The 144179-nt window shown below is 36.5% G+C and overlaps 2 protein-coding genes across 4 annotated transcripts in view; both read right to left on the reverse strand.

Annotated features, from left to right (window-relative positions):
• Window positions 1–1744: 1744 nt before the first annotated feature.
• SECISBP2L (SECIS binding protein 2 like) lies at window positions 1745–67913 on the reverse strand. Its single transcript, XM_077127820.1, has 18 exons — window positions 67683–67913; window positions 60395–60573; window positions 58165–58489; window positions 55747–55882; window positions 50771–51000; window positions 50475–50499; window positions 50008–50123; window positions 45052–45186; window positions 43316–43396; window positions 42035–42202; window positions 41758–41899; window positions 24296–24465; window positions 23308–23440; window positions 21612–21774; window positions 19593–19813; window positions 18447–18601; window positions 12053–12272; window positions 1745–5992 (listed from the first exon to the last, which is right to left on the reverse strand). Exons 1-18 carry the CDS (start codon window positions 67704–67706, stop codon window positions 5310–5312), a joined length of 3306 nt encoding a protein of 1101 aa, XP_076983935.1. The 5' UTR covers window positions 67707–67913; the 3' UTR covers window positions 1745–5309.
• Window positions 67914–143004: 75091 nt separating this feature from the next.
• Window positions 143005–144179, reverse strand: part of COPS2 (COP9 signalosome subunit 2) — a 32864-nt gene continuing 31689 nt past the window's right edge. Inside the window, exon 13 of one of the 3 annotated variants that reach the window (XM_077127840.1) lies at window positions 143005–144179. This exon is cut by the window's right edge and continues 3939 nt beyond it. The gene's annotated coding sequence lies outside the window, so the exon portion shown is untranslated. The other 2 variants (XM_077127839.1, XM_077127838.1) reach the window with 2 other exon arrangements.

The following is a 144179-nucleotide window of genomic DNA, read 5'->3' on the forward strand; positions in this document are numbered from 1 at the left end:
TCCTATATTCTGGATCAGCTAGAAGGAAAAATCTGAGAGGATGGTATGGTAGCCCATGACAAACTGGGATCAGTCCTGTAACAACTTGAAGAGTGCTTTGAAAACTATTGCTTTGTATACATGTTATATTATACAATAAAAAAAAGTTTTAAAAAATGGAGAGATGACATTCCAAGATAAACAAAAACTGAGGGAGTCTGCCGCCACTAGATTGGCCTTACAAGAATTATTAAAGGGAGTTTTGGAGGTTGAAAGGAAGACTAGACAAAAGATCAAACCCACACGAAGAAATAAAGATCTCTGGTAAAGGTAATGACATGGACAGATGTAAGTACTATTGTATTTTGGTTTGTAACTCCACTTTTTACTTCTGACATGATCTAGAAGGCCAATGCATAAAATGTAGTGATAAATCAGTGGTTTTTGGACTCATAATGCATAAATATGTAGTTTGTGACAAAGAACTACATAAAGGTGGGGCAACAGAGAAGTATGGGAACACAGTTTTTATATATACTATTGAAATTAAGTTGTTAGTAAACCAAATGAGATTCGTAAAGATTTAGAATGTTATACTTAAGCCCTGTGGTAGACTATGCAACTATACAGAAACAAAAAGTACAGGGTACGGGGGTGGGGTTGGGGGTGGGGGGTGGGGGCAGAGACAGGGGATGGGGAGTTAATGCAAAATGGATGTAGGGCTTCTGTTTGGGGTGATGGAGAAGTTCTAGTAAGAAGGTGATGAGGGCACCACAATATTATGAATGTGATTAATTCCACTGAACAGTATGCTTGGGAGTGGCAGAGATGGGAAAGTTTATAAATGATCCCACAATTGAAAAAGTGAGCAACTTAAGAGCTAAAGACAATTAAATACATGATCCTTGATGGAGAAAAGGCTCAAAAGGATATTATCAGAACATATGAAAAAATTGGAATCTATATTCCAATTGTAACCTTTATATCAATGTTAAATTTCTTCAACTTGGTAACTGCACTTAAAATGTTACTTACATTAAGTGAATATCCTTGTTCTTAGGAAATACGGATGGAAGCAGTCAGTGGTAAAGGAGCATGATATATATACTACCTAGTCTCAAAACTTTCAGAAGATAGAGGAACAGATGGATATATGCATAAATAGATGGATAGTTAGAATGATACATACAGCAAATGTGGCAAAACGTTAAAACTGATGGTTCTGGGGTATATGGCATTCTGACTGAGTTCTCCATATGGGACCTGCATTATTTTCACAACTGTCTTGTAAGTTTGAAATTCTTCCAAAATTAAAAATTTAAAGAAAAATGACTGCATGGACTTCGTAGTTGGAGTGTCTCAGTTTGAATCCTAGATCTGCTATTTTCCAAATACGTAACCCTGGGTAAGTTATTTATTATCTGAAAAGTGAGAAATAGTCTCTACTCAATGTGTTGTTCTGAGGATTCAATGTTTTGATATTGGGAAATGACTTCCAAAAATGCCTGGCACAGAGCAACTAAAAGGAGAAGGAATCTGACCTTTTCCTAATACCAGAATGGTCTCTGGCTAGACGCCTAGCCCCACAGATTACAATGACCACCCCAGTTGAAGATTTTTACTAGTAACTCCTTCCTACACACTTTTTACAACTCTTTGGCAAGCCAGGTGAGCAATGAGCAGTATCACAAACTGACCCTTTTTTCCCTCTTATACAAGATGGGCAATTCATGAATCATTTAAATACATATTCCAAAATGATAGATTACATTCAATGATAATTTTATTAGTTACAGAAGAATCCCCACTAGTATTTACATAGTGCAAAAAAAGCTGTTATTATCCCCAACATGTGATATAACAATTACCCTTCATACAGCAAAAGAACAAGATGAAAATCCCTTCATGTTATAATTCATATTAATTTTTGCTAGCTTTTTATTAGACCATTAAAATTAAGACATTAAATTATAACTTTATGTGGTATATTCAGAAATTAAATTACAAAATAATGCAAATACTATAAGGTGTGATATGCCAACAATGTTTAAATTTTTATCATTGATTTGGATTTATGTTTCAAAAAGGGAAACATTTTAGTTGATTCTGTCATGTACTAAGGGTTGGGAGGGGTAAGGGTGGAGGAAGATATTTGTAAATAAATCATTTCATAGAAAAAAAATCAAATCAGTACAAGATAATTAACTTTTAAAATGCATTAAATTAATATTCTAACCTGTTGGCACAATGTACAGAAATACTTAAATGACAGGGTTGGATTTCTTTTTGTTTTAAGCAAATAGCAGCTTAACAAACAGTAATACTTCTTAATACATATATTTAAAGTAACAATGTGTTAAAATTTAAAAGCTTTATGTTAAAAAGCTGAAAAATGAATATAGATTTCACTACTCATTTGCACATTACAATTCCCACCCCACCCACCGCCCCCAGAGCTTATTAAGAAATCAGACAAGTGCATTATTTGAGTATTAATTTCTTCAATATTTAATTAAACTATGTGAATTTCTTTTGACTACTTCTTTTCCAAATACTGGAAGCATATAAAATACCTTCTCTGCAAAAATGACCTCCAGCCTTTAAAAACCTTCCATTATTTTCCATGCTTAGTCAAAAGAAATATATCATTTACAACATATTTAAACCAAAAATTAAGCTAATATGAACATTTGTCTTTTGAGAAGTAATCTTACAGCAAACCTACTGAAGCATAAATCTAATTTTGGGAGTGCAATTCATACTGAAATTCATACACTTATATACTGAAATAGAAATCTAATATTAATTATTGCCAATAAAACAATCTCTACAAACTAAGAAAAGACTCACTATGGTTTTTATTTCTTGTAATGATGAAACTTTACTCTTACCAGTAGGTCTTTTTCTAGCTTTCCAAAGAGCCACCTCCTCTTTCAAGAAAAAAATCAAAGCATCACTTTCCTAACTTTCACACATCCTACAATGAGGTGGCTTCTAATATAATAAAATTCCAAAATTTATCTAAAGGAAACAAATCTTAAGCACATTATTAATAGTTAAAGCATACTCTCAACGTAGTAGTATTTCCTTTATCAAATTTTGGTTTGTCCTCTAGAGGTGATCTGTCTCTTACACTAAAAAAAGGCTGTGGTCCCTTGGGTTTGCTGACAGAAGAGGTACTGCATATGCAAGAGCATTTACTGAACATGTAATTGAACACTTCTGAAGTCTATATTGCAAAATTTAAAATTTTTGGTGGTCATACGATCTCATGAACTTCTCTTTTGATACAAATGTGAAAAAATCTAAAATGACAATTCATGTTCAGAAGAGATATAAAATATAAGAAACCTTTGAAAAGCCATTATCTCAAGATCAAGAGTTATTTGAATCACTGACACTGAGCAAAGGAAATGTACACCATAAAAAGTATGAAAAGTTTTAAATTCACTTTTAAGATTGTCAGTAGTTCAAAACCTCTATCATTTCTTTAAACCACGAATGCTTCCAAATGTAGAGACAGTAAGATCTGCCACATATAAATCCATGATGACTATTTCAGAGGCTTCATTCCTTACATACGTGTTGGAAACTTAGTGTCTAAGAAGTCAATACCGGAGAACAATTAGACAGACTCGCACAATTAACATCCCATTTTAGCACACTAGTTAGGTCGACAGACTCACATTCCTACAAAGCAATGCTCCCTAACTTTCACAATTCACAAATATAAATCACCAACCACGAATCTTCTCTCCCTGGTAATTAAATGCCAGCATTATAAAACACCAAAACTAACACAGAAGTCCCAACATGTTCAGCAAATCATCTGCCCAATTCTCCTCTCCTTCTGTGAGGCAAAGCCCTGCTGCATATAACCAGAACAGGAAAAATGCCCTTTCCTCCCTGGTTTTCTGTGTGCTTATTTATGGGAACTTATAAATGGGGAGCTGGTGTGTGCACGTGTCAGGGTTTTTTCTTGGGGGGGTAGGGTGACTGGAGGGGAGACAGAAAAATAGGTATTTGTAATTCTCCCACTATTACATAAACTTGTAGAGTCACTACAGTCCAGCTGGTGACTGACTAGCAAATAAAACATTTAGCTCAGCAGGTTTAATTTCTCCCAAGCAGGTACCCACGTTCCTAAAGAAGGGCAGAGATAAATAATAGTGATCAAGAATTAACACCTGAACATACCTGTACATTATTAATCACCTAATAGATTCAGCACAATTAAAACAACTTTCTCTTTTCTTCTAAAATTTCCTCTTCCAAGCTGTGAATTCCCAAGATATATGTTGTTAAATTGTGTAAAGCTTGTTTCCCTGACCTCCCGTCAGTACCTATGGTCACTGTTATATGGAAGGTGCTCAAGGCTAAGCACAAAATACATATTTTTAAAAGGTGAAATGGTTTCACTCAGGATGAATTTGGATACCCAATCAGACCCATATCTCAAATTGAGGATACTGGGTCAGAAGCATGCAGAGTATAAGTGCTTTGTTTCTGGATAATTTACACGTAAATGCTGCAGTCATATAATCGATTACAATTATTCACCTGTTAAAGTCTGCCTAAATCTATGTACAAGAGCATTCCTGAGGTAAGAAATAAATGTTTGATGTTCCTGGAAGGTGCTGTCATGGGGGACTTATCATTTTCACAGACAGCGTCTACCACTTTCTACAAATAAGGCCAGCGATAACCTATCATGATGGCTCATTTCCTTTGCTAGCCTGTTTTAAAGGCGCTGTTTCAATCCATTCCAACTTGAATCTTTCACAATGATCAGTGACTTAGGAAATTAGCATTTGTGAACCAAACAAAGGTTGCATCAATTTCTAACACAAAACACTTGATGGACTTAGTTACCCTCAGACGTTTATCTCGTCTTCTGATTCCACCTTGAGATCATTTTAAAAGAAGCCCAAACAATTTTCTGGTTACATAAATTAAAGCAAATGAAGTACAGTCTTTAAAGCAAACTCTGGTAAATGCTCCTATCCATAGAACCTTGATCTTTAACTTTCAAAATGAGTCTAAATAGGTAATTTAAATTTATTTTCTTTAAAACTTGGTCTTTTTTTTTACCATTATTTTTCATTACATAATAAGCTGAAATGGTTCTGAATTTTCTACACAATTCTTAGAAAGACTCAGATGCCATTTAAAAGCTGAGCTATAGAAAAAAACAAGATAGCTACAAAAATACTTCAGCTGGAAATTAAATACATGTATTAAATACTGAACAGTGCAAAATGTTGAGATGAAGCATAAAAGGTAATGGCTGCAACCCTTAACACAGTTGGAGATAGGTGACATTTCCTGAGTTATATATTTTGGGGTACATAATTAGAATCAGAGTGTTCTTTGTTCAGTGAGCCACAGTTGCTGGGCTTCTGGTGCTCAGGATTTGCTTGTTGGTCAGTAGTCCATGCCTCACTGTCCATTCCTGGTTCCAGAGGCTCAGACACCTCTGCTTCCTCATCTCCACTTTGCTCTGCATTGTCTTCCTCGGAACCATTAAGGGTTTTTCCAAGCTGCAGGGTTTCCATAGTTCTCTGGGTCTCTGAGACCCAAGACTCAATTCTACTATTGAGCTGGACTTCTACAGATATAGGTTCATGAGCATAATCTTCCTCCTCCTCTTCATCTTCATCATCCTCTTCTTCAAGCATGCCAGGAACAAGAGTGCTGGTAGTGCTGGTGATGGAGGAATTCAAAAGATCTCGGCAACTGCCATCCAAAGAACCAGTCTCTGTACTCTGCTGTGAAGCCCATTCTAGGTCATCTGGCTTCACTTCTTCTTTATCGCTTGCTATAGATTTCCCAGGATTTGTAGCTGAGGTAGTACTGCCCGTAGCCACTATCGATGGCTGCTTACCAACAGGAGTTGTATCGAATGGAAGTTTACTGGGTTTTTCAGGTGTAGTGTGCTTACAGGAAACCTCTCTCTCATTTTCTGAGGCTTCCAATCCATCTGAAGTTTCCACCATGTTTCTCCAATTTGTTTCTGTAAATATCAAACAGATTTTTTAAAAACCAGAACAGTTTCAGAATCATGCAATTCTTAAAAACCCAAAACTGAGAGAACAAAATATAGAAATTTGTGCTCAGCAACTAACATATTTATTAATGCTTCAGAAAATAAAAGACGCCAACAAGAACTTGCTGACAGTCATATATAAAATCCATATACTCTCAAAAATCACAACAAAGACTAATTTTTATTGTGGTCTCAAAGTGTAGTAGACTTAAGGACTCACGTGGCAGAGCTGAGACATACAGCACATAGTTCTGATTTGACAGATATGTACTGTGTTCTCTCTGCAAGTTATCTAACACTTGTCTTTTGGTCTATACTGGAACTTGTATTTCCATTTATAAATAAACAAGCCATCAATACATTTCTGGCATTTGTGAAATCTTGTTTTAAAACATATCTAGCTTGGCTTACTGCGTAGTAAGGAATTAGCCTGCCCAAAGAAAGGTCTCATCTTTCAACCCCACTCCTAAGAGGTAACCACCAATGCCTTGGGATTTGTGAAGTGACAGGATTGTCTCTGTTTATCATGATATGCCCCTCAGACCAGATCTGATAGTCCATGCTAACCAGGTGGCCCAGGGTGAGCTCCTTGGGCCACGTGTTATCAGCCTAACCTCTAAGGAGGAAGAGCCCATCAGAGATTGAGTTCAAGCAGGTGGACAATTAACTGATCAATCATGCCTACTAACGAAGCCCCAGTAAAAACTCTGCACGTTGAGATTCAAGACTTTGGACTTCCCAGGTTGGCAGTACCCCATGAAAATTTTTGTATCGATGCTGGGAGGATAATGTGTCCTGAAGACAACAAAAGCTTCACATCTGGAACCTCTACCCCACCCTCCAACTATGCCCTATGCATTTTTTATAGCATCTCTTCCTTTGGCTGAATTTCCTGTATCCTCTCCCTTTAGTAAACCACATCCATGAGTTTTGTGAGCCTTTCTAACAAATTATCGAATCTGAGGGTGGTTCTGGGAAACTCAAGAATTTGTGGTTAGTGCCAGAAGTGAGTATAAGCTTCGAGGACTCTCCCCTCTAACTTTGCAGTTGAACCCCTAATTCCTTGCCAGTGAGAATCAGAAGTCTAGGGCAGACTTGGCAGTCTGGAATGATATGCCTTTACCCTTGCAATGTGGCTAACTTTGGGTATTAATCAAGTGGCTTTGGGGGCAAAAAAGAAAAAAAGTGATATTATATAACATAGCAGTGACAGTATAAAATTATTTTTTTAATGATAGGAAGTCAGTTTACAGAGTTTCAGGAATCAGAGTATCAGGAATCAGGAGGTAAAGTACAGCTCTCCCACCCCTCCTTTTTATTTTTAAATAAAAATTCCCTTCAATTTGCAATACAGGCACTATTTACATTTCACACGTATAATTATTTTTGTGTGTGGGTGCATGGTCTGGGAATCGAACCCAGGTCTCCTGCATGGAAGGCGAGCATTCTACCACTGAATCACCTGTGCACCCTATACGTATAATTCTTACTAGATTGTAATGATATAAACAAGCCCACAATTACCTACTTATGTTAACATATTCAACTTGATTATCAACCATTAACTATATTTCAGACCATATTTTGGGCACTTGAAATCGGGACACATGGTTTGTAAAAACCTTTCTTTTCTGCAGCCACTTCAAGTATAGTACAGGTCCTCCCACTCTGACCCCTACACCCCATGAATCAAAATTTACACATCTTCCTTCATTCTCATTCTCAGTTAGTGTGACATATCATTTATGCATCCACAAAACAGAGAAAAACCTGCAGTAATCCTTGATGTTATCATTCTCCCTTACTATATCCTTTCAACCCACTGAACTCATCATTATGTCATGTTACTTCTAGCTCAATTACTATGGAATGTGGTTCCATCTCCCCATTCCCATCAGTACTGCCTTAGATCAGGCCTTCATTATCTTGCTGTACATCTGCAATATTTTCCTAACTGGCCTTGTGAGTTGGCCTAACTCACTTTCCATTACCTTAGGGTATGATCCAAACTCCTTAGCTTGGTACAACCAAGCCTTCTGTGATCTGTCCTTTGTCCCTCTTTTTAGTCTCATCTCATTCCAAGCCCTAAACATGTGTTCCATGCCCAGTGTCACACTGAATTATCACTGCTCCCAGAAGTCATACCCTTTCTGCTTATAACTCCTTGTCTTTGCATATGCTGTTTATCTATATGGAGTATGTTTTCCTTCTTTACCCTTTAGATTCCCACTCATACTTGATAACTGCCATTTTACATGTGAATTCCTTTCCTGACATTCCTAAGAGAGACATTCACCAACTTGAAGCCCCATAGCTGTCTGAAGTCCCATAGCTATTTGCACATATAGTTCAAAAGTACTTGTTCTTGAGTTTGTTTTTCCACCCCCTCATTCCTCCTCACTCTCGCTCTAGCTCATCTCTTTATCCCTATGTTGGGCAGACAGTAAGTGCTGGGAGAAAAAACAAGTCTGTTAGATGAAAAATTCCACATACATATTTATGTAAAAAATAACTTTTAAAAAGTGTAGAAATAAAAAGGAGTTTTAGATGTGCATGTGCATTTCCTTCCAGTGGTTACCCCTCTTCCAAACTACTATAAAAATTCACCTATGGGGGCTTGGAAAAAAGTCTCACCCCTCTGTTGACAAAGAGCACAGCAATTAATCAAAGGAACAGGAAAAGAGGAGGTCAATAAAATGAACCAGGATGGCCTCATATAAAATGAACCAGGATGGCCTCTTATTATTGAAAGGCTCAGTTAGTCCTGGGTAGTCATCTATTCTGTAAGTGAGCTGAAAGCCAGACAGATCCTTTAAAAGGAAAAAGGAATGTGGCCTTATGATTAGAAACAAGGAACTCTCTGCAATCAGTCACCCAGAGATCTGTCACAATGATCAAAGTGTCCACTGAGGTCACATATGCACAGAGGGACCAGGGGTCAAGGGTCCCATATTAAAGTAACTGGTGAAGCTTGGTCAATAACTGATGAGCACAAACAAAAATATGACAAGGAGAAACAGAGCAGGTATGAAAGTGCCATCTTTCTCTAAGGGACAGGAGAAAATAAGCAGGGAGGTAGGGATGAAATACACGCAGTCTGAAGCCAGAAGAGAACATCTATAAGTCCACTTTTGTTGAACTATTTGTTTTAGTAGAGCTATTCAATAAAGCTCTTTACTTATTAACCCCTTCAAAGCTTTCCTTGTTTAGTTTATTAGCTCTGTATTGAAAATGCCTTTCAAACTTTCAAATCACTAGGGGGTTTTCAGAGAAAGAAGTATGTGTTTTTCCCTTCAGATGGTACCCACAGGGAAGCTGTACATCTTTAGATGATGGTGTACAGTTAAGGAATAATGAGTTTGAAAACCAACAGAGGCAGGTAGAAGAGAATGAGAAACACAGGGTGGAATACATACTTCACACAGTTTATAAGAGCAAGTTCTGGAGTCAGACCTTGGGCAAGTTATTTACCTCTCTTAACATTAGTCCCCTCACGCATAAAATGGAATACAATATTTCTTCTTCCTAACTCATAGGATTGCCAAGAGGATTAATGAATGAATAAATATGAAGTGCTTAGAAAGTTACCTAAGAGATAGTAAGACCTCAGTAGATTTTTTTTTAAGAGTTGTTACTATTTATCAAGTACCCATTATGTGTCAGATCCCAATCCTCAAAAAACTTACCATTTAGTTGGGATTTATGTTTAGAACTATTTGTTTCATAAGTGTGACAGACCTGAGACTCAGTTCAGGTACAAGAGAAAACATAAGCAAAGAAACAATTAACGTATGCACAAGGATATTGAGACTGGACTACTGATAGAAATTTTTCTATTCTATCAGCCTTTTCTCAGCTTTTTTTCTTTAAACAGTGTAATCAAAAGAACACATTTTAGAAAATCTGCATAAGTATGGCATGGTGGAGGTGTGTGTTGACTACTACAGTCATTCTCCATTTTTTTCCTTGCTAATAGAACCCTCAAACTTGGAACAGCCTTGAATTCAGTCCCATGAGATAAATTAAAATAGTTCCTAGCCAATCATGGCTATTCTATTTCCCTTTAACAAATGTTCTTCCCCTAGTCTCTTTTGTAGCTAAGGATGGTCATGTGATTAGTCCTGGGAAAACAAAAAAAAGGAATTCTTCTGAAAAATCTGTTCTTCACTGACAAAAGCAGTACATCACTTAAACTTCCTGCTTTTGATTTTAGATGTGAAGCCAGAGCTGTAGCAGCCATTTATGAGCATGAAAGCAAAGTACAGTCTGAGAATGAAAAAGCAAAATGAAGTGCCAGTGTCCTTGACGGCCCTGTTGAGTGACTCTATCAGCCCTCAGCTGCTTTTAACTCTAAATTGACTTCATATTTATTTAATATTAATAATTAAATATCTTAATTTCTTATGCCCCAATTAGATGTTATCTTTGCAGCTGAATACACCTGATATAGACAGAATAACCATGCTTTCTCTCAATGTTATTTGTGTTTATTTCTACCCATTTCGTTGGCATTCTGATAAATCAACTTAGGCTAGAATCTTAATGGTTCAGTCTAGATACCTCCCTATGATTTAACCATTGGCTAATCAAATTTTCTTTAAATGAAACCTTATAGATTACTTAGTCCAATGCTCCCCATTTCACTAAAGGGAAACCTAAGGCTCAAAGAGTAATCAAGTATACCTAAACCTGTTAGAGTGTAAAAAAGCCAAGACTTCAATATCTCAACACTTTAATTTATCTAGTACTTTCTGAAAACATCACCTAAATCTTTCAAAATTTTCTTCTCAGGCAAGCTTTCTCTAAATTTGTGCATACAAAAATCATTTGTCCATCCACAGCTTTATGAATTTATCATTCAATCTGTCTTTGGGATTTGGCATTTCACTTTATAGGGAGAATTTCATTGACAAAGTTGTCACTTTATCTTTTTATTTTCAACTAAATACCACTTCAGGAAATAAACATGTCTACCTTCAAGCCAATATACCTACCCTTGACCAGCGGTTTCCTAAAAGACTATGATAAATTTTTAATTACCTCTGGTCTACAGCTTTATCAAAAGCGTTACAGAGATTTAAACACAATCACAGTCCGAGATACTAGGAAAGAAGCACAGAAATAAGAGAAGGAAATGATGGACTCAGTTTTCTACATGTTCAGTTTTAGGTAGCAATTGTCTGTTTGGTAAATTCCCAGCTAGATTAAAAAGAGAAAAGAGAAGAAAGAATAATGGCCCAATTGAAGGAGGTGGCAATACTATAATACTATTAAAAAAAAAATTAAAAAAAAGGAAGTGGGAAAAGAAATCAGAGACCAGATTAGTTAAAAGGAGAACTTAAGGGTTCAAAGTACTATAGAAACAAGGTAAAGAAACTACTAAGATACATTCAATGCAGTAAAACATGTTATTCTTTACATTAAAAATAAATACTATTTTTAGGCTATTTATATTTATTTTTTACTGCAAATTTAACTCAAAACAAGGATTACAAGTATAGGTTTCATAAACAAATTGACTAGCATTCTGGTCTTTATAAATACAAAATCTTAATAAAGTATTCCTAGTATTCGTATGGTTATAGGTCATACGTATGGTGCATTGTGTTTCTTAAATTCCACAACTCATCTTACCACAACTCATATCATTAGTCAGTCTGTCCAAGCATTCTTTATGAAGGAAATTCACACACAGGCTTCGAAGAATGCCCCAAAACAATTAACTTACATATGATGTTTACCTTAAATTATTTATCTGATAATTTTTGACCTTTAGTTTCATGCAACTACCCTATTTGATCATCTAGAAATATTAATTAGATTTTGTAACTGAGACAAAATTCTAGGCCATCACAGAAAGTCTCAATCCCAAATATTCTCCCAATTTTTAACAGACATGCTTAATACAATTTTTAAGCCAAAATTTCAAGCAAAATTTGAATAATCAAGAATATAAATAAAAATGAAAGGTTGCATGGAAATCGTTTCCAAAATTTAAATCATTTAAAATGGCACGTAACAACTTACCATATTCCTTTTCATTTACTTCAGAGATGGGTTCAGAAATAACACTGCAGAAAGAAATTGCACTTGCTGCAGAGGGATTTCGAGAATGTCCCATGTGGTGTGGTACCTTTTTCACATTCTTTAAGGCTTCCTCAGCCTGCTCTTGTTCCATTGCTGCAACCATATCTTTATATGCTTTCCTGGCTTCCTCAGTGAGTTCTACTAACTTATTAAACAGGCTCTAAAAACACAGAGATATTTTGATTAGTCCATTTTTTGTTATAATTTTGATTCCTATTAATTAGCAATATCACTGCTGTCTTAGGGTCAGGCATACTTTCAATCAGGACTAGGTATACTTTTAATCAGCACAAAATGTAAATGGTATGCAAACCACAGACTTTTATAAAATACTTTGTTATTTACATATATTATTTATTCAATTCTCTTTAAGTCTGAGGAAATTTCTTGGTTCTAATACTAGTCACTAAATGCGATACATAGTACAAGTTCTGGCAGAGTCTATTAATTCAACTCTCTGTATCTGGTACTACAGAGGGTACACAGAGGACTGGAACACCAACTCTGCTCTCAAGGAAGCTTCCACGTGGCTGGAAAGAGAAGACAGGAGACAGCTATAATCCAAGACATAGTCCCTTAAATGCCTCAGAGGAACAAACTGCTGTGGCTTTTGGAATAAATATCAAATTTAACTGCGGGAAATGTGTGGAGAATTTATGATGGAAGATGACATGAGATAAAAGCCTTGAAGAATAAGTACAATTTTGAATGGTAAAGACAGGGCATTCTTCACTAAGCATGCAAAATCATGAGAAGGGTTGCACAGAAGAAAACACAAAGGTTGTTCAGCGAGCAGTAAAGTGTCTTTATTTATATTAGAATATAGGGAATGAGTGTGTGCTAAGTGAGGCTTCAGGAGACCATGGTATTCTCTACAGTAATTAAAGTTCCCTGTCATTTTGGCTTATCGGAAGAACCTGAAGAAGACCAAAAACAAGTCAGTGGTGGTACAGTTTACTGGGGCCTTGAAGAAAATATGACACAAGACAGACAAGCATGAATATACTGGACCAATTATATTATAAAATTATATATAATTATATATTATATATAAATTATATATTATATAATTTCAAATTATGGAAATAGAATATACAGCTTGAAAGTAGAATATGGAGCTAAATATCCACAAGCTCCTCTATCAGTGAAATTTATAACAAAAATTTAAATGGATGGAATAATTATTTCCATCATATGGTGGGTATATGGAATATACTATGTGTGCTGGCCTGAATCTGTTATATATCCCAGAAAAGCCCATATACTTTTTATTTATTTATTTATTTTCATTTGTTTATTTTTTTAAGCCTATGTTCTTTTAATATAATCTTATGGGGGCAGACCTATTGTTGGATGGGACTTTCTGATTAGTTTGTTTCCACGGAGATATAACCCTGACTATATAAGGTGGGACTTAATCCACTTGGTAGAGTCCTTTAAAGGAGAGACATTTTGGAAAGAGCTCAGGGTCAAGAGAAGCTAACAGAGAAAACAACACAGGAGAAGCCAGAAGAACCCACAACAGCAGAGAGAGCCATTCTGAAACCAACCCAAGCAACAAAGACCAGTAAATGTTACTATGTGCCTTCCATGTGACAGAGGAACCCTGGATACCACTGGCCTTTCTTCAGAATCAAGGTATCTTTCTCTGGATGCCTTAATTTGGATATTTTCATGTCCTTAGAACTATAAATTTATAAACAAATAAATCCCCTTTGTAAAAGCCAATCCATTTCTGGTAGTGGGAGCAAACCAAAACACAAAATGTTACTAAAATAGCGAAATTCACACAACATTAAAGTTGTACTTCAATAATAATGATGTCTAATGATGGCCAAAGAAAACATGGAGTTTCCACAATAACCAAAAGGACAATCAAAAAACAATTACTTTAAGTAGTTCTTACGTCAAAATTCAATAACACTTACTCATATGTTAATGCCTTGTTTTAGTATCACAACACAAAATACCCACAATTAAGTACAGAATTTCAACTGGTGAACATGACTGGGATATTTAATTGCTTAATTTCATATATAAAATTTTGTTTTCAGACAACAGTAGAAAAAGTATAGGACAATTAGCTTTCTTCTTACCAAGGCATTGTCATTTTAAGTCTAAACCCAGAAAATATCAAAACATAATTCAGTTTATAAGATGACAACTTGTCAAAAAGTGGCAGACTGATATGGAGTAATGTTTCTGAAAACAAATTTCAAGAAGAAAAAAACATAAACAGCATGCTTTGCCCACTTTGCATAGTGAGAAGAAGTGAAGAACTTGTTTAAAAGCAATAAATACAATAAATGCTGTTGCTAACTTTATTGATTTTTGAAGAGGACTGGGTGCTAACTACCAGTAGTATTGAGATTTAGTTATTTTTAAAGGGAGAGAGGGAATGGATTCTGCTGAAGTAGCTCCTAATGTGCTACATATAATAGAATTTGACAAATACCTGTTTGTAGTCTTTAAGGAATCAAGCATTTAAGTGAAACCAATAAAAAGAAAACAGGAGGGCGGGCCGCGGTGGCTCAGCGGGCAAAGTGCTTGCCTGCTATGCCGGAGGACCTCGGTTCGATTCCCGGCCCCAGCCCATGTAACAAAAACGGAGAAACAAAATACAATAAAACAAGAAAATGTTTAAAAAGATGTTTCCCTTTCTTCCTCCTTTCCTTCCTTCTATCCTTCCTTCCTTCTCTCTGTCTTTCCTTAAAAAAAAAAAAAAAAAAAAAAAAAAAAAAAAAAAAAAAAAAAAGAAAACAGGAATATGGATATGTGATTTTGAGATGAACATTAGTTCTACAATATAAATAAAACACAGAAACTGTTGGGAATAAAAGAATATAGAGGAAGTGAAGAAAGTAAATTAAAAAAGCTAGCATCACAGATCAAAGTAAGAACTGGAAACTTAATTCAAAGGTTAGTCTTATCATATCAAAAACAAGTTAGGTGCATACCCACATTATTGCAGGTGGCTATAACTGAAGAATATATCAATATTTTCTATTGATGAATTTTAGTTTAAACAATTTAACACTTTAAAATAGCAGAGGGCAAGTAAAATTATGTGTAAACAAAACTGGCAAGCATTTTATAATATAAAACCATACAAAAAAACCATAATACATAAATCAGTATTCCAATACCATTTAAAACAAACATATCCACTTTTCTGACCTTGATTCCATTCCTATTCCTTAAATTCTGATAGTGAACAAAAAGGAGTACATTTTATTTGGATATATTAGATCTCACATATAGTTTAACATAAGCAGGCAGATATACATCTGTGCTGGTTTGAAATGATGGCTGTACCCTAGAAAAGCCACGTTTTAATCCTAATCTCATTTTGTAAAGGCAGCGTTTCTTCTAATCCCTATTCAGTATTGTATGCTTGAAACTGTAATTAGATCATCTCTCTGGAGATGCGATTTAATCAAGAATAGAGGTTAAACTGGATTAAGGGGGAGGCAAGGGTGGTCTTGATTAGTGTACTGGAATTCTATAAAAGGAAAAATTTGGGGGAAAGGGAGATTCTGAGAAGGCAGAACGACATAGGCCCGAGAAACAGAGAGTCTATCAGCAAGGGACTTTGGAAATGAAGAAGGAAAACGCCTCCCAGGGAGCTTCATGAAAGGAAGCCAGGAGAGAAAGTCAGCAGATGACGCCGTGTTCACCACATGCCTTTCTAGATGAGAGAGAAACCCTGAATTTCATCGGTCTTCTTGAACCAAGGTATCTTTCCCTGGATGTCTTTGATCGGACATTACTATAGACTTGTATTAATTGGGACATTTTCTTGGCCTTAGAACTGTAAACTAGCAACTTATTAAATATTCTCTTTTAAAAGCCATTCTGTTCTGGTATACTGCATTCTGGCAGCTAGCAAACTAGAACAACATCTACCACATGATTCACTCAACAAGCATTTATCACCCACTCATACTCAAGTAATATGTTAGGTGTCAAGAATACAAAGACAAAGTGTCTGCCTTCAATGAGTTTACATTTAAAGGGGAAGAAACACATGTGAACAAACTACAGGTAGGCAATGTGATGTGCCATGATAGAGAAAAGCATGGCCTACTATAGGAGCATGTATTAATTATAAACTCACAAAAGGTAGGTGGGTAGATATTTTCACACGTGGTGGCAGGGAAACTGAATGGACAAGGAAATGGGGGATACATGAATGTAGTGACTGGAGAGGAAAGAATACATACTTAAACACTTAAGGATAGCACAGTTGGAAAGAGAGGGAAATGGTCCATCAGTAATATCACAAAGCACTTTTGAATAAACTTCATCAAAAGTCTTAAAACATTATCAATTTTAAAAGTGGGCAAAGGAGTTGAATAGACATTTCTCCAAAGAAGATATACAAAAGGCCAATAAAAACATGAAAAGATGCTCAACATCATTAGCCATTAGGGAAACATAAATTAAAACCATGAGGTAGTACTACATTCCCACAAGAACTGTTTTTATTAAAAACAACAGAAAATAAGTACTGGTGAGGATGTGAACAAAGAATTCTCATACATTGCTGGTAGAATGTAAACTGGTGTGGCCACTGTGGAAAAGTCTGGCAGTTTCTCAGCAAGTTAAATACAGAATTACCATGAGTCAGCAATTCCATTCTGAAAGCAGGGACTCAAGCAGATACTTGTACACCAACATTCATAGCAGCATTGTTCATAACAGCCAAAAGGTGGAGACAACCTAAATGTCTATCAATGGATGAATGAACAAAAAAAAAAATGCGGTATAGCCATAAATGGAATGCTATTTAGCCATGAACAGGCATGAAGTTTTGATACATACCGCATGGATATACCTTGAAAATATTATGCTAAGTATAATAAGCCACATACACAAGGACAAATATTGTATGATTCCACTCATATGAAATATCAAAAATAAACAAATTCATAGAAACAAAAAGTATGTTAGAAGTTACCAGGGGCTGGAGGAAGAGAGAATGGAAGGTTATTGCTTAATGAGTAAAGAGTTCATGTTTTGGGTGATGAAAAAGTTTTAGTAATGGAAAGTGGTGATCATAGTATAAGACTATGTGCCAGTTTAGGGGTATTATGTACCCCAAAAAGCTATGCCTTAATCCTAATCTGATTTTGCAGGAGCAGTCATTTCTTTTAATCCTAATTCAGTACTGTAAGGCAGAAACTTTTATTAGATTATCTCCACAAAGATGTGATACATCCAGTTGTGGGTATGGCCTTTCGGTTAGATGGAGATGTGACTTCATCCATTCAAGGTGGGTCTTGATTAGTTTGCTGGAATCCTTTAAAAGAGGAAACATTTTGGAGAGAGGAAAGGACAGAGCCATCAGACCAAGAGAGCCCACACAACCCCGAGACCTTTGGAGATGCATAAAGAACATGCCCCCCAGGGAAGCTGTTAAAGAAGCCTGGAGAAAAAGCTAGCTGACATTACATGCCTTTCCAGCTGAGAGAGAACCCCAAACATCACTGGCCTTCTTGAACCACAGTATCTTTCCCTGGATGCCCCAGTTTAGACATTTTTATAGCCTTGTCTTAATTTGGACATTTTCATGGTCTTAGAAATGTAAACTTGTAACTTGATAAATTCCCTTTTTAAAAGCCATTCCATTTCTGGTATATTGTATTTCAGCAGTTTTTACACACTAAAACAGATTATAAAAACTAATCAGTATCACTGAATTATACAATTAGAAATTGTTAAAATGACAAGTTTTATGTTAAACACACATGTTACCACAATAGGAAAAAAACAGTATGGGTGGTGAGTATTACTCTAAATTAATAAGCTCTACATTATCAGCTTCTAGGTGCAAAGTTCTGTATTAGCAGACTATGAGAAGGAGATCACAGTATCATGTGTGCAGAACTATTCTACTAGTTTAGGAAATTCATCTTCTAAAGGTAAAATCTCTAATTAAAGGTTCCTTTTCTCTCATCTGCTAGTGGCATAAAATTTACCTATCATCTAGACTACAGAAAATTATCTTTTATTGTATACTAATAGATATCATTACCTAGAAGTTAAGTAAATTATCAAGATTTACACAGTCAAGCCCAAAAGGAAACAATACTTTGGCAGAAAGAGAAAATAAACTAGTTTCGATATGCTATAGAATTAGCCTATGTAGATGTTTCCAGAACTACTGGGAAACGGAAAAAAAAGATCTAACATCACTCAAGAATTTTCCATTCATTTTTTGAGAGTCACCATCTCATTTCTTCAAATGTTGAAACTTAACACTCCCTGTCTCAATAGAAAATGTGCTACTTGGGGGATGAAGTGTCAGGGAGTGTGTCTTCTGAATTCTTACCTCAGCACCAAAGTAATTGAAGATTCCCACTACACTAACAGGAACTAGCTTGTTGACACAGCGTCCTAGAGCTTTTCTTCCAAGTGCAAACACAAAAGGAATTTCTTGTTCCCGTGCCATGGCTATAACATTATAGAGAGCCTCATCTAGGCCACCTGAGAAAGTCATCACATGCAGAGTTATTAATAGAATCATTTCCTAAATGGAGCTAATTTAGCATCCAAAAGCTAAACAAAGTGCAGCATCAAAGGATTCTAAGAAGGTTTGCAGCACTCAAGATGTTTTACACATTCTCCTATTTGAGTTTGTACCATGTGTGGATATATTTACTTATACTGTTCCTTCTCCCCACTTAAACCCCAACTTTCTTCAAAACAGGTATTTTTGTCTCTCTAACAGGGATTAGTATAGCAAGAGCCAAATTTCTAATCAATGAGGATTTATTAAAAATAAATGAATTACAATTGTTAAAAGTGGCTGACTCCCTTTTCTAATTTCTCCACTCAAGCAGTAAACTATTAAAATGCGATGAAATAGGAAATCCATTACTGTTTTTCCTGTAAAGTAATGAGATATGCCTACTATTATATCACCTGAATCATCTGTCTACTCCATTACTTAAATTGGCTCTTCCATCAAAATAAATAAATAAATATGCATCAAACAGTACAAAGTACTCATGTGCCAGCTTGCCCAACAGCCTCTGAATATAACTGCTGGCAACTGAGACATACCCCCACTGTAAGTGGGAGCAGAGACCTTTAAATTTTTTTCTAATTATTTTTAAGAGGAGAGGAATAAAGGAAGGTCATATAAAAATTTTAAAAGAACAAATTTTCAGAGTGCATTTAAAAATGCACCCTTAGTTGTTCTTACTCTGATCACAACATAGGTGATACTTGGTGGACCCAAAAGAAATCCTTCACTAGAGTTCATAGACGAAAATTTTCTTTAAAATTCAATCTCAATTATACTACTTAAACTTCAAATATTGAAAGATTTGTATTTTCTTTCCTCATATTCAGTATTTTGTTTTATACCTAAACTTAGCAGAAAAAGACATTTGGCTTCCACTTTAAAATCTATTATATGTCCTATAATTATACTAAATGTCTACAAAATATCTCAAAAGTAAAATGTTCACACCTTTTGACTGGATTTTTTCACAGTTTGGAGAAATTATCACACACTTAATCTTGTTTAACTTCATATGTTTGGTAACCTCCCTTAAACCCATAACCAGTCGTCTCCTTGCTTTTGCTCTTATGGGATCCTTTTGGTAAATGCGTTCCTGGAAACTGACAAGCTCTTGGAGAAGAAGAGTTACACATTCATCAATCTCTTTACAAAGAACCTGGTTACAATACCTGCAAAGGCAAACAAAAATAGGTAACTTTGTTTTGATATATTCTCCTGTAATTATAAAATTATTTTAGGAAAATAGCTTTAGGAAAAAAATGTATCCAGAAAGGTTTTCATGAAAAATCAAGTTTTTAAAACTTCTAAAATCCTTCAGTCAATTTAGAAAACCAAAAAAATAATGGAATGCTTCTGAACTTACCAGACTGGCTTTTATGTATAGGACAGATTAACCACATGAAAAACTATTCAAACTCCCAATTATTAAATCCCTTAGTATACTAAAGATATTTCTAGTTAAAAATATACATAATTTCAAAGGAGCTAACTGAAAGCCTTAAAACCAACAACTCATCCTCCATGCTTAGATGAGTCACAATCTCTGCATTAATTTACTCATCAATAAAACTAAGGAGTTAGACAAGATGGCCGGCCTCAATGACCCCTCTAGCTCTGAAATTCTATGCTATGGAAGATCAATTCAATAATTAAAATGAAGCCAAAACCAAAGAGAGCTTAAGGTAAAGGATACAGGTCTTTAAATCAGAAAAGGCAATAGAATCATATATGGCTATAATGTGAAAAACAGAAAAGAAATAAGTGTAATGCCACTGTCATACTTTATTTCAGGGAAAAGAAACTCATCCAAGTTTACTTAGACCTTATATACTCCTTCCACCTTTTCTAGTTTTCATCCCTTATCTCTACCACCACCTTGATCTTATCAAGGAAAAATGGTACAATTCCTAATCTAAGTAGAGCCAGGCAAGCTAAATGTCCACTTCTAAACCATATTACATAGTGGAAGACTCTAAGCCTGCCCTTCCTTAGAGCAAAAAAAATTCTTCTTGAGGAACCTTTTTCATGTTTATGTGAAAAATGTTTAAATAAGTACAGTATGACATTACTTCGTAAGAGGAGGTTTAACTGGATAGACTGAGGAAATAAAGATTAACTATTAAAATAAGCAAAATTAAAGAATGCAATTAAAGAAAAGAACATCAAAAATGCAATTTCCCTCGTTCTTTTTTCTTTCTTTCAAGTTGTTTATTTAAAAAATGCACATTTTATTCCTAAGTGTTTCCTTTGCTCTACTGCACATATGTTATTTGATATTTAATTGACTTCACACAAGTCAAGGCAAGAAGCATTTGCTCAAAAATAAGTTTAAGGAAAAGGAACAGAACAAACCAAGGTAGTTCAGATTCACATAGATTATACCCTCATCCTGGGATTCTTTCAGATGTCTTTCTTTTTTTCAGACGTCATTTTTAAAGGTAAAATTAATTCATCTAAACTAATGTTAAAATCCTAAAATCATTCACAGCAAAACTGAATTTAAGGTTATCTATAGATGGAGTATATTCTGTAACTCCCTAGTTATCTCAACTTTAAAACTGTAGAAATAGTTGCTTAAATAGCATATGTAACAGGTTCACTTCATGTAACAGGGTCCAAGAAACTTATTAATCAATATGAAAAAAAAAACCAATAGCCTCTGGGGAGGAAAAACTCATGTACCATTATGTATATACTAAGAGCTTAGATTTCCCAAGGTATAGACACTATCTGATTTATAGAGAATATATTTCCTATTAAATTACTTTCCTATGAACAGAGACAGCTGACAGAAGGTAAATGCTTTAAATATAATAAAACCAGATGCTTAACAAAATCTGAAAGACAAATGAAAGATCCTTGTTATTTTGTTTGCTCAACCCACAGAGTAACAACGACAGTAATAAATTCAGAACTACAATCAAAATACTTCAACTATTCAACCTCAATAAGGAGAATAAAACTTACTCTCTAAATCTTTTGCTGTGGATTTTGGTTATTGTTGAAGATGCCATTGGACTGCCTATCCCAGAACTAGCAGGAGAGCCTTGAGACACAGGTGTCATACAATATGGAGAGTTCTGACTTGCTGGAGAGAGTGAAGTATCACTGGGCATGCTCAGTCCAGTATCTGGGGAGATGCCAAGGGAGGGAAAATAATTTAGAAACTTTTAATGTTGAAAAGCTATATATTGAGAAAAACAATTTTAAATGGCAGCTGTTTTTTTTTTTTTGGTGACCACAAATTCTCCAGAAGTTAACAAGCTGAACATTTTTCATAACACAAATAAATAATTTTCACACTACAAAAATGAAATCTTCCTATTATCTATTAAAATGTACTCCACAGAGAAAATAAAAGCAAAATTATCCAAAACATGTAATCTTAGGTGATCTGAATTAAAGAACAAAAGTATTAACTTCTAACCCTGTTTCCAGATCATTATTACCTATCTCTTTCACCCCTAGTTTTCCACCCATTTCTTAGAAATCATATATTTTCTTTAGTCTAAAGGTTCCCATTGCTACTGGAAATAACAAAGTAAACCTCACTCATTTTTTTCTATACCACTCCAGACACCACCCTGATTTCTTTCTCATTTGGTCTTCACTTTTATGCTTAGGGAGTTATATTTTTAGGTACTATCTCTTGACTCTGCTGCCTCTTCCCTAAACAGCTAAACCCCGGAAATGAGTTGATAATTTTATCTCCCAGTCATTAATCAGCAAAGTTGCACACAGATCTTATCTCTTTTCCAAACTGTAAACTCTTTGATAGGAGGATTAGTCCACTATATATCTGTATTACATCCCCTGGCCTGCCTCCAACCTCAATTATTACATCATACATTGTAGGTGCTCAATAAATAAACATTTGCTGAATGAATGGATGGATATACCTTAATATGCAGGGAATCATACTAAACTGCAGTAAAAGATAATTCTAACCAAATGTACCCTAGTTGAACAATCCTTAGAAGTGAACTAATTTTCTAAAAACAATGGAACACTGCTACCCAATCTATGTATAAACCAGATACAAATGTGTTGCAAAAAGTTGAAGAACAAACATATGCCTAGTTAGGTTTCTCTTAGAATCTACCTTCCATAGCAGTATAAATTTTAGAAGTAATCTACAATTTTGCTGAGGTACCAACTGGAATCTTATATGCTGGCTACCATATGGGACGGAATCTTATTGACCAGCTGCACTATGCATTGTAACAGGCTATGAGATTCTCTACCTCAATGTGAAATATGTGTTAATTCCCTGAACGGAAGAAAGAAAATCAATAAAAATGACAATGGAAAATAACCACATAAAGAAAAGAAATAAAACGACCAATAGTGTTCTGGATATAAAGGAAGCCAACATGAAAAGAACTGTCACAGAGGAAATCTCATACATTAGTGGGCTTCATAAATTTTTGAGTTTACAACAAATTCAGGAAATAAGCCTCAAAAATGTCACAGACCTACTGTGACATTTCTTGACCCCTCTCTTTTTTATCTTCCTATAAGAAGCATCTTCAAAAGAAATCACTCTCAAAAAAAGGAAATGTATATACTATATGAAGCACACCCTCCAATTAGGAGCATAGGTTTACCAATTAAAACACCCTGGACCATTCCACGAGAGGAGGGGAAAAGAGAAAGTTCTTACCTTCCTGGGAAACAATCTCCTGTGCCAAATCATCAGTAAAATCTAAGTGCATTTCTGTTGGTTCCTCAGATCCCAAAAGATTGTGGTCCACAGTTAAGCGACCCTTTTTTTCCTCTCTTTCTTTCAAAATAACCTAAAAGTCATTACCGTCTTTAATTAATGTACTGAATGATTACAATGTATACTATTCACACTGAGAGCAGTTCACTTGAAAATGGACATGAGGATTTTAGTTACTACATACAGTAGAAATGTGCTGGGGAAAAGGTGAATGTAACTTTAGGTACTATATGTTGAATTACTATATCCAAAATAAATGGAGGAAATCATGCTCTAGAATACTATTATCAAATGACATCTGTCTCATTCTTTAAATCCTGGGTGACAAACTATTCCCCCAAAAGGAAGGAAATCAAAAGTGTAAAAACTAGTCATATGGTTACATTTGATTTACATTTTGCAGTTTTCAATTATTCAGATGTAGATTATTTCATTGTGATCCTCCTAATAACAATACTGAACTAAGCGTGGCAAATATTAACCCCAATACATAAATGAAGACAAGGGTAAACTGTACCTAAAGGTACATGATAAGCACCAAAGGTAACGCTAGAATCCAGACTTCTGATTCCTAGCATCCAGGAATGGATGCAAAATGTTTAACTTTTCTTTTTTTTAACTTTTCAGAAAGAATTCATTCTCCAGGGTCTTGATACTCACAGCAAGATAGCCATGATATTGAACCTGTCCCAAACCTCAAATTAACTTGTTACTTTAAAGATGACTATGAAGACTTCACAATCATTTGTCTGCTAAAATGCCACATTTTTTCTTTTAGGTGCATGGTCTGGGAATCAAACCCAGGTCTCCCATATGGAAAGCAAGCATTCTACCAGTGAACCACCTAATGCATCCGCCACGACTACTTTTGCAAACACTTTAACCATTATTTTTCCTGTAAAATAAATAACCCTAGATTTAGGTTTACCTTTTTAAGTGCTGTAGGTCGTTTTAGTTTTGCAATGTCCTTCTCCTTTCCTTTTTTTGATTTGGAGGAAGGGACGTCCAAAGAATTAAAAGATGTCAAACAAGGCTGACTTTTGGTTAAAGGCTTTCTGTTAGTAGAGTCTTTAGTGTGATAAGAAGTTGCAGTGACCACTAAAAACAAATAAGAACATTAGTTTTGCTATTATAGCCAATCCCACAAACTTCAGAATCCCCGGTGATAAAGCTACAAAAACAAGAACATCCTCTTCCCCTGGGAAAAATAGACGTCATAGTAGAAGGAGCAGTGCATACCCATGCAGTGTCCCTCAGATACATTTTTTTTTAATTTAATTTAAAAAAAATTTAACAAACGAAATACATTAACATAGATAATAAGTAATTCACAATATCATCACTTAGTTGCATATTCATCATTTCTTAGAACATTTGCATCAATTCAGAAAAAGAAATAAAAAGACAATAGAAAAAGGAAACAAAAACAGAAAAAAAAAAGATTATACCTACGATATTCCTTACCCCTCGTTTTCACTGATCACTAGCATTTCAAACTAAATTTACTTTAATATTTGTTCCCCCTATTATTTATTTTTATGCCATATGTTCTACTCGTTTTTGACAAGGTAGATAAAAGGAGCATCAGACACAAGGTTTTCACAATCACACAGTCACATTGTGAAACCTATGTCATTATTCTACCGTCCTCAAGAAACATGACTACTGGAACACAGCTCTACATTTTCAGGAAGTTCCCTCTAGCCTCTCCATTACATCTTGAATAACAAGGTAACTTATATTTAATGCGTAAGAATAACCTCCAGGATAACCTCTCGACTCTGCTTGGAATCTCTCAGCCATTGACATTTCGTCTCATTTCACTCTTCCCCCTTTTGGTTGAGAAGGTTTTCTCAATCCCTTCATGCTGAGTTTCAGCTCATTCTAGCGTTCTTTTTTCAATCGCTTGATGCTGAGTCTCAGCTCATTCTAGGATTTCTGTCCCACGTTGCCAGGAAGGTCCACACCCCTGGAAGTCATGTCCCACGTAGACAGGGGGAGAGTGGTGAGGTTGCTTGGTGTGTTGGCTGGAGAGAGAGGCCACATCTGAGCAACAAAAGAGGCTCTCTTGGGGATGACTCTAAGGCCTAAATTTTAAGTAGACTTGACCTATCCTTTGTGGGGTTAAGTTTCATGTGAACAAACCCCAAGACTGGGGACTCAGCCTATAGCTTTGGTTGTCCACACTGCTTGTGAGAATATCAAGAATTCAACTTGGGGAAGCTGAATTTCTCCCTGTTCTCACCATTCCCCGAAGGGGGCTTTGCAAATACTTTTCCACTCACTGATCATATTACTCTGGGATTCATCGGGGCACGTATACATTTTTATCTATCATAAGATTAAAAAAACAAAAAAAGAATGTGATAAATCAATTCAGCAGTTCAAAGTGAAGATAAATACTGATTCCACTCTACTGCAGCAACTCTCAAGCATGGCAATTCCTTACAACTCTTCAGTCGAAACCATTCTGTCACTAGAATTTCCAAACTATTCATCTCTCCTTATTTCTACTGAATCTACTAATTCACTCACTCATATATAATACATGTAGTCCATTACTTCTTCACTCATTTCAGTCTGTCAAAAAAGAAATAGTTGTAGTGATCTGAAATTATAGGTACCCAGAAAAAGCATGTTCTTAAATCTAATCCATTCCTGTAGTTGTGGAACCACTGTTAAGTAGGATATTTTGATGAGGCTATTTCAGTTAAGGTATGACCCATTTCATTCAGGATGGGACTTAATCTTATTACTGGAGTCCTTTATAAAAAGAATGAGTACAGAGAGAGAAAGAGAAAGCCATGGAAGCAAGAAGCTGAAAGCAATGAAACCTGGTAGAAAAGGGAGAGAGAATAGCAGACAGTACCATATACCTTGGCAGAAAAGCAAAGCAACGATCACTGGTAGCTGGTCTTTAAGAAGAAAGCATTACCTTGACGATGCCTTGATTTGGACAAGTTCTCAGCCTCAAATCGAAAGTTAATAAATTCCCATTGTTTAAACCAACCCATTTCATGTAATCTGCTTTAAGTAGCCTAGGAAATTAAAACAACTGTTTTACTCACTTGCACTCAGTACTACTTGACAATTCTATTATGACTGGCTGATACCCTCATTCTCCACTGGCTACCCCTAATCCTCTAATGCCCCTAAACCTCCAATCACAATTCGCAATCACTCTAGCAGAGAAGCTTTCATTCTACTTCCTCAAGGTGTTATCCATTATAAAGATAAAAACCACCTCAGTGAGGTAGTAAGCATCCTTACTCCTGTCCAAGGCTCAACAACCACCGCTGTTCTTAATCCTATCTCAACCCCTCTAGGATATCGCTCTATTTCTTCCCCCTTGCATATTTCAAGTTCCTCCTTAATCCAATTATTTTCCCTGACACTCTACAACAAATTAAATCTCCTCTATCTAAAAGGCTCAGAAGAAAAAAAGGCAAACCAACAAAATTTCTCCCTTAACTGGCTTCCCCTCAAGCTAAGAAACCATTATTTTCCTTCAATTCTCTGTTAAACTACTGAACAGTCTTTCTCACCACTGATTCCCAAATCGTTATAATCTGACCTCTGCCCTACCCACTCTCTTGAAACTGCTGTTGCCAAGATCACCAATAACATTACAATTGCCAAATATAATTTTCTGAGTCTTGATCCTATTGTAACTTTTCTCAGCATTTGGTACCAAAGAACATCCTCTTCCTCAAAATTCTATCCTTGCCTTCTGTGACATTACACTCTCCAACTTTTGTTCCTTTCTCTCAAATCTATTTCTTGATTCTTCTTCCTTCTGAACTTCACTGAGCATTCTCAAAGACTTTTTATCCCTGTACCTTTTCTTACTGAATTTTCATTCCCTGGTAATCTGTACATATTTCCACACCTTCAAGAATCATCTCTATTGGTCATTTAAACAACCCATACACATGGAGCCTAGAATGGGAACGTGGGCTTGTAATTCTGTATAGCTTAATGTAATGCCAGGATACATCCCAGAGTATGCTGAGAAAATAAATAAGTATTGGCAAAGTCCCTCAAGGGAAGAAAAAATATGGAACTATTAAGATTTACCACCAGGGAAACTCCTGATACTGTCTCAAACAAGAGGGTCTCCCAAAATAACACACCAGGCCCTTGATCTTAAGGCTTGCTCCTGTGAAGCTTATTTTATGTAGTGGAGATGCTAAACCTACCTATAATTATGCCTAAGAGTTACTTTCAGAGAACCTCTTGTTGCTCAGATGTGGTCTCTCTCTCTCTGTCTCTGTCTCTCTCTCTCAGTACAACTCTGCAAGTGAAATCATTACCCTATGCCCTACGTGGCACATGACATCCCTGGCAATGTTGAATATGAATCCCAGGGGTGAGTCTGGCCCTGGCACTGTGGGATCAACAATGCCTTCCTGACCAAAAGCAAGAAAAGAAATTAACAAAATAAGGTATCAATGGCTGAGAGAGTACAAATAGAGTCGAGAGGCTATTCTCGAGGCTACTCTTACACAAGCATCAGCTAGATATTGCTATTTACCACAGTTTGCCGAACTCCAACCAACACCATTCCTGTCAACCTTAAAGAACATCTAGGGCTCTATCTGAGATCCTACAAAAGTTTCATACACTATGATTACTTCCCAGAAACCTACAACCTCTAGATGGGTTTCTAGCCCAGAGAAGTTCTGAAACCCAGAGGCGTCAACCCCTCCAAGAATATCAACTAGCCATATTAATCCTGTGCTGGTTTGGAAGGATTTATGAACCCTAAGAAAGCTATATTTTAATCCTAATCAATCCTGTAGGAGCAACCATTTCTTCTAATCCCTATTCAGTAGTATAGGCTGGAAATATGATTAGGTTATCTCCACGGAGATGTGGTTCAACCAATTGTGGGCATCAACTTTTGAATAGAGGGAGATGTGACTCCACCCATTCCAGAAAGTAATTTCTTGATTACTTTACTGGAATCCTTTAAAAGAGGAAGCATTCTGGAGAAAGCTTGAGATTCTGAGAGAGCAGAGCCACGACAGGGTGATGAGAACCACGAGAGCCCATGTAGCCAGAGAACTTTGGAGATGAAGAAGGAAAATGTCCTGGGGAGCTTCATGAAACAAGAAGCCAGGAGAGAAAGCTAGTAGATGCCGCCATGATCGCCATGAGTTGTTCCAGTTGAGAGAGAAACCCTGAACATCATTGGCCTTCTTGAACCAAGGTAGCTTTCCTGAATGCCTTAGGTTAGACATTTCTATACCTTGCTTTAGTTGGGACATTGTCACAGCCTTAGAACTGTGGGCTTGCAACTTAATTAATTTCCCCTTTTCCGTTTCTGGTACGCTAAATTCTGGCAGCTAGCAAACTAGAACGGATAATCCTCCTATCCCTTATTATCCACAGTCCTTTCCAACATGAAAAAGTTAGAATGGGCAGCCCAAAATCCCCTAAAGATTGTGAGAAGGATCAAAGGAGAAGGAGGAGTTATACCAAAAAAGATAGGATTTAATAAATGAGTATGACCGCTGAATCATTATATTAATATTTCTTTTAGTCTCTAGTGTTTTGGAGCAGCTAAAAGGAAAAACCTAAAATTGTGGAACTGTAACCTATACCAAACTCTGAAATCTGTTCTCTGTTAAAGTACTTGGAAATTTATTGCTTTATATATATATTTCACAATAAAAAAGCTGAAAAAAGTAATCTCTATTAGAAAATGACTTCTAACCTAAACCACACACTCGTAACTACATGTTAAATAGCAACCACAAGAATCTCCCTCACTGAAATTTCAAACATAATAGCCCCAGAATTTGTTTTTTCCTTCAAAGCTCTTCTTTCATCATCCTTATATTGCATGGTGTCCACATAATTCTTAACACCACCAAGTATCCAAGCCAGAGAGCTTGGAATTACCTTCAACCTGTTTCCTAATTCCATCAGTAAACCTTATAAATCCCTAACTATCCTTTTTCATTCTACCACAGTCTTATCCTTTTCTTGAATTTCCCAATAGCTTTCTCTGTAATCTACTCCCTCCAATTTAAAACTGGTGACAGCTTGGAAATTAATTTCATTCTACCTGTCAAGAATCCTGCGCCCTCCCTTTGAACACCCAGTACTTTCTGAAGTCTTTAAAACACCCACCCATACCTCCCTATTGACATGAAACACTGTTTTTTGCAAGTTCATAGAACTCTGCTTGTATCATTCCTAAAATACTGCTTATTAGTTATTTGTGTACATATTTCTCCCTTACTAGACTATAAACTTCTGGACCACAAGTACAACTTAATCATATCTGTATTATCAACAGTTCTTCACACCATGCTTTGAACGTCGGTATTCATGTTTGTATATATTAATATTTAGATAAATGAACTGAACCTATAATATGCCATTTGAAGTATCATAGAATAAAACACCTTGAGTGAGAAACATGGCAGATGAGTGAGGTGTAGAATTTAACTCATCCTCCAGAGCAGCTAGTAAATTGCCAGGAAGAATACAGAACAAATGCTTGGACTACATCAGTGACCAGACACACACTGTACACCAGTCTGGACAAGCTGGACTGCCTGAGATCCCACACTGAACTGTAAGACCCCAAATCATGGAGGCTGGCACCCCTTCCCCATGGGCACAGAAGCCTGGTTCCCCGAGGAGAAAGGAAACAGACTTTATTAGCAGCAAGAGTTTAGCTCAACCAATCTGTACTTGCAGAATTAACAAATTTTGACTATTGAAAATAGGTCCCTAGCACAGATAAACCTGGAATAAGCACTAAAGGTACTAGGCGTTTTTGCCCCAGTAGAGACGGGGCTGAGCTGACAGAAAAACAAAACAAAACAAAAACTGAGGCTTTCTGAGTCAGACAGCACAAAATACTGGAAAAGGATTGGACCCTAAAAAGGGGGGGGGGGGGGGGTAGGACACATACAGCCTGGTGATACACAGAGACATGTACCAACTTAAGCTCTTGATTGAAAAATCCGAGGAGCAGGGGCCCTGCCCTGAAAAGGAAAACCACCCCCCTACCTCCACATCCCAACCCCCTGTACTTTGTTTCTACTACTTAACAGCTCATTAGATAAAAGTGCAAGGCTTCTCAGGCACCAGCTCTGCCCCAGACAAAGGGAACTCCTCTGAAAAATCAAAGTAACTAGTCAGGGGAAAGGAGTTAACTTCTTAAAGGCTGTACCTTCCCCCAAGAAAAAAGATGGAGCCCAGAGCAAGTGGTATCCCTCCACTAAGGAATACAGGCCCCAGGAACCAGAAAACTGAAGCAATTAATACCAACCTACAACCTCTCCTCTGACTCAACCACGCCCTGGCAAGGAGAGGCTGCTGAAACTAAAGGCACCACACCACTTTACACTGGTGGGAAGGCACAGGCAGACAAGCATCACATGCTGGGCAAGATAGGAAAAAACAGTTTAGAGGCTTCTTAGAAAAGTCTGGCAACCTGCTGGGTCTCACTCTCAGGGAAAACTGATGCTGGTGACTCTTTTCTCCTGAGGAATGGGCTAATTTGGTCAGGAACATATAACTGGTCTATAATATCTGAGGAAACCCTTCTCAAAAAAAAGGTTCCATATATGTAGGGGAAGAAGCAGAAAAACAAGAACTGAAAAATTCTGATCAGTTAAACATAACCTATGCTATAGGCCTAGAAAAAGTTTAATGTCAAAGAACAGATGGAGAAGAAAGCCATCCAGCAAGAAAATCCTAGGTAAAACAGTGAAAACAACCTCTAAAATAAACTAATTAAGGAAATCAAATGCCTAGACACCAGTAAAAAATAACAAGTCATACTAGGAAAATCGAAGATATAACCCAGTCAAAGGAACAAATCAACAATTCAAAGGAGATAGGAGGTGAAAAGACTAACTCAGGATGTTTGAACAGACATGGAAAAATCTCATCAAAAATCAAATCAACAAGTTGAAGAAGGATATAAAGAAGGCACTGAGCAGTGATTAGGGGAAGATGGTAGACCAAACTGGAGTAAATTCACTCCTGCTCTGTGAAACAAGAGAGAAGATGGGGAGAAAATGTTCAGGACTGCAGGTCCCAGGGTGTGAGTAGTCTAGTAGTCTTTAGGCAGTTTGGGGGAGGAGGATCAGGGAAGAGCAAGTAGGTTGGGTGACCAGGATCCCCACTAGGTATGATGCAGTATACTGGGGAGTTGCGATAGGAGGGAACTGATCCTCCTTAGCTCCAGCCTGCACAGCTGTCAGCTGAGGAAAACCTCCCCATGTGGTTGCAGCAGGCAGCGCCTGCAGGGAGCCTAGAGGCCAGTGATCGTCCACAGTAGGGCAAGCCTTGGAGTGGGGGGAGTGGTCATCCCATCAAGTACAGGATAAAACGGCCCCCAGTCACGGTATCTGGCTGGACCACCAGTGCTGTGGATCAACTGATCAGCTGATCCCCCAGGCGCTGCTCAGCTCCTGGGTCCGCCAACAGAGAAGGCAGTCCCGCAGCCCCTGGTGGAACAGCCTCCCTGCTGAGCACGCTAACCTCGAGCTGCCAGTTCAGGCTGAGGGTAAGGCTGAGGGAGGAGGCACATACTGGAAAAACTGAAGGAAGCTCTAGACATATCATCAGTAATAGTGGGAGACTTCAACACACCACTCACCACTATAGACAGAACAACCAGACAGAGGATCAACAAGGAAACAGAGAACCTAAACAATAAGGTAAATGAATTAGATCTAATAGACATATATAGATCATTACATCCCAAAACACAAGGATACACATTCTTCTCTAGTGCATATGGAACGTTCTCCAGGATAGAACATATACTGGGACATAAAATGAGTCTCTATAAATGTAACAAGATCGAAATTATTCAAAGCACCTTCTCTGCTTACAACAGAATAAAGTTGGAAATTAATAGTCACCAAAGAACCAGAGCTTTCACAAATATATAGAGATTAAACAACATACTCTTAAATAATCAGAGGGTCAAGGAAAAAAATACGAGAAATCAGTAAATAATTGCAATCAAATGATAATGAGAATACAACATATCAAAACTTACGGAATGCAGCAGTGCTGAGAGGGAAACTTATTGCCCTAAATGCCTATATTAAAAAATAAGAACAAGCAAAATTTCAGGATTTAACTGCTCACCTGGAGAATTTAGAGAAAGGCAGGAAACTAATCCCAAAGCAAATAAAAGAAGGGAAATGACACAGACAAAAGGAGAAATAAACAAACTGGAGAACAACAAAACATTATAAAGAATCAACAAAACTAAAAGTTGGTTCTTTGAGAAAATTATTAAAATTAATGGTCCCCTAGTTAAACAAAGAAGAAAAGAGAGAGGGCACAAATAAATAAAATCAGAAATGAGAGGGGGGATTCAACATCCTTTCCTGTTGAAAACACTTCAAAAGATAGGAATACAAGGGAACTTCCTTAAAATGATAGAGGGAATATATGAAAAACCCACAGCTAATATCATCCTCAATGGGGAAAAATTGAAAACTTTCCCCCTAAGATCAGGAACAAGACGAGGATGTCCACTATCACCACTATTATTCAACATTGTGTTGGAGGTTCTAGCCAGAGCAATTAGACAAGAAAAAGAAATACAAGGCATCAAAATTGGAAAGGAAGAAGTAAAACTATCACTGTTTGCAGACGATATGATACTATACGTCAAAAACCCGGAAAAATCCACAACAAAACTACTAGAGCTAATAAATGAGTACAGCAAAGTAGCAGGTTACAAGATCAACATTCAAAAATCTGTAGCATTTCTATACACTAGTAATGAACAAGCTGAGGGGGAAATCAAGAAACGAATCCCATTTACAATTGCAACTAAAAGAATAAAATACCTAGGAATAAATTTAACCAAAGAGACAAAAAACCTATATAAAGAAAACTACAAAAAACTGCTAAAAGAAATCACAGAAGACCTAAATAGATGGAAGAGCACACCGTGTTCATGGATTGGAAGACTAAATATAATTAAGATGTCAATCCTACCTAAACTGATCTACAGATTCAATGCAATACCAATCAAAATCCCAACAACTTATTCTTCAGAAATAGAAAAACCAATAAGCAAATTTATCTGGAAGGGCAGGGTGCCCCGAATTGCTAAAAACATCTTGAGGAAAAAAACGAAGCTGGAGGTCTCGTGCTGCCGGACTTTAAGGCATATTATGAAGCCACAGTGGTCAAAACAGCATGGTATTGGCATAAAGATAGATATATCGACCAATGGAATCGAATAGAGTGCTCAGATATAGACCCTCTCATCTATGGACATTTGATCTTTGATAGGGCAGTCAAGCCAACTCACCTGGGACAGAACAGTCTCTTCAATAAATGGTGCCTAGAGAACTGGATATCCATATGCAAAAGAATGAAAGAAGACCCATATCTCACACCTTATACAAAAGTTAACTCAAAATGGATGAAAGATCTAAACATTAGGTCTAAGACCATAAAACAGTTAGAGGAAAATGTAGGGAGATATCTTATGAAACTTACAATTGGAGGCGGTTTTATGGACCTTAAACCTAAAGCAAGAGCACTGAAGAAGGAAATAAATAAATGGGAGCTCCTCAAAATTAAACAATTTTGTGCATCAAAGAACTTCATCAAGAAAGTAGAAAGACAGCCTACACAATGGGAGATAATATTTGGAAATGATATATCAGATAAAGGTCTAGTATCCAGAATTTATAAAGAGATTGTTCAACTCAACAACAAAAAGACAGCCAACCCAATTACAAAATGGGAAAAAGACTTGAACAGACACCTACCAAAAGAGGAAATACGGATGGCCAAGAGGCACATGAAGAGATGCTCAATGTCCCTGGCCATTAGAGAAATGCAAACCCAAACCACAATGAGATATCATCTCACACCCACCAGAATGGCCATTATCAACAAAACAGAAAATGACAAGTGCTGGAGAGGATGCAGAGAAAGAGGCACACTTATCCACTGTTGGTGGGAATGTCAAATGGTGCAACCACTGTGGAAGGCAGTTTGGCGGTTCCTCAAAAAGCTGAATACAGAATTGCATACGACCCAGCAATACCACGGCTAGGTATCTACTCAAAGGACTTGAGGGCAAAGACACAAACGGACATTTGCACACCAATGTTTACAGCAGCGTTATTTACAATTGCAAAGAGATGGAAACAGCCAAAATGTCCATCAACAGAAGAATGGCTAAACAAACTGTGGTATATACATACGATGGAATATTATGCAGCTTTAAGACAAGATAAACTTATGAAGCATGTAATAACATGGATGGACCTAGAGAACATTATGCTGAGTGAGTCTAGCCAAAAACTAAAGGACAAATACTGTATGGTCCCACTGATGTGAACGGACATTCGAGAATAAACTTGGAATATGTCACTGGTAACAGAGTCCAGCAGGAGTTAGAAACAGGGTAAGATAATGGGTAATTGGAGCTGAAGGGATACAGACTGTGCAACAGGACTAGATACAAAAACTCAAAAATGGACAGCACAATAATACCTAAGTGTAAAGTAATCATATTAAAACACTGAATGAAGCTGCATCTGAGCTATAGGTTTTTTTTGTTTTGTTTTGTTTTTTACTATTATTATTACTTTTATTTCTTTTCTCTATATTAACATTCTATATCTTTTTCTGTTGTGTTGCTAGTTCCTCTAAACCGATGCAAATGTACTAAGAAACGATGATCATGCATCTATGTGATGATGTTAAGAATTACTGATTGCATATGTAGAATGGTATGATTTCTAAATGTTGGGTTAATTTCTTTTTTTTCCGTTAATTAATAAAAAAAAAAAAAGAAATGAGAGGGGGGTTGTTACCAAAGATTATGACGACATTTTAAAAATCATGAGAATATTATGAAGAACTATATGCCAACAAACTAGATACCTTACATGAAATGGACAAATTCCTAGAAACACACAAATTACCTACACTGACTCAAGAAGAAGTAGAAGCTCTCAACAATCGAACTACAAGAAAAGAGATCCAAAGAGTCATCAAAAATTTTCCCACAAAAAAAATCCAGGACCTGATGCCTTCATTTGAAGGCATCTTCAAACTTCATTTGAAGTTCTATTTGAAAAGTTTGAGAATTTCATCAAACTTTTCAAATAGAACTGACACAAAACCTGCTCAAACTCTTCCAAAAACCTGAAGAGAAAGGAATATTACCTAATGCATTTTATGAAGTTAACATCACTCTAAAACAAAATAAAAAAAAGACGATATAAGAAAAGAAAATTACAGGCCGATTTCCCTAAAGAACATAGATGCAAAAATTCTTAACAAAATACTAGCAAATCATATCCAATGCCATATTAAAAGAATTATAGGGCAGGCCACGGTGGCTCAGCGGCAAGAACACTTGCCTGCCATGCCAGAGGATCCGGGTTCGATTCCCGGTGCCTGCCCATGTTAAAAAAAAAAAGAATTATATATCATGATCAAGTGGGACTCATACCAGGAATGCAAGGGTGGTTCAACATAAGAAAATCAATCAACATAATACAGCACATTAACAAAGCGAATGGGAAAAATCACATGTTCATATCAATTGATGCTAAAAAAGCATTCAACAAAATCCTGCATCCTTTCCTGATAAAAACACTTCAAAAGTTAGGCAGCGAAGGAAACTTTCTTAATATCATAAAGGGCATAGATGAAAAACCCACAGCCAGCATCATACTTTATGGTGAGAAATTGAAAGCATTACCCTTGAGATCGGGGCAAGACAAGGACGTCCACTGTCACCACTTATTCAACATTGTATTAGAAGTACTAGCTGGAGCAATTAGACAAGAGAAAGAAATAAAAGGCATCAAAACAGGAAGGAAAAAAGTAAAACTTTCATTATTTGCTGATGACATGATCCTATACTTATAAAATCCTGAGAAATCTACAGTAGAACTACTCGAGCTAATAAACAATTTCAGCTAAGTGGCAGGATACAAGATTAACGTACAAAAGTCAGTAACGTTTCTATATACAGGCAATGACCTATCTGAGGCGACAACTAAGGAAAAACTTCCATTCAGAATAGTGACCAGAAGAATTAGGCATCTAGGAATAAGCCTACCCAGGGATGTCAAGGACTTATACACAGAAAATTATAAAAAATTGCTAAAAGAAATAAAAATAACCTAAGATATTCCATGCTCATTGACAGGAAGGCTGAATATCATCAAGATGTCAATCCTACCCAAACTGATCTACAGATTCAATGCAATATCAATAAAAATTCCACAACCTACTTCGAAGACTTGGAAAAACTGGTTTTCAAATTTATATGTAAGGGAAAGAGACCCTGAATAGCTAAAGATACCCCAAAAAAAGCATAAACTGGGAGGTCTATTACTTCCTGACTTTAAAGCTTACTATAAAGCCACAGTAGTCAAAACAGCATGGTACTGGCACAAAGACAGAAAACCTGACCAATGGAATAGAATCGAGAATGCAGAAATTGACCACCAAATTTATGGACATCAGATCTTCAATACAGCCCCCAAATCCACTGAACTGGGACAGAATAATTTTTCAATAAATGGGCATGGAAGAACTGGATCTCAATAGCCAAAAGAATGAAAGAGGACCCCTACCTTACACCCTATCCAAAAATTAATTCAAAATGGATCAAAGACCTAAATGTAAGAGCTATTACCATAAAACTTCCTGAAAAAATATAGGGAAACATCTTCAAGGTTGAGTAATAGGAGGTAGCTTCTTAAACTTCACACCTAAAGCACAAGCTGTGACAGAAAAAATAGACAAATGGGAACTCCTTAAGATCAAAAGCTTCTGTGCCTCAAAGAACTTCGTTACAAAGGTGAAGAGGCAGCCAACTCAAAGCGAGAAAATATTTGGAAACCACATATCAGATAAAGGTGTGATATCTTTTGTACATAAATTATACAGCTCACCAACAAAAGAACAAACAACCCAATTATAAAATGGGCAGAGGAGATGAACAGGCACTTTTCGGAAGAGCAAATACAGATGGCTGAAAAGCACATGAAGATCTGCTCATCTTCCTTGGCTATAAGGGAAATGCAAATTAAGACTACAAAGAAATGTCATCTCACACTTATAAGAATGGTTACTATTCAACAAATAGGAAACTATAAATGTTAGAAAGAACATGGAGAAAATGGAACATTTATTCACTGTTGGTGGGAATGTAAAATGGTTCCGCCACTGTGGAAGTCAGTTTGGTGATTCCTCAGAAAACTAAATACTGAGTTGCCCTATGACTTGGTAATACCAATACTCAGTATATACCCAGAGGAGTTGAGGGCAGTGACACGAACAGACACCTGCACACCAATGTTCATAGCAGCACTATTCACAATTGCCAAGAGATGGAAACAGCCCAAGGTTCATCAATGGACAAGTGGCTAAACAAGCTGTGGTATATACATATGATGGAGTATTACGCAGTTGTAAGGCAGAATAAAGTCTTGAAGCATGTGACAATGTGCATGGACCTTGAGAACATTATGCTGAGTAAAATCAGCCAGAAACAAAAGTACAAATACTGAATGGTCTCACTAATATGAACTAACATTAATGAGTGAACTTGGAGAACTGAAGTTAAGAACACAGGTTATCAGGAGACAGAAACAGGATAGAGACTGGGCAATTGGTGCTGAATGAATACAGACTACGAAACAGGACTGAGTGTAAAAATTCAGCAATGGATAGCACAATACTGCCTGATTGTAGCACAATAATATAAGTACACTGAATGAAACAATGTATGATAGAGGGAGAAGTGTTGAGGGCATGTATGAAATCAGAAGGAAAAATACAGATTAAGACTAAAATGGTATAATTTAGGAATACCTAGAGTGTACAGTAACAGTGATTAAAAATTTAAAAATGTGCATGAGGGAGAACAAGTAAATGTCAGTATTGTTGGGTGTTGGGAATAGATGATGTATGGGAAAAGGTATAATCAATGTAAGCTAGGGTCTATAGTCAATAGTAACACTGTAATATGCTTCCACTGAATGTAAGGAAGGAATTATGCCCAGACTAAATGTCAATAGGCAGGAGGACTGGGAAAGCAGTATGGATTCTTTGTGGAAGAAAAGGAAATGTCTTCAGATAGAGTATGGTGGTGAAGGCATATCTATACACTTAGTTTGGCTTGGATGATGTGTGAATAAAACTGTTTAAAAATGAACAGAGAGAAGTGCTGAAGAAAATGCAGAGAAAGAGATGTTCCTATTCACTGTTGGTAGGGAAATAAGAAATGCAGCCCCTTTGAGGGCAGTGTGGTGATTCCACAGGAGGGTAGGGGTGGGTATGCCATATGATCTTAAAACCCTGTGGTTCAGTATATACCTGGAAGAACTGAGTGTGGAGACATGAATGGACATTTTCACACTGATGTTTATGGTGGCAGTGTTCCTGATTCACAATGAATGAAGGTGGTCTCTTACTAAAGGTACAATTGAGGAAGGGAAAGGGGAACTATGGCGTATACATACAACGGACTACTGAGTGGCCACAAGAAAGATGAAGTTGTGAGGCATGCAACTAGATGAAAGAACCTTAAGAGCAATACACTGAATGAAATGTCAGGGAAAAAAAGACAAATATTATCATGCCTCAATCATATGGACTAACTATAATATAAAAACTTGATGGACTAAATTTGAGAACATGGGTTATCAGGTTGGCACTTGTAAAGGATCCTAGATTGTAAGCTCTTACAGCAGTCAGATATATTCATTAGGTGTAACTGTCAATTCTAAACTCTGAGATACTGAGCTTTTTGTATATAATAAGGTCTTTCCCAGAAACTTTGGGTACCTGTGTGATACCTGAGACTCAGAGTTAGAGCTCTGAAGCTACGAAAGTAGGCAGTATCCCATACAGGAATGTTCAGACTTCAACTAGAGATATGAATGAAGCTGATATGGATAGGACTAAGGTTTACTAGAAGACTGGGTAAAAGACGATATCATCTGTATTTTAAAACCTCAGGACTTCTGGGTGAGACTAAAGGGTGAGTTGTTTATTTGGTGCAAATTTTATATTTTGGATAGTGCATTTTCTAATTTAACTTATACGGTCAGTTTAGTTGAACACCGTAAGTACATGGAATCTTGAATAAGGCATGAGATTTTGTTGGTTAGTATGATGCCCCAATAAATCCCAGAGTGATTTGGGCAGTGAATAAAGAAGTATTTGCAAAGTCCTCTTGGGGGAATGGGGGAAACAGAGGAAATATTCAACTTTTCCATTTGGAGAATTTCTAATATTCTCACAAGCAGTGGGGATAAAACCAAATCAATAGGCTGAGCCTATAAAACTTATTCCTGCAAAGAACAGGTGAAGCTTACTTAAAATTATGCCTAAGAGTTGTAAGAGTCTATGCCAGAGAACCTCTTTTGTTGCTCAGTTGTGGTCTGTCTCTCTAATCCAACTCAGCATGTGAACTCACTGCCTTCCCTCCTACGTAGGACATGACTCCCAGGCGTGTAAATCTCCCTGGCAACATGGGACAGAAATCCTGGGATAAGCCAGGACCCAGCACCAAGAGACTGAGAAAGTCTTCTTGACCAAAACGGGGAGAGAAAAAAATAAAGTGTCAGTGGCTGAGAGATTTCAAACAGAGTTGAGAGGTTATCTTGGAGATAACTCTTATGCATTATATAGATATCCCTTTTTAGTTTATGGTGTATTGGAATGGCTAAAGGGAAGTACCTGAAACTGCTGAGCTGGTTCTAGTAGTCTATATTCTTGAAGACCATTATAGAAAGATACAATGTTTACAATGTGATTGTGTGATCATGGGAACCTGTGTCCGATGCTCCTTATATCCAGGGAATGGACAGATGAGTAAAAACTATGGATATAAATAAATAATGGGGGGAAAAGGGTAAAACACATTGGGTAGATGAAAACACTAGTGGTCAATGAGAGGGAGGGGTAAGGTAAATGGTATGTATGAGTTTTTTCTTTTTTAGTTCTTTTTCTGGAGTGAAGCAAATGTTCTAAAAAATGATCGTGGTGATGAAAAAACAATTATGTGATGATATTGTGAGCCACTGATTGTGCACCATATACAGAAAGTATGTATGTGAAGATTTTTCTCAATAAAAAAATTTAAAAAAAAAAGAATTGAAGAAAAAATGAAGTATCACAGATTAACCTCTTCTCCATAGTCATATTAGTCACCACTCATTGAGTGATTATACCTCCAACACTCTATTAAGCACTTTACATACATTATCCTTTAGTCCTTAAAACAGTCCTGAAATAGGTACTGTCACTACCCCCATTTTAATGTGAGGAAACCGAAACACAGGAAAGTTAAGTAAATTGCAAAGGAACTATGTGGAAAAACAGGATTTAAACTCAGGCATTTTGACTTCAAAGCCCAGCATTAACCAGTAGGTCACACTGCCTCCAAAACACAGCTTTACTCTTGATGAGCTATTAGTAGCAATCTCCCCATTTAAACAACATGATATCTTAAACCTCAGTATGTAGTCAATATCAGTTTTACTAATACTACTCAAAGCCAAGATTAATAGTCGATGGGTAACTAGCTAGATTCAAGTTGCCATTTGGTTTTAAATTGGATAGTTTAATAGTCATGACAACCAAATTACTTCTGATTGTAATTCAATCTTTAAGGAAGTAAAAAAAAAAAAAAAGGACTGATTGACATTTGAGTAGACACCTGAAGAACATGAGGAAACAGACTACACTGACATCTGGGTAAAGACTGTTTCATAAAAAGGGAATTTTAAGGAGAAAGATGCTGAGCTAAGAACATGTCCGGTGTATCTGAGGATCAGCAAGGATGGTAATGTAGCTAGAGAAGAATATGTCAGAAGAGAATGGATGAGAGAAGAGAAATAAAGGCATCAGGTTAGGCTTTGCTCCAGGTGAAATTATGAACTAGTGGAGAGATCAGCATGGAGTGAAATGACCCAGCTTAATTTTTAAAAGATAATTCTTTTCAAATTAGACTGGGTATAGGGGAAGGGGAAGGTGGGATAGTAGTTAGGAAGCTGCTACAATGTAGCGAGATGATGGGGGGATACTAGCAGGGCAGGAGGAGTAAGTGAGTAGATTCTATATATGTTTTGAGGTAAATTAGAATGTGCTCAAGGACCTAATGTGGGGGTTCAGGGAAAAAGAATATGGATAATTACAAGCCTGGTGGTCTGAGCGGAATTTAGAATATGTATACATATACGTATGTATAGCTGCTCCAATACACCATAAACTACTATATATTTGTGTGTGCATGTGTGTATATATATACACACATATATAAAATACAATTTTTTACTAACAATGCCAATCTGAAATATTTTACCAAAGCCAGCAATTTACTCAAACTAATGATATCACCTGTATATGACAGAGGTCTGGTATTAGTAATTTGCCGTGCTTTCATCGCTTGTTGTTGTTTTTCCAGAGCAGCTAACATGTCCCCCAAATCCAGCTGCATAGGTGTTTTATTCTTTTTCCCAGCTGCTTTTGATAACGCTTCCTGCAAGAGAACATGAAAACATTTATTTTCTGAGTGTAATATAAAAGTGGCAATTTAACACCTATCACTCCTTTGTCCAACAATCCAAACCTAGTAAACAAACTAACACATTTATTAATGAGGATGAATATATACCTGTAGTTTTTTTTGCTCCATACTTATTTCTGAATATTCTTGAGCTGTGGCAAGGGCTGCAGCTAGAGCCTTCTTCTTCTGACTTTTTGCACGCTTGGGAACAGAGGTGGTAATAGGAATTGGAGTCTGAACTATATTAATTGGTGAGTTTTCAGGTAAATCATCCAACTATGATAACCAAACAAAAATATTTGTTAGTGAGCCCACAAAAGTCACAGAGGAATACCTGAGACAAGAGATGCACAACAGAGATGAGATGGGTTTTAGTATAACTGATCACATATCTACAGGAAGTAGATGGCATAATTAAACTGAAAAAAATACAAATTTTCTGATCAAATGGTCAAACTTGGCATTGCCAACAGTGGGATGGCCTGACATTATCCATCAATATGGTGTTCCTGTTGGAAATACGTGGCCTCTTCTAGTAATGAGGAAATACAATTCAGAATACGAAATGTTCTACCAGATAACTAGCCTAGATTCCTTACAGGGTTCAATGTTATAAAGAAGAGACTGAGAAATAATGAAGAGACAAAACAGCTTGATGCAATGGGTGGTGCCTGAGTAAAAACAAAGCAAACTATTTCAAAGGAAAATTTTGCAACAATTAGGGAAATTTCAATATGAACTGGGGGTTAAATTATGTAATTTAATTAATGACAGAACTGTGGAGCTCATGGAAAACATTTTTCTCAGGAGATGTATACTAAAATATTAAAATTAAAAATACATTCTGAAAAAAGTTAACGGAATTCTATCTCTGACCAATCTACCTAAGCTCCTCTCCTTTAATTTTAATTACTTAATGACACCAATTTCTAATGCTGGAAAAGTTTAAGAAATCTATTAGGCCATAGACTTACATTACAGGATAGCCTATTATAAAGATGCATGCACTGCTTCTCCAATCTATACAATGAGCTGCTTTAATGTCACATCATACTCAAAACTTTTGCGATTTTATTACATATCCCATCGTCTTACATTTTATCTCATCTGATCCCACAAAACTGGGAATCAACCACTTAGTAAGTTTAGTTGTAGTCAATCTCTACTTAAATTATTAGATATTAGGTTTCTTGGTTAGCAGTTAAGTAACATACCCAAAGTTGCTCATATCAGGAGCTCTGAAATACTAGATCAATGCCTTTTTCTCTCTGCCATGCTGCTCCACATGTGTTTAGTGTACTTATCTTTAATTTCTATTTTTTAACATGGCCATATTTTAAAAGATGTTCTGTTAATGCTTATCTCTTTAAAAAAAAAAAAGTCACTTACTACTTTTGAAGAGAGCTTCTGTTGAATATTCTCATCTTTAGCATTTCCATTTTCATTTAGTTCTCGAAACTCATCTTCACCCTGAAATAGTCTCACATGTTAAGTAAAACAGAGTTCAAGGCAATAAACTCCTAAGAAACTTTTTAAAATATCTGAAAGTAATAGAAAATAGAAAAGATAATTTTTTATTTTAATACTGAACCACTTAAAGTCAGTCTTAAAAAGGAAATGTCATTTCTCACACGCTAACACACAAATTAATTTAATTATTCAAGGTTGGGGCATATCCACACACATTCATCCCTTGGATTTCTGTATCTACCATTCTGTTTTTATTAACTATTCCCTACTAAGATAGATAAGTAATTGAAAAGAAATTGAAATAGGATTTCATCACATTTAACCCCGTTTAGAAAAGTCCTTTTTAAAGAACTGGTTTTCTGATCTCTGCCATCCTAGAAAGTTTTTTTGTTTGTTTTTTTACTTATTATTTTTCATTTCCAAATGTTCCATACAAACATTCAATACAGGCCATTCCATTCTTGGAGATGCCAAGTTTGACTACTTGGTCAGTGCCTTTACAAACACTTTAAATAGGTATGTAATATGCATTTTATTAATGCATTTTCTGCCCCACATTACTTTATACAACTTTTTATGAATACATTTCCTGCTCCATACCATTGTTTACGATTTTTATCAGTAAGGATAAAAGTTAAAAAATCAAAATTTAAAAATCTGTTCTATGCAAATTGTTTAATATGCTCATGAAATTATACCATTATATCTTTAATTAAATGTAAGTATGGAAATGATCAGATGGTTGGATGCAGATAGTAAAATTACCATGTTTGGATATTGAAAGAATAATTGAGATGTACTTTCAAGTACTTTGGACCAATTACCAAGCTTATATAACATATATTCAAACTCCATCCTCTGGCTTGAAGCAAGTTTTTCCAGTTTGATCCCCATCAATCCATTATATAGAATACTTAACCCAACTTACATGAGTCACTCAGATGAGTTACCTGTTAATCACCATCTTGACACAACCAAATTCCACTCATTCTTTAAAAAACATCCCAAATGTTATCCTTACCCTGCCCCAGACCCAAACTGACTTTACTCTCCTTTCAAATCCAACTTCAATCACTTAAGTATTCAATATGTACATATTTATATTCCTCTACAACACAGAAGCTTCCCTAAGGGAAATCTGTCTATTCACCTTAATATATCATTCAATGTACCTTAATTTACACATATAACAGGCCCCAACAAAAGTCAGTTCAATGAACAAACAACAAAAATGTTGCAACTTGGATATAAACTGTCTATAAAAAGTAAATAGACTTTGCTTCTTCTTCTCCAAGATTTTCCTGGCTGGCAGTACAAGTTACCTAGACTGAATTATTCAAATTTTAAAATCCTGTCAATAACAACAGCAAACATTAAGAGAAAGTTTAATACTAGGTAAAGTGACATGAACTCAAGTTCTACCCTCCATGTTACCTCAAAATGATGAGCACACACGACAAAAACTTGTAAAAATAAACATTAAGAAGAAAATTAATGCCTGACTAAGTATAACCAAGACAAATAAAAATGAATCAATCATTCAAGTATTTTATGAAGTGGAGTCATATGTTAAGATGTAAAAGTACTTATACATTTACAATGAGAAAAATGAACTTCTTAATGTAACATTTTACAAACAGACTTTTAAAAAATACCTCAAAATATAAAGACTCAGAATTCGGGTCGCCTCTATGGGATTGACTGGAGTTTAACTGCTTATTATCTTGTTTCTTTTGTAAATTCTGTCTTCTTTCTGAAGAAGTACTGTGTCCTCGGCATCTGAATCCAACCTTAAGTAAACCACAGAGAAGAGTGGGAGGGAACATACCTTATTATTTTTAAGCAAATGTTTTATTGAAGTATATGATATATAGGGAAAAAGATAAAGTGTACAACTCAATGAAGTTCTACAAAAGGTATAATTATTTTAAAAGATGAAAGCTTTTGACAAAAAGGTAATTACAATATGGAAAATACGAAAATGTCACAATGCATATTATGTTTCGATTACACTATTATAAAGTCTTATCTGCAGTTTTGTTTAGTAAAAACAAAATTCCTATTTAATACCTATTACACTTAAAACTATTTAATAACAATCCTGTTTATAAGAAAACAAATCTACTTAAGAGAATAAAATTTTCACTCTATCACATAAATTATTATCCTATTAACAATTTGGCAAAATGATCAACTGCTATATGGGCTAGAAAAAAAAATACTAAACATTTGAAGGATCATAATATATTTCTTTTAAGTACATTAAATACCTGCTTTAACCAGGACACTTAAAAGACCTGAAATATATGAGCTTCATTATCAGCCACCTCAAAATTCTAGTAAACAGAATTTGAGGCAGACCTAGAGAGAAGGAGCTGGTACACAGGCCTCTGACACCAAAATGAACATATGCGCACAAAGACCTGGAACCCACAGGCAATTCCTGTGCAGCCACTAGTCTGATTACTCCAAAAGTAAAAGACCTGCAGATAAGAAATGGAAGTTTTTTTTTTTTTTTTTTTTTACTCTTTTGGGAAGTAGGCTGAATGATAGGGCTAAAAGCCAAAAGATAGTCATATAGAAAATTTAATTCTTTCTTCAGAAAATGTACTGTGACCATGATTTTCAGGGGACTAATTCCTATAAGCTATAAGCACCTGCTAGGAAACTGGATAATTTTCAAGCTATTGGTTTAAAATATTCACCTCATTTTAAAATAAGCTCATGAACATGGATAGAAATGGACAGGTGAATATATATGTGATAAAGCTTATCTGGTAAAAAAAAAGTAAAGAGTGTACTAGCTGGTAGCTATATATATATGGGTTTTCACTAAAAACTTGCAACTTTACTGCATGTTTCGAAATTTTCATAATAAAGTATTTTTAAATTTGCTCATGGAAAGAGGAATTTCACAAAACAGTGGTAAAACAAATGCAATTTACAATGTGAAGGAATCAAGGAAACAACTGAATTGACATAATTTAACAATGAAATGAATACTACTACTACTAACTAATAAAGACAAGTAAATGCAACAGAAGTAATAATTCTTGAATACAGTTCTTCAACTTCTTTGTACAGTTACTGCCACAAAAAGGTAAATGTAAACCTGACCTTCAAACAAAATTATAATCATTATCAAAGTTAGCCCTGTTGTTGTAAATCAGAGTTAGTATACATGTATTATGTATTATGTTGTTACAAATACTAAAACTATTTTCTTCAAAAACATGCAACTTTGATTCCTAAACTTGGAGACATAAAGCTTCATGATTAAATTAAAACACCCAAACTAATGGTCTCAACAACGTTCATGAGGCCCAAATATATGAGATTCCAATTATTTCCTGGAATAAATAATATCATGACACCTAAATATTTATGAGTTTTACAAAAAAGAATGCTGTTGACAGAAAGTAGAATAAAGCAAAAGCTTCAGCTTCAGATACTTGTATATATACAACTTCTGAAGGATAGAAAAATAAGGATGACTAAAAAATAGGAAGACAAGCTATTTTTGCATAGGAAGAATTAACTCTCCTTAAGTTTACAGATTAATTTAATGACCAATATAACAAAATAATAAAAAGTCAAGAAATCAATTCCAATTATCTATGGAAATTTAATATATGATAAAGGTAGTTATATCAAATTAGTGAGAAAGAGTTATTTTCAAGAAGCCATTTTGGGAGCTTTGGGTAGCCACTGAGAAATACAAAGTAGGACCCGTATTTTATAACATAATCCAGGATAAACACCAAATGAATTAAAGACTTAAATATAAAATATAAGAGCAGGGCAACGATGGCTCAGTGGCAGAGTTCTTGCCTGTCATGCCAGAGACCCGGGTTCAATTCCCAGTGTCTGCCCACATAAAAAATACATATATCTCTAAGAACAAAAACACACTAGTAAATCAAAGGCAAATTACTTTACAAAAATTTGCAAGACTTCTAACTATGATTTAAAGTTAGAAGCCATTAAAAAAAAAAGGCCAATAAAGTAAATTTATAAAAATAAACTTCTTAATGCCATTTAAAAAATAAATTCTGGCGTGGCAATAAAGAAAAAGAAAAGCAGAAAAATAAAAATAAAAAGATCCTGGCAAAATATTTACAATTCATATTATAGACTAAAGGCTCCTAGAAATTTTAAGAATGTGGTGAGAACTTAATCAGATTGATTTTAAACCGTACAAAAGAAAAGAAATAGTTCGACATTCAAAAATGGACAAAGGATACGTCCATAGATAAGTCCACAGAAATTGGTATGACTTGGTGATATTTACCAAAATAAGAGATTCATTTACATTTTAACCCAGCAGTCCCTCATGTAGGAATTTATTCTACTGTTACACACCTTTACTAAATGACATCGCAGCATGTCTGAATAGCAAAGGTTTGCAAACAACACATGTTCATAAATAGGACTACAGATATCAATTAACAGTTTATCAATACAATGAAATAATAAGCAGTTAAAAATAAAAGTGAGGAAGCTCTCTACAGTTATATGGAAATGTCTTCAAGATATATTGAGAAAAGCAGAGTACAGAACAAAGTATATATGCTACTTCTTACATAAGAAAAGGATTAAAATGCCAGATATGCATTTGTATTTACTTACAATCATGAAGAAATCTGACAAAATACTCAAAAAACTAATCAAAGGAAGGGTAATGGACAGAGGAGAAGGCAAAGGGAGGCACAGGTGAAAAGGAGATTTTTTTCATTGTATACCTTTTTCATCTTCTATTTTTCAACCTATTCACAAAATACAAATGTTTTAAAAGATTGAATTATTCAGATTCTTTCCACCATTAAAATTAAAGATACATTAGAGTATAAAAAGAATCTGTTCTAGCAAATATAGACACTTAAAAATCACTATAATTAAAACAGCATGGTACAAAAATCTCTTAAATGGAACAAAACAGCTGAGAAACAGCACTAGGATATAAGAAATTGGCAAATGATTAAAATGGCAGTATAAATCAATGAGGAATGAATGGATTCCAAAATTAGGAAAACTGATTAATGACTTTAAAAGTCTACATCTTATGTTACAGCAACCATGCATCAAAATAAATCTAGATTTTTTAAAGTCTTGAAACATTATACTACAAAAAGGTAGTGTAACAGAAGTTGAGTATGATTTCTAAAAGACTTTCAAAGCCTAAAAACAATCTTAGAAGTTGCAAGAGGGAGAAACATTTTGACTTAAACAAAGGAAAAAAACATTTTGAATGTCAAAAGTCAAACAAATAAATACTTCAGAAAAGTGCAAGTAGTACAAATCACCATCAGAAGAAAAGAAAAACACATTGCTAAACATCTGACTCCAGTTTTTCTTTTGGAATGAAGAGGGATATAAAATAAACAAAACTTAACACACACATATATTCGTATAATTTTCTTTTTTGTTCTTCTACCATTTCTCATCAGTTTTGGGGAGAGATAAAATGTTTTTCCATTCCTGTCTTATTTTTTCTCCAATGAGCTGCTTACTGATACCAAAAGCAACAGTACTTAAGACTGTAAACTTGGCAGGACTAGTACTTACAAGCTCAGCTTAAAATTTCAGCACTAGATTTTGCTAGATTGCTAGATTTTTGTTTACTGAATCTATATAAATGACTCCTGTTTTAGCTCTTTTATTTTTAATCAAATAAAGCTAGACTGCCTCACAAGCCTGACAGACAACGACTCATTTCTGTAAAAGACCACAAGGAAGAGGGCATTATTCTGCTGGTTTTCCTGACTGTCTACATTAATATTTAAAGTACATCTGAAGTCTTTCATTTCAGGGAATTAAAGGAGCATGAAAGAATTTAGCCTATTTTATCCATTAGTAATTTGGTACTAATTTCAGTCAATCTGTAAATCTACTCATACGATAACCTTAATACCTGAACTAGATTTAAGAAATCCAGGAAACCTGTCTAAAAAATGAAACGGAAATATACATAGCAAATAAAGAATTCTCTGATTTCATAGACAAGCAACAGAGGAAAACACAGGGTTACTGGCAGTTCATGGCAATGTATAACTGACTATGCGCTCTTACAACTAGAACCTTGCTTCCCAATTCCAGGAAGCCGCCTAGTCTGGTTACATTACGGTACAAGGAAGCCATCACATGACACTGCCACTACCACAGAAGGGTGGCATGTAGCCATTATAGTCAAGTAAAGGCATATAGACATATCTGGAGTACTGAAGTTCAAAAACTCAATATTTAAAGCATTAAAAATGCTTGAATTTTTTATACAGTGGTAGGAAATAGTCACGACAGATGAAATAAGTACCCTTTTCAAAATTCTGAAATATTCAAATACACAGAAAAGTAGGAAAATGGTACAATGTACACACATATTCCCAACACCTAGATTCAACATTTTGCTATTTTTGTTTCATTATCTAGTTATTTATTGGCTAAATAATTTTAAAGTTACTTTACCACTAAATAATTTAATATGCTTCTCCAAAAATTAATGGTACTATCTCTCATAACCACTACACCATGATAATAACTAACAAGTTTACAAAAGCTCCCTAACATTCATCCTCTCACACCGAATCAAATTCCTCCAACCTAATTAAAATTACCTGTGAATTATTTCTTTGTTCTGTTTGCCTTCCACCTTTAGAAAAGGTCTGATTTTTTTCCAACCATGGTTTTTTCTGAGTTCCCTGGCAAGTTACATTGGACCAATTTACACCACCTGCAACATATAAGATTTAAAAACATATTTACTGACAAAAGATGCCAAAACCTAAACTATTGCCCTTTAACTTGTACTAAAATTCAGTCACCATAAATGTAATAGTGGAACATTTTCTATAAAATTTACATAGTATTCCAGTTTTTACTAATACTAGTGCAATTTTACAGAATACCTCCAGCTGGCATTTTCTCAATTTGATCAACAAAATTGTAATTTCAAATTAATTCTTTGGAAGAGTTTCAAAATTTTTGCATCATCATCAAGTTTCATGCTTTGAAGCAAATCTCTGACATGGACAAGAAAGAAGGCATAATAAGTAAAGAAAAACATTATGCAGAAAAAAAGTACCTGAACATATAGATGATTCCACATGCTAAAAAAAGAAAAGAAAAGACAATTATTTTCTAATTAGGAGTTAGCACTAAAAACTTTGCAAAATGTTTCACAATTTAGCCTACTGCGAAGCGTGCTTATCACAATAATAAAGAACATTTTTCATGTTAATAATAAAATATACAAAAGGCATTTTAACCATCCTATTATTACAGGAATTATTTTTCAAAATAGATATATAAGACTTTAGTAGAGGACACAAAGGTAATACTAGCATAGATGACTAATAAAGAAATTGAGATTTTACATACATTGATGGTCCCAGAATCGGGGTTTCTCAAAGCCCCCGCTGTAGGCTGGTTGTTGTTGTGTTTGGGGCTGCAGTAACCACTGTCACTGTCAATATCAGCTTCACTAGCACCCTGCTCACTAGAGGATTCAGCAGTGGGATGGGATGCTCTTCTCCTCCTGCCTTTTGACTTCCAGAGCATCGTGGAAGTGCTCTCCGAAAGAGACTTGTTAGCAATGTCTGATGGGAAATCTATAAGGCAAGCAAGGTGTAACAACTCTTTGTGGTGACCAAATTTATATATTCTTGTTAAATTATTATTAACAAACATTGCAAGAAAATACATGTCTACCTTTGTAAATAGAAAGAGGTGAGAACTTTTTGAAAAGATCATTTAAAGGTAGGATATTTCTGATAGGTTTTTTATAACATGTTTTTATTAAGAAAGAATAAAATATTTTTATAATTGAAATAATAACAGAAGCACCTATGTACCCATCACTCATTTAAGAAAGAGAACACCACCAATCCTTTGAGGTCCACTGTGTGCCCCCTTTCATCACCGTATCCTCTTCCTCTCCAGAGGTTACTTCTATTCTGAATTCTGCTTATCATTTCCTCACTTTTCTTTACAGATTTACTAGTTCTGTATTTCTAAAACATAAATTAGGTAATGCTGTAGTTTTTAACTTAATAAAAATGAAATCATATGTGTGTGTTCTTCTGCGATTTGCTTTCTCTCCTTTTTATCAGTTTTGAGATTCTAATGCATGTTGCTGTAATTCATTAATGTCAGTGGGATCAAGATTGCATTTGTATGAATATACCATAATGTATTTACCCTGTGTACCACTGATGGGACACTTGGGTTGGTTTTGGTGTCTACTATTCAGAACAACACTGTTATGAACATTACTGTACTTGTACATGAATGTATACACTGTGCATGGGAAAGATCCTCTAAGGTAATCTGCTAGGACTATATGCGCTTACTCAACTTAAACTGGCAATAACAAGTCTTTCAGAAGTGGTTAAAACAATTTACACTCCAATAGCAGAATACAAATATTCCTACTGATTCAAGCATTCACAATTACTTGAAACTGTCTTCCAGCCTTTAATTTTTGCCAAACTATTGGATATAAAAAGGGCTCACTGTGGGTTTTGTTCGTATTTTCCTGCTTAATAACGAGGCCAAGCATCTTTTCTGATGTTTTTAGCCATTAATGTCTCTTTTCCTGTGAAATACTTATTAATTTTCCTTTTGGATTGTTTGACTGCTGCCTAGTTTTCTACTGGATTATTTCTTATTTTTGTATTTCACAAATTGGAACCATTATAATTAACAGTCAAAAAACAAAATCTCTTAAAATGTTCTTCCAACCCAACAGATCATCAGTTTCTCTTTCTCCATATATCTGCCCAAACATAATTTTTATATGGCATTAATAACGATTTTTTAGCTCTGCTTAAATTTTTTTTTTGGGGGGAGGGGGGGGACATGGTCCAGGAATTGAATTTGGGTCTCCCACATGTAAGGTGAGCATTTCACTGAACCACCGTGCACACCCTCTGCTTAACACTGTATCATTTGCTATGACCAATCTACATGATGATCATGTATGCTGGCTCCATATTATTCTATTAAAGGGATCATTTTGACTCATCACCTGCTACTAGACACTGAGAAGGTTTCAGTGTTTTTGTTATATAGCTGCAATGCGCATCTTTAATCAAATAGCACTTTTTCTTTCAAGGAGAAGATTTCACTTGGATACATTCAGAGGAGTGCAATGACTGGGTCAAAGATACAAAAATTCCTAAAGTCCTGCCAAATCGTTTTCCCAAGAGGTTTTATGCTAAAGGTTTTATCCTAAAGGTGCTGTATACTAGGACCTAAGGGCAAGGTGGGATTGATCATTTATTCATATGAATTCTTTGTATGTCCTCACATTAATTCTTTGTGAGATATGTGCATGGTGAAAACCTTTTCCAAGTCTGTGAGTTGTTCTTTCTCTCATTGAGGTAAATAGAAATTCTTAATTTTAGAAATAGTTCCCCTTCCTGCGGTCATAAAAATATCCACCTATATTTTCTTCTACATCTGATTTTCCCATTTAAAACTTAATCCACCTGGAATAGACGTGCCTAAGATATAAATTAGAGATCTGTCATTTTCCACATTTCCACACACTGTGGGTCCGTTTCTGGGCCCTGTTGCCTATTTTGTGTCTACTATAATGATGTCATAAACAGTAGGAACTAAGATGGTTCTCTAAGTCTGTTAAACTTAAGGCTTTTTAAGTACTTTTCCAGGCATGTGCTGGCTCTTCTCAGACCACTGCACCTCTATTTTAGAATTAGTTTGTCAAATCCCACAAAAATTCTTTTTAGAATTTTGACTAGACTGGCATTAAATCTAAAAACTAACATACAGGAAACTGAATTTGCATTATCAAATCTCCCTACATGAACTTGATATTTAGGGTTTTTTAATGCCCTGCTATAAAATTTTACAACTTTCTAATTTTGTTTGTTGGTGGCACACTAGAATGCAATTAACTTTTGTATATTATATCTAGCAACCTTACTAAACTCTATAATACAAGCTTGTGTTCAAATGTAAAAAATATTACAAATGGAAAGACTTTTTTTTAATTAATATATTTGTTACAGTTCATGAAAAAACATTTTTATAATTGTACAATTAACTATAGTGCATCATTTCTAATAACAGGGTCTACTGTCTGTATTGTACAGGGTATAGCTGTTATTCATAGGTTTGGTTCAGAACTATGTTAAATATGGCACAGAAAACATTCTAAGGTCTTTTTATAAAGATGTTACAGGATGTCAGGATGTTTATTTTGAATAGTTTAATTCTAGTTATAGAAACAAATAAAATTTTTATTTCCACCAAAAAAAGTCCCTCAAAATTTTAAATTTGTTTGATTTTTTTAAATGTTATATGCAAACTAAAATTTCCCCTTTTAGATACATTCAAATATATCATTCAGTGCTGTTTATCACATTTACAATGTTGTGCTACCATCGCCACTATCCATTACCAAAACTTTATGGTCAGCCAAAATAGAAACTGTACAATTTAAGTATTAACTTCCCTATTCCCTACCCTCAACCCAGCACACAATAACCTATTTTCTAGATTCTGACGCTATGAAATCACTAATTTTAACTATTTCATATTATTAGACACATTTCTTTAAACTATACTATTTAATTCTATCTGTGATTAAATTAACCCACAGAATCTTAAAACTAAAGAATTAAAACACTAAGAGGATGTAAAAACTTCTATTCATATCATGCCTTTATCTTCTTATTATCTAATTCTTATGCTTCAGAAGGACATCTTTGTGGTCATCTTAATAAGCAAATTAAAAAAGGTAATTTTTAAATGAATTCCCAGGTTTGAAAGTATGTAGAAATGGGTCGACTATGACTTGTAATATACACATCACGATTCTTTTCCATTACTACTTCAGGCATTTGTCAGTCTGTTCATCTCACTGCTTTATGCCCTACAAATCATACAATGATTGTACTATCAGTGAGATTGTTTTTTAACGATTCCCAGACCATTTCTCTGCAACTAGTGCATCTAAGCAACTGTAAAAGAATAGATGCCCAAAAGAAAAGGTAGAGTCCAAATAAAAGAAGTATAAGCAACCTTAGTCATTTCAACCCTAACTTTATTTAGCAGAGGCTGTAGGGGGATAAAAAGCAACTGTGCCTTTGAATAGATCAAATTCTTGGTCTTAGATCACAAAGATTTTCTATTAGTGTCAACAACAATGGTGAAAATCATTCTATAGATACTAAACTGAGATCAGAGGTGTGGTAGTTAGATTCAGTTGTCAACTTGGCCAGGTGAAAGCACCTAGTTCTGTTGCTGTGGACATGAGCCAATGGTAGGTGAATCTCATCTGTTGCTAATTACATCCGCAGTCAGCTAGGAGGCGTGTCTGCTGCAATGAGTGACGTTTAACTTAATTGGCTTGTGCTTAAATGAGAGAACGCAATGTAGCACAGTCTAGCAGCTTGGCATTCCTCATCTCAGCACTTGCAGCTCAGCCCGGGCCCTTGGAGATGGAGAAAGAAATCACCCCGGGGAAAGTTGTTGGAACCCAGGGGCCTGGAGAGAAGACCAGCAGAGACCATCCTGTGCCTTCCACGTAAGAAAAGAGCCTCAGTGGAAACTTAGCTGCCTTTCCTCTGAAGAACCAACAAAATAAATCCCCTTTTATTAAAAGCCAATCCATCTCTGGTGTGTTGCATTCCGGCAGCTAGCAAACTAGAACAAGAGGTATAAATTGGAATTCTGTGATATAAACGGGAAAATACCTAAAATATTCTAAAAATATTAATTCCTGTTTATTACCAGGATAATTTTTTTTTTTAGGTGTATGGTACAGGAAGGATAATGCTCTTCTTACTTAGTGCTCATACTGTCTTCTAAAGAAACTTGTGAGAAAATTGTACCTGTCTAGTCCGAAGTTTTTACTTGCCTGACAGGATATAAGCGTCATTTCATAGGTTTGGTTCAGATCTATGCTAAAATATGGCACAGAAAACATTCTAAGGTCTTTCTATAAAGACGTTACAGAATGTTAGGATGTTTTTTAGAGAGTTTAATTCTAGTTATAGGAACAAGTACAATTTTTATTTCCACCAAAACAAGTCCCTCAAAATTTCGAATTTCGAAAATGTATGCAAAATTCCATCTCTGATTTCTGCATTCCTCCACTAATCTAATGAGGAGGTAAGGAAACCTCAAACCCTGCTCAGAAGTGTACATAAGCCAGTAAGCAAGTCAAAAGAACATTAACGACTCAGACTACTTTATCCTTATGAACTGACAGGACAAATGGAAGGATGAAAGTATAGAAAAGTGATACAATCCACAACTAAAAAAAATCAATGCATGAAAACAAATTTTTAAAAATAGTGGTATATTAAAGAGAACCCCTGACTTACCAGTTTGCTGTGAAGCATCTACCAGAAGCACAATTTTTGATCGATTATCAGGGCCTGCTGCATTTGTCTCTTTCTGAGTAGCTACATTTTTCACCAGGGGCCTTTTGCTTTTTATGTGTGGTTGTAAAACCTGTTGCTGATTAAGTTAAAAAAAAAAAAAAAGATTCTCAATACCCTAAACATCATAAAACACACATGCATTATAAAATACATCCAAATGTATGTTCCAAACTAGTAAGTCCCAACCCATGGAAAACAGGGTTGTAAGGGTTCCATGAAAATATTTGCAACCAAGCATAACAGGCTAAATAATATATTTACATTTATATACTATTTTTCAAAGAATCATCGATATGAATAACAAAATATGTATTCATTTTTTTAACTTTTTTACTGCATAATATAACATATATACAAAGCAAAGAAAGAAGAAAATAATAGTTTTCAAAGCACTCTTTAACAAGCAGTTACAGGACAGATTCCAGAGTTTGTCATGGGCTACCATACCATCCTCTCAGATTTTTCCTTCTAGCTGCTCCAGAATATAGGAGGCTAGAAGAAATAAATATTTTTTTTATTATCACAATGGACTTTTTTATTTTTTTGCGAAAAATAACATACATACAAAAAAAAAAAACCCCAATAAATTTCAAAGCACAGCACAATTAGTTGTAAAACAGATTTCAGAGTTTGGTATGGGTACAATTCCACAAATTTAGGTTTTTACTTCTAACTGCTCTAAGATACTGGATACTAAAAGAAATATTAATTTAATGATTAAGCAATCATATTCATTTGTTAAACTCTATCTTCTCTGTATAATTTCACCATGACTTTTGATCCCACTCTTTAGGGATATTTGGGCTATGGCCATTCTAACCTTGTAATGTTGGAAGGGACTATAAATAATATGGGGTAGGGAGACGGAACTAGTCAATGTTCTAGAGAGGTTGGGCTCTCTAGGTTTCAAGATTTCTCTGGTCCAAGGACCCATCTGGAGGTTGAACATTTCTGGAAAGTTACCCTAGTGCATGGAACCTTTGTAGAATCTTATATATTGACATAGGTGTTCTTTAGGATTGGGTGGAATGGTTCAAATTCATTTTTAATGTTACTTGAATTTTGTATTTTCTCAATCAAAAAATAATAAATCAATAAATAATAGGATTGTCCTATAAAGGACTGCAAATTTTTATTAAAAAAGATAGTAAAAGGTGGCAACCTAACCCAAGGCTAAAATTTAGTGTTGTGATAGCAAAAATTTACAACGAAATGTGCATCAAAGTTCAAAAAGAAACATAAAAGCTGATCTTTTCCTTATCTTTTAAAAATACGAGAATTCATTGCTTAATAGCAATTAACACAACAGAACTCTGAATTTGACTTCCTACATTCAAGGACTCAGAATGCACTCAGATATCATATTCCTTCCAAATCTGAGCGTTATATACTATTATCTTCTTTCCAAGACTTATTTTCATTTTCAGAGATCCCAAAAGGATTCCCCTTGACCTGGAGTGTTTCCATAAATAAAGACTAAAAGGTTTTCAAAGCAATTTCTGCTTCTTGTTTGTATTTTAATTTGTAAAAAAGTATGCAGGAAAGAGCAAAGCCTATTCACTCAAGAATCCAGGCCTACTGGAAACTAGGAAAAGCATCAACATGTCTATTAAAATGAGTCTAAGAAGTCACTCTGCCTTCTAACATCTCAAAAGTGCAAAGTAGAAATGGTTTTTCTTCTTAGCTTTGATATTAAGGCCTCAATGAAATCTTTCACTGCTAAGAGATAGTTACCTAGAATAAACCTTAGTTCCTTTGTGTTCTGAGGCCTTCATTTCTTTGTCTTTTACTCAATCAAAAGACTGGCCCTGAATAAAAATGGTTTCACACATTTATTTTTCATTTTCTTCAGCCCTAGGAGAATTCTGTGTTCATATAACAGTAAAGAACCCCTTAAGTAACAAAGTATGATTCCTACTAAAAATCGGCAGAATAGCAGCAATGCAGTTGAAGGAATCTAGTTAGTCACAAGTGTTCTTTCCTATAATATCTATGGAAACTTTTGAAAACTGAAATACCCTGGTGTGCATGAGCTCTTCAAGAGTCCATTAGCTATTCAATGCTACTAGTATAGAATACCTACTACCCATTTTAATTAGACACTGTTGATGTCACCATGCAATTTTTATCATTAAATTAAAATATCATTGAAATACCTGTGCATTATATTTATATAAAATTCTATGAAGGACAGGAAAAAAATTATTTTACAAATTATATACACTTGACTATTTTATAAAAGTGAATAGAATGTTTATAGTAAATTCAGCATTAAAAGTCAATCAACATAAGTAGCAAATTACTTATATGAACAGTAACAGAAATATCAAAAAAAAAGCTAATCAACAAGTCACTTACTTTTGGTACCACTGGGCCTCTGTTACTGTTTCTGCTTCGATGACCTGACAGTGGGAAGACCTGTCCAAGTTGATTTGGGCGCTCAGTGCATTCTGTGGTTATAGTATTTACAGTATTTGCGGCTTGAAAGGTATTGGAGTAAGGTGTAGGAAAAGGATGATAGAAACCCATAACTTGGGCACATGGTGCTGGCATCAGCTGGTAATATGCATACTCTGTAGAAACAGGTGGCTGAGTAGATATAATAGGGTAAGCAAGGTATGGTCCAGCAGGGTTGGGACTGGGCTGCTGCCATCGTATATCATTGTTATATAATGGAAATTGTCTGTAAAACCAAATAAAAAAATTATACTGAAAATCTAAAATTAATGCTATGGGAAAATATCAACTCACTGTAACAAAAGAAAGAACAGTATAGAACAGTAGCTACATAATATTTCTGGGAAAGGGACAAAATCATCACTTTATAAATTTATTTGCAATAAGTAAAGATTATGATGTATATGCAAAAAATAATTTAAATGACAGTATAAAGGAATACAACCTGATAGTTTTAAAGCATTCCAAAATGTTTTAATTACTACCGTTCTTATTTGTAACTTTCCCCTCCATCTCCTCAAGATATTTCTGCCTAAAAGTTACATGTCTAGCTGCTAGATCTGCCATCAATGACAGCTTAAAGCTCCCCAATGCCAAAAACTCCGACAGTCTTCTGTAAAAAAAAATAGATCACGGTATAGGGTCATCCTTCACCTTTCAGCACTCGGCTCAGCCTCAGGGCCTCTTACACTTCTCCCATATTCCCCTAACCACTTGGCCAAGTGCAGCACTTTTCCTGGCTTCCCTCCTTGGCAATGGAAGCAGGCTCCAGACAAAGGAAGAAAAGAAAAAGGCAAGCTTTTCTTCTGCCATCTTATCCCCAGCATTAGACTTCCTCTAGTGTGGCTCCTATAAAGCACCAGTTAGCTTTACCCATCCCAACAGCACACCTCACTGAAGGTTGCTAATGCAAAGTGAGTGGTCCTGGAAATGGGGAACTAGGGCAGAGCTTTTTCTCACTACTTCCATGACAAAGCAAAATGGAAAAATTACTCAGTACCATAATTCCAAAAATATTTTAAAATAATCTGCTGGCTGGTTTACTCATGAATTCTCAAAGATTATTTGATAAGGCAAGATAACAAATTAATTGTACTGCCATTTTGTCAAATACAATATTCACATCATTAAATTTAGTTTACAAATCACTTAAAACCAAGTCCAACATAGGTCATATAATGCTAACTTCAATTGAGAAGGAGCCCTTGGTTCTTACTCTCTGTCCAAATCTCAAGACTCAAGTACCTCAGAATATAAACTTAAATATTTAACATTTGAAAGGATAGTTTAGTGGCCTCATATCTCATATATTCAGAATTTCTAAAAGAACATGCCTTGGCTGCATACATGCAGAAATACTGATCAGTATTCAGTATGGTTGGGCAGCGTTCTAGAGCCACCTCATTGCCTGGTGCCTCCTCCATTGATCCCAGAATGCCAGAGAAATTTAATTTTTATTATGTGCTGTAATTTGTAAAAAGCTGAAAGTACTTTTATACACCCATACAATGAAATGTATCAATGAAATGCCAATCATTCCAGCACTCTCAGCAGAGTCAGAAAGGTTACGGTAACTATCACAAGTTACACTGTAACCACTACACCACATTTTAGTACAGTGACTATCACAAGTTACAATATAACCACTACGCCACATTTTAGAACACATTTAAATGTTCCTAAAATTACCCTGTAACTAGCACACAAAAGCTAAATTAAACTAGAATCAATAGAGGCTAACTAATGATGAAGGCTTCCAAGTTAAGGACTATCCCTTGGTATCTTATAACTATATGCCAAGGATTGTCTTGGCAAATTATGAAATTAGATGTCTGATCTCAAAAAAGGGTTTCTGTTCACCTCTTTCTGAATATTTCATTCCTCCCTTTGGGCCAATTTATTTCAAACAAATTTCAGGTATTTAACAAAGAATTCATATCCAAAGAACTTCAGTTCTTCTTAAAATGAGAAAATAATCCACGTTAATAATTTTCAAATTTCTACATCATTTGGTTTTATTTACTCCCCTTAAAAAAAAGAGAAATGGTAATGTTTAAAAGTTGGATTTACCAATGTCTATATTTCCCTGGCTACCCACCCCTCCGAAAAAACAAAGAGAAAAAAAAATTACCTATTGGACTGGTTTTCCTGCACAAATGGATAACAAGTAATCAGGTAGCTGGGAATCGGAGTTGGTTCTACGCCAGAGACACTTCCATTATCATTTGGGAGTACCATAGGGATCATAAATGTATCAGGATTCTTCTTCTGGGGAATAAATGGCTCTACTTCAGCTGACAGCTTCACATTCTTCAAAGAGAAGGTGAAATTCATTAATAATAAATGAGCAGAAAAACTTAATACAAATTTGCAATTTGCCAAGAGGGATCAGTCTTTACAAACAGTAACTAAATCTCTTCTCAGTATTCACAAAACATTCAAAAAGAACAGCAATGTTAATTGAAAATAATGAAACAATGAGTAATTTAAACAAAGCCATCAAATCAAATGCAAACTTATAAAACGTTGCATCTTAATGAAATAATTTCTTACATAATCAAAACCGTTAAAACAATCTAGAGTACTAGGAAGTTATACCTCAGAGTTCAAAAATAAAGCTAGAAGTAAGAAAGCAAGCTCTTCAGATAAAACAATATCTTTCAAACTAAAATTTTCATAGGGGAAAAATAATCACTAAACTGAGTTCTGAAAGATAATTGCTTTGTACTGGGTACAATGAGATTACTATCATTAAATCAAAAAGAAGGAAAATATCTAAGATGAAAGAAAAAATAATATAGGGGGAAAAAACTTTTGGTTTACAGTTAAATTGGGGGAAAAAATGAGAGTTACTTCGTTTTCCTAACAAACAATCTGAGCAAACTAAAATAATTCCTAATACATACTCCATTTTAGTTTATAAGAAATTTATAGAGATTTAAAAGACAGAAAAAAACTTAAAGATTTAGAGGTACAAATATAAGTGACCACACTATAAAATAAAGATCCAAAAATGTCAAGATAAGGGTTACTCCTGAACAGAAAATAAGGCGTTTGGATTGGAAAAGGCAACTAGAGAGCTTCTAGGGTTCCTGACTAAGTTCTATATCCTAACTTGAGAGATGGATGGTTACAAGGGTGTTTACCTTATAACAATTCATTAAGCACTACATCTGTTTTAGTAGTTTTCTGTATTCATTAAATAACAATGAATCAAAGTTTAAGACATTCTGCAAAACTAAAAGCAGAAATAAACATTTTAATCTAAAAAGATATTAAACATAATTTTCAAAGAAATCAGTGAGTAAAAAACAAGCCAATGTTTCAACCACTCAAATCCTCAGAGAAATGGTCCTAACTGCAAGTTTTTCCCCAACAAACCCACTAGGATGGTATTTATTAGATGCCAAAGCATAGTTCTCAGAATAAATTTCAGGCAAGTTTTTTACAAAAGTAATCGATAACAAATCCAAGAAAGTCTAAAAACAAGCTTAATTTGTTCAATATTCAGGCTTTATTCAGAAAAATTAAATTCTCTAAAAACAATCCACTGTGAATATTCAAAACTGTTCGTAAAACAAAGGGGGGACATATATAGCATGGTAATTCAATATCCTTCCTCTCTACTTCGTTTAACTTTGATGTCTACAGTTTTACTATTAGCCAAAATATGAAGCAGATATAGTAATAACACAAATATTTGTGAACTGAAGTTGGTTTCTTGAATTGCAACATAAGAGACAAAACCACTTTTAAATGCTAGTAATATTAATAATTTTCACTCTGTGATATTCACTTGAGCCCAAAACTTATATATATAGGCTATAAAATATCAACCTAATAAATGTATCTCAACGGAGAAAAAAAGAGTCTATTTTCAATGATAATGCAAGATAATGGAAACTTGCTTTACACAGGTCATACATAGTTATAAAAAAGGGAAACAAGAATATTTGAACATCACTAAAAATACAATTCTTAGCGTTTTTAAAAATCACAAAGTCTTTCTGAACACAAGAGAACGCTCTGAACAGTATTATAAACCTAGACTACCAGACAGTTCTTTTCAATGTAAGGAATATGTGTACATCAAATTCTCAATGTAAAATAAAAAAGAACTAACAGTCATAAAGAAATAAAAGAAATTTGGAAATAACTTTTCCTGATCCCGCCAAAAAAATGCTAATTCATAAATTACCTCAGTAACAAAAAATTCAAATTCTGATTCATGTCAAAAGTTGGAAAGAATTTTTTTACACTCAGTTTTGTTTGTACTTAATTATTAGAGTATTCTGAACTTAGACAACCCACTGCTCAACAGATGCCATACATAATTTAGAACTAATGCTGCACATATACAAAGTATTTATCTTTAAATTTAAAAGTTGTATTGGTTTATATTTTAAGTGCTATTCTAGATATCAAAGTTCTACAATAAAATAAAAAACACTGAAATGGCCCTTTGTTTTTAACAAAAAAAGAGAAGCTGCTATAGTCAACAGCTGCACAAACAGAAGATGTCACTAGTAGGAACAAACTGGAAAACTTTATAGTTACTGCTCTGTATGGTTTTAGAAGTTGTGTATTGTGACTTTGGGGCCTTCAGTATCATATATCAAAATGCAGCATCTGCTATTCTCAGACCTGAAAAGTAATGTTAAGATACTGAACTATTCTTAAAATTCCACATAAAAAAGACCACAGAGACAATATGACAAGTAAGCAATGGATTTTGGCAATATTTCAATTACAGTACAGAAAATAAAGAAAAAGTCGTGCATGTAGACAAGAAAATTATGGAAAATTACCTAGAACAGTTATTTTGCACAATTTTATTTCTTAGTTTGACTTTCTGTATTTAGTCACTCTATTTTTGCCAGTATCTGTTTTTTAAGCATCAGAAATTTTACAGTAACGAGCTGTTTCTTTAAAATAAAGTTGTACAAATACTGAATTATATATTACAATGAAGATAGCCTAATTATTCTTGTACTATTATCTGCTTTGGATCAGCATCAGAAAAAAACTTATTTACATTATAAAATTTTTCAGAAATTACTCCAGAATTTTTCAAGTTAATGAAAAATAATAATAATCTCCAGAAATCTGTGTTTGGAAAAACGTTTCAGCAGTTTCACACTCATCTTTAAGTTTGTATATATCAAAGCAAATGTCAATAATAAAGCTTATTTAATGTGAATAATCTAGGAAATCCAAAACATTTATCACAACATGAAACTATAAAAACTTTAGGATTCAAACACTATACTAAAAAAATGCATTAAAATAACTGAAAGTCTTACATAATTCAACAAATGCATTGAACACATGTTTTTGAAAGAATACTGTACTAGACAGGTTAAGGAAAAATGGGCAAACAATACTATTAAGCACACATCAGCAGGGAATGCATACTTATGCTTTCCAAGATGGAGTGTCCTGAACAGTGCAAATGATTTTCTTATATTAAGCAACAGAATAAAGACATCCATTTACAATCAAAACTAAAGTAGGACAAAATTAGACACTCACACAGTGAAACTTCAGTATGTACCACATACCCATGGGGAAAAAAAAAGACTATGGAAGTCTTTCAGTCTTAGTATGTTAAGGTGAAAATATTACATATTAAACATCTCATGGCCAAAGATAAAATAAATGTCTTCTGAAGGAAAATATGGTTACTGCTTGGTTTTCTTGATTGGGATGGCTTACACTGAAAGTAAATCACTTGCCAAAACAGACTGCAGTATTTATAAACAAGTTTTGCAAGGCTTCAGAAAATATTGAGGAAAAAAAAAGTCAAAATTTGATTCTGCCCACTTGCTTTGCTATCTATACATTTTTCCCCCTTTAAAACAAACTTTAATCCCACTTCAAACGTGATGGAACTTTTCTAAGAACAATCCTTCTAGAATTAATACAAGTTTTTGGATCATTTATTAATTTCTTTTTATATTATTTTCTCTCCTGCTTTAATGGGATTTTCCCAATAACTTTTTGTCTTGGATGCTTAATTTTTATTTTCATTCTAAATTGCTTAATAATGAAAGCATTCATGACTATAAATTTACCTCAGACTACAGCTTCAGTCACATAGGTTTCCGTATGTGGTATTTAGTTGTTATTACTTTATTACCTTTTCAACACATAATTCTACTTCTTCTTTCCTCTTTGAGCTAAAGGATTAGGAAAAATGCCTTTTTTAAGTTTCCAAATGGTATTTTCTCCAAATGAGTATCAACTTTTTTCTTGATTATAAAAGCATTATTTTTTAAACTTGGTAAGACATATCATTTATATTCCTATATAAAGGCCAACTATAAGCACTATTGAATAATAAATATTTTACAGTAACTTATTTAGAATATATTCAGTTTGGAATATTGATACTATTTTAAGTTTATAAATTACTTATTTAAAGGAAACAATTATAAGCCAGGTAATTTTGCACCCTCATTAGTGAACAGCACATTACATGAATGCCATATATATTCATTACATATTTACTTCTCTAAAAATAAATGACAGTAGTAACCAATAATTCTGCAAATTATTTTTAAAAATTTATCTAATATTAATGCACTAAATATTAAGCCAATGTTTAATGTGTAAACTATTTGTGATAATACAAAGAGACTATAAATCTCAAGTATTATCGTCTCTAAGACCACTATTTAAAAAAAAATTTTCAAAACACCATCCTAAATTACCTAAGATAGAAACACCAAGCTTTTTTTAAACAAAATGAAGGCCATGATTTCTTCTTCACATCCTTACATCGGCTTTTTTGGGGGGGTGGGGGGGGGGTTATATATTATACCATGTAATAGCAACCTGTTCTTAGAACACTTAACTGTGAGTTAAAATTAAGCTGCATGCTTTGATATAATAGTCTTGGTAAAAGAGCATACTCTCCAGATTCTCTTCTCTAGTATAAAACATTCTTTCAGTCATTATGGCAATTAAGATCATCCATCTAGCACTGCATTCCCAGTAACGTACTTTTTGTACTTTATATAATGTTCCAAGGATTTAATTAGGTCAAAATGAGATGCAGAAAATTTGCATTAAGTACCATTTTTTAAAAAATCAAATGTCTACAAACTGATAACCACTTTGATATTATAATGAGTGTTAGTGCTATACACATTTCCACAAATTCTGAATGTGAACCTACACTGTTAAAAGGAAAAAAACATTTTTGGGGGGAAAATAGAAATTCAGCACATATTCCATATACTTTTTAAATAACCTTTACCTAAAGTCATTTCACCAGCAGAAATATTAAAGTATATTACATCATATTTTTGCCTTTACATTACTTAATGCCATCACAGTACAGTAAATAAAGAATCAAGAACTCCCCAAAGCTGAAAAATCTCCATTCTAGTCCCTATTAAGTGAATGGTTATTAGCGTTTTTTTCATTCATGGACTGTTGACAATATAATGAAAATACTGGATTTTTGGCCCCCCAAAATGCATATATAAAATGAAGCACACTCTTTTCAAGTCAACTACAGAGCCCTAAATTAAATGGCTGTGCTGTAACTAGGCACAGACACATCACTTTTCTGGATGTCAATTTCCTGTGTGTGTGGAGAGAGAGCAGAGAGGAGGTTCAAATTATTCTCCTCTCCTTACGTTTAAGCCAGGGAAGAAGAGGAGGTACTAGAAGGAAAAAAGATAAATATACACGTAGTCACTGGAAACTTTCATGATTTTTCTCAGTCCCTAAGTTTCTATGAGGTTTCCAATGGTTTGGGACTTTGGAAACGTGGAATGAAAGAGGAAGGAGCCCTCTAGTTTAAATAATTTCCTCATAGCACCTGCTTTTATAAAGATAATCACACACAAATAGCTACGCTAAAAGTTACCTTCTAAATAATTAATTTCCTCTAGGATGAAAGGAACCATAAGTATACATATGGTAGCATCACTGGTTACAGTTCTGGCATCCTGGTGACAGACCAAACTGTTTAACCCTTTGATTAGCGAGTGACACATATACAAGGAAATCATTTAAAGACATTCCCTATTCATTTGTCAGGTCTTGAAATCTCAAACATGTTAGACAGCTACACATTTTTTTTTTAATTAAACTGGCTATAGGCAGTATATAGACTACTCTAGGTCTAGAAAATTCTGTATATATTTTGCCAAGTGGCTCCATGTCAATTTTGCTTTGGTAATTTCATGTATCATTTTATAAAACTAGTGTTTCCAGAGTCACAGTCACACAAAGTTTTAAAAAACAAAATTAAAGCCTGTATAAAAAATACATACACAACGAGGAAGCTGGATTTGCCTGCCAAAGAGCCCAATTTCAAATCAAAATCGACTCTAATAAGCTATTATACATAAAATTCAGGAATTTTGGAAAACTTGTCTTATTTATTCAGGCACTAATCATCCCATTTGTAAAATAATTAGGCAAATCACTTGCCTCTCTTTCCTTCATCTGTTTGCCTAGTGAGCCCTAAGCAAGGCCTTCAACAGAAAGGAATGAATTGTGAGTAAACTTCAAGTTCATCAAATTGGACACCATTAAGCCGTTTTGTGTAGAAGTTTGAAAAGTGGAAAATACTGAATCTTCGAGAGGAAAAACTATTATTTTAGATTATTTTTTACACTGTCATTATCCCTGCCTACCTGCGCCAACTAGTATATATTATTAAGAATTTGATACAAATGGAAAAAATAACGAACAAAACAGGACTTCAATGGTACTATTTATCGAATGTAAAAGCGAATTTGGAAATCAACTCCTGCTTTGTATCCTACTCTTCAAATGTAAGTTCGATTTTCAAAAAAAAAAAAAAAAAACACTAATTACAATTTTTGCAAAACAACTGGAAGGAAGAGAACGGGGAAACTGATTGTACTATTTCATACCTTAAGAATACCTCCTAAAACCAAGGCAAAAGCAAAGCTTCACTCAATTGAACGTAGATCTAAAAAGCCTATCACCCTCCTTCACCTGTCGTTATCACACATCCTCTGACGGTCTTTCTGGGTGAGAAGCCTTCAAAAACCCTCTCCACCTTGAAAACACATTCCAAGCCTAAAGGGGAATGGGGAAGGGGGGGGGGGGTCACTGGAAGTTATAAAACCGCACCGGAAAGCACGGACAACTTGGAACCTTCTGGCTCCTTTCGCAAAACCCGGAGGAGAAGGCAACGAGTTCCATAACCCGAGGGGAAACCAGGGCTGGAAAGCTCTCACGACGAAGGTAGCAGCTGAGGAACAATGCGGGAGAGCGAAACGCCACCAGTCTCCCGGGCAGGGAATGTGCCCCCGGGAGGAAGCCGAGGGCTCCAGCCGCCCGGGCCCCTCGTTCGGAGACCCAGGCCCGGCCCGGAAGGATGCAGTGGCACCCAGCCCCCGGCCGAGCTGGCCCAGCTCGAGCCCACGTACCTGGTCTGCAGGGGTTCGGTCCATGGCGCCTGCAACCGCAGCGGACCCGCGTTAGTCGGTGTGGGGAGCGCTTCGGGCCGCTTTCTCCATGGCCCCCCACTCCAGTCCAGATCGGGCTCCGGGCCTCCGCCCCTATCTTGCTGGCCCCAACACCAAGTCCATCTACGCCACTAGCAGAGGAGGCGGCTCCAGCTCAGCGAGAAGGAGGAGGCGGTGCCGGTCTCGGGGCGGGATCATCTGGGACGGAAGCCGAATAGGGTCTAACTGAACGGGAGGCGTAATCGAAAATGGAAGCTCACGGAAGCGGAAAGAGAGGCGAGAGACCGAGAGGGGCAGCGTATAGGGTGAGGGCTGAGTGTGAGAGGTGGGTGAGTGGTGGGTATTGTGAGCCATGGCTGGCCGAACTGGAGGCTGAGACTAGATGATGACGCTCAGGAACTGGGTGCCCCGAACCACGCTGCGATTTGTGCGAGGCTTAATCGTCCCCTGGACTGTTAATTTGGAGGAGTGTCGGGACTCTTGGGAACCTGGGACACTTGGGTTCCAGCCTTTAGAGACCTTCTCGTGATCCGGAACCATGTCACAGTGACGTTGGAAAAACTTTTAGCTGTGCGCTCTACGTAAAATCTTCCTTATGTAAAGATAAAGTCCTTCACAGTACAGAATGACTAACAGAAGGAAATCTAATTAGGAAGCTCCATAATACGTTTCTTTTTGATGCATGGGCTGGAAATCAAACCGAGTCTCCTGCATGGCAGGCAAGCATTCTACCACCAGATTACCTATTACTCTCCACAATGCTTATTAATTAACTTATTCATTGCTTAGGAGCATGCCTATCTCTAGGCCCTCATCCAGGCTAATGTCACCCTTCTCAGAAACCCTGATTTTCCCCAGGGTGTGTATGCCACTACCCAACACATACATATTCTGAAATGTTGCTTTTTTCTGCTGTACTTATAGAATATTCCCTTTATTCCCAGTTCATTAGTTCCTTGAAGGGAGATGGACACTTGTTAAGCATGGCAAAAATACCCACTGTGCATCTCCTCAGACACACCCTCCAACACACACCTTTACCCGGAAGAGCCCTTGCTTGCTGACCAGCTTCGGGATACAGAATCAAAACAGCATATAAGCTAAGTGAAGGAAGAAAATTAGAGGTGGCTGCTGTTTGGGGAACTAGTGTGGAGATCCGCAGCTGGGAATGGGAAAGGGTATTTTAAGAAGTTTGCTTTGTTATGCTTCAGCAGATGTCGGTAAAAATGAATTCCTTTTTCAGTCAGTCTGTGTTCCCCTGATTTTCTTTGAATAGGACTGCATGAAGAGGCTGGTCTGTGAAACTCTTGACTACATTTATGGTGATATTGTCCTGGTGAAAAGAGCTATATTGTATCAAAAAGGCTGACATCAAAGCTGGTGATAGAAACAGTTTGTAAGGAGAAATATTTGTACTTGTACATAGAGACTTATTTAGCTTAACTCTTCTGCCAACACGAAATGAATATCTAAATATATGTACACATATTGAATATATACATACATATATGTACTCACGCACATGTGCAAGTGTTTGAATTGCATATGTATGTATGAATGTCACATGAGCAATTCATGGACTTCATAATGTTAATAAACCTAATGTGCGTCATTGTCCCTATTAGAGATTGAATGAATGATGAGTGAATCTAGATTTGCTCAGAAAAACTAAGCTATTTATAGGGTACAGTTATGCAAACTAAAAGACAATCATCCTCCACAACTGAAAGATAAAAAGAACTCTGGATTGTCAAAATGTCTTCCCATTGGTGGTCTTTAGCCATAACAATTACCCACCATATGAATAAAATGGCACTACCACCATGGCTTTGAGATTATTTCTGCCTCCACCCACTCCACCCCACACCCTCATTTTAGTACTCTCATTGTAACACCAGGTTACTTTAAGAGTAGAACTAGAGAAGGGTGCAGTAGGTGGACCAATACTTCTCCTACCTTTCTGCCACACCATTATGCAATTCTGAATATATTTTCACAGAAATACAGGATTTCATTCATCAGCATTTTCCCAAAACAAAGGGGTCCTTTAGAGTTTTCCTAATAGGATATTTTGCTAAAATAAACTACGTGGCTGGGGTATATTTTCTTAGTTTATAAATTAAATACTTTTTCATGCAAATTAATATCTCAGCATTTTAAAAGAGCAGGACTGGATAGAAATAAACAATTCGTGTTTGACTAAATGACTGATTGAATAAATAACAGAGAAAGGGAAAACCTTCCTTACAGAAGAATTCCAAGTAATATCTGTTGATACTCCCTGCTCCAAGAAATGGAGCTTACTTTTCCTGTCCCCTTTGAGTGTGGCTGAACTAACTCCTTCCAAAGAATAGAGCATGGAAAGGGAAAAACAAATTTTATAATGAAGAAAACTGGCAAACATTACCTTAATCAGGTGATCAAGATTAACATACCAGTGATAAGTCATGTTGAAAGCATGTGCCCCTATATGATGCTTAGAGCATTTTATCTCTGTGGTATTCTTCCCCCAAACCCATAACTGCAGTTTAATCTTGATAAAAACATCAGATAAATCCAAATTGAGAGACATTCTACAAAATACCTGACCAGTACTCCACCAAACAGTCAAAGTCATCAAAAACAAGAGAAAATTGAAAAACTCACAGACTAGAAAGGACTATGGAGATATGACAACTAAACACAGTGTGGTATCCTGGATGGGATGCTGAAACAGGAAAAGGGCCTTACCAAAAAAATTGATGAAATTTGAACAAAGTTTGGAGTTTAATTAATGGTAATGTACCAACACTGGTTTCTTACTTTGATAAACATATAAATGTAAGATAGGGGAAACCAGGTGAGGGATATACAAAATCTCTCTATTATATTTGCAAATTTTCTTTAAATCTAAAATTATTGCAAAATATGAAGGTTATTATAAAGAAAGCAGTACTAAAATTCATTCAACTCGAATTCTTCTTTAATAATTGTCTATTTCTATGTGGGAAAAAACTTCCCAGTGAATTCGCTGCATATAAACTTTGAGTTCTCTTAACTTCCTAGGCGTATTTGAAGATCATTTACATAATTTGATAGAGTGAGATGAGCAGACAATATTGGTGGTAACAATAGTAGTTTCACACACAAAAATAACAACCAGATAGTCTGGTACAGAAATCTGTTGGGAAAACAATCAAACAAACAAAAAGGTAGAGAAAGAAGAAAAATAAACGAAGAAATCAGGTATATATTAGTCTCACCTACCTATTAATAAATCTGAAAACCACATAGAAATAAACTACCTACAAAGAATATAAAACAGTAAGTCTTAAGCTACAAAACAGAACAAATCAAAGCAAAGATAATCGGAGACTCCACAGAAAAAGGGTACTTAAAGGATTCTCGGAACTTTTGCAAACTTTCAAAGAATACATATTTGAATTGCATAAATTTTTCTGAAATATAGGGGAAATGGTAAAGTAGAGATTTTTTTTAGGCAAATTAAGATTTAATTCTAAATTCTGGCAGGAATAGCATCCAAGATAGAAATTATTTAAACTGGTTTCTCATATATAGATACCAAAAAAAAAAAAACCCTAAGACAAAAAAAATCCCATGGCATACTAAAATAATTACTATATCTAAGTAGGTATGCTAGACATAATTCAGGATGCCCTTGCCCTCATCTAGGGCAATCCCGACAAGACCCTACAAAATGGACTATAGTCCAAATACTGTACTCCCTACCCAGCTCCCAACTCTAGTCACACATGCTTGGAGCAGAAGTGGATGCCTGAAATAGAGGTTGTCCAGGCACGTGAAACCAGCAGTTCCTGCCTTTTATGACTATTCAGATTGTGTTAAAAGTTTAAATGAACAGATACAGAGGGAGGTTGCCTGTGAGCTGTGAATGCTGGAACTAAAAGGTTGTGTTGACTTGAGGCTGCAGAAGCCATTAATAAGAATCACAAACAAGATGCAAAAGTAGAGAACATAAGATGAAACAGAAGAGAGCAGAGAAAGACACAGAATGAATGAAAGAAACCATGAAATATGGAAAAGACAAAATGGCTGCTCCCCACAGTTGCCCAGTATAGACATATTCCTTACAATAAACTCTTCATTTTCTTGAGCTTTGAGTGGGTTTCTGTATTTTGCACTCAGTAATTTCCCAATTAAAACATCAGAATTCATCCCTGGGATGGATTTTAGAATTAGGGGCAGGTATTGACATAACACAAGAACAAGTAAATTCAAAAATCACATAATGACGACCACAAATTGTAACTATAATTTATACAATATGTTTCGGTTTGCTAATGCTACCAGAATGCAATATGCCAGAAATGGATTGGCTTTTGTAAAAGGGATTATTAAATTACAAGTTACCATTCTAAGGCTATGAAAGTGTCCACGTTAAGGCATCATCAAAAGAGAATACCTTCGCTCAAGAAAGCCCAATCATGTCCAGAGTTTCTCTGTCATATGGGACGCACATGGTGACATCTGCTGACCCTTGCTCCCGGGTTTCATTGCTTTCAGCTCCTGGTTCTAGTGGCCTCTTCTCTGAGCTTCTGTCTATCTCCAAGTGTCTCCAAATGTTTGCGTCTGGTTTCATCTCTCTGCTCTCTGTGTTGGCTCTCCAAGCATGTGTCTATTCTCTCATAAAGGACTCCCGTAAATGGATTAAGAACGACCTTGAATGGGCAGGGTCTCATCTCATCTAATCAAAAGATCCCACCCACAGTTGGGTAGGCCACATCTCCATGGAAACAACCTAATCAAAAGGTCCTGCCCAACAATCAATCTGCCCCCACAAGACTGGATTAGAAGAACATGCCTTTTCTGGGGGTACACAACAGTTTCAAACCAGCATAGATACTTCACAGGTTATAATGTATTTCCACCTAACATCTTGCAGGGTTGGGTGAGGGCTGAAGGAATAAATTAATGCATACGGAGAAGGGAAACAAAAAGACAAGCAAAGTTCTGCCTACTCTTTAACTGTAGGGGTTAGAGGAGATCCTGACTAAATGTATCCATTAAGTCAGAAGATGTCAAACTTTATGTCTGTAGTTAGGGCTAGAATAGACAAGGCTGGCAACAGTGATTTATTTATTTATTTTTATTATAACTTCCATTTATTGAGGTAGAGGAAAAAGTTAAATGACACCACAAAGAAGCAAAAAGACATATCTCAAGTGTGAGAAGTTATACAGAACAAATGACCCAGATTCTATACAGGTCAAGAGTAGGAAAAAAGATATTAAAAAGCTGCTCTTGAGTAAGAGAATATTACCACACATAACAACCAAAAGTTATCTTTAGACCTTGTTTGGATCCTGATTCAAATAAGTAAATTGGCCCAGCTAATATGGAGTAGCTGTCCCAGCCCAGCAGAACCCTGAGACCAAAGGACATGCCTGACAGAAAATTAGCCATGAATTTTAATTAGGGACTTACAAACAGAAGAAAATTCTACCCAATGGCGGCTGGTTGGGAAAATGAAAGTTCAGCAGTCCATGCCAATGAGAGACAGCACGAGTGTTTCAGCAGAATCCCACTAGAAGGGAGTTTTAAATTCTTTGACATTTACCATCTCTCCCAGTTGTGTAGGCAGCTGTGTGCAGTGACTTGCTCTCAGGAGGAGGGGACAGGGCTGGGCCCTAGGTCCTTACAATAGCCCATCCCTCCCTTTCAAACATAACCCCTGGGCATGATAAAACAAACAAAAAAAAAATGTAGGAAGTCTCTAAAGGATAGAAAGGAAGACCAGCTAGAGACATGGGGACTTCAAGAATGGCATAGCAGTAACTTTGCCTCACAGACATCCCAGGGAAGGTGCTAGAGACATCTGCAACTGGGAACTATGCTGGTTTGAAACTGTTACATACCCCAGAAAAACTCTGTTCTTTTAATCCAATCTTGTGGAGGCAGACCTGTGGTCGGGTGGGACCTTTCAATTAGGTTGTTTCCATGGAGATGTGACCCTGCCCATTTAAGATGTGTCTTAATCAGCTTACTTGAGTCCTTTAAGAGGGGAGCATTTTGGAGAAAGCTCAGACACAGATGCTTGAAGAAAGAAAAACGCCCTGGGAGATGCTAAACTAAAGGAAGAAATCCAGGGCTTGCCCTGGAGAAGCTAAGAAATGACCCATATATGCTTAGAGAGAGAAATGCCCCAGACATGATAAGTAAAGGCCCACAGGACCCAGAAAGTCGCTGGAGTCAGAAGCTGAAAGCAACGAACCACGCAGGAGCAAAGACGGGCAGACACAGGACACGTGCCTTCCCAGCTGACATAGGAGTAGCAGATGTTGGTGGACTTTCTTAAGCACACAGGAATCATCTTGTTAATGCCTTAATGCAGATATTTTCATGGCCTTAGAACTATAAATTTGTAACATAATAAATCCTCTTTGTAAAAGCCAGTCCATTTCTGGTATATTGCATTCTGTCAGTTTTAGCAAACAGAAACAGGAACCAACAGGAAAAGATAAGAAAAAAATCCAGCTCCTTCCAGCGAAAGAACTGGGAAAAGAGTGGCCTAACAGAACAGAAAACTTTTATTGTTAACACCAACCCTACTCTAGCCAAACACCAATGGGAAAACTGCCTCTCCCACCCCCTGGGATGTCCGCAGCATCCATTGGAGAGCTGAACCTTCACCCTGACCAGGCAGCAACAAAGTGGTACAAGCCGGCCCTCCATTCCCCCACTCTCTTAGGTTCAGGGACTCTAGACAGGGCACTGAAATTCCTCTCCCATCTAGTGGCAAGGAGGCAATGTGAGTTGGCCTTTCTTTTGAAGGGATGGTGTCAGCAGCAGAGTGGAGAACTGAATTTCTACCCATCCAGCCTTGAGTCCTCCATTGCAGTACACTCCGGAGGGAGTGTGACACCGCTGCTAACATCTTGATTTCGGCCCCGTGAAAATGATTTCAGACTTCTGGCCTCTAAATCTGTAACAGAATACAAATGTGCTTTTTAGGCTACCAAGTTTGTGGCAATTTGTTAAAGCATCCCTAGGTAACAAATACAGTAAACAAATAGAAGGAAGCCATGGGTGACAATAAGGATGCAGTGCCTGAGACGTAGTCCTGCCCTCAAGTATATTGCAATTTAAAATTTAAAAAGATAGATATAATCAAATAATCAGACTTGAGGGCAAAAAAAAAATGGGACAATGGTATTACATACAACCCTGAAAGGTAGCAGGGAGGAGAGAGTAATCAACTTTATTGTTGGCCATCTCATAAGGACATTATGTCTGAGCTAGGCTTGAAGGTTCAAGCAGAATTTTCCATGTGGATAAAGCTGTAAAGTGCTGTCCAGCCAAAAGAAATAGTTTGTGAGTGAGTGCATGAATATGATGTGAGAGACTACTATTTAAAACCAAGCACTGAAATAATAATCATTGGAAAAATCTGGTTTACTTTTTATTAGCTTTTGATTATCTGCATTTTGCCACATACTTGAAGGTAATAATGCAGTCAAAAAGATACTGCAGTGCTTTGGTCTTTCTGCCTTCTTCTGAGGAATGAGCTGAGGAAACTGATATATAAGCTCTCCAAGGATCTTTCCACTTTGTAAGATTTTTATGAAATGGCTCCTGTTGAACACCTACTGTGTACAAGTGGTTCATTTAAAATATAAGAACAAGACACAGATGTTACTTTGCTCTTCTTACTCATCCTATAAAAGATGGCAATAACTTTTAGAATAAACAATTAAGATCGATGTAGAAAAAAAGACATATTTTAATACTAAATTTTGCATTTGATATTATTAAATTTAATTATTTTATTCATCAAGAAATATTTAATGTGTCAAGTATATGCTAAGTATTGGAGCTACAGTGGTTAACGTGAAACTATGAGAGTAGAGACTAGAGTTGCCTTAAGGGCAAGATGTGCACAGAACAAGTAATTACAAGTGAGATGAGTAAAAAAAGAAAGTTCAATAGTTCTGACATGGGAGTAGAAGGTCAGGGAAGTCATATCTGAGTAAATAGCATCTAAATGATGATCTGAAGGGAAAGTAGGAGTTATGGTATGTGAAGGTGAAGAAACAGGAAAGTTGTTCCAAAAAGAGGAAATGCCATGTGTGAGGTCTCTAAGGTAAGAGAAAGAATCTAGCATTGTACTTAAACAAATTTATCCCTTGTGATGAGAGTTGAGGATGTGGCATATAATCCAATAGAGCAAAGCCTCTGAGTTGAAGGAGATGAGATCCAAAATCCAGGGGAAGACATTGGCCTAAGACAGGAAGAGGGGCATGTTGCCCCTTATAACCAAATGAAATGAGGAAAGGATGAGTAGGGCCCCAGAAGGGTTTGATGCTGATAGTTGAGGGAATGTCTGTCTAAAGGCTTCTATTTCCTTTGGTTATCTGCTGACAGTAGGCAGAGGCAGAGTTTTGATGATCATGCATCTATCAAAACTTAGCAAACATGTATTTAAGATTTGTGCGTGTCATTATACATAAATTTTAAGTTGAAAAAAAAAACTGTGAATAAATATTGAACTCCGGTTTTAACAAATGCATGCACAACTGTAACCCAAATCCCTGTCAAGATGTAGAACATTACTATCACCTCCCTCCCCCTCCCACCCCCCACCCCCCCAGCGACTTTTAGAAACAGCTCTATTTGTATCAAATATATTATTCACGATTGTATACACACTGCTTAGATTAATGCCTGGCATATAACAGATACCCAATAAGTACCTGTAGTATAAATGAACATGTAATATGAAATTAAATCGAGTTTTTTTTTTTTATGCAGAGTTATGTTTTGTTAAGCATGTGCATTTTGTTGAATGAGCAGGATTCAATGAAATCATTTTTTTACTCCACTATTCCTTCAAAGTCTCTGAGGGTTACCCTTTTTCTGCCCCAGGTGAAATCTCATGACGATCAAACAAACTTCATCTCAAGTTCAAAGGTTCTCCTTTTCCCCAGCCCAGTGCTGCTTCAGGCTGGAAGTCCTCAGTGGGGGGAGGAGTCAATGGGGGAGGGGCATAGTCCAATTTCGTCTCCATTTCTACCTCCTCACAGCAATCAATTGCGGTTTAGGCTTTTAGACTCCTCCCTCTTGGGGCCCTAGAGAAGAAGACATGCCATTGTTAGGGGGAGGGTGACAGAACTTCTCGGATAGTGTGACATGCATGAAGTCACCACTTATAAACCTACTTCTGAGCACGTGGATTTCCTTGGGTTCAACCTTCTGCTTGGTCCCTTAGGCCCTCAGCCAGGCAATCTTCTAGCTGGAATCCCTTTCAAAACGACTTCGGGCAAACTTTCTTCCCACTGATCCCTGGGAACATTTTCCTACACTTGCTTTATCACATTGGTAAGGAATATACATTCTTTTTTTTTTTTTCATGGTAGCTATCTAGTCATCCTCCATTAAGCCATCTTATTTCTGGTACTTTTCAAAGTAAATTATAGACATCAGTATACTCTCTCCTGGGGGAAAAAAACCCAGGTAACCATAGTTGGTGAAAGGGCAGAGTTTCCGGTGCTGTTTTCTCTCTACTCTGTGTTTAGTTTTCTCAGGAATGTATAAGACTCAGGTTCCTGTATTCTCCCAGGGGCCGTGAATCAAGTTCTCCAAGTTTTGCTCTGAAAGCTTCTCTCACACAGCTTGTGGTTGATAGGACTTATCTTTTTCTCCTTATCCTCGTGGGGGGTAGGGGAGTAGGTAGGTATGAACTATGTCCAAAGCAATAGCCTACCTCAGTTAAGAGTCCCCAGCGCCACTCTCACCCTTAATAGGCTGGAGGTGAGTGATGAATAATGCCGGTACACAATTTCTTAGCATGTCTTGCAACAGTGGTATAGCACCTGGCTTAGGATGTGGGGTACTTGGCAATTAATGTATTTTCTTTTGGAAATTCAGGCAAACAAAGTCCCAATTTAATATCATATTATATGTTCATTGATTTAATCAATATTTTTCCAGCACCTTTTATGTCCCAGGCGTAGGTCTAGGTGGTAAGGGTACAACAGTAAACAAAGACAAATTCCTGCTCTCATGGAAATTTATGATTTAGTCTGAGACTGACAATGAGCATATGAGTAAAGATAATTTCAGATAGAGATGAGTGTGATGAGGGAAATAAAATATTCTCATATGACTGAGAGCAAGTAGAGGAGGAAACGCAACTTCTTTTGGTGGTGGTAGGGATTAAATCATGTCCCCCACAAAAAACATGCTTGAGTCCTAACCCTTGTTTCTGTGGATTTGTAAATAGGACTTTTGAAGGTTTTATTAAAGTGTGGCCCAAATGAATAAGGGCAAGCCTTAATCCAATATGGCTGAAGTCCTTAAAAGTAAAGAAAATTCAACATGGTATTAGAATAAACCAAAGGAGGAACGCAAGGCTACAGATCACCTTGTGACAGAGGATTGCCAGACAGGCTTCACCAGAATGCTGCAGACTTTGGAGAATGCACAACCTTGCCAACACCTTGACTTCGGACTTCTAGCCTCCAAAATGGTGAGACAATAAATTCCTGTTGTTTAAGTCAATCAGTGTGTGGTATTTGTCATAGCAACTCTGGCAAAGGTGAGTTCATCTCTGAGGAGGTGATATCTGAACTGAAACATGAAGAATATGAAAAAGTGGGAGAAAGTTCATGTGAAACCCAAGGAGAGACAACTTGGTATTGGAGGAACATGAAGGAGGAGGCCAGTGTGAGTGGGGAATGGGGGGTGGAGTGGGGAGATGGAACAAGCAATGGATGAAACAGATCCAAATGGATCATGTAGGAACACTGTAGGCATTGGTAAGGAATATGCATTCAATTTTTTGTGTGTGTGTGGTCAGGCAGTAGGAATTGAACCCGGGTCTCTGTCATGGCAGGCAAGAATTCTGCCATGGAGCCAATATCACCCCACCCAGAATATGCATTCAATTTTAAGTCCAAATGCCATTTGGAGGATTATGAAAGAGGTACATTTGTTATACCAAGAATTCACGTGTTGGCCAAATGTTGGGGAGAGTCATATGTCAAAATTAATATTTAACTTCTGGGATATAAGAACAGATCTGAAAGTTTATTTAAGAACTGAGTTGTTATTGCAATTTTATTGTTAAAAATGTTAATGATAGGATTTTACACATCTGATGTAAGGAAGAAACAATTTCTCAGCATTGTTAGTTCTTATATGTTCCTGCAGTCACAGTATCGTACATTGCAATTTTAAATAAAAGCCCACTTTCTACAAGGTCAAATGAGGAGCAAGACAATTTTTGGCTAGCTCTGCCAGTATAGGATACTTCTGCTGCTAGACAAAACTGTAGTCAGCAGTTACATGGTTACACTTCTAGCAGTGGCATTGCCATCTGTTACGAAGCTTCTTTTTTTTCTAGTGGGAAAGAACTAACATGAAGTTTTATTTGCTCTTTAACCCCCATACTTGAAGATTTCGCTTATGGAGATGAATTAATTTCATTGATGCCTCTTAGAAACTGAAGCTTGTGCTCTGCCTGAAGAAGATGTGTTCTGAATATTTTCAGACGCAGACCTAAGATTATTACTCTCACTTAGAATCTAGTATGTGTTTCTGCATTCTTTCATTGTTAATTGAATTTTGTGAATATTTATGGTTCAAAATGCTGTAATTTTTTTCTTTAAGTTGTCCAGCCAGACTTTCTTCATAAGTGTATTAATTTTCAATTATTTTCCTTTTTATTTATTTGAAAGCTGTCAATAATTTTTTTGACATAAAACTAACAACTTTCACAACCACCATTATCACTGCAATTTCCCCTTTATCAAATGAATAGAATTTCAACATGAGGAGTTACATTCAAAATGCTTACCTATATTTGAAAGTGAATATTTGCATATTAACAATAACTCTGACTAGCATGCTTTGTTCTTATAACTTGCACAGTTTTGCTGATTAGACATGGTGTTTAACCAATAAGACCACCAGGTCAGGGACCACCCTAATTTAGAGTTGCAAGAAAGTAAAACAAGTATTTGACAATTTAGCCTTCCAAAGACCAAGCTGATGGTACAGCTGAAAAGCAGATTTTAGCCAAGTGCCAAAAACCAAGGCGAGAACACAGCTGATCTTGAGTATATCTCTTGTTTTATGCAGAAGAGTAACATGATCTAGTGTCAAAAGGTTGGTTAAGGTGACAGACCATGTAATCAAATCCAAGTAAAGACACTACTAACTAAAATTTACTAAAGGTAACACCTATGTAATTTCAGGATATAAGATAAATCCACCAAGATTCCTATGTATTAGTGGCAAACTGATAGGGAAAGAAAGGTCCCATTTATATCAGTGGTATGATGAAGAGAGTACAAGACTAAGAGTCAACAACTTACTTGGGTTTAAATCTTAGTTATGTTCTTTCCAGGCCACGTGTTCATTTTTCCTTTATATATATATATATTTTTGTTTGTTTGTTTGACAAATCTTCACACACATACAGTCCATACATGGTGTACAATCAGTGGCTCACAGTCTCATCACATAGTTGTGTATTTATCACCTTGATCATTCTTAGAATATTTGCATCTCTCCAGAAAAAAGAAATAAAAAGAAGAAAGAAAAAAAATCATACATTCCATACCCCTTACCCCTCCCTCTCATTGACCAACAGTATTTCAATCTACCCAATTTATCTTATCCCTTGTCCCTGCTATTTATTTTCTATTCAACTTTTTTTACTCATCTGTCCATACCCTGGATAAAAGGAGCATCAGACACAGGATTTCACAATCACACAGTCACATTGTAAAAGTTATATTGTTATACAATCGTTTTCAAAAATCAAAGTTAGAGAGTGCAAGGGTCGTTCAGTGGTAGAATTCTCACCTGCCATGCAGGAGACCAGGGTTTGATTCCCAGCCCATGCACTTTCCAAGCAATCAAACAAATAATTCAGCAAATGGTGCTGCAATAAGGGATACACCATTGAAAAAGAATGAAATGTGAACCCCATCATGCAGCATACAAAAAAAGAGAAAGAAAGAAAGAACAAGGCTACTGGAACACAGCTCACCAATTTCAGGTACTTCCCTTAAGCCACTCCAACATACCATAAACTGAAAAGTGATATCTATATAATGTGTAAGAATAACCTCTAGGATAACCTCTTGACTCTGTTTGAACTCTCTCAGCCACTGAAACTTTATTTTGTCGCATTTCCCTCTTCCCTTTTTTTGGTCAAGAAGCCTTTCTCATTCCATAATGCTGGCTTACATCTCAGCCCGGGAGCCATGTCCCATGTTGCTAGGGAGAGTTACACCCCTGGGAGTCATGTCTCACGTAGCAGGATATGTGTTCTTGAAAGTCACTTAAGCCTCCCGGATATCAGTTTCTTCATTTCCACATTACATAGGGTTGTTGAGAGGCTCAAGTTGAGGTAATGAAGGTGAGAACACACTCCAATCTCTAGAGTAGTGGTTCTCAATCTGGGGTGTTTTAAGACTAAGATGCTCAGGTCTTTCAGACTAAATCAGAATCTCTGGAGTAAATAATCTCCTGATCAGCCAGAGTCAGCTATGAAATCTTGTCAGATCATGTCACTCCTTTCTTCAAATCCTCCAATGCAGCGTCCCACCTCAGAGTAAAAGCCAACGTCTTTAGAGGCTAGTGAAGACCCTCCAACTCATTGATCAGCCCCCTACCATGCCTCCCATTTCACTTGCTCACTCACAGGGCTCCAGCCACACTGGTTTCCTTTATGTTTCTCCATCATTCCAAGCACACTCCCACCTCAGAGGCTTTGCCTTGGCTGCTTCCGCTGTCCAGAACATAACTTCCCTGAGCTAGTCCACATGGCTCAAGCCCTTGCTTCAGGCCTTTGTTTTAAATGTGACTTTCTAGTGAGGACTTTCTTGACCATCCCCTTGAAAACAGCACACACAAACACCCTTTTTCCCCTTCCAGTTTGATTTTTCTCCATAGAACACCACCTTGCCCATAGCAAGCCCTTAGTAAATATTTATTGCTGCTGTTCCAAATGAAAGTTCTGAGCATGCCTCTTCCTTCGATGATGGCTCACTGCCTACTCTAAACATACCCTGTGATTTCCTAACTCCTTGCCTTTGCTCGTGAAGTTCCTCCTACTTCCCATGCCCTTCCCTTGTTAAAAATAATTTTTTTCATTGCTTGAATGAAAAGGATCCCCTCAGAATTACTCTAGCTTGTTGTGTCTTCTCCCTTAAATTATTTGTGTACTGCATATAATTATTTGTGTAATTACTTCCATCACAAGAGTGTATACTCTTTGAGACCAGTGTTACTCAGCATTGTTCATTGAATGAAACATGAGCCTACCTTTATAGCTGCATTAACCAGAAAATGGAAGAAAAGTAATTAAATGGCAGCCCTCCTAGCACTTGTGAGGATTTAGATTGCACATGAATAAAATAAAAACAGAAGATGATAACACACCAGAATAATTTGTGATGATGGAAAGATCAATAACAAGAAAGCAAATTTCAATAAACTTAAATAGGTGAGAGTGAGTTGAAAAGGAATGAATTGGACACTGTGGGCAAGGGTGCGTGTGTGTGTGCACGGGTAGTCTAGGTATGGAGGGAAAAGTGTGCACCTATCTCACGATGACTCAGACTTCCAGGATGCAATAAAAGTTTGTAAATGTGCACCTATCTCACGATGACTCAGAGTTCCAGGATGAAATAAAAGTTTATCAACAGTACTGTGGTGGGAAAAACCTTTGTGTCTAAAAAGGCAAATTACTTAGAGACCTTTTTTTTTATCTCTTTTATCTCCAAAAGGCACCATGGTTTCCCCTTCAGTCTCACCTTTTTTCCTGAATGGGATACAGGTGAACAGGCTAAACTTCTGCTGTGAATGTAAACATTGGAAATGTTTTAGGCTTGGAGGCAAATGTGGCTACTTTGGGTTTGCATGTGTCGAGAAATCATCACCCTGCTACAAGTGCATTATTGCAGTGGGGCTTTACAAAAAACACTTTTACCAAAAACCAGGAAAGAAGAGAATACTCCTAAAGGAGGGTGGGGAGAAACTGAGGAAGGATAAAGAGTACATTGTACGGAGAAAGAATGAGATTGAGGAGAACCAAGACTTTGCCTCAGCCATTTTTTTCAGTTCCAAGAGAAAAAAAAAATGGGATCAGAGAAGTGAGAACTGCTATAGAAGAAATGAAAAATGAAGGAAAATCAGGAGAAGGCATTTAGGAAGATGACCAGGAAATTACATTTAAATATGAATATGAAGAAGATTTTGAAATAGATGAGGAGAAACAATATGGGAACACTAATGAAGAAGGAGAGGCTGATGATCAAATGAGTGGAATGTCAAAGTCACCTTCAGATGACGAAAGAGATCATCTAGTCCCTGAAATTCAGGAGAGTGAAACTTATCACAGAAGGCACCAGATGCTGATGACAATCTGAAAGATGAAGGTGATGGATGCTCCAACAGTGAATTGGGAGATGATAAACAAGATAGAAAAACTGCTTCATCAACCTCATCTAGAAGTCACCCATATTCTAGTTGCAGTGAAGATGAATTTACAGTGGGAGATGCGGACGCCCACACAGAAAACCTTCCAGAAAAAAAGGGCCAGGAGCTCATTTTCTACGGAGTTAAGTGAAAATGATGAGTCAGGAAAATCCCACTTTCTGACCGCGGAATCCCTGAAAATTGAAACTGAAGACCAAAAAATAATAACGTCAGATGTGAAGACCAAGCCCATGCTAACAGAGGAAAACTTGGAGAATGCTCTTGAAGAAGACATGAGGAGAGGAGCTCGAGCAATTAGAGAAGAATTCCAGTGAGCCTGCTTCAGAGGAAGAAAAGGAAAAAGGATAAGAGTAAGCTTTGGGAAGGGCATGCTGCTAAGGCAAAGGCGGGAATACAGGTCTCTCTAGGGTGGAGAGAGAATGTGGTAAGTATGGTCATTGAGTTGTCCCTGTGCATGGAAGCTGATTTTGATCACTGCATTCTGCCAAAGCTTGGCAAGTACTGTTGTGATAATGCTAAAGGGGGTCAATTTTTTACCTTGTTTCTCTCTTTCTCATACAATCATACGTGTATTCTTAGCTTGCTTTTTTCCTTCTATTGCATTTAAAAAATTACTTGATGATTCTTATATAGCCTGTTTAATATTTTCTGTAAATTCCTTCCTATAGAAATCCTATCTCTAGAATCAAATAAAGCAAAATATATGTCTGAAGGCAAAAAAAAAAGAAAAGAAAGAAAAGGAATGAATTATTGCATGACTTGACTCTGAGAAGAAGATAAAAAGTTGGACATAGCATTTACTTTAGGTCTTTAGGCCAAGCAGGGTAAAAACAAGAAATAACTTCCCAGATTTATTATGATGTCCTACACATGGTTTTCTTAAACTATTCCAAATATCGGTTTTTCTTTAGAGGACCTATCTCATCACAGTGAAAACAGTAAATGTCTGACACTTCCCCTTTATTTGGACATTCTATATAACCTGAAGTTGAAAAATCTCCTTCAAATCAACATATGTTTGCCCTGACTTTATGAGCTTTTGTTACAAGCTACGTAGATTTTTCAAGTCAGTGATTCATATCCACAGTTCTTCAACCCTAGGTTCTTTTGGGGGTGTCCTTTCTGAACGGAAGCTCACTTTATCAGAAAGGCCTCATTTTTTGGAGCCAGGAATTTATGAAGCTTGATCTGTGAATATATAACTTCTGTTAGTCTTGGTGTATCACCAAGTTTCCCTAAGGCTGCTAACCAACTTGCCTGAACAAGACCTCTAATACCAGTGCCAGAGGGGAAAATAAGACGTACCAATAAATAACTTAAGGTAGCAGAGATAACACTTCTAAAGGAGTTCCTGCCCCAAAGAACTCAATCAGAAGAACCAAACTTTAGAGATGACAGACTTTATTTTGCTTTGTTTTTCTTGAGTTTTAAAGTTATTGATTGCATAAATAATATCACAGAAACAAGGGAGGAATTTTTTAAAAAAGAGAAAGAAAGAAAATCGTCTACAAACTCCAACTCACCTTTCTAGCATTTGATTTTTCCTTTCTGGTCTTTTTCATCTGTATGCACAGACATGATACCGTTTTCATCCAAGTCTAATCTGGAGACTTTCTATGATCTGGAGGCTCTCAGTCCTATTGCACAATGGAGTACCTGCCTGCTCTTTAGAAATGGGGTAGGAAGAAATCACTGTGCCATGTTCTGGAGCTTGTATAAATGAGATTTGGGAGCTCAAGAGGATCTGAGAGATGAGGACCCTAAGGTATGACTTACTTGGGCTTGATCCATGATCCAGCTGGTCCAAAGAACATCACTGGCCCAGAACACATCAGGATCTCCCCACAAGGCCTCAAATATTATTTCATCCCTTTAAAGAACAGCTGGAATCTTTATGTTGATGATGGCATCAAGTCTGCACCCCCTTGTCAAAAACTGTCTAGACCCTACATTATCTGGGCCTGTGGGCAGAAGATAGTAAGTATTAGATAGCTATCAGGAGCCAAAAGGTAATAATATAAAATCCGAAAGCTGTGTTGGAGGGAAAGAGAGGGCATCACTGCTATTCTGTGGTGTTTTCATCCCCCAAACCCATCGACATCATAGGTCAACAAGATACTATACAGACAAGGCATTTTTATTGTCTCACAGCTTATTAAACATCAACCTCTTCCCAAGCCTTTCTACAATCTGACTTGGCGGAAATCTCCAGGAGGCCAACTCATGTAGCAATCCCAGACTTGTTGGTTCTGGCTGACCTGCCCCATTTCTTCATGATTTGCTTGTGACAGGCAAGTCACCCACAGGCTGACCATGGGCGTCTCTAGACACCCAGCTGTTTCAAGACCTAACATGTTATGAATCACAGGCTTTGAACTGGTCGAGATCTCTGAAAGAGAAACTATAGGAACCGCAACCCCTGGCGGTCAAGAGCAATGAACTGTTGAGATTGTTCGTAATGATCGCTGGCTAAGGTGTAACAATAACAATAGCTTATACTGATTGTGCCAGAAATAGTGCTGTGCCCTTTACAGAAAGTATCTCATTTAATCTTTACAACAATCCTTGAGGTAGAAATTATTATCCTTTTTTTTGGAAGTGAAAACTGAGACTTTATATGTATTAATTAGCTTACACAAAATCCTTGTGTAGTTAGAAAGTGGCAGAGCTGGAATTTAAACACAGTAAGCCAAGTACATAAAGAGACCACTCTTTTCTGATGATGAGACTAATGCAGCAGACACTTTACACTTTGCCTCAGGACTCAATGACTGTTAGGTCCTGAGCTGGGACATGCTTCCTAAATGCTACATCTTGTCCTTTGTTTCCTGACCATGGCGGAGTTGTGCTGTTGGCTCCTCATTTCAGCCTGAAATGCCCTAGAGTAGAAAACAACCTCAAACCTAGATTGGGACAGAGAGAGGAACTAAAGGCTCTGGGGGAAAGGTCCTTCTGTCAAGTTCACACACCAGATCCCAGCTAGAGGAAATGGCTTTGGTTGTCTGAATCAACTGGACTCAGTGTAAAGCCATGGCAGCTGCAGCAAAGGGCTCCTGGGTCACGAAATGCCATGAGGCTTGTTAATACATTTTCCCATAGCGCAAGCAAACCTATTGTTTCCTTTGCAAGGAATAAATATGTCCACTTCCAAATGATGAAGATACAGTGTGTCTGTGGGCAGGAAAGCAGGAGGACAAGGAATAGGCATAGAGGGAACAAAGAAAGGAGAGAAAAAATAAAAGCAAGAAGTGAGCCAAGAGAGCTGAGGGGACAAAAGAGACATCCTGGGAAGACCTGCCATGGACATGGAACTCCCCTTTTCTCAACATACTGGTAACCAAAGACTTGCCTGCTGGTCCAGTGCCAGGGCCATCAATAGGGCTGGGGGTGAGGTAAGGGGAAGGGAGCTCTGATAGAATTCTCCACATCTCCACCTATGTAATCCAATATCCCTTTTTTGCTCTGCTGTTCTTTCTTCCCTTTTCTGCCAATTCCATTTCATCCCTCCATTATTTACTTTTTTCTTCCTCGGCCCATGTAAAAGCTCAGAAGGATTCAGTGCTAAAAGAGCTGCTAGCCTTGGCTCTTGAGTGTGACTCATTACTCATTGTTGTTATACTGGGAAATGAATTTAGCTTGGTACATAAGTCCAGAGCACTGTGCCCTTGCTTTCACTGAGGTCAGGGTATGTGGGTTAGACTTTGATAGCATAGCAGAGCTTTCAGCAGTGTAATTTCATCCTGAGTCCTTGCCTGCTCCACCCAGGACCCTGCAGCAGCCTTTGACATATATCATCTGCAATATTTGGCAATTCCACTGCTGCAGGGAAAAGATGTTTTTATATGCTATGGAAAAATCTGTGATCTGGTACTTGCTCCTTCTGAGACCCAGGTTGGTGTTTTTGTATCTTTGCTTTCCTGAAATTCTCAGTGTGATTAGTCAATCATTGGAGTGAGTTTCAAAAGCATTAAAATATTCTCTTTTTTCTGAAAGGAGAAAACATGTTCTGAGGGAAATATACTATATTCAGAGGGAAAAGGTGCAATGTTATTATTTAGAAAATTAGATAACATCAGGTAGTGAAAAATTCCCTCTCTAGCACTATTAGTAAGAGTGTTAGACCATTCATTCATTCATTCCACACATACTTAAGACTTGTCTGTAATCTAGAAACTCTAGCCTGTGATCAACTGAACACAAGGAATGCATACTCCATAATACCTGCTGGTCAGTTTCAAGCATATTAACCTCTTTGAGAGGATGTGGTGAGTCATAGATTTAAAAACGTGGAGTATGGATTCTGGATGAGGAAAGGCCACCTTAAAAGAGCATACTATTCAAATTCTGCTGGATCGGAGCCCAGAACTTATGCCATAGGGGCACATCACCTGACATCAGATGATCTGATAATTCACAGGACACTGAGAGCCAAGAATTGCATCATATTCAGAAGACTGAGAATTTATGCCTCAGGTTACTTCAGAGCCTATAACCAGATTAATAAAAAGCCATGCAGGCAAAAACAGACTTTTGCTCAGTTATGGCTTTTCAATAATCAGTCAGGACTTTTGCTCACACTATTTTCATATAAGGTGTTTTGTCAGAATTATTGAGTAAATCGGGGCTTCTTCAATATTCTAGTGTTCACAGAGTTCCTTCATGGAGAGGGTATCACCCATTCTTTGTAGAGGTAAAGCCTCCCAGGAAGGAGAACAGTGAACTAGGTGCACAGCACCCACGCCATTGGAAATTCCAGCTGAAAAAAGGTGTCAGCAGATTTCCCAAAGTATTGCTTTGTCCCCTTTAATAGGGCCAGCTCTTCTTTCAAGGGAGTTGCTCACCAACTAGATCTCATCATTGCACTTATTATTCCACTTGAAAACGAAACAGGTATATTTTTGCTATTAAAAAAAAGCATATAAAGAGCTTGGTTTTCTTATTAAACAAAACTCTTCAAATCTGTTGCATGTACCACTACAGACTGTATGAACTGTGCTCACAGAGCCATTGACAAAGGATTAGAATGGGCCAGATTGGAGTTTGAGTCCGACTCTGCCATGTACTGCTCTGATGGGTGAACTTGAGCAAGACAACCCACCTTCTTATGCCTCAGTTTCCTTGTACCCACCTCATCGCATTATTGTGAGAATTAGATGAGTTAATACTTCAAAATAGCTTAGAAGACTACCTGGAACAAAGTAAGTGCACAGTAAGTGTTAGCTATCATTATCATCACATTAATATTTAAAGCCTGTTGTCAAAGTGAGATTTTTGGAACCATAGATCCAATATAAATAAGATACTTAAGTAGATCACTGATTAAGTTTCTGTAGTGAGTTAAACCATGTTATTTGTGATTTTAGAGAATGAAGTTTGGTATAAATCTTTATCTAGCTCAAGGTCATCAGTAGGGACTTACTGAAGATGAAACTGCAGACCCTCAAATAGTCATTATCTCATCACAGCATCATCATCTCTAATACCTTGGAAGTTCCCAATGCTTAATGGGCCTTGGTCTCTATGACTCAGGTTCTTCACTCTGTTAGTGAAGTGCCTGAATCAATAGCTGATGGATTCTTGGGAAAACTTCAGGAAGTTCCAAATCATTTCAATATATTAAGTGCTTAAGACAAAGGATTCCCTCAACATCTGCAGATGTCAGCTGTCATGCACTTCAACCTTGCCATTTTATAGAAAAGGACATTGAGGCCTGTTTTCTTTGGTTATTATAAAACACATATAACCCTTGTGGTACTTATTCAGAAAATATTTTTTCTGATGAGTATGTATAATGTGCCAGGGCCCAGTGAAGGACACAGTCCCTGACTGCCAGCTGCTCATTGTCTACTGGAGGAAAAGGACAAATGGTCAGACACTGAAATATAATTAAGTACAGGGTACTGTGGGGGCAGATGTGGGAGTGCCTAATCCCGTAGGAAGTCACAGGACAGGTACTCATACTCCTTCTTCCCTCCACAAAAGGCTGAGTCATTGTATTGTTAGAGGAAAACAAAACTTTTTGCATCATGAGGCCATACCTTTGAGAATGTTAAACTTATTGACATTGGGACTAGTGTTAATTTATTAATATGAATAGAGAGCACTATTGCCATGGGTGCTTCTCCTCACATTTTGATGCACTGTTTACCCATAGGAGCCATGTGGCATTAATGTACAGAAGGCAATCTAAGAATAATGTTCCTTATTGTATAGGACTAGACATTTATTGACCAGAAAATCCTTGCTGGTATGAAGGGAGTCATCCTCTCTCACCAAACTTTATCAATTTAAAGTCATCACAGGTTTTGGGGGGACTCTAGTCTAAGAGTAAGCATATTCTCTTAATTATGTCCTGACTCAAGTCTCTGCTATATTCATAACTCTGTCTCTATATTTGCCACACATGACAACCATGGAGGGAAGAAGGTAATGGGATGATATATTTAAGGTGCTGAAAGAAAAACTGCCAAACAAGAATTCTAAATCCGGAAAATTGTCTTTCAAAGATGAAGGAGGGATTAAGACATTCCCAGATAAATGAAAGCTGAAAGAGTTCATCACTGCTAGATCAGCCTGACAAGAGAGGCTAAAGAGAGTTCTACAAATTGAAAGGAAAGGTCACTGACAATTGACTGAAGTCACATGAAGAAATAAAGATCTCAGGTAAAGATAATGACATAGGTAAATATACATAACAGTACTATTGAATTTTTTATTTGTAACTTCGCTTTTTACTTCCTACAGAATCTAAAAGGCAAATGCATAAAATGTGATGATAAATAAAGGGTTTGGACTCATAATGTCTACACACGCAATTTGTGACAAGAACTACGTAAAGGTTGGGGGATATCGGGTATGGGAAAAAAATTTATGTCTGCTATTGAAGTAGTTAACTTGGTATCAAAGCAAAAAAGATTGGTATAGATTTAAGAGGTTAAATGTAAGCTTTAGGGGTATCACAAAGAATATGTCATAGAATATGTGAATTCATAGAAGCAGGTAGTAGAGTACAGGCTACCAGGGGTCAGGGGCAGGGGCAAGGGCAATGGGGAGTTAATGCAAAAGTAGTGTAAAGGTTCTGTTTGGGGGGAAGGGAAAGTTTTAGGAATGGATGGTGGTGAGGGTACTGCAACACTGTAAATGTGATTAATCCCACTGAATGATATGCTCGGGAGGAGTTGGGATGGGAAGATTTATGTTGTATGTGTTTTCCCAAATAAGAAAAAGAGAAACTAAAGAGATAAGGACAATTAAATGCCATTCATGATACTGGATGGGATCTAGGAATGGGGGAGAAATGGCTCAAGAGGACATTAGAAAAAATTAGAATATAGAATGTAAGCTTTATATCAACATTAAATTTCTTGAACTTGATAAGGCACTAAAGATGATTACATAAATGAAAAGCCTTGTTCATAGGAAAGTATGTACATGGAAGTGTTATGTGTTCAAGGATTATAATGCGTGCAATCTGCTCCAACTGTTGAGATGATAGATAAATAGATAGATAGATAGATAGATAGATAGATAGATAGATAGATAGAAAGATAGATAGACAGATAGATAGATCATTTGAAAGCTGCTGGAATGCAATATACTAGAAATGGAACAGCTTTTATAAAGGGAATGTAATAAGCTATGAGTTTATAGCTCTAAACCTATAAAAATGTCCAAACTAAGGTATCCAAGGAAAGACACCTTAATTCAAGGAAGGCCGATGGGTCAGGAACATCTATGTCAGCTGGGTAGTCACGTGGCTGGCATCTGCTGGTCCCTTGCTCCTGGGCTCTGGTGCTTTCAGTCTCTGTTCCTGTGGGGTTCCTCACTTTGCTTCTCTGGGACTGACTTTCATCTCTTGACTACCCTTGGCTTCCTCCAGGTTCTGGCTTGCTTAACATCTCATGGTGATGTCTACTGGGCTCCAAGCATCTCCAAACACCTGTATCTGTTTTCTGAAGCAACTGTATTGGATCAAGATTAAAAGAAACAGCTGCTCTCACAAGATTGGATCAGGATTAAAACATGGCTTTTCTGGGTACATAAGACTTTCAAACTATCATAAATAGATGATAGATAGATAGATAGATAGATAGATAGATAGATAGATAGATAGATAGATAGATAGATAGATAGATAGAGGGATGGATGGATGAATGGATGGATGGATGGATGGGTGGATGAATGGATGGATGGATGGATGGATGGATGGATGGATGGATGGTTGGATGGATGGATGGATGGATGGATGGTTGGAGGGATGGATGGATAGATAGACGATAGATAGATACATAGGTAGATAGATATAGATAGATAGAATAATATAAGAAAGGTGGCAAATGTTAAAATTGGTAGATCTGGTTATCTGGGGGAGAAGATGAAGGCATGTTAATGTTCTTAGTATGGGGTTTGTATTATTTTTGCAACTATCTTGTAAGTTCAAAATCATTTCAAAATAAAAAGTTAATTTTTTTAAATCAAATACACACACCTCCCTCAGCTTGGACATTGCATTGCCCTATTTTTTTTACTTCTCCAGAATAGCCAAACTTATCAAATGAGTTGCCTGTTTTCCTCTCTACATTTCTTTGCTTCTTCTTCACTCTTCATTCTACTCAAATCTGGCCTCTGTCATCATCATCAACCTTAATGGTTAATGTTAGAAAATTCAATGTGCCTATTCCATATGTTTAAAGAGAAGTTCCAGCCCAAATATTTCTTCTCATTGAGATTCTTATGTCCAAGAACATACTGACATCTCTACTTGGATGTTCTATGTATGTCCAAAACAGAACTCAATGTTTTTCTCTGAAACCTGTGGTTCTCCTTTTCCATGAGCCACCAGTTGTCCAAATAAGCTAGGCAGTTCCCTTTTTAAAAAAATTAAACCACTTTTTGAGGTATAATTGTCATACCCAAATAAATTGCACATATTTACTGATCTTACTATCATACAAATTAGTTTGCAGTTTCTAGAATTTTATACAAATAAAATCATACGGCACATATTCTTTTCTGGTGGCTTCCTTCACTCAGCATAATTATTTAGAGTTCATCCATGTTGTGTACATTATAGTCCATTCCTTTTTATTAGTAAGTAACATGCCATTGTATGGATATATCATATTTTGTTTATCCATTCACCTACCGATGGACATATTTGGGTTATTTCTAGTTTTTGGCTATTACAAATAGAGCTACTATAACCATTCATGTACAAGTTTTTGTATAGATACATGCTTTCATTTCTCCTGGGTAAATTTCTAGGAGGACAATGTCTGGGTCATATGGTAGGCATATTTTATTTTAATTTTTACGTTATTTTTTACTTTCTATAGCCGCCACAGTTGGGTGCCTACCCAACAGCCATCTCATCCCCCATTTCCCCACTCTTCTTCATTGCCTCTCCCAGACATTTGCTTGGCCAGCATCCTTTGCAGTGGCTGCGCAGAACTGAGGGCAAGTCTCTTGGAGGTAAAGGGATGAGGGTGGGGGTGTGACAGAGGGTGGAGAGAGGTTCTAAGAAGCTATCAAAGATGCACAGAAGGACTCTCTGGCACTACTCTGGTTGCCTTTCACACCACTCTTGGGGTACGTGGGACCCTGATTCCCGTTCACAACACCTTGAGCCCCTTCCAGGATCAGAAAGGGCCACTTTCCAGACTCCCCACCCCCATGGTGGACCACGCTGCTGGTGTGCTCTTCCCTACCCTCCAGTGGTGAACTTTGCTAGGCAGGAGCTTAAGCCTCAGTGCCTATATGCCTGCTCCTGCGGTCTCTAATGGTGTGCGATACACGACGGCTAGTGGGGAGGGTGCGGGCAGGAGAGATAGAAAGGTTCTGCTGTACTCCTGTCTGGAAAATGTTACGGGCGAAACTGTCAGACCTGCGTGTGACGCCAGAAACATCAGCAGACAATATGGCACCTCAAAATGTACAGTACCAGCATGCTGAGAATGGGAAGGCTGGAAATAGTTGTTCTCTAATGACACGTTGGAACCCACAAACCTTCCCGGGAGTCACTTTGCCTCTGGTTTATGTAGTCTTTAGTTGAGTCCTTTATTACCTGTGATTTAACACATCCAGACTGCCATTCTCTGCTTTCTCACTTCTTTTGGTTAATCAAGTCCTTTTACTCCTGTTTCTTCATTAGTGCTCAAATCCGTCCACTTCTCTTAACCCCTGTGCTGTTGTCCGAGGACAGGTGCTGTTACCTTCACCCAGATTACTGCAAATTCTAAAGGTTCTGGCTCAGAGTGCAGCCACTAATTCCATGTTCCCTGGAGTCACTGGATTCAAATCCCAGCTTGCGCTTTACTGGTTGCTTCTCTGGGTCTCAGTTAAAAGTACTTACCTAACAAGATTGTTGTGAAGGTTAAATGCAATAAAATATGTTGAGCATTTAATCCAGTTTTGACTTAAAAAAAAAACTCAATGAATATTTACTTTAATCTTTTTTTTTTTTTTAATATCATGTAATTGGCTGTGCTATTTCCTTTGCTTGGGAAAACTTTCCCAGACTTCTCCTGATTAAATCCTAGTTGTTTTTAAATCTCAAGCCAGGTGCCAGCTCCTTCAGGAAGGATTCCTTGACCTACTCTTTTCCTCCACCCCGTTGGGGATTTACTTTTTTACCATGCTGAAGTTCAGTGCTAATCACAATTTACAGCTGTTATTTATCTTTGTTGTGCTTCACAATCTTGTGGTGGTTGATGATGAACTCTTTGAGGAGAAGGATGATGTCTTCATCATTGGGAAAAAAAAATGTTTTTTGGCATGACATCCCAGGAAGAGATAAGTGTTAGCAACCTGAGTACACCACACTGAAATGAGCCATTTTGACACTCATTTGCCTCTTATATGCTAGGTGTTGGGGATAGGGCTATGAAGAAATTGTCTGTGGTTTTGTGGAGGCAGGTATTAAACAAATAATTACACAAACTTTTTTTTACCACTGTGACAAGTGCTATGGAGTATAGGATCTTCTCTGAGAAAGCAGAACTCAAGGTGATGCCTGAAGGACAGGGAAAAGTTAACCCAATACAAAGGCTCTTCAAAGAGACTTTGGATCAGAAGGGATGGCATGTTCCAGGACCATGAGGCAGAAAAGAGCATCGATACAGGAAGGCCAGGCTAGTTGGAGCAGAACGAGCTAAGGAGATAAGGCTGGGCAGATGTACAGAGGGTGGACCATGCTGGTCTTTGAAGCTTTAGTTAGGGTTGGGGCTAAGAACTGTGGAAAACCATTGAAAGACTTTAAGCAGGAGAGTAAAATGGTCAGATTTAAGTTAAAAAACAAAACAAAACTCTCTGATTCCTGAAGAAAAGAATGGATAGAAGGGGACTGCATGGACAAAGAATGACCAGGAAGGAGGACTCTGAACTAGGTGAGGGTGAACAGATAGCAAGTATGAAATAGCCTCTCACAGACAGGCTGTTTCCAGGAAAGATGCAGATGGTGGAGGAAGAAAGAGGAAAAGCATGTGGTGAAGGCAGGAAGTGTGAGCAGACAGTGCAGGAAGTGTGAGCAGACAATGCAGGAAGTGTGAGCAGGAAGTGTGAGCAGACAGTGCATGAAGTGTGAGCAGGAAGTCTGAGCAGGAAGTGTGAGCAGACTGCATGAAGTGTGAGCAGGAAGTGTGAGCAGACAGTGCATGGAATGAAAAAACTGAATAAATGGACATAAATCATGATAGGAAACGCTTTTTAAGCAATGCCACTTTTATAACAATGTGAAGTTATAATAAAATAATACCCATAGTAGTTAATACTTACTGAGTACTTACTATGGGCTACACAACTTTTCTATGTTTTTTTTACAGAAGTCAATTCATTTCATTCTTGTTCTGTTTACCTATTATTGCAGAACAAACAACCCTAAAGCTTTTGTGCTTAAAACCATTTATTTTGCTCACGAATGTGTGACTTGGGAGAGTCTTTGGGGTAGGGGGAGCTCATTGTTAACTCCCTTCAGTGTCAACTGGGGCAGCTGGAAGCCTGGGGATTGGAATCTCCGAAGCTTTCTCACTCAAATGTCTGTAATCCCTCTGTGCCACTCTTCCATTGTTAAGGTTACACTATATTGCAATATATTTGCTCACATATTCACTTTCTTTCTAGAATTTGAGCTCCTCCAAACATGAAATGTGGCTTCTTTATTTCATTTCTCCCAATCGTTTGAGGCATTAACCACACAGTGGGTGCTCCATAAATGTTAATTGAAGAATGAATGAATGAATGAATTTTAACCCTCACTAATAGAAAACTTTCCTTTACCAAATTCTTATAGAAAACTACCCCACCCTCTGTTTGAACATTCCTAGTGACTGAAAGTTTGTAACTTTGCAAGGCCGCAATTTTATTTATTAGGACGTCCTTCTTTATCCTTAGCCAAATCTACTTTTGAGTAATTTTTACTCAGTGGTTCTGGTTAGGTCCCACCCTCTAAGCTAAACACCTCAGTTCCTACAACTATACCTCTTAGATATGGTATCCACGATTACCTCATTCTTTATGCATTCTACATAGTCACTGTGGTTTCCAGGGGCCCAGGACGGAACACCTGGGGAAATATGAAAGGTGAGTCTATGGCCCTCAGGGATGAAGTGGCATAGAAAACCATTCAGAGACTCTATCATGACCATCATAAAAAGGGGAAGCCCGGGATGCAATTGAGGGGAGAGGAAATGGGATGCGAGTGGTAGACTGCAAACTGTTGGGAACCTTCCCTGAACAGGCTGGTCCTGGTGAGACGCAGACCTCGAAGGTCTGGGAAGGGTCATCTGAGACACTGACTGATTGGAAAGAGAAGAGGAAAAACAGGAAAAGCAGAGTCTGTTGAAATTCCGCTACGTACTTCTATCTTGAAATAGTGTTTATTGACCCTCTTCAGAAGGCTCTCAGAGCCTGCTGGTTCAACACGCTGTCCCTGAACTCTGCCCCTCTCCTACTGGATGTGCATTCCTCACAAACTCCGAGGTAATTTCTTAAGTACACCGAGAACCTTGTTTTAAGGGCTGGGGTAAACCGGGAACTGCTTATAGTCAGATTTAGAAGAGCATTTTTCAAAATTTTTTTTTTCACAAAGCTAAAGAATCTCCTAAAAGAAATTCAGAAATTTCTTTGAAATACAAAAAGTCCCAGCTCAAATTTTTAGTCTGTGTGCTCTGACCCCATAGGTCTTTATCCCAATCCACAAGGGCCAAAAACAATAGAAAAGAGCTGCCTTTGTTAAAATAGCCTATCACAGTAGCTCAGAGAAACACTTCCTATCTCCATCCTCCCCCCCTTTCCACCCAGGAAAAAAAGCAGTCAAAGAATTGTTACCCATTATACATTGTTTCCACTGCCGTTCCCTGGCTTTACTGAGATATTAAATTCTTTCCTCCTTTCTACTGATAGATTTAAAAATACCTCTGCTGGTATGTTATTACTTTAAAAACAAATAGAAAGTATTGAGTATACTTGTAGCAGAAGTATATATATATTTTCTTATAATAAGAACAAAACTAAAATGGAGTCTTTCCAAAGATGTTTTTTGCTCTTTAAGAAAATGTTATGAGGATGTTTACCGAGTGTACTAAGGATATGTGGGTGTACATTTTTTTCATGAAGTTGCCAAAAGGTGAAAATCTAACATTACTGCACAAAAATGAGGACCGATTTTTTAAGACCATGTCAAAAGATTCTTGCTTTAATAAAATGATTCTGCAATAGCATTTCTTCAAACAGGAGAAGGCTCTGCCTCTTAGCTCAGCTCCCTCAGACATTAAAGCCTGTCTTTACAAAGCTGAAGCAAGAATAATAAGAAAAGAGACAGATTCTTTGAGGAGATAGGGCCAAATGAAGAGCAGTCCAATATAGGGATAAAACTTTAGCACTAATTTCACCATAAGTCATTTGGAGGAAAAAATGGGCTCAAAAGTGAATTCACCTGCAGCCTTACAGAAGCACTGCTTTAAAAAGAAACACAGATTACTATTGTCACTTATTTACTCCTCAAACATTTTTTAGATCACCTACTATATGCCAAGGGTGGAATATAACAGTGGCCAAGACAGGCACAGTACCTTCTTTCAAAATGGAGCTCATAGACCATCAGGGCCCAAGACATTTAATCCCACTTGTAATAAAGGCTATAGAGGAAAAGAGTAAAGGGCTTTGAGAATAACTTTATATCATTTGAATGTCATGTTAAAGTTTAGCATTAAATGAAGGGACGCACTGTTTTGTTTTTTTTTTTCCAAGCTTCTTTTTGGACTTCCTTCTTTGCTTAAAAATTTTATAAGTTGTTTGGGAGAGTAATTAAAAAAAACAAATAAACATGTATTGTGTGCTAAAGCCTGTGTGAAAGAAACCCTCCACTTGCTTTCCAGTGACTTGGCTTTGCTGGTATAATTTCCTACAAGCTCCTTCCTGAGAGCAAGGAAATTTCACATTAATAGAAGTCCTATTCTGTTGGAGAAATTTGACCCATTTTTGCCCAGCAACCCTAGGAGGTATACATTCTCATTTTGCAAAGAGAAAGCTGAGGCTCAGAAAGAGGAAACTATTGATTTCAAGTCAGCAGAACCTATTCTTGCCACTATACTAGGCTAGACATTGGAGGAGGGGAGAGAGTGACATAAAAAGCTAAGTTCACTGACAATTAGTCTACTGTTAGTGCTGCTAATAGGCTGAGCCAAACTAATGAGAGAAAACAAAATGCTGTCTTTTTATCAAAAAATAAATGTAAGATCTGTAAATGAAAGGCCAACTGGAGGCTTTTGAGAGTGAAATATCAGTTGAGATTTTGTGTGAAATATAGTTCATAATAAAAGTAGACCATGCTAAAATGCATGCAGAAGATTGAGCATTGCACTTTAAGTACTTCACGAAGATGTTTGTTTTACCTTTAGCAAAGTTTGTGATAGATAGTCAGGTAGGATTACTGATCATTTATTTTTGAAACAGAAAAAAATTGTGCAATGCAAATTTACGTAACTGACTTAAAGCTTCCAAATCTAAACGAGAATTGAGGGGAAAAGCTTAAGGAGCTGCATCAGAGAAATCACAGAAACAGCTATTAAGCTGAATAAATAGTATTGGTCAACAAACGATAATGTGGGATATCAAGGTTTGCCTCATCCAAAAGGATAATATGGTCAAGAACAGAAAGCAACACCGACAACCAAGAACGCTACAATCCTAATCCATCCAATTAGGTGCAGTATAAACTGCTCAAAAGGGTCTGAAGACTTTATTAAGTCTCAAAGCAGTTGATGACAGTCACCACGTAACCAAGAAATCAGGATGTAAGGGATGATTTTGATTACTGAATTGTTATATGAATATTCCTTTTTGCTTTCTAGCATATTGGAATAGACAGGGAAATACCTGAAATTTCTGAGTAGTAATCCAGCTATCTTGATCTCTGGAAATGATTGTATAGCCCTTATATCTTCTGCTCCGATGACTATAAAAACCTTGTGACCAACCTTTATCTGTACCTAATTATCCAATTTTTCAACTTTAGTGTCTGATAATCACTAAAGATGGCCCGTAATATTTGTTAAGGAAGGATTTTGGGTCCACCAGGAACTAACCCACCCCAAGTCCCCAATTCTCTTAATGACCGAGACTGGATCTAACCAAAGTGGGCCCACCTGACAGGTGCAGCAGCTTAGACTTTAACCTACAAATCACCTAGACCTCATTCCGCCATTTCCTTTCTTATGTTCTGTAAGCATGGAATCAATCTGCGCGTGCTCAGTAATTAGAGCACCTCTAACTGCATCATCTGAGGCCATGGTGCTCATTATCCTAAACCCTGCCTACATTTTCTCTAACAAAAGTACCCGAATTACTGCAGTTCAGGGAGATAGATTTTGGACCATTAGGCCATCTGCTCTCCTACTACGTGCATAGTAATGAACTCTTTCTCTGTTTGAAACTCTAGTGTCTCAGGAATTGGTTTTTGAGCACGTTGGGCAAAAGAATCCACAACCTTTGTCTGGTAACAAACATGTAATTCATTTTAAATTCAAACCTGCCAGGGTCTCATCATCCAAGGTGTCCAGCAAGAAGGAGGGAGCCGAGAACTAGGGACTCTGTTGGAGAAAGACTGAGACGTGCCTTGAGTTTTTATTTTCCATCAAACATCAACCTGCTTATTTAATTTGCAACCTGATTATTAATATAAGTAAGGATATGCTAAGGATATATTTGTGCACATACAAATATACATGATATATTATAAATATTACAGATTATATATATTCTATAATTGTACAATGTTATAAGAAAGGTAGGCTTCTGTATAAAAAAAGAGAAGTATAGTTTTAGATAACCTTCGATAATACTATTCTGCAGATCTGATAACAAGAATTTCTCTTCAATGATAATTTTGGTAGCAAATTATCTTACAAAAGTTTCCTTTCCATAATAAAAAGGCCTGTTTTTAATGAGCTCTTCACAGTTCTTTCATTCTACCATCAGGTAGCAATGGTTCCTTCCTTGTCCCCTCCCCACATCTCGGTCATCTCCTAATCCAAAGCAAATTTAAATCTTTTAAACCATTCAGCAAGACAAAATAATTCTTAAAAGGTCCAGATAACAAAGCAATTTTAGATTAAAAAGCTTATAGGACATTACCTACGTTCCTCTGTGCGTTTAATATAATGCAGCATTTTAAATTTATTTACTAGATATTGCGTGTCAACTCTGTTTAGTCTCTAGTTGCTGTCAACTTGAATAGGATTCTAGCAATTCTACCAGAATAGAAGAATCCTAGTTTAATAAAACAATGCATATATTCTTTATAAAGAGACATGATGTATCTATGAATAAAGTAAAATGAATTCAAGATTGTTGCCTTATATTCTCTTTTCTTTCCTTTCATCCGACCTCTTCCAATTGCCTTTTAATTCCTCCTTATACAAAAAATAGGAAAGGGGGGCTGAATGTTGATGGTGGACTTTTAAAATTACGGTGAACTTCCAGAAAGCTGCAGTCGACATAACTTTTAGATAAATGCCCATGAATAAGAATGGTTCTTCTAGATGAGAATAATAAGTCAGAACTCTTTGTGCTCAGAATGGAATGATAAATTTATTTATTTACTTATTTTTCTCCTTCTTGACATGCTGACTTTATTATACATTTGGGCCAGATTTTTCTTATAAGAATCTCTATAACATTATAGTATAAATATATATTTTTTAATGTGATAAGGTATAAATTTTCCCTTATAAGCAACTTCTTATTTACTTAATGTGTAATGTCAAATGCACCTGTAATCTCTTAAAATAAGTATGATTCTTTTGAGGGAAAAGAGCTGGAGCAAATGTATCATTAAGGAAACGTGTGTGTACTAAAATAAAGACCATAATTTAGATAAAAATTCCCCAGTTCCTACGACTCCTGGGGATGAACCAGGACAAGGCATCATGGGATTGAGAAAGCCTTCTTGACAAAAAGGAGGAAGAAATAAATGAGACAAAATGAAGTTTCAGTGGCTGAGAGATTCCAAACAGTCGATGGGTTATCCTGGAGGTTATTCTTACACATTATATAAATATCCCTTTTTAGTTTATGGTACATTGGAGTGGCTGGAGGGAAGTACCTGAAACTGTTGAAGTGTGTTCCAGTGGCCTTGATTCTCGAAGATGATAGTATAACTGTATAGCTTTTACAGTGTGACCTTGTGATTGTGAAAACCTTGTGGCTGACACTTCCCTTATCCAGAGTATGGACAGAAGAGTTAAAAAAAAAATAAGGAAAAAAATATGTATAAATAATGGGAGGTGAATAAGGGTTAAAAAAAAATTGGGTAGAGTGCAATACTAGTGGTCAATGAGATGGATGCATAAGGGATATGTATGAGTTTTCCTTTTTTCTTTTTATTTCTTTTTCTGGTGTGATATAAATATTCTAAAAATGATCATGGTGATGAGTACTTAACTATGTGATGATCTTGTGAGCCATTGATTGTATATTTTGGATGGATTATATGTGTGTGAAGATATCTCAATAAAAGTATTCAAAAAAATTCCCCAGTTCCTGACATGATTCTCAGAAAATAATTTCTGTTAAGAAGAGTAAATTGACTCATTGGTTAAATTAGCAACTATGGAGCTCCCTGACAACAATATAGAGTAAGTGGATAATTCACTAGAAATCGGCTTCTAGATATTAATTTTAATTACTTTGAAACAACATGATTTAGTACCAAACGTTTAATAGGCACCCACTTTGATTGTTGTAATTGTGGAATTTGCATTATTTGTATCTGATCAGCTGTACAAAACTCTTCCATTTTTCTGTTGAAAATATGTGGAGGAAATCCAAAACAATAGAGGTCATGTCTACTCATGTAACACCATAATTCCACTCTTAGAATCTCCAAAACTGCTGGAAGAAAGATGGGAAGAGGCAAGCAAGTCAGAAAAGTAAGGGTAGTTCTTAACTTCTGGCTTCATTTTTGCTCTAAGGCAATTTGGGGTTTGGCAAAGAAAGAAGTAGCTGAAGGTGGAGATGACAACAAAAGCTTTTGGTTCAGGTAGTCTAGATGGTCCTGAAGGGTAGCAGAATCTGTATATCCAGGAGGCACCTGGAGTTGGCCTTGGAAACCAGGGGGTTTCTTCTTGACATCCAAGTCCTTTTCAATATCTTCCAAGTTTTTTGGCCAGGTTTAGTGTATCATAGTTCTGAGCTAGATGCATTCCAGCTGCATTGCCAAAAGCAAATCCAAGCAGGAATTGGAGCACGATGTCGGTGGGGAGGGTGAGAAGGGCACAAAGGGCAGCTTCCCCTCAGGGCCGGTCCGAGCCTGCCTCCCCCAGTGCGATTCGATTTATTTATTTAATTTATTTTTAGCTTTTTCACACGGCAGGCTCTGGGAATTGAACCTGGGTCTCCGGCATGGCAGGCGAGAATTCTGCCACTGAGCCACCATTGTACCACCCTAGATTTATTTTTGAAGCATTAAATATATTACTATATATCTAATTATTTACTTATACCTCCACAAAGAATTTTAGGCAGCTTACAAAAATACATAAAATACACGAGAGAGTTGTAACAGAGTGAAGAAATACTGTGAACAAATCAAACGAGGTAATCCCAGCCATGAGGTGAGTACACATGCCTTATAGTCCCACGCAGTTGGCTAGCAGTGGGCCATAAAATTGCATCTGATCTTTCCAGCAGCCAACACAATAAGAGGACATGGGTAGTTACATAATTCATAGGTAATGCAAGATAGCACCTGGTCATCTATTCAGGTGAAGCAAGGCTGCTCAGAACTGCCTGGATGGTAAACACTTCACTTCAGACAAATATAGTATGGAGGGAAACACCCTCACTCAACACTGGGACAAATTAGCGACCCAAGACCTAACATTCTATGCCATGTCAGCATTGTAAAGTGATATGGATGAGGAACATTTTTAAGATGTTTCGCCAAAATCACAAAAGCAAATACTATATAACCATGCTCTATAAACACCCACAGGAATTCTTACTTTGAGCAATCTACATCCTGGTGAAGCGTCTGGATTAAATTGTCTGCAAAGGTATACATGGGTAAGTATCTGAAGGAAATCAGTTGCCAAATGGAGTTGTTATTAAGTTGGAATAAGTTGTATTTTGGAGAGGTAGCCTCCTGAATGGATGATTTTAGTTTCACGATAGTTGACAGTTATTTGCTGGCATGGCCCCTCCTCTGATCTCACAACACAACCAGTTCATGTGTAGTTAAAGAAGGCTTAATCTTCTGGCTTCCACACTTGGGTGCTTGTACTGAGAAACAACTTTCCAACACTTTGAGACAAGTAGACGAAGAGGTGTGTGGTTACTGGGTGCCTAAGTGTTAAGCCTGCATTCAGAAGAGATGTGTACAACTTATTGGCCTGAAGAAGGGAGAGACAAGAAGTGGAGAAAGAGAGTTACAATCACAGGCATTGTGTTGGGCTCAATGCTATGTGTGACTTCTTGTGGTTCTTGGTATAACAATTTGTGGGGGCGCTATGAAAAAGCTTTTCATTCTCCAAAATAATTAAATAAAAAGGAGGATGCACTGGAACGCTGCAGAGCTCTAGGGAATTTGTCTGCTCTGGAAAAAAGACGGAAAATAAGACACTGAATAGGATATGAGTTATGAAATGATGAAGAGTTTATTAAATTCTACTCCAAGGAATTTGAAAAATCCTTAGTCTATCAGTTTTAAACAATGCCATTCAGGGATGATGAAGACATGCCTTCAAAAATTTTTATTTAAAGTTGTGGCACATAGAATGAAATCAGGAATACCCTAATTCTATAGGGTAAACCACTGGAAAAACAGAGAAGAATTCTTTTTACAAAGTGTCAAAGACCTAATCACACATTAACAATAGGTGAAAGAGAGCAGGAGTCAAAACCGAATGTACAGGGCGGGTCACGGTGGTTCAGCAGGCAGGAATGCTCACCTGTGGTGCCGGAGGACCCAGGTTCAATTCCCAGTGCCTGCCCATGTTAAAAAAAAAAAACCGAATGTACAGCACAATGCCTATTTTATTTATTTGTTTAAAATACACACATATACAGTAATATATGAGATTCCAGAACTTTATTTTGTTCTAATTTTTCTTATTTAAAAAATTAAACTCCTTAAGATCAAGAGCTTCTGTGCCTCAAAGGACTTTGTTAAAAAGTTGAAGAGGCAGCCAATTCAATGGGAGAAAATATTTGGAAACGACATATAGGATAAAGACTTGATATCCTATTTACATAAAGAAATTATACAGCTCACCAACAAAAGAACAAACAACCCAATTATAAAATGGGCAAAGGATATGAATAGATAATTTTACAAAGAGCGAATGCAAATGGCTAAAAAGCACATGAAGAGATACTCATTTTTGTTAGATACAAGGGAAATGCAAATCGAGATGACAATGAGATACCACCTCATATAAGAATGGCTGCTATTAAACAAACAGGAAACTATAAATATCGGAGAGGATTTGGAGAAATCGGAACACTTATTCACCGTTGGTGGGAAGGCATGATAGTGCAACCGCTGTGGAAGACAGTCTGGTGATTTCTCAGAAAACTAAACATTGAAGTGCCCTGTGACCTGACAGCACCAATACTTGGTATATACCCGGAAGAGCTGAAAACAGTGACATAAACACAAACACACATTTGCACACCAATGTTCATAGCAGCACTATTCACTATTTCCAAAAGATGGAAACAATCAAAGTGGCCATCAACAGATGACTGGATTAACAAAACGTGGTATATACATACGATGGGATATTATGCAGCAGTAAGTCAAAATGACGTCTTGAAGCACATGACAAGATGGATGAACTTTGAGGACAAAATGCTGAGTGAAATAAGTGAGACATAAAAGGACAGCTACTGTATGATTTTGCTATTATGACTCAGAGGTTACAATGTAGAATATAACAGACCTAGAAGTACGCAGAAGCTAGAGATGGGAGAAAGGTACCCAATGAGGTTGAACTTAAATGCAAAGGAACAGATAGAAGTGATGGTAACTAATTAGTGGGTTTGTAAATAACATTGGCCATATTGATGGTGAATATGATTGAAAGGGAATGTATAGAGCCGTATATTCGAATGATTAAATCTACAATTATACATAAGTTCTCACATGAACTATTTCAAAGATTTGATGTTGGACAAAGGGTCAACAGTAGAAGGGTATGGGGGAAAATTAAAATCACATGCTACGGCCAATAGTTCACAGGAAGACATCAACAGGACCACAGCACTACCAGGGGCAACTAATTTGGGAGAGACAAGTGATAAGGGGTAGTTTTGATTTGATGTTAAGTGAGGCTACATTTGTCAGTTCTTTGTCTCTACAGAGCCATGAAAATTGTCTAAAAGTAAAAGTGCTACAGATTGCACAGCCAAGCAAAGAGACTGTAAGATACGATTTGCTCATTTTGGGCATTATCCATGGTGCCCAATAGATGGAGGGAGTCAAACTGTACAATGATTCAAAAAGCAGAATGGCGAACTGTGATATGTTTATATGATGGAATACGGTATGGCTGCAAAAAGGAAGGCTGTTGAGAGGCATACAACAAACTGAATAAACCTTGGGGACAATGTGTCGTGCAAAATAAGCCAGAAAACAAAGAACTAATATGCTAAGATCTCTTTCAGAAAATACTATTAAGAAAACTGGAGCCTAGATTGTAAGCCCTTACAGCAGCCACATAGTCTGAAGTTGTAAGCGTATTTCTAGATTCTGAGACACTGAGCTCTATGTGTATCAGCTGGTATTTCCTTGGAACTTTGAGTAACTCTGTGACACCTAAGACTAGATATGGAGTGCTGCAGCCCTGAAAGTTAGCATAGCTATATATAATAATAGTTAAAGAAACTGAAGAAATCAGGCCTCAACTAGAGAGACAAACAAAGCCAATCTGGCAGGGACTAGGTAAATCAGAACACAGGGTAAAAGATTATTGTGTATGTGCTCTAGAGCTTCACCTACTGTCTGATAACAAAGGCAGAGAGGTTTATTATGTCTAGAATAGAAAATTTTTGTAACGCACAATCGAAATCAATCAACCTGTCTGGATATCTCTTTTAAACAACCCAAACTCCTGGAGTCCAGAATGGGAATGAGGCCTTGTAATCCTGGTCAGCTTAATGGAATACCAGGATGCATTTCAAATTATAACGGGCTGATAACTAAAAGTATTGGTAGAGACCTGGAGGGTCCTAAGGGAAAATAAATGATACTGTTAAACTTTCCCACCTGGGAAACCCCATGTACCCTCTCAACCACTGGGAACTCCCAAGAAAATAGGCCAAGCCCTTGATTTTGAGGTTTGCCTTAATGAAACTTATTTCTGTAGTGGAGACTCTAATACAACCCATAATGAGGTCCAAGAGTTGCTTCCAGGAAACCTCTTTTGTGACTCAGATTGGCCTCTCAGCTCAACTCTGCAAGGAAAATCATTACCCTTCTCCTTTCATGGGACATGACATCCAGGGGTGAAAGTCTCCCTGACAACGTGGTGTGAATCCCAGGGATGAGTCTGACACTGGGACCATAGGATCATCATTACCTTCCTGACCAAAAGGGCAGAAAGAAGTGTAATAAAATAAGGCATCAGTGGCTAAGGGAGATCAAATGGAGGCTACTCTTAGGCTTCAGTTAGACAGTGCTAATTGCCATGGTTTGCTAAACCACACCAGCATCACTCCTGTCAACTCTGAAGAACACCTAGGGCTCAGACTGAGACTCTATAAGAAGTTTCATGCACTAATTTTGCTTTCTTGGAACCTATAGTTTCCAGAGGGTTTCTGTTAGGTCTCAGAAAGAAAATTCTAAGAGCAAAAGGAACTCTGGATGTAGAGCCCCCCTCAGCCCCCCTCCTCAGTGTCCTTGGCAGGTCTAAAGATTGAGGTGTAAACCTGTTGCAAGTCCCCATCCAATCAAGGGGCAACACACCACCTAGTGGACACCCTCCCCTCCCAGCGTCACTGTCCCTTTAAAGCACAGCTCCCAGAACAAAGATCCGGAGCCATTTTCTCTTTCTTTCTGCTGGCTCCCCAGGCAGAAGCTAGTTGCAGGCTCCTACCTGCTTCCTCCCTGCTTTATTCCTTCAATAAATCTGTTGCTCTTTAACTTGCTGTCTAGTGTGGAATCCTTAACAATTCTGTGCCTAACAGTTTCTAGGCCAGATAAATCCTGAAACCCAGAGGGACCAGCCTCTAGGTTCAGACTGTCAATTAATTATCCCCCACCCTTCAGTTTCGACACCCCATCTCAACGTGAAGAGCATTGCCCAAAGATCCCTATAGATTGGGAAAAGGATCAAAGGGAACTAAGAAGGTGTAACAGACAATGTAGGAGTTAACAAATAAACATGACTGCTGACTCACTATACCATATTTCTTCTAGCCTCAGGTATTTTGGAGCAGATAAAAGGAAAATCTGCAATAGTGGAATGCTAGCCCATAACAAACACTGAAATCTGTTCTATAACTACATGTTGAAGTGTATTTTGAAAATTATGGCTTTTTCTTTCTTTGTTTTTGTTTATATGTTATATTTCACAATAAAAAACATTAAAAGCTACATTGAGATATAATTTTATGAAATCTAAAATACAGATCATGTATTTCTTGTGAAAATTTAGTATCTGAATTGACAAGTGTTATAAGTATAAAATACATACCAACTTTCAAAAACCTAGTACAATAAAGGGTAAAATATTACATTGATAATTTTTATGTTGATTGCATGCTGAAATGATACTATTTTGTATATGTTGGATCAACTAAATATATCAAAATTTAAAAATCAATGAATTAATTGATTAAGTGAACCTGCATTCCTTCACCTTCTTAATAATTGGGAGGAAATAGTTTGCTTTTAAAATTCAGACAGATAATATACTTCCAGTAATAAAAATACCATCCGTAGTTGCAAAATAACTTGAATTGTATCATGTGATTTTCTGGATTGACTGGTTACATGGAGGAGCTAAAAATAGTTTTGATGCAGAACAAATAGACTCTTTTGCAGTCCAGCAGCATGTATTTTATTTAACAATCCAGATACAGGCTAAGATTCAAAGCAACAAAGATAAATAAAAGTCCATTTTCTTCAATATTAAAAGAAATGCATCCATGTGGGAGACCCGGGTTTGATTCCCGGACCATGCACCACCACCCCTCCCCCCCAAAAAGAAATACAGTTAAAATAGATTTTAAATATTCAATCAGTTTAGAGGTTTTTGTTACAATGACTTCTCTCAGATAACCACATACCTTGATTTTAATTTGTTATATAGCCACGCTCTTACCCATATATAGCAATAAGCCTTACAATATTTTGAGGAGTTTACATACTCGAACATATTTACTGAGGGCTTATTGTACACAAGTCACCATTTGGGCCTTTGGGAAACAGAGTTGGGCAGTGAGAGACTGCACTGGATTGCTTATTTAACTCGAATCCTAAGGATTTAGAAAAAGGGCTGTACAACTGCTGGTAAAAACTCCTTTACAGGTACTCATCATTTGCAACCTATTCTTCTGCCTTCCACTGAAACTGAAGGAAATTATTTCTCCTTATGGCTCCATCTCTCCCTCCCACAGGCCTCTTAGATCATCTAGAACATCATCAAGCAGAGCTCTTCCCCAAATATGCTTTAAATATTTGAAAAAAGCTATTTTTCCCTCCCTAAGTCTTCTCGTGTCTAAATTGAAATTGAACTCAGATAAATTTATTTCCTGACATCTTTAAAATTTCTCATGTGGACTATCAGGAGTATTAAAATTTTATTTTTAAATTATGTCTTTTGTAACTATAACAGCAACATATACATTGTTTTTAAATATCTGAGACATTTTCATTCTAACAAGATAATTTAAACAAAGACAGATGTTGTACTGTGCAAAATTATTTGCTGAAAAATGAGCTCATAAATTAGAGATGGTTTCTGTTCTTATAACTTTATATACATTTGCTTGGTTATTCAGAACAATGAGAAAAAATAATCTCAATTTTCCAGTGACACAAGTATAATTCAAAATGGTCAGGGTGGGCCATGGGGGTCAGCAGGCAGAGTTCTTGCCTGCCTTGCCAGAGACCTGGGTTCGATTCCTGATGCTTGCCCGTTTGCAAAAAAAAAAAAAAATGGTCAGGCTTTATCATGCTTTAAAGTAAAACCTTCATCCACCTTTTTTGTAAAAAAATATGTTTTAAGTTTTTATCAAGCAATATAATATACTTTTTACATAGAAAAAGTTCAGATTGAATCTTGCTAGTTTAAAGAAACAAATGCTTAAATGTTGTAAATAAGGAGGTTAGCATGAGTAATCTTTTTTTATTAATTTATTTTTTTAAATACCAAAAAACACCAAACAAACGCGAACATTGTTAACTTTTGATCATTCCGTTCTACATATATAATCAGTAATTGACAATATCATCACATAGTTGCATATTCATCATCATGATCATTTCTTGGAACATTTGCATCTATTCAGAAAAAGAAATAAAAAGAAAACAGAAAAAAATTCATACATACCATACCCCCCACCCTTCCCCTCACTGATCACCAGCATTTCAATCTAAATTGATTTTAACATTTGTTCCCCCTATTATTCATCTTTATTCCATATGTTTTACTCATCTGTTGATAAGGTAGATAAGGGGAGCATCAGACACAAGGTTTTCACAATCACACAGTCACATTGTGAAAGCTATATCTTTATACAATCATCTTCAAGAAACATGGCTACTGCAACAGAGCTCCACATTTTCAGGCAGTTCCCTCCAGCCTCTTCACTACATCTTGACTAACAAGGTGATGTATATTTAATGCATAAGAATAACCTCCAGGATAACTTCTCGACTCTGCTTGGAATCCTCAGCCATTGACACTTTGTTTCATTTCACTCTTCCACCTTTTCTGTGAGAGCAGGTTTTCTCAATTCCCTGATGCTGAGTCTCAGCTCATTCTAGGGTTTTTCTCAATCCCTTGATGCTGAGTCTCAGCTCATTCCAGGATTTCTGTCTCACGTTGCCAGGAAGATCCACACCCCTGGGAGTCATGTCCCATGTAGACAGGGGGAGGGTGGTGAGTTTGCTTGTTGTGAGCATGAGTAATTAAGTAACCTTAAGCTAAGGTTACTTCTAGTTTTAAAAAAAAATCTACTTGAGTCTCTTATCAATTGAGTTCCACCTTCTGTGGAGAGGTGGGATACCCCATTTAAAAAAATGCTTTTAAATGATGACTCCTTGCTTTTCACATGAGAACAACTTTGTTTTAGCTACGGATAATTCAGCAGTTAATTTTGCATACTTTGTTAAACATTAGCAAACATCAGATGAATATGCTAAACATCTTAGTGGAATACACAACTCTGTTGATCCTCAAATAGAAAACAGAAGAAAATATTTCATTTTGTTGGGTTGGTTTTCTTTGTTTGATTTTGATTTTGCACTGCAGCACACACCTTAAATGTGCTCAGAAAAAATACTGCTGAAGTTGTAGAACAATTTGCAGCTCTCAGCCTGATGAATGCCAGAGTAGAGAAGGGAGGCTACACAGGCATCTTCCTGAGGCTGTCTCCTAAGTCACCTCTGGCCACATGCTTCCAGCCCAGCTCTTGTGAAAAGCCACCTTCCTCAAGCACAATGACATCTTCTATTTCCAGCTACCACTCAGGCCCTCCTTAGTCTTGGAGCTGATGCTTCCTTCTTAGGATCAAACCCTGGCCCAACACTGGGAAAGAGTGGATCAGGGTCCTCTCCAAGCCTACCTCTCAATGAGTAGTCTGTTGATAATTAATAAACCTGTCAACACTAGTGTTAAGTCTATTGACTTAGTCCTTCATGCTTGCTGGTTTTGAGGAGAATTGGTGGCATTGCCCCTGAAAATGGGAATGCAGAATGATCCACTGACTACTTAGGTAGCCAGGTCAGCCCAAGCACTGAACCCTCTAGCCTTCCCACCCCACCTGCTGGGATCTGGCCTGGCTCTCTCTGAATACAGGTGGACCTTGGCAGAGAAATCCAGATTTGGACCTGGGTTGTTTCAAAGGAATCATGAACCAATGAGCCAAGACGTGTTCAGGCCCTCTCCGAGAATGAGGATTGGGTTTGCTTTAGAAAGGGGCTGTCTGGTTTACCTGGTACAAGGTATTTCTTTAAGAGGAAGAAGAATGAAGGCCAGTTATTTGGTAGCTTCGCAAAGAAAATATTTTGAAACAGAGGAAGCCAAGGTGAGAGATGACAAATCAGATTGTCCTACATAGTTGTAATTTCAAATTGACTTTTTTTGCATATGTTTAAAAACAAAACAAAACAAAACAAGAAGCTCCAAATAAGAACAAAGGGCAACTTTAGCTACTTCTCTCCCTTCCCCCACCTCTGCTATGTCTTTTCTCCTCTTTCTAGACTTACAGCACCCTGAGTTTTCATATTTCCCTGGACTCCTTTTGTCATAGAAATAAAAGCAGTTCTCATACAGCAAGTTCTGGGTAGAACTGGAGGTGTTGTTGCCTCTCCCAGAGTAATTCATAATTTAAATCCATAGAATGTTATGTCTTGACAGGCAAGGAAACATTAGAAAGCAAATCAGTAGAGAAAAATTACTTTCAATCTGACTTTCCTCTCATACTGCTGTTAGTATTTTAATTTAATTTCTTCTGAGCTTTAAAAAATTTTTCTGTAGGAAGATATTTTCTTATATGGTTGTAATGATACAGTATCTGGATCCACATCCTATTTTTCCCGTGTTTTCACATAGCCTTCATGGAGGTGCATCGGACCACCAAGGTAAAGTGGCGCCATTCCTCGGAGTTGGGATTCTCCCAAGGTTCTATGAGAAGCTAGATAAAGCAAAGGAATAGCCCAGAGGAATCATTCTTACTGCTGAAATTTTAGGTTCACTGGCCGACAGATGGGGGTAGAGATGTTGAATATGGGGGAAATCCATAATTCTCATCTTCAAGATATTAAAGAAGAGCCTCGTTGTGGCCAATGTACATGAATAATGAGAAAGCAAATACCTTTATTTCACATGGCATTTGAAATCACTGTTTCCACACATTATTAAGTTTACAATGATTTAAGTCGATGTTTTCAAACCAGGACCAGTTGGTTAAAAACACCCCATAATTCCAGTCCTCCTACCCCTGGACAGGTAAGAGGGTCAATTAGGGTTTCCATATGCAGGCACACCCAGTTCCCTTTTGGTCAGTATGTGAGGAGAAGATAGCAAACATTCCTGGCAAACAGAGGAGAAGACTCACTTCTTGGTTCTGGTGGCTGGTACTGTGTTTTGACCTACCTTCATGTCTGTCTGCAGGCAACAGAGCTGATGGCTTCTTTCTACTTGTATACCTCTTGGTTTCCAGACCCCCCGCTGGCTCCTGACAACGGGTAACACACTGACTATAGGAGTTGCCGTATCCACCAGGCCCCAGGACCCTTGGGCTTGCTTCTGACCTCTTGCTGCACTGGATTCCTCTTCAGCCTCTGATATCTGCTTGGCTCTCTCCTCAAAGCAAGCTGGCCTAGCTGATCAGCACCATTCTTTTATCACCCATGTCCTATTTTGAAATCACGAGTGATTCTCTACACTTAAGCAGGGCTCGTTTCACCAACTGATAAGCCCATATTTCAAAGGTTACATTACCATCTTTACACCTTGTAAGATAAACCAAGAATAGGATAAATTAGATGGAAAAATAAGCTTTAGTGATTTTGTACAAAAATGTTTCAGCATGTATTATTTACAAAATTGCGATATCCAGCAATGGGGTGGTAGGGTGTCCTTGAATGGATAGTGATTTATCCATATGGTGAAATATAAGTCAGTTATTGATACTGGTAGTTATTAAAATAATTTAATGATGAGATTTAATTTTTATAATATATAACTTGGTCAGTAAATAACGATATAAATTGTATATAGAAAGTGATCTCAACTATGTAAAACAAACACATAAAAGTAAGAAAAGACCAGAAGGAAATAAGCAAACTGTTCTCTCTTGATAGGTACTGGCCATTTTCTTTTTTATGCTTTCCTATATTTTCTAAAATGAGTAGGTATTTTACAATCAGAAAAAGGTACATCAACTTTTTGTTTTAATTTTCATTTTTTGGCATTTTTTAAAATTCTTTAATTATTTTTAAACATTTTAGCATATGATCATTCCATTTTTGGTATATAATCAATAACTCACATTAAACATTATTAAACAACTTTATTAAGGTACATTTTACATATCAAATTCACTAATTTCGAGTGTACAATTCAATTATTTTAATGAACATTATCAAGTGGTGCAAGCATTACTATAAACCAGTTTTAGAATATTTTCATCTCCCAATAAGAGCTCTTGCACCCACCTACAGTTAACCCCCATCCCATCCCCAGACTCAGCAAACCACTAATCCACTGTCTGTGTGCATAAATTTGCCTTTTTCAGATACTTCTTATAAATACATCTTACAATATCTGGTTGCATGTGTCTTTTTTATTACTCATTATAATGTTTTTTAAAGTTCTATTCACATACCATAAAATCCATCCAAAATGGACAATCAGTGGCTCTCAGTATAATCATAAAGTTGTGCATTCATCACCATAATCAATTTTAGAATATTTTCATTGCCCCAACAAATAAAACCCCATACCCCTTATAAACCCCTATCATTGACACTTAGCAATGGTGTGGTATCTTTGTTGCAACTGATGAAAGAACATAAAAATAATATTGAGCATCTTTTCATGTGTTTTTTAGCTTTCTGTATTTCATCTTTGGAAAATTGATCAAGTCTTCTGTCCACTTCTTAATTGGGTTGTTTGTCTTTTTATTGTTGAGTTGTTGGATTTCTTTTATATTCTGAATATTAAACCCTTATCAGATATGTGATTTCCAAATACTTTCTCTCTTGAGTACATTGCTTTTTCACCTTATTGACAAGGTCCTTGAAGCACAAAAGTATTCAATTTTGAGGCGGTCCCATTTGTCTATTTTTACTTTCATTACTTGTATTTTGAGTGCAAAGTCTAAGGAACTGTCACCTGCCACAAGATCTTGAAGATGCTTCCCTACAGTTTCTTTTATATATTTTATGGCTATGGCTATTGTATTTAGGTCATTGATCCATTTTGAGTTAATTTTGGTATCGGGTGTGAGCAAGGAGTCTTCTTTCATTCTTCTACATGTGAATATCCAGTTCTCCCCACGCCATGTGTTGAAGAAATTGTTCTGTTCCATTTGAGTGGACTTGGGCGCCTTGTCAAAAATTAATTGACCATAGATCTAAGGGTCTATTTTTGAATCAGTTTGATTTTATTGATCAATGTATCTATATTCATGCCTGTACTATGCTGTTTTGACTACTGCAGCTTTGTAATGTGCTTTAAGGTCAGGAAGTATGAGTTCTTCAACTTCGTTTTTCTTCTTACTATAATGTTTTTGAGGTTCATTCATTTAGTATGTGCCAGTAATTCATTCATTTTATTGCTCAAGTTCCATTGTATCTATTCACTCATCAACTGATAGACATTTAGGTTGTTTCTAGTTTGGGGCTATTATGAATAATGCTGCTATGAACATTTGTGTGCAAGTGTTTATGTCAACATATATTTCATTTCTCTTGGGTAATAACTAGGAATGGAATTTCTGGTTCATATGGTACTTTTATGTTTAACTTTTTGAGAAACTGCCAAACTGTTTTCCAAAAAAACAAACAAACAAAAAAACTCAACTGCAGGATTTAAAACCCTCTTCTTTGCATTAGTTATGTACTTTGAATCTGGCTCTCCCATCCTCTTCTCAGCAGATCTAGCTGATGATTGAGGAGATAGACTATTATAAAAGTCATACCCATTCTTCCATTCCCTCAAGATGTAGAAATTCCTGAAGATTGCTCAGCAACTTACACAGGAGCCTTATTTCCTTAAGATCCCAAGAAGCAATGGACTCTCTACTTGGTACTTCAGAACTGTGGAAATTTCTATCATAAAAGAATTTGAATACTCAAGAAGGAAAAAGGATACCTTTTGCCAGTTGCATGACTCCTTTGAAATTTTTGGTTATACAATAAGCAGCATCACCTTCAAAGACTCTGATTCACTTAAAAATGTAATCATCAAAAACCTAATGAATATTGACTACATGCACTGTAGTCTGATATGTACAGTGAATTATAGAAAAGGAATTCTATATTGTCTTTGCCCCAGAGAAACTTAACAGGCTGGGAAGACACAACGGAACACCTGTTAAACAGAGACCAATAAAGGACCCAGAGAATTGGGATGAGAGTAGTATGGGCTGGGATAGTAGTGTGTACTGGAAAAATTAAATCAGACAGGAAACGGCCCAAAGGACCCAGGATATATGCATTTGTTTCATTTTTTAATTGAGCATTTTTATGTGTCAGGCTGGAGATGAAGCAAGGAACAAAGTTGAGAAAATCTTTACCCTCGGAGAGCTTACATTCTAGGAGGATGTGACAATAAACAAAAATAAGTATAATACATAGTATGTTAGATGGTGGCAGAGGAAAAATAAAGCAGGGAAGTAGAACAGGGAGTTGGGTGAGTATGCAAATTAAAATGGGGTGGTCAGGGACCATCTCTCCTCGAACATGACATACACACACAAGACCTGAAGGAAGTGAAGAAATCAGTCATGTGCTTATCCACGAGAAATAGTGTGTTCCAGGAACAGGAAGCAGCAAATGTCAAGGCCCAAGTAGGTTGATGCCTGACAGGTTTGAGAAACTGCAAGGACACCAGTGTAGCTGGGTGAAGTGAGGGAGGGAGTAAGTAGCAGGTAATCAGATCAGAAAGGCAATGGGGGAACAGTTTGGTCAGGACCTTGGATTCCATTGTGAGGACTTGGTTCTGTACTCCGAGTCCGATGGGAATCGCTTGGACGGTTTTGCACAAAGAATGAGATAACTGGGCATGTTTTAACAGAATCACTGTGCAGCTGTGCTAGGGGTAGACTGAGGATAGAGTGGAGGGTGAAAATAGGGAGATCAATTAAGAAGCTGCTGAGGGTGGGCCACGGTGGCTCAGCAGGTAAGAGTGCTTGCCTGCCATGCCCAAGGACCCGGGTTCGATTCCCGGTGCCTGCCCATGTTAAAAAAAAAAAAAAAAAAGCTGTTGAAATAATCTCAGGAGAAGGTGGGGAGTTGAACCAGGATGGTTATAATAGATGTGGTGGGACGTGGTTGGCATGGATGTCCTTTGAAAGGGAAGCCATAACCAAAAAGATGGGCATTCGGGGAACATTGAAGAGTCACATGCAATTATTGGGCAGAATCCCAAGGTTGGAGATGAGGCTGGGCAATTTTAGTGGGCTTGGATTTGGTAGAGAGGGTTAAGGAGTGTGGTGTTAGAATTTAAGGGATTTACTGTAGGTTGTCAAGTAGGGAGTTTTAGGGAGACAAATGATTCTGGCTACTAGGATGAATTGAAAGAGAAAAGTCTAGGGGACTAATTTTTAAGCTAGATTGTGAGGATGTTGCAAACCTTGACTAGGACACAGAAAGGTTAGCTATCCAGGAGAAGAGAGGCTGAGAAAAATCCCCTAACCCTACTACCATATTTTTGTTATAGAAAAGGAATTTTGTGTCTAAATTCCTATTATCATATTTATTGAACTTATATCTGTATCAGAGGCACACAAATAAACCAATTACCTGTCCTGGAGACAGATGCTCCAACTATATACACTTGCATTCACCTATACCTGCTTGCACGTACTGTACTCATCTGTGAAATAGTAAGTCAAAGATGGAAATGCAGAAGTAAAAGAGTAAGTTCACAATATAAGTTGGCAAGAAAGAGACTGGGTAGATAGGAGCAGAGTCAAAGGCGAGACAGCTAAGAAGAAAGGATAAAGATTCAAGACTGCTGAAACTCAAGATTCATCACTGGATGTGACGAGTTTCCCTTCAACCAATTCTGCCAACCTAGAAATAGCTCATTTTTCACTACTCTACGGATATGTGTCATACTAAAAACCATTGTTTCAGAAAAAGGCATAGGTGGCATAGAGCTGATACATCATCTTTGTTCAGATTTATAGAAATAGAGCAAGGCCACCTTGCCAACATGAACTTCCTGTTCTCACTCTGATGGGCAGTGTTTGCTGATCCCTCTCCTTTAGCATGCTGTGGGCTGAATGAGGACAGGGCTTTCTTTTTAGAAGGGAGATTGAAAAGGGACAAATAAAGGGTAAAACAGGTAATATACTGTTTAAGCTAATGCGGCATACATGCTGAGTGGGGTGCACCAACAGTGCAAGGGCAATAGCTGGGAAAAAAAGGGACAAGGTCTTGCTTAGGTGGTGGAAGTTAATAGCACAACAGTTAGTGTATGGCCTCTGGAGCCAGATTGGCCAGGGTTTAAATCTTAGCTTTGACACTTGGTGGTGTGATCTTGGACACATTTATTTAACAGGTGCATGCCTCCTTTTCATTAAGGAAACAGGAAAAGAAGAGTACTTACTTTATAGGTTGCTATGAAGATTAGATGAGATAATGTTCATAAAGCAATCAGCATAGTTTGGCACACAGTAGGCAGTAAAATAATTAAAGGGTAGAAGGATTTTAAACCAATCATAAAAACATTTGCAGTGCTAAATATAATAAGCATTAAGCTTTCTGTGGAGCTTTTCAAAAAAAATCTAAGAGGCTTATAGGTCTTGAGAATAGTGGGAGTATCTAGGTCAAAAAATTTTAGTTAAGAATCCCACTGGTAAGATGAAATTTCTCACAATTCCATTCTTTGTGAGAGAGGCTGAATATGAAATGCATTAGAACTAGACGGGAGTCCCACTTCAAATTTGCTACCACCAATAGCATGATGACATTTTCCCTAGATATTTGCTGGATTTTTTCCTCGAGATAATGAGTCATTATTGTGAGATATTGTTTATTGTAAAACTCTTGTGTTCCTGCCATACATACCAAACAAAAGGTCACTTTAAAGGCATTTTATGTCACAGTCAAAAACAAAAGAAAATAACACTGTGAAATGTCATACTGCATGGTGGGCACTGACTTGCTGTGTCTTTTTATGAAAGCTTAAAATATACACATTAGGAACAAAGCAAATTATATGCCTTTATAGACACAGATAATTTCTGAAAAGCATATGATAATCTGTTTAGAGTGATTATATCTAAAGTCAGAATTCTTTTACATTTCACTAAATACCCCTGTGCACACTTGGATTTATTTTTTTTTAACATGTTTATTTCCACAACACTTTTTTAAAAATTATTTCTGTGTGCATGAAATACACATGGAAAAAACTTCATACTGTCAGATTAAGATTAGGTCTCAGTGCTCTAGGCATAACCTAGGAAGAAGAGACAAAAAATTGTTATCTGAAACTGTTTGCCTTTCAAAATAAAGGAGAAGAAAAAAACCCATGTTTAAGTGTGTGTTTGTACCTCCTATAAAATTCTAGCAGTTATTTAGAGTCTAATTCGCATGAGAGCAAGGAGTTTCTGAGAAGAATTACTTCTAAGAACTTCGAGAATTACTCTTGTAAATATGAAGGTTCCATTAAAATGAGACCATCCAAGTTCAATTCAGAAGAAACAATTGTGACGCACAGGTTCCAGCCACACTTCTTCTTGGTAACTTAAGGCTCACTCAGTTAACCTCCTGGATATCTATTTAGTGCCTCACCCAATTCTGCTCAACACATTTCTTTCACTGAGTCAGAATATTGTCTCTAAAAACTGCAAATGTATTATAAGGCAAACGGACCTCCATGCCTTGAAAGCATATTTCTAAGACCTTGATTTTTATCCTGTACCTTCACGCCAATTCCTGGATATTATGCCAGAAAGGTCAAACCAATGACTTATAACAAAATCTTCCTGCATTTTTATTTAAAAGTGGACATTTAACTGAATGAAAAATTAAAATCTCCTGGGAAGAAGTCTCTTGATGTGAGGGTAGAGTGACATGTAATTTGAACTAGAAAAGAGAGGCACTGAGACCCCTCCTAAAAGACCCCAAACTGTATTGCAAATAAATTCCAAGTTAAGGTTAGAATACGCATTCTATAATAAAGTTCAAGAAAAAGAGTCTTGATGAAGACAGAAGAAAATCCCACTTTTTGGCACACCCTTCTAAGGTAAGCAGGTAGGCATACTCTCTCTACAAACGTTTTCAGTAAATATTTTGCTCTACAAAATAAAATGATCCAGAAACTTGTAGCTCCTCTACTTACACTGCTCTGTGGATAATGACCATGTGCTAAAATGGAATGTTTGGTGAGTGGGCATATATATGGGTCCCATGAGAAGAGTTTATGGGTCAAGAAGTTTCACTATGTTCAGGTTTACAGTAAGAGACTACCTGCACAACATGAATTCCCTTTTACTTTGCAGGGCAGTATTTGCTGACTCCCCTTCTATTCGGGTGGTCTGAGCTGAATGAGGATAGAACTTTCTATAAAAGAGAGTCAATAGAAAATATGAAAACCCTCTTTCCTACTCCTGTGAAACTATAGGTTTCATGTATACCACCCTGTATGTATTCCCAAAGCAGCCTACAATCTATTCCTCTTTGCTTGATCTCCCTGATAAGAAGACTATAAAAAAGGAAACCCTTAAATGTATTGGTTCAAAGTCATAGAAAAGAGAAAACTCACTGTATTTGGTCCCTGGAATGAGTATAAGATATATATTATCAACAAGTACCTGGAGAAAAATACAAGAGAGAAGACTCATACTGAGGTGAATTGCACAGCATGGATTAATTTTACATTTTTTACTACCCTGACAACATAATACCCCAGGTTTTCTCCAAGCAAAATTATTTGCTGTTTATTATTTTTGCCACATTATAAGCAAGCAAGCCATAATGATGGTGAGGATGGCAGAGCTAAGCCTGTGACACGGGAAAGTCAAGAGACAAGGAGAGAGAGCTGGTGATTCTGCTAAAGGAAAGGGGGGTGGGGCAGGGGAAGGGAAAGAAACAAGTAGAGTAGAATGGAGATGTTCTTTTACTTAGGTCTAGCAGTTTAATGTAGAAGTTTCATTATAGTGGGGAAGGCTTAGGGAGCTGGGACAAGGTGGTTGTGGGGCAACATAGATAGATTAGTCAATTTGTTAAGAATATTAGACTATTACTAGCAATGACTAGTTTCCAAGCCCTGTAGAGTCTGGGGCATCATATTTGAAGTTATAAAATCTCTCCTCACCTTGAGTTCCTTAATGGAAGATTAAAACATGCCTGGAATTAGTTCTATAGACTTTTTCTTCAATAGTAAAATTTTGCTCACTCCTATTAAAGATAATTGGAAATGGATGGAGTGGAGAGAGAAAGCCAAAGGCAGAGAAGAATAGAGAATTTATTAGTGCAATCTCAGGAGAGAGAAATGAAGTGAAGTAAACTAAACCAGGCCTTTAGAAATGCATCCTTGAAACATTTAGGGGTGAAGAGTTGATAGAACCATGTCACAGAACTCTGTTATGACTTGATACGTGCTAGTTTGGAGTGAGTATGAATGGAATAAGGCTCAATAACCAGACGTACTGGGGAAGGGCATTTGAGAAATGCCTACTCAATTTTAGTGAGTTGAGTGGTGTTTTAGTTTCCTGGGCTTCTCATGCAAATACCATTAAATGGGTCGGGTTAAAGAATGGAATTTATTCACTTATGGTTTGAGGTTAGGAAAAAGTCCAGCATGAAGGTGATGCTTTCTCTTTGAAGACTGGAACTCTGGGGCTGGTCACTGGCCACCCTTTGGGTGTCATTGGCAAGGCACGTGATGGCATCTCCTGGTCTCTTCCTCCTCTTGTGGGTTCTGTTGATGTTCAGCTTCTGATTGCTCCCTCTGGCTTTCTCTCCATCTTTCTGAATTCCACTCCGCTTATAAAGGATTCCAGCCACAGGATTAAGACCCATCCTGACTGACATGGGCCACATCTTAACTGAAGTCACCTCATCAAAATTTCCTATTTACAATGGGTTCACATCCACAGGAATGGATTAAATTCATGAGCGTGTTTTTTCTGTAGTACACACAGCTTTAAACCACCACAAGTGGGTTGGATAAAGCGTATCCAGATGTGTTCATCTCAAGCAGCCAAGTTACTTTTTGTCTTGGGATGTGGGAATTAACTCCAAGACATTAATTCAGAAAGGCTGTAGGCATATGGATGGATGGCCAGTTAAAAACATTGCTTGCTAGTATGCATAGTAGCTGTACGAAGAATATGTGTGCATGAATTAAGCATGAATATCAACTGGAATCTGGACACCAAAATAAAACATTCAAAAGATGCTATTTATTTCCTTCAAATTTATTGCTTTCTTCCTGTATCCTGTGTATCTGTATTTCTAGTTCTTAACTAGGTTTTCTTGCTTCATTGGTAAAGGGGCATTTTCCAAATAAAGGATTACTCCAACAATTTTTAAAATTATATTGCTCTCAGTCTAATTATAAGGAAAGTCAGTGTTACCCTTATAAATCTGAATGCTCACAAAATTTGTTTTCTATATTAGGTAAATGTTAGTAATACTGCTTTTAAAAGTATCTCTTGAAACTATAAAAGTGACAGAAAATATGAGAAAAAGAGAAATTCTATAACTGCAAAATACAGCTACCTGAATTAAGAACTTAATGGATGATTTAATAACAATACATATAGGTGAAGAAAGAATCAAAGACACTTCGGGGACAACCAAGATGACAGCTTAAGACGCTCCGGGGTGCAGTTTCTCCACAGGATCTTTGAATAACTAGCAACAACCGGCAGAGGCATCTTCCCCAAAACTAAAAAAATAGTTAAAGGGTTACAGTAACTCGATGGGTACTGAATCAAGAAAACAGAACCTTAAAAATGGTAGGAAAATAAAAAGGATTTAAAAAAAATGGTAGGAGAATCTCACAGCACCCCCTCCCCAGAATTATATGGAATCAGCCTGTGGTCTCTTATTGTAGGGCCCTGACGCAGTTCTGGAGGGAGCAAACTAATAACTACGTACATACTGAGGTGCCTGTATTTTGGAGCCAATCTATCAGGAAAGATTGAATCAGGAACTGCATCTCTGGCTTGCACTACCAGAACTTGCCCCACAGACAAAAGCAATTTGCAAGCAATGAAAGCAGTGTAAGGAACAATTCAGTCAAGCGTTATCAGCTTTAAGACATATAATTGAGAAGGCAGGAGGTATAAAGTCTATTTCACAGGGAGTGGAGGGGAGATTAAAAGGGGGTTTTACAGCAAGAACCAGCATAAGCCCACCACAAAACACAGACTCAGCAAAGATGGAGAGGACCTTATAGCTTGGGCTGATCTTCTGGATGGCAGGGCTAGCTCTGAAGGAGATGCCAGCCGAAGCGAAGCCAATTTGCAAAGACCATGAAAGCTGTTTTTTGAGTTTGTTTTTCTTAGGCAGGCACTCAAGGAAATCTCTGTCATATCACTATCAGGATATGAACGAACAGTTCAGGGACTAAATTCAAGTTAAAACATTAAAATGCACAGTGTGCCACAAAAGATTACAAGACAAACAATGATCTTCAGTATGTGCAAAGAAATAAAGGAAAGCACAGAGAAAGAACTAAAGAATATTAGAAAAATGACGAATGAACAATATGAGACCCTTGAGAAAGAAATAAAATATTTAAGAAGGAACCAAACAAAAATACTGAAGTTGAATATTCAATATTCAACAATAACTGAAATGAAAAATTCCCTACGGGGTTTCAACAGCAGATTGGAGATGGCAGAAGAATCAGTTAACTCAAAGGCAAAGACAATGAAAATGATTCAGGTTAAGAAGTAGACTGAAAAACAGTGAAGAGAGCTTAACAGAGCTGTGCTACACATCAAGCATACCAATACATGTAATTTGGGAGTGTCAGAAGAAGAAGAAAGAAAGAATACTCAAAAAAAAATAATAATAAAGGCAGAAAACTTCCCAAACGTAACAAAAACATGAATATACACGTTTTAGAAGCCCCACAGACTCCAAACAACATAAACTTGAAGAAAACTACACCAAATACTTAGAAGCAAACTACTGAATGCCAAGGACAAAGAAAAAGTTCTGAAAGCTGCAAGAGAAAAGCAATGTGCTATATACAAGGGAGCCCAAATAAGATAAACTGTTGGTTTCTCATTGGAAACCATGGTGGCAAGAAGGTAGAGGGATGAAATATTTAAGCGCTGAAAGAAAACAATTACTATTTGAGAAATTTATATCTGACAAGTTTGTTTTTCAAAAATGAGGGGGGTCATTGCCCAGGAAGACAGGTCGGTCAGGCAGTTTGAATGAGACAGAGATGGAACTGGAGCCAGGCGCAGGCAGCGGACATGGCCCCATGGAAAGCTGGAAATGGCAATGAACATTTATTTTACATCAGTGACCACTGATTCTTAAATCGATATGACATGCTGGCATGGATCAGTGAGTTTCTGCAGTTGAATTTGACAGAGATTGAACAATTGTGCTCAGGGGCTGTCTTATCAGTTTAAGGACATGCTGTTCCCTAGCTCCATTGCCTTTGAAGAAAGTGAAAAAATTCCAAGCTAAGTTAGAGCATGAATACATCCAGAATTTCAAAATAACTAGAAGCAGATTTTAAGAGAATGGGTGTTGACAAATAATTTCTGTGGACAAATTAGTGAAAGTTTCAGGACAAGTTTGAATTTTTTCAGTGGTTCAAGAAGTTTTTTTGACGTAAACTGTGACGGAAAAGACTATGATCTTGAAGCTGCCAGACAACAAGGTCAGGAAACAGCAGTGCCTCCCTCCCTTGTTGCTCCGGCTCAGAATAAACCAAAGAATCCTCTCAGCTCTAGCAGTGCAGCTCCACAGAGACCCATTTCAACACAGCAACTCCTAAGGCTGGCCCAAGTGAATGAGAAAGAATCCTGGTGAGGGCAATGAGGATGATGAAGCATCTGACTTGGTGTAACAGGTCAACATATTGAAACTTACCTTGGAAGACTTGGAGAAGGAGAGAAATGTCTACTTTTGAAAACAAAGTAACATTGAGTTGAATTGTCAGGAGAACAAGGGGGAAATGACCCTGTATGGCAGAAAACTGTGGACATTCTCTATTTCAGATGAAGATGAAGGCTTTGTGAGAAGACTCGATGAAAGAGGCCTACAGGAGGAACAAAAACAATATTAACATCCTAGACAAGCAAAGCAACATCTGAACCCTTCCCTCCAAATCCCGTGCTTAACTGAAATACTCCCTTTTATCATTCTTAGAGGACTCCCTGATTTCTTTTCATAAGCAAAAAGTACCTCTTCTTAAAAAGTGCTCTTTTCAGAAGTTTCACTCCTTTTCCATTAAGTATGAGTTAGGATATTTTACCTTGTAGCAGAGCAGTATTAACATCTAATTGGTTCACCTAGGGAACAAGGAGGCTGACCCTGGGTCTCACCTTGCGGTTGCTGGAAACACTGCTGGACAAGGTGTTTTATGTAGCACACTGAAGTGGAGACCTCAGTAGAGAAATGGAGACTGAATTGAATTTTAAGGTAAGGTGAAATCCTGGCACAGAACATTTTAATAAATAAACGCCTTAAAATCTTTAAAATATGCTCTCTCATATTTCAATATATAAAATGTGATATGCAGATTTGATGTCTTTGACATTATGTTTGGGAATGAAGGGCCAGACGAGAAACTTTGGAACCTGTGCTTCACAAGCCTTTGCTGGACTGCTTGAATCTTTGCAGGCCTAAACATTGGCCCAAAAGGAAAGTTGCTCTATGTGACCATTATGTGTCACTGACCAATTGCATCCTTGCTAAAAAGCAAGAGGCATAATTGTCTGGATGAATACAGGGTGTCTTTCAACCCTGAGATACTGAGTTTATGAGCTTGACTTTCATTGAGCATTTCTCTTATGATTTTTTCCAAGTATCCCCAAATTTCTGTGTATTGTGTTTTTTTAGGAAATGAGGTATATCCAGTTTTTTTAATCTAACAACTACTTTTGGGATGTGCCCACATCTCTGGGATTTGAATGGGGTTGTGTCCCATTTTACTGTCTTATAAGTTTACATTTAACATGCTTCTCTTCTCTGGCCCCCTTGCCCACTGGGGACTCTCCTTGGCTTCTTCAAGTTTTCTGCAGTGGAAATCCAGCAAGCAGGTGATCATAACTGGTCCTCTGGCAAAGGGAGTGATCAGTGAAGGCCATTGCCACCTTGGATCTGCAAGGCTGGGGTGTTTTTGGAATGTGCTCTCCATTGCTCTCTACTGTTATGGGAATACTTTGCCAGTGCACTAATAGATAAATTCGTTAGCGTATTACTAAATGTTAAATTTCTTTTGCAGAAAATGCAGTACAGTGACAGATTGTTTATTATATTTAAAATATTCTGTTCCTTAACTCTTCTTCATTTGCTTTTGCCCACAGCCTATTTAAGTTCCTTTGACAGAATTCTGCAAAATGTGTCACCCAAAACTGACTGTTTTGGTGATTGTTCAGCTCTTGATATATTTGTATTGATTTGTTTTTGGTGGTAGCTTGACCTAAATTGTGTATAGAAAGCAGGTATTTTATGATAAAATTATTGTGTAGTGCATGCTCTGTGTAGAATTCAGAGAAAAACCCAGATGCAGTAATTACTAATGCCAAAAAACTGCAAGTAAGTAGCCATTGCTCAAATAACAGTGTTGCTACTTCTCTTTTGTGGTCTTTTAGACTTTTGGTGCCCTAAGATTCCATTTATTGGGAACTCATTTTCCACCTGGTCTTTCTTACCAGTTTTTTTTTCTCCTACTTTAAACAGTTCCTAGATAAAATTCTGTATTTCAAGAGTGAAAAAAAAATGAGAGGCAGATGAAGACATTTTGAAATAAACAAAAACTGAGGGCGTTTGTCAGGAATTGACATTCCCTACAAGCAATGCAACGGGGAGTTCTTCAGACTGAAAGAAAAGGACAATAGAGAGTAGAACAAAGTGGTATAAAGAAATAAAGACCTACTCCAGTAAAGGTAAACATATAGGTAATTATAAATGTGTGTACTACTGTACTGCATATTTTTGGTATGTAACTCCAGCAGGTTCTAAAATGCAAATGTATACAAGTAATGATAAATATATGGTTTGGACATACAATGTATAAAGATATAATTTGTAACAAATACAATGAAAAGATGGGAGACAGAGAGATATAGGAATAGTGTTTGTATACGCTATTGAAGTTGATATCAAATCAAATATGATTGGAATAGATTTAGGTTGTTAAATTTAAGTCCCTTGGTAATAATAAATAAAACATCTGAAAAATATATATGGAAGGAAATGAGAAGGGACTCAAAATGGTACACTACAGGAAATCAAATAAATATAAAGGCAGGCATTAATGGAATTATTAAGGGACAAAAAAGATATAATATTTTAAAAGACAAAAAAGCAAAATAGCAGAAGAAAGTCCTGCATTACCAGTAGTTACTTTATATGTAAGTGGTTTAAACTATCTGGTAAGAGGCAGAGGTTGGCAGAATAGATAGAAAAGCATGATGCAACAATGATGCTGTTTACAAGTAATTCACCTTACATTCAAAGATTTAGAGTAAAAGGATGGAAAAAATATATCACTGAAATAGAAATCAAAAGAGTTAGGGTAGCTATACTTAATAAGCAGATAATATAGACTTTAAGTAAAAAACTATTACAAGGGGCAAAGAAAGTCAACATATGTTGATAAAGGGTCAATTCAGCAAGAAGACATAACAAGTATAAATATTTATGCACCTAATGACAGAGCCCCCAAAATACATGAAGCAAATAATGACAAATTTGAAGGGAGAAATAGCAGTTCTACATTAATAGAGACTTCAATACACCAGTTTCAAGAATGGATAGAACATTTAGATGGAAAATCAGTAAGGAAATAGAAGACTTGAATGATAACCATAAACCAGTAGGCCTAACAGACATATATAGAGAGAACATTTCAACCAACAGCAACAGAATACACATTCTTCTCTTGGTTATTCTCCAGGGTAGACCATAAGTTAGGTCATAAAACAAATCTCAAAGACTTTAAAAATATTGAAATCATTCAATGGATTGAAGTTAGAATTTAATAAAAGACAGATAATGGAAAATTTAAAAATATGTGGAAATTAAAAAATACATTCTTAAACCACCAATGGATCATAGAAGAAACCACAAGGGATATTAGGAAATATCTTGAAGCAAATGAAAATGAAAATATACCAAAACTTACGGGATATAATAAAGGCTGTGTTGAGAGGCAAATTTATAGCTTTAAAGGCTTACATTAAAAGAAGAAAAATCACAATCAATGATCTAACCTCACAACTGGGGGATCTAGAAAAAGCAAACCAAACCCAAAATGAACAAAAGGAGGGAAATAAAGATTAGAATGAAGATAAATGAAATAGAGAATGGAAAGACAATGGAAAGCTTTTGGGAAGATGGTGGATTAGGATAGGTTGAGTTCACCCCTTCTCCAAGAACAGTTAGAGAAGCAACAGGGATAGCAATTCCAGGGTGTAAGTGACCTGAGAGGGTCTTCTATACCACATAGGGAGGCTCTGATTGCAGAAACTGAGAAATTGAGATGCAGACAACTGAAGACCATCCAGTTTGCTAGTGCAAACAACCTAACGCGCTCCTTTCTAAATGGAGGCCCAGAACCCTCAGGAGTGCACGGACAGGGAAATGGGGACTAGAAAGTAAGACAAGCCATGTTCCCTGAATGCGCTACACCCACGCTTGCGATCCCCACCCCGCAACCCCCCCACCCCATGCACATGAACTCTGCCTCCCATCACCATGCTCCAAACACCCCCACTCCAACCCCTCTCACCCACACATACCTACCCTGATTTCAAACACACAAAAGAGCAAATGGCAAAAAAGATGGGAAAATTTGAATCGGATCTCAGGGAAATAATGGACAAAAGAAAGTGCTTGATCAATCCTTTATGTCATTAGCCAGCCCATTGATTTTATTTAGTGTGGTTATATGAACATCTTAAATTAGATGTTCCACAGTCTGTGTCTCCTCCGGTGTTTTTTTTTGGGGGGGTGGGTGAGTGGGTGGGATGCTCGGTCCGGGAATCGAACCCAGGTCTCCCACATAGAAGGTGAGCCAGATGATAATTTCCTTTTCTTTTGTATTCTGAAAACTTCACACATAGAACATTTGCTTTATTCCCCATCTTTTTGCTCTTGCTACAATTAAAAGCAGTGTCCTTAAGTGTAATTTAATGATGGGCAAGGGCCTTTTTTTGTATATTTCACATTCTAGAAGGTCATCTTTTCCCATGGTAGGCCTACTTACACCGTAGACCTGCTAAAACATTTACATGGCCACTTCCAAAGATCAGAAACTAAAAGAGTTTTTTTGGTTTTGAGTTGGGGGTGGGGGAAAGGAGCTACGGGAAGAATGCATTTATGATAGAGATAGGAGAACAAGAAACATTATTGTGCTTCTTTCTTTCCAGTTGTTTGTACAGTGACCACTAATATGATACAGTACAATAAGGTAATATAGCACATATTGGTCATATTTTATTGTTTTTTTCTTGAGGAAAGTCTACTTAAAGTACCATTATGAAACTTAAGATGATTATATAATGTCTGAGCAAAAATTTATTCTGCACTAGTACTTTTTTTTTCCAGGTCTCCATTGTCTTTTATTTTTTAAAAGTAATTTCTGCCTTTACAATGTGTTGTCACACACACATCTGTGCACACTTACACACAACACACATGATTTGAGACAGACAGAGAAACAAGGATAACCTACAGTTGTTCTTTTTTTTTTTACAAAATTCAAAGTAGATTACATTTATGTGCTTTTCAGTCATTATATAACATACAGACATGATCCATTTAATGATGTATGCTCCCCAAATGGTTAAACAGTAAGGATTTTCTATGAAAGAATACATAAAACTTTTTAGAAGCGAAGTCCTGTTTCCTGTAAAAACCAATCTCAGGCATACATTTTATGTTTACATATGGTCCTTGAGAATACTACAGTAGCAGTACGTAAATTCATTCTGTACAAAGATCTGAAATTATGATTTTCGAGATACTTCTTTGTAATGCATTGTGCTCTCAGACAAAAATCCTAAATCAAAAGATAATAATAGTTAAAACTGCATATTTATGTCAGAGATCAGCAGAGGCTATAGAGAAATGTTAATAGTTGTGCTTAGGGGACTCTTTTTTGGTAAAGTTGCTCTAATAATAAATAAAAGCTTAAAAAGTCCCAGAGACTAATACAAAATAGACACAGATATCATGGATTATCTGTACTTGACTTAGAGTTTAAAGGAGAGCATTATCTCCACGTGAACAACACAGCATCTAGTAATCCTAATATCATCAAGTTCTTACTGTCACTTAGACAAGGTGGCTTGGGAGAAAAGATAAAATTGTTTTTCGTCTGTTAACAGAGAGGCAGGGTGGACCGACTAGCTGAACCTATGACTTCTTTCCTTTAGAACTCTTAGATTAAATAGAGAGGTCACCCTATTTCTAGTGGGTTTCAATGAAAAAACCCCACATGCTTGGCATCTGGACTACAACCTATTTTGTAATTCACCTAGCATAAGCATGATCCCTCAGTGCCTTATGCTGCTTTTGAACCACCACACATGAACTGTAAAACTCTTATTTTAGAAATACCATGGCAACTGTTTATGGTGCTAGAGGACAAGGTATACTTTACATAGTAACGTTGATGCTTGTAGCCAAGAGAGAAACGTAATTTTAATTTTAGGCTGGTCAGTTTGCTGTTTTAGGCCTTTAACTTTGAAGGACACATGACCTTAACAATCAAAGTAAACTAGAAAAAAGATGACAAAACAACAAATGTTTTAATTCAAGTCTTCTGTGCAATAGGTACAGATACAAAAAGAGTTTCTTCAATTTCGTAGGTGCCACTCAGACATCCTTGCTGTCTGTCGCTTAATGTGCACTAGGACTTTTAAATGTCTCATTTGTTTGCCGTTTTAGGTCTTGTAGCCAGTAATGGATACAAATTACCATTACTCAGGCCAGCTATACTTAAAACAAACTAGTAATATTTTCAACTTTCAGATATTTCATTATTTCTCTTTCATTTTTATATAGCTGTGGAAAGAAATAATTTGATGAGGTTATCACAAAGCGTTCTGTTCATACCTGTGCCTCCAAGAGGTAAATCAATAAAAGGGGATGAAGGGTGGGCCATGGTGGCTCAGCGGGCAGAGTTCTCACCTGCCATGCTGGAGACCTGGGTTCGATTCCCGGTGCCTGCCCATGAAAAAAAAAAAAAAAAGGTAGGGTGGATGGGAGGGGAAGTCTTTTACTAAAACTAGTTTTTGAACAGTGACATAAAATATGACTTGAGAAAGAAAGAGGAAGAATCATATTAAAGAAATGTCTATTTTCTATAAATTCTTCATTAGTTTAAGTATTATAAAGGTCAAGTATGTACAAGTAGAAGAAGGAATTTCTGTTAGTGGAATATCCATAAACATCATTGTTTTCTAATTAGAAAAGCCCTTGATATCCTGTCTAGTAAGGAAAACCTAGGTTAAAACTGATATCACAAAGTTAATGGAACAAATAGCTCAGTCCTCCTTTTTTAAAGTTTTGCTTGAATGTGCCAAGTACACTCAATGGGGCAAGAAAATTCTATTCAACAAGTGGTGCTGGGAAAACTGGATATCCATATGCAAAAGGATGAAGGTGCACCCCTACATCATTATATACAAAAATCAACTGAAAAACCGATCAGGGTGGTGCAATGGTGGCTCAGTGGCAGAATTCTCACCTGCCACGACAGAGACCCAGGTTCGATTCCTGGAGCCTACCCATGGGAAAAAAAAAAGAAAGAAAAAAAGGATCAAAGACCTAAATATAAGAATGAAATCATGAAACACAGAAGGAAACCTAGGGATGCTTCTTTAGGACATTGTGTTAGGCAATGCCTTCTTAGATTTTACACCCAAAGCACAAGACACAAAAGAAAAAAATAGATAAATGGTACTTAATAAAAAATAAAAATGTTTTGTGAATCAAAGGAATTCACCATGAAAATAAATAGAAAATCTACAGAAAAGGAGAAAATATTTGGGAATATACCTGTTAGGGTTTAATATCCAAAATATATAAAGTAATTTGATGACTCAACAAAGCAACAAAAACAAACAACAAGATCAAAACAACAAAAAGACAAACAACCCAATTAACACATGCTCAAATATTTCTCCAAAGAAGATATATGAATGGCCAATAAGCATATGAAAAGATGTGCAACATCATTAGTTACAAGGAACATGCAAATCAAAACCATATGAGCTATCATTTATCTCCACTAGAAGAGCTACCATTAATAAATGGAAAATAAACTGTTGGAGAGGATGTGGAGAAATAGGAACACTTATTCATTGTTTTGGGGAATAACAAAGGTTCAGCTTTTGTGGAAAATAGTTTGACAGATTCTCAGACTGTATAGAATTACTATATGGCCTGGCAATCCCACTTTTAGGTATGTACACCAAATAATTGAAAGCAGGTGTGTTAAGTTTGTAAGCTGCCAGAAAGCAATATACCAGAACTGGAACAGCATTATAAAGGGGAATTTAATAAGTTACAAGTTCACAGTTCTAAGGAAATGAAAGTGTTCAAATTAAGGCACCAATAAGAGGTTACCTTCACTCAAGGAAGGCCGAAATGTCTGGAACACCTCTGTCAACTGGGAAGTCATGTGGCTGGCATGTGCTGTTCTCTTGCTCCTGGGATCCATTGCTTTCAGTCTGTCGATGGAGGAATTTCTCACTTTGCTTCTCTGGGGCTGGCTTTCATCTCTTTTCTTCCCTTGGCTCTCTCCAGGTTCTGGCTTGCTTAACATCTCATAGTGATGTCTGCTGGGCTCCCAGCATCTCTAAACATCTGTGTCACTTTTCTCTACACGTCGGCACCTGTGCCAGCTCTGCTGTGAAGTTTCTATCAGCTCTGAAGTTTCTGTCGTTTCTCTAGACTGTCATTTCTGGCTCTCTAAAATGTTTCCTCTTTAAAGGATTCTAGTGAGCTAATCAAGACCCACTAGGAATGGGTGGAGTCACATCTCCATCTAATCAAAGTTAATACCCACAATTGGGTATGTTAAATCTCCATGGAGATAATCTAATCAAAACATTCCAACCTACAATATTGAATCAGGATTAAAAAAATGGCTGCCCCTACAAGATTGGATCAGGATTAAAACATGGCTTTTCTGGGGTACATAATAGAGAAACCAGCACAGTGGGTGCGATGGTATGAATATCTCCTCCTCGTTTTGTTATGAGTATGTTTGTATTTGTACATAAGCAAATATCTTGTTTTCCTCTTATCATAGCACGTAAGTTACATTGTTCATGTTATAGTATTTAAGTTATAGGATATGAAGTTTAAGAGTGAATGTTACCTAAGGACTTGCACCCTGTTCTGGAGAGATGTAGTGCATTTCTGGTTGTACACAGGAGAGTTGTTGTTAGGTGAAACATATGTCTGTTACTGTGTTCTGTTTGGAAATTAAGCATGTTTCAAGGTGATGTGTATAGCTGCCAAGTTGATAAGGGGTGGACTGTGATAGTTAGGTTCAGATGTCAACTTGGCCAGGTGATGATGCCCAGTTGTCTGGTCAGGCAAGCACTGGCCTGACTGTTGCTGCAAGGATATTTTGTGGCTGTTTGATAAACCAGAAAGCTGGTTTATTAAATCATCAGTCACTTGATAGCAGCTGTGGCTGATTACATCAGTGATCAATTAAGGGCATTATTTCACTACTTCTTCAGCCAGTGAGCCTATCCTGTGAGTTCATTGGGACCCTTCATCATAGCTGCCAGCTTCATAGCCTGCCATATTTCCATTTCCATGGTTGTGTGAGACAGCTTTATAAATCTCATATTTACAGATATCTCCTATTGATTCTGTATCTCTAGAGAACCCTGACAGCAGGGAATCAAACGGGTATTTGCACACTGATGTTTATAGTGGTATTATTCATAATCAAAAGAGAAACAAATCAATTGTCTTTTTTAATAGATGAATGGATAAACATAATGTGGTATATGGATACCATGGAATATTATTCAGCCATAAAGAGAAATGAAGTTCTGATATATACAACAACATGGATGTACCTTGAAGACATCATGTTATTGTAAAAAGCCAAACACATAAGGACAATTATTGTATTATCTCACAGATAATAAAACATTAAAATAAACAAATTTATAAAGCCCCAAAGCTAGCATATATATTATCTGGGTCCAGGGTAGGGGTAAGGACTGTTGACTTAATGCTAAGTTGTTACAGACTTTCTATTTGGGTGATGGAGAATTGTGATAACAGATGCTGGTGATGGTAGGACAATATTGTGAATGTAATTAACACCACTGAATTATAACTTTGAATGTGGTTTAAAGGGGAAATTTTAGGCTGTATATGTTACTAGAAGAAACATTTTTTAAAAAAACTATAGGACTGTACTATACAAACAGTGAATCTTTTTTTTTTTTTTAACATGGGCAGGCACCGGGAATCGAACCCAGGTCCTCTGGCATGGCAGGCAAGCATTCTTGCCTATTAAGGCACCATGGCCTGCCCCAAACGGTGAATCTTAATATAAAAAATGGATTATGGTTAATAGCATAATGATCATTATATTGTTTCATTAATGGTAGCAAAGGTACCACAATAATGTAAATTGTTAATAATATGGAAAATTTTGAGTGTGTGTATATGTGCAAGGGGCATATGTGTGTATTCTGTATTTTTTGCATTATTTTTCTGTAAAGCTACAACTTCTATAATAAATAATAAATTAGAAAGAGAGTGAGAGAATCAAAGAACTGGAAGAAAGTGTAAAAAAAAAAGGCTGAACCAAAGCCTAGAGGGGCTAAAAAAAAGGTGGGGGGGGAATATTGAAATGAGGGAAAGAGATATAGGATACAACATATTTTTATTTGAAGTCCCAGAAAGAAAGGAGGAAGAAAATGGGGCAGAAGCATACCTGAGGAGGCAATAGCTGATGTTTTGCTAAAACTGGTTAAAGATATCAATCCACAGATTCTAGAGGTCCAACAACTGTGCAGCAGAGTAACTGTTAAAGCCCACAGCTACCAGAACATGGTGACTGTAATAATCACCAATGAATTATATACTGAAAATGGTTAAAATAAGAAGTTCTTTGCAATGCTTGAAAACATTAGAATTAGATAAAACAAGAATCCATGTTATACTCTGTAGAGTAATTGTAAAAGAATGATAAAACTATATACAACTTTCAGATTAATAAAAGGAAAAACATGGACTAATAAGAAATAATAATCCAAAGGTAGGCAAGCAAGGAGAGAAAAGGGAATATAGTAAAAGTGGGACGAATAGAAAGTATATAGTAAAATGGTAGATTGGGTAGATATGAACCTAACTTCTCCAGAAATTCATTAAATATAAATGGAGTAAATTCCACAATTGAAAGACAAAAATTGTCAGACAGATAAAAAAACAAAACTCAATTATGTGTTGCTTACCAGAGATGCATTTAAAATATAAGAATGAAGAAGGATTGAAAGTAAAAGAAAGCAAAAACATATACTTTGTTATATGTTTACTAACAAAAGAAAGTGGATGCATATACTTTAAGACAAAAAGCACTACCACAGACAAAGAGGGTTACTTCATAATGATAAAAGATTTCATTCACCAGGCAGAGAAACACTCTAAGTTTGTATGTATCCAAATATATGGCCTCCAAATAAATGAAGCAAAAACAGAAACAAGAAGTGAATAATCTGTGCTGTAGTAAGCAGAATTAATGGATTATACCAGTAGAAGAATTTAAAGTAAGCATAACAAATACTTTCATAGACCAAATCAAATAACCTGAACTTGGAAGAAGCAATTATGGGGAAAACACAGAGATAATGGATATGAAAACACATAGTGTATGTGTTGCATAACAGAATGAATATACCTGAAGAGAAAATTAGTGAATATTAGTGGAATATTAAGTAAACAAACAAAAACTCAAAAAAGGCAGATACTTCAAGAAGGAAAAAAATTGGAGAGAATGAGAAAAAAGTTACAGAGTTGAAGGACAAGAATAGAAGCATCAAGATGATTTAATAGATTTCTAGGAATCAAAGTAAAGAGTAAAGAAAAAATGACTGATAACTTTCTAAAAATTAAATACAAACCTAAGTCTTCATATTGAAAGGGTTCAATAGAATGTCAAACAGGTTGTGTTAAATAAAATAAAATTAAAATAAAATAAAATAAAATGAATAATAAAATAAAATAAAAGTAAAATAAGTTTAAAATAAAATAGCAATAAATAAACAAAATAAAATAACAAAATAAAATACAACAAACAAAACCCTCACTTAAAGCATTAAAGTTAAATAAAATAACATTAAAGACAAAGAACATTTTACAAATTTCCAGATGGTAAAAGCGGATTACTTGCAAAGGAACAAGAGTCATACCAATTAAATTTCTATACAGCAATACTAGATGCAAAAAGAAAACAGGGTAATGGGTTTAAAATTTTGAGGAAAAAATTGAGTCTAGAATTTTACTTTTAGCTAAATTATTATGAATCAAAATATCCACAGTTATATCAACAATCAGGAGATTTAGCAAAGACCCTCTCTAAATGCATTCATAAAGAGATGAATCCAAACCATCTCTTATTGTTTAAATAAGAAAAGATCAAATAATCCAAATATATTCATAACAATCTCAAACTAAAATTCTAATAGATTCCAATATGATGTTGTGGGGGAAAGAGATAGACCAAAGGGATGTAGGGAAAATGGGATGATACTTTATTTTGTTGATGAAAAGACATAGGTAGGTATTGAGATAAATTTTAGGAACTGAAAAATGTACCATCATACACTGATGTTAACGTCATCAGAAGCGGGGTGAAGAGTATATACAGGAATTCTCTACTATTTTTGTAACTCTTCTATAAATCTAAAATTATTTCAAAATGAAATTACTGAAGAAAAATACTAAATATATTCGGTAGAAGAAATAAGTACAAAAATAACTATAATAATTGTAAAATTAAAAAAATGAACATCAAAAGACAGAGACTTGGGTGGTGCGATGGTGGCTCAGTGGCAGAATTCTCACCTGCCATGTTGGAGACCTGGGTTTGATTCCCAGTGCCTGCCATGCAAAAAAAAAGACTGAGACTCAAATTGAATTTTAAAATATTAACTCCAGCAGTATGCTGTCTATAAGAGAAAAATATTAAGGGAAATAAAGTATATGAAAAGTCTGAAAGTAAAAGAAAGAAAGATATACCAGGCAATATAAACAACAATAGCAACAGAAGCTAAAGGAGTAATTTTAATGTGAGACAAGATTATGAGGAAAAAAATCATAAAGAAAAAAGAGGGACATATTTATTGATCAATGAAACAAGATAAAACAATCATGAACATCTACATAGCTAACAATTATGGCTTAAAATATATAAAGTAACAAGTGACAGAATTACAGGAAAAAAGATAAATCAACAGTTGTATCTGGGTGAAACTGATATATCAAGCAAAGAAATTAACAAAGATATAGAGGATTTGAATAACTTTAATGTGCTTGACTGCATGGTCTGGAGAACATAACACCAAATTCCATATATTCCTTTTAAGCATAAATGGAACAATAAACAAAATTTGTTTATTCCAAGCTACAGAGGAACTCTCAGTTCATTCCAAAGAATCAATATTTTATAGACCAAATTCTTTAAATAGTATTTATTAAAATGAAGAATCAATAATAAAAGGGTAGCTGAGAGCATCCCATATATTTGGAAACTAAAAACACACTGCTGAATATTCCTTGGTTAAAAAGATGATGAATGTCTCGACTAAAAATTTACATGTTAAGTGATTAAATTGTGGCACACAGATAAACCAGTACTTGTATAGATTTGAGCAAATTTATTAGAAAATAACAAAGCTTGAAAATGAATGACCTAAATGTTCAACTCAAGAAGCCAGAAAAAGAACCACAGAATAAAAACTTAAAGAAATGTGAATAAAGGAAATAATGTAGATTGGGACAATAATCAATGCGAGAAAAACAACAGAAAACTATAAAGATAAACAAGGCTAAGAAGACAGACAAGATAAATATGAACAAAACTGGAAAATAACCATAAATATAATGGATGTTAAGAAAATATTACAAACTATCCTGTTTGAATATGCAAAATAGATATATTTCTGAAAACAAATAAAAAGCCAAAATAGAGCAAGATGAAGAACACTTGAATCAATGAATAATCACATTTGAAAGGATGAATAATCATTAAAGGAATTGAGATGGTAACTTAAAAATCTTATTATTTCTAAAAAAGTATCAACCTAACAATAACTGTAAGTAAATATTCCAAAGAACCAATTATTCTTGTTATAGATATTGTTCTAGATAACTGAAAGAGTGAAAGCTGTCTATTCATCTTAAGATATAAAAGGACCTTAATAACAAAATTGATTAAAGATAGTCCAAGAAAATTATAGGCCAATTTCACTTATGAAATAGATGACAGACCTCTAGGTAAAATGCTAATAAACCCAATATTGTATTAGAAAAGAATATTCCTTATCTGTTTGAGTTTATTCTAGAATGTAGGGATGATTTAACTTTAGAAAACCTATTGATTGTAATTCACAACATGTACTAAGAGAAAAATCACATGTTCATGTCATTAGGTCCAGAAGTGTGTAATAAAGTGCAAACTTATTTATAATTTTTAAAAAAGTTCTTAGAAGACTAGAAATGGAAGGGTACTTTCTTAATTTAGTGAAAGCTAATTCCCCAAAACTTACTGCAAACCTCCTTCTAATGGAGAAATTTGAGATGCATTTTCTTGGAGGCTAGGACAAGATGAGGATACTGACGACTACTACTGTTCCAGCTGTTAATCCACATCTTGAGCAATGAATCAAGACAAAGAAATAAAGGATTAGAAGTAAATGGACAAAAATATAATTGTTTCCTTGATAATATGTTACACAGCTAACACAGGTGAATCAACAGACCACTTATTAGATAGAATAAGAGTTCAGCAAGATTGATAGATACAAAAATACGTAAATATCAGTATCATTCTTTTACCCCAATAATAACTAGAATTTATTTTAGAGAACAAGACATCACAAAATATAGCAACTTAGAAATTAATATAACAAAGAATGCTCCAAGTCTTTATAGAAACTAAAAACTTTCACTGACATAAAAGGAGACAAATTAATCTCTAAATTCAATGTAATTCTAATTAAAATGCTACATAATTTTAAAGGAAGTTGACAAATTCCCAAAATTGATGTAAAAAAATAAAAGTCCACGAATATTAAAATAATTTTCAAAATGAGCAGCAAATGAGTGTGGAGATTCTTCCTACATATATTGAGAATTATAGTTCAGTAATAAAAACATAAGGTGGTAATGGTGAAGTAACAAATAAAATAAATAGTTAGGTAGATTGAAGAACCCAGAAATATACTCCCTGCATTTGTAAAAACTTGCTAGCTGTAAGAGGTGGCATCACAAATCAGTAGGGAATAGTAATTTAGTACATGATATTGAGAAAACTGGCCCATTACATACCCCAAAACAAAGCTTAATCCTACCTCAAATCATATACCAAAACCTAAAAACAAACACCTCAAATAAAGACCTAAATGTAAAGGGGAAACTATAAAACTGATAGAATAAATCATAAAAGAGCATTTTTTGTGATCTTGACGTAGGAAAAGATTTCATAAACAAGATTTAAAAGGGGGGGCATAAAAGGGGGAAAAATGGAAATCTGACACAAAAGAAAAGATATCTGTTCAATGGACCCACAGTAAATGTTGCAGAAAATATTTGCAAGTCTACAGTAAAACTGATCATTTAATATCTAGGATATATAATGATCTCCCATAAATCAGTAAAAAACAGGATGTCAATAATAGATTGTACAGAGTAGACAGTTCATAAAAGGGGAAACCTGAATGGCTAATAAGTGTATGAAGAGATAGATGTTCCAGCTTATTAACAATTAGAAAAATGTGAGTTAGAAATAACAATAAGCTATTTCTTTAGAAAGTCAGATATTATCAAGGGCTTGGAAGGATAGGAGAAAACAGAAACCTTCTTTCATTATGGGTTGGAGCATAAATGGTATAGCCATTTTGAAGAGTAATGTGGCAGTGTTTTGTGAAGTTAAGTATTATACCCAAAGACCCAGTATTTACAGATAAAACCCCAGAGTAATTCTTGCCCAGGTCCACAGGAGAAATGTATAAAGATCTTCAACACAGAACTGTTTACTGTAGCAAGGATTTGGAACGAACACGAATGCCTATCATTGGAGAAATAAGTAAAAACTAAAATATGCACAAGGTAGAAGGCAAAGTGACAATCAGAAGTAAGGGGCTAGATTTTTAAAATAACATGGAAAAAGAAAGTTTTAAGAGATTTAGATCATTTCTGGAAATCAAGACATGCATTATTATATATTTTCCAAGATAAACACATATCTAAATATATGGAAGGTAACTGAAGACATGATAGTGTGCCATATGCCAAAGAATTATAATTTTCTGTATACCTAAGATTAAAAAGAAGCACTCAGCTAAGGAAAGTGACGCTCAGAGAGGTTAATTGACACAGTTCACTTTATAGCAGACTGAAGAACTCAGGTCTCCTGATCCCTAGGTCTTTTTACTTTACCACACTCCTTTCAATGGCATCTATCAAGATAGATGTCCTCAGAAGCACAATCACACTTGTCAAACGTTTCCTGATTACTGATTGCGGTAACATGGCCATTATACTTCTGAAATATGGTTATCTGTAAATCTAATTCATCCTACTTGCTTTATGAGCATTCAAGTATGTATTTTCAGACAAAACATGGTAATTTCAGGATAAGCCTCATTCTACTACCAATTTGAGATGACTTAAAATATCTTTCTTTAAGAGTTAGAATATTGTTTATATTTGAACCAGTTCTTTGGAGACAAGCGAAAACATTTTTATAATTCATGATTTTTTGGTGCACTCTTTTCAGTAACATAACATACAGCTAGCTTGATATTCCAAGAAATGAAAGTTGATAAACTGAAAAGGTTTTGGTTACATATAAAAACAATCAATTCTTCATAAACACCAGAAAGTTTTGACAACTTTCGTGGGAATATAAAAATGTTAGGTAAAAATCATAGGTTTTAAGCAATTTCTTAGTTAACAAACATTTTAAAACACTTTAAAAATTAAATGCTTATAAATATAGTGTTGGAATGAAAAAAATGGTTCTAAAATACTTTGTAGTAAGGGACACTTTGTAGTGTAGAAGGCTTTCTGCTACTGTCTGGACTCAGTCTGCTCTATTTCTTCTATTATTTCACTCTCAATGAGAAGAGGTGAAAAGGGATGGACTTTTTTTTAACCTTCAATTTCTAAAGAAAAATTAAGGACAATGAGTTAAGTAAAGTTCCTAGTGAAGCTGAAGAGCTGGAATAAAAGCCTAGTACCTCATAACAAATTTGCATTGCCTGAGGGCCGACTCAAGAGATTGCAAGACTTGAATTTGGCAATTACCCCCCTTCCTACATCAATTGCTCCTCTTAACTAAATCACTCTCACCAGCACACACATTCTATTATTATTTACCATATTAAAAGTATAATCTCCTAACCCTTACTCTTTCTACAGGGACTGCCCCATTTTTCTTGCTTCCTCTCTACCCAAGAATTGTTTTCAATTCCTTTATCTCACACTTTCTTCTTGGAAACAGATGTTACCACTGCCATCGCTATACTGAAAAATGATCATTAACATCACCAAAGACCTACTAAACCCAAGGGCCCTTCTCTGCCCTCATTTTAACTTCTTAGTAGTATTCACAATTGTGGTAGCTTGGAATTATAATCTGGAAAAATGTGTTATCTTAATCCATTCCTGTGGGTGAGAACCTGTTGAAAATAGGACCGTTTGATGAGATTATTTCAGTTAAGGTGTGGCCTAAATGAATCAGGATGAGTCTTAATCCTACTACTGGGGGCCTTAGAGAAAAGGCCATAGAGAGGCAACTGGAAGCCAGAAGCTGGAAGTCAGTGGAACCCAGAAGAGAAAAAAGATGCTGCCATGTGTATTGCTACATAATGAAAAAGCCAAGGGACTCCAGTGACCACCAGCAGCCAGCCCCAGAATGCCAGTCTTCAGGAAGAAAGCATCACCTCAATTTCGGATTTCTCTTAGCCTTAAAACTGTGAATCAATGAATTCCCATTGTTTAAGTCATCCTATTGCATATTTGTTTTAGCAGCTGGAAAACAAAAACAAGTTAATCACGTTGCCTTTTTGAAATGTCTAGTCCCTGTGATATCACTCGATTTCTAAACTCTTAGGCCACTGTTTCTCTTGTTGGACCCTTTTCTTTGGCCAAAAATATACTTCCTCAGTCTTACTGTTTCATTTAATGGTACCACCACCTACCAATTGCTCAGTATGTAACTTAAGAGCCATCCTTGATGTCTTTTCTTCACAACACCCAGTTCCAAGTCAAAAGCAAATCTTTTTGGCTCTCCTGAATCTGCACTTTTCTCCAAATCCTAGTCCAAAATCCTCCATCATCTTTCACAGATTTATGCAATAGGTTCTTACTGGTCTCCCTATTTCTATTCTTGTCCTCATCTTTTCTCCACAGTTGCCAGAATCATCTTTTAAAAGGGTACATTAGAATATAAATTTTCACTGGCTTCCCATGGTAGAGTAAAATCTCAGCTCTTCATTCTAAACCTATACACAAGCTCTCTCTGCCCATTTCTACCTTGTTTAATATCATACTCCATTTTATCCATATTTAAATGCTCTGTCCCAACTCTGATGTACTCACTATGCCTGAAATGCTCTTCTAGATTTTCTGCATGGCTAGCTCCTTCTCCACATTCAAGTGTGAAATCAACTTACACATTCTCAGAGATGCCTCCGTTATTTCATTATTTATGTCAACAGAAATCTACTGTAAAATATCTTATCTACCTCTCCCCATAGAACTAAGCTCTTTGAAAATAAGGATAATTTGTTCCATATTTAATACTTTACCCTAGAACAGTCCATAGAACATAGTAGGCACTCAATAAATACCTGTTCATTAAACAGATGAAGGGGTTAGAGAAAAGGCAGGTTCCTGTTATTAGACTAGTACTTCTGATTTTTTTCCTGAGAGCCTCTTGGTGGTGAAGACAATGAGAAAGGAGTGATCAAGTTCTAACAACTCGCCTTATCCTGCCCAATAAAGTACTGCTTCTATCCTATATTCATTCACAACACAATTCACTTTTAACAAGTCCTGAGATAGTTAACTTTTCTTCATTTGAGGGCCACTAACCTACAGAGGATCAATTATAATACAACAAAGCTTACTATTAGGTTTCTAGGAAGGAAATAATAAAATTTCCATTCATTACTCTTTTAAGAGTTGAGAACATAAAATGATTAATGCATACAACAAAAACACAAGTCAAGATGTTAGATGTATATTGCTTATGTAGTTCTTTGCTGGGCTAATGCTACCAATGTAATACCACCTATCTCCACTGTTCAAAATGCAGATGAAATAAGAAGTAGGTAATCTGCTCCACTTCTTCCCTGACAATTTGGAATGCCAAAGAATTTTCAGTGTGTAAAGAAATGACAATGGTTTTATACATTTATGTTGGAACCCTGGTTACAGGGTTACCAGTCTGAAAGCTCTTCTGACTTTCAAAAGCTGTCTAATTATCATTGTTGAGATTAAGGTTGGCCCATTCTATTGGGTTGAAAGTTATACCAGAAAACAAGGTTATTTCTGAATATATAATAAACCCACAAATGATTTCTTTGATGAGAAAGTCCTTAAATGGTTCATTTTAAAGGACCATAATAGGGATGTGGGGGAATACACTTCTTCAACTCCTTTCCTTGGGTCATGTTCATGGTTGGTAACATTTAATTTTATACTGAAGGAATAATTTCTAAGAGAAGTTTGTTTATGGCATCAACTGTTCTAGGCATTCAGGACAGGCCATCTTCTCCATGGATACTTCAAGCAGAATAAGAAGATAATTTAAGAAGCAGAAAATGCATAAACTTGCCTTTTCAAATCAAAGAATCAAGATTTTTAGTACTGCTTTCTGAGAAACATCCTTACAACACTAAAAAATAATTGTACCTTAGTATGGATTGAATTACTTGAATTCAATTATTCTTATTATTCAATTATATTATTATTGTTGAATTACTTGAACTTGCATATAAATCATACTGTTTTAATGCCATTATGAGTGTTAATTGTATTATTTACAGAGTAAATATTTAAGAGGTAGATTCTATAATTTTTGTTACCAGTATGGAATGTGTACTTTGAAATGAGTAAAAAATCCTTGAGTACCTAAGACGTTTAGCATCTTGTGACTCATTCTGCACACGTTAGTCAATTCTTAAGTATTAACCTGTGGGATTTCCAATTCCAGATAGACATCCTCTGATTACTCCTAGTCAGCTGCTTTTTACCACCTAGTTAGTATGAGCTTGCACAAGGAATTCGTCGGTTTTAACATTAGCTTAAGCAAAACAATTTGAGAAAACTCATAATACAACCAATTATATAACATACTGCAAAGTCAATTTTGCATTATCTATATCACTGCTCCCTTTCCTTGTTTGAAATACAACTGAAAATTTTAATCATCCCCAAAGCCAAATTTAAAATTGCACATAAAAACAAAGTACTGTAGTTAAATATTAGGGGGGATAGGCAAACATTTTAACAAAATTTAGATATTCAACACTCAGCACTAATATGCTACCAATACAACAAAACCAAGTGTGGCAAAACTTTTGACAACTTCATGGGATGATTAAAACTGCTAGAGATTAGTTTTTCTAATTTATAAACTCACTAACCAGTGAAATTACATGGTTACAGTTTTTAAGTTAAAGATGGATTGGAGAGTGAATTTTGTACTCCCACAAGTGATGTCCATTCTCATAGACATATATACAGCTGCCAACAAAATACAGCACTGCTGGTCAGTCAGTGGAAATTCTGACCAAAGCTTAAAAATGTTGCCAAGATGAAACAAAATTGACTCTCAAATACTAAGACACTGGACTTGAAAATTTTTTTCTTGGTTGTCACTCGGGTCTTTCTGAAGTACAGCTGGCATCTGCTTTTGATGTCATAAGAGTTGATGTCATAAGGTTGATTTTTAATTATTCCATAATATATGACACTAAAGAAAGCAAATATTTAGCAGAACCACACACTGGTTCTTCTGGGACACAACCCAAGTTAAAATAAACAAATCTATCAATTTGTTATTGAATCACTTATTGACAGATAAATATCATTTAATTTATGGTGGTTAGTCTAATAAAACATAAATCCTCCAAATGGCCCTACAATGCTAACTCTAA

This window comes from Tamandua tetradactyla, chromosome 14 (genome assembly GCF_023851605.1).
Source record: "Tamandua tetradactyla isolate mTamTet1 chromosome 14, mTamTet1.pri, whole genome shotgun sequence".
Classification (NCBI taxonomy): domain Eukaryota; kingdom Metazoa; phylum Chordata; class Mammalia; order Pilosa; family Myrmecophagidae; genus Tamandua; species Tamandua tetradactyla.

Bases quoted from the DNA above. Each gene is read 5' to 3' on its own strand.
- SECISBP2L (XM_077127820.1), bottom strand. From the start codon at position 67,706: ATGGACCGAACCCCTGCAGACCAG. The intron at 43,397-45,051 runs GTATTTTTTAAA...AGACTATTTCAG, and splicing joins CTGAGTCTTTATATTTTGAG to GGTGAAGATGAGTTTCGAGA. The intron at 21,775-23,307 runs GTAAGAACTTTC...GCATCTCCCCAG, and splicing joins GGAGATTGTTTCCCAGGAAG to ATACTGGACTGAGCATGCCC.